General features: G+C 41.3%; 11 protein-coding genes, 2 long non-coding RNA genes and 1 other non-coding gene across 37 annotated transcripts; 4 read left to right on the forward strand and 10 right to left on the reverse strand.

Moving 5' to 3' along the window:
• Positions 1–6,319: 6,319 nt before the first annotated feature.
• Positions 6,320–14,444, reverse strand: LOC108029562 (G protein alpha q subunit). Of its 5 annotated transcripts, XM_044091677.2 has the most exons (11): positions 14,356–14,444; positions 12,974–13,677; positions 10,798–11,354; positions 10,490–10,674; positions 10,269–10,423; positions 10,012–10,140; positions 9,632–9,760; positions 9,282–9,411; positions 9,064–9,217; positions 8,645–8,752; positions 8,238–8,432 (listed from the first exon to the last, which is right to left on the reverse strand). In XM_044091677.2, the coding sequence occupies exons 3-11, from the start codon at positions 10,913–10,915 to the stop codon at positions 8,350–8,352; spliced, it is 1,191 nt and encodes a 396-aa protein (XP_043947612.1). In that variant the 5' UTR covers positions 10,916–11,354; positions 12,974–13,677; positions 14,356–14,444; the 3' UTR covers positions 8,238–8,349. The 5 variants fall into 5 exon arrangements, with proteins under 5 accessions (XP_016957400.1, XP_016957394.1, XP_043947612.1 ...); XM_017101911.3 differs by lacking the exons at positions 8,238–8,432; positions 10,012–10,140 and adding an exon at positions 6,320–8,156; XM_017101905.3 differs by lacking the exons at positions 8,238–8,432; positions 9,632–9,760 and adding an exon at positions 6,320–8,156.
• An 865-nt stretch (positions 14,445–15,309) lies between these two features.
• On the reverse strand, positions 15,310–34,287 carry LOC108029632 (myc box-dependent-interacting protein 1). Of its 5 annotated transcripts, none has more exons than XM_050887077.1 (10): positions 33,850–34,287; positions 20,381–20,516; positions 20,117–20,307; positions 19,950–20,054; positions 19,718–19,888; positions 19,544–19,625; positions 19,369–19,491; positions 17,688–18,314; positions 16,864–17,006; positions 15,310–16,368 (listed from the first exon to the last, which is right to left on the reverse strand). In XM_050887077.1, exons 1-10 carry the CDS (start codon positions 33,916–33,918, stop codon positions 16,288–16,290), a joined length of 1,728 nt encoding a protein of 575 aa, XP_050743034.1. In that variant the 5' UTR covers positions 33,919–34,287; the 3' UTR covers positions 15,310–16,287. The 5 variants fall into 5 exon arrangements, with proteins under 5 accessions (XP_050743034.1, XP_016957518.1, XP_016957520.1 ...); XM_017102029.3 differs by having other exon boundaries at positions 17,688–18,374; positions 33,850–34,286; XM_017102031.3 differs by having other exon boundaries at positions 17,910–18,314; positions 33,850–34,284.
• On the forward strand, positions 25,963–30,859 carry LOC122818134 (uncharacterized). 6 transcript variants are annotated; one of them, XR_007763911.1, is made up of 4 exons: positions 25,963–28,371; positions 29,266–29,408; positions 29,492–29,585; positions 29,647–30,859. It is a non-coding gene; the product is annotated as an uncharacterized LOC122818134 (long non-coding RNA). The 6 variants fall into 6 exon arrangements; XR_007763909.1 differs by having other exon boundaries at positions 25,965–26,357; positions 27,956–28,371; positions 29,266–29,585; XR_007763910.1 differs by having other exon boundaries at positions 25,965–26,322; positions 27,956–28,371; positions 29,266–29,585.
• A 5,638-nt stretch (positions 34,288–39,925) lies between the features above and the next one.
• On the forward strand, positions 39,926–57,485 carry LOC108029532 (paired amphipathic helix protein Sin3a). 8 transcript variants are annotated; one of them, XM_044092251.2, is made up of 13 exons: positions 39,926–40,089; positions 40,375–40,496; positions 46,841–47,649; positions 47,717–48,990; positions 49,057–50,588; positions 50,863–51,175; positions 51,234–51,609; positions 52,208–52,722; positions 52,785–53,114; positions 53,187–53,393; positions 53,453–53,677; positions 55,713–56,117; positions 56,236–57,485. In XM_044092251.2, the coding sequence occupies exons 3-13, from the start codon at positions 47,202–47,204 to the stop codon at positions 56,755–56,757; spliced, it is 6,147 nt and encodes a 2,048-aa protein (XP_043948186.1). In that variant the 5' UTR covers positions 39,926–40,089; positions 40,375–40,496; positions 46,841–47,201; the 3' UTR covers positions 56,758–57,485. The 8 variants fall into 8 exon arrangements, with proteins under 8 accessions (XP_043948186.1, XP_016957325.1, XP_016957324.1 ...); XM_017101836.3 differs by lacking the exon at positions 40,375–40,496; XM_017101835.3 differs by lacking the exon at positions 39,926–40,089 and having other exon boundaries at positions 40,111–40,496.
• On the reverse strand, positions 41,878–43,670 carry LOC108029533 (uncharacterized). The gene is made up of 3 exons (XM_017101842.3): positions 42,710–43,670; positions 42,470–42,674; positions 41,878–42,379 (listed from the first exon to the last, which is right to left on the reverse strand). The coding sequence occupies exons 1-3, from the start codon at positions 42,758–42,760 to the stop codon at positions 42,375–42,377; spliced, it is 261 nt and encodes an 86-aa protein (XP_016957331.1). The 5' UTR covers positions 42,761–43,670; the 3' UTR covers positions 41,878–42,374.
• LOC127011055 (uncharacterized) lies at positions 45,989–46,799 on the reverse strand. 2 transcript variants are annotated; one of them, XR_007764088.1, is made up of 3 exons: positions 46,493–46,799; positions 46,356–46,425; positions 45,989–46,297 (listed from the first exon to the last, which is right to left on the reverse strand). It is a non-coding gene; the product is annotated as an uncharacterized LOC127011055 (long non-coding RNA). The 2 variants fall into 2 exon arrangements; XR_007764089.1 differs by having other exon boundaries at positions 45,990–46,297; positions 46,518–46,767.
• A 30-nt stretch (positions 57,486–57,515) lies between the features above and the next one.
• On the reverse strand, positions 57,516–60,804 carry LOC108029534 (H(+)/Cl(-) exchange transporter 7). Its single transcript, XM_017101843.3, has 9 exons — positions 60,486–60,804; positions 60,290–60,385; positions 60,026–60,227; positions 58,813–59,784; positions 58,583–58,752; positions 58,142–58,528; positions 57,918–58,076; positions 57,776–57,859; positions 57,516–57,716 (listed from the first exon to the last, which is right to left on the reverse strand). The coding sequence occupies exons 1-9, from the start codon at positions 60,720–60,722 to the stop codon at positions 57,594–57,596; spliced, it is 2,430 nt and encodes an 809-aa protein (XP_016957332.1). The 5' UTR covers positions 60,723–60,804; the 3' UTR covers positions 57,516–57,593.
• Positions 60,805–60,893: 89 nt separating this feature from the next.
• LOC108029340 (protein stand still) lies at positions 60,894–63,220 on the reverse strand. Its single transcript, XM_050887223.1, has 5 exons — positions 63,191–63,220; positions 62,609–62,941; positions 62,256–62,531; positions 62,005–62,085; positions 60,894–61,541 (listed from the first exon to the last, which is right to left on the reverse strand). The coding sequence occupies exons 1-5, from the start codon at positions 63,218–63,220 to the stop codon at positions 61,110–61,112; spliced, it is 1,152 nt and encodes a 383-aa protein (XP_050743180.1). The 3' UTR covers positions 60,894–61,109.
• A 166-nt stretch (positions 63,221–63,386) lies between these two features.
• On the forward strand, positions 63,387–64,263 carry LOC108029574 (adenylate kinase isoenzyme 6 homolog). Its single transcript, XM_017101935.3, has 3 exons — positions 63,387–63,572; positions 63,633–63,784; positions 63,836–64,263. Exons 1-3 carry the CDS (start codon positions 63,527–63,529, stop codon positions 64,163–64,165), a joined length of 528 nt encoding a protein of 175 aa, XP_016957424.1. The 5' UTR covers positions 63,387–63,526; the 3' UTR covers positions 64,166–64,263.
• LOC108029573 (probable cytochrome P450 301a1, mitochondrial) lies at positions 64,171–67,008 on the reverse strand. Its single transcript, XM_017101934.2, has 7 exons — positions 66,579–67,008; positions 65,880–66,030; positions 65,619–65,731; positions 65,371–65,564; positions 65,111–65,312; positions 64,889–65,054; positions 64,171–64,834 (listed from the first exon to the last, which is right to left on the reverse strand). The coding sequence occupies exons 1-7, from the start codon at positions 66,839–66,841 to the stop codon at positions 64,265–64,267; spliced, it is 1,659 nt and encodes a 552-aa protein (XP_016957423.1). The 5' UTR covers positions 66,842–67,008; the 3' UTR covers positions 64,171–64,264.
• Positions 67,009–67,545: 537 nt separating this feature from the next.
• On the forward strand, positions 67,546–68,284 carry LOC108029341 (uncharacterized). The gene is made up of 3 exons (XR_007764138.1): positions 67,546–67,862; positions 67,923–68,079; positions 68,194–68,284. It is a non-coding gene; the product is annotated as an uncharacterized LOC108029341 (transcript).
• A 255-nt stretch (positions 68,285–68,539) lies between these two features.
• LOC108029572 (neogenin) lies at positions 68,540–106,211 on the reverse strand. 3 transcript variants are annotated; one of them, XM_017101933.3, is made up of 10 exons: positions 105,478–106,211; positions 74,606–75,808; positions 73,396–73,603; positions 72,684–72,966; positions 72,409–72,618; positions 71,014–72,344; positions 70,711–70,958; positions 70,469–70,649; positions 69,682–69,812; positions 68,540–69,584 (listed from the first exon to the last, which is right to left on the reverse strand). In XM_017101933.3, exons 1-10 carry the CDS (start codon positions 105,572–105,574, stop codon positions 69,355–69,357), a joined length of 4,122 nt encoding a protein of 1,373 aa, XP_016957422.1. In that variant the 5' UTR covers positions 105,575–106,211; the 3' UTR covers positions 68,540–69,354. The 3 variants fall into 3 exon arrangements, with proteins under 3 accessions (XP_016957422.1, XP_016957421.1, XP_016957420.1); XM_017101932.3 differs by having other exon boundaries at positions 73,396–74,026; XM_017101931.3 differs by having other exon boundaries at positions 73,396–74,053.
• LOC108029575 (uncharacterized) lies at positions 69,682–70,436 on the reverse strand. Its single transcript, XM_050888301.1, has 2 exons — positions 69,887–70,436; positions 69,682–69,812 (listed from the first exon to the last, which is right to left on the reverse strand). Exon 1 carries the CDS (start codon positions 70,322–70,324, stop codon positions 69,911–69,913), a length of 414 nt encoding a protein of 137 aa, XP_050744258.1. The 5' UTR covers positions 70,325–70,436; the 3' UTR covers positions 69,682–69,812; positions 69,887–69,910.
• Positions 85,991–86,603, reverse strand: LOC108029324 (uncharacterized). Its single transcript, XM_017101518.1, is given in 4 exon segments — positions 85,991–86,164; positions 86,210–86,313; positions 86,316–86,459; positions 86,462–86,603. Coding segments are annotated over 4 exon segments (564 nt in total).
• Positions 106,212–109,620: the final 3,409 nt, after the last annotated feature.

Below are 109,620 nucleotides of genomic sequence, written 5' to 3' on the forward strand. Positions count from 1 at the left end.
CAAGACGCAGGAACATCTGTATGAAACAAGAAAGGAAGTTAACTTCGACAAGCCGAAGTTTGTATACCCTTGCAGTTATAAGAAATATTCAACTTTAGAAAATAATTTTTTTCATATTATTTTCCCACTAATGTCGCTATTGTTCCTATGACAGCTATATGATATAGTCGTCCGATTTTAATAAAATTTAATTTGAAATTCAGAACTATTAAAAAAATGTTATTTTCAATCTAATAAAGTTATATGAACTTCGGCTTGCCGAAGTTAACTTCCATTCTTGTTTCATATTATTTTACCATTAAATTTCCGATCGTTCCTATGGCAGCTATATGATATAGTCGTCCAATTTTAACAAAATTTTATTTGAAATTCAGAACTAATTAAAAAATGTTATTTTCAAGCTTAGAAGTTAATATGTTAAGAAACACCGAAGATATAATTTTTTGTTAACTTTTTTCCCCGATAGTTCCTATGGGAGAAAGTTTTTGGGAAAGTTTCAGCACGGACAGACGGCAAGGTTATAATAATTGACTCCCAAATGATATGCATGTTGGTATTCATCATTGTCACTCGTAGATTAAAGGTGTGCGCACACTGGACCGTTGCTGCGCAGCGCGGCAATTAGCGGCTTGTACCGCCTACAGAGGTTTGCATCTAATTAAATGGAAGCCCGCACAATTACGCGCCGCGTCTCGGTACGACGCAGAGTGTGACCGCGTGAATGCTCGAAGAAACATTCGAGCGGCGTTGCCGCGCCGATATCTTTTATTTTTCGGAGTCTTTATAACAAAGAACCGCCAAAAACTACTTCGATATAACTACTACTGATATGCTGGACATTTTTCAATTGTATAGCTTACACAGTAGAGCAAAAAAAAAATAAATTCCACTGAAGAAAAAAACAAAGAAGTCGATTATGAAATCGAACCTATCGATTACAGTACATTCGCCGCGATGACTTCGCTTGAGTGAGCATTCCTCAGCGGCGTTTCGCAGCTCAGCTGCGTGCCGCTCCGCACCGCACGGCCCAAGTGTGCGCACACCCTAAAAAGGTATATTCATTTGTTTCAGCATATACCACGCCCACTCGAGGACCGACAATTGATACAATTTATTGACTAATATCCATTTGAATGATTATAATCGTAACAATCACCACTTTGGTGGTGTGTGCCTCGTTAACGAAATTTTATTTTAAATTTATATTGTGTATGTATAATAGAGTCTTGCACACGACTATAGCACTTCTTCTTAAAAAACTCATAAATACAAAACAAATAGCATGCTTTAATTATTATTAAAAACTTTGGATGCTAATCGGATTTTACAAAATTAAAGAAGGATCAATATACGTGATTAATATTGACTGTATCTTATGGAATGCATTGTATTAGTAGTTCAGTAGTGTTGGCAGTGGTTCGAAATAAAAAATGGTGTTTATAGCGCGAGAATGATCTGCGATCTTTAAAAAAATGTATTTATTACTTAATTTAATTGTTTAAAGAATTATAAGTAAATAAGTATTGATTATTAAGTACGCATCTATATTTAAAACACACCAATTGTGAAAATTAAATATATAAGAATATTTTACAAACAGATTTAGATAACTGCCAAGAAGTTCAACACAGGATAAGCTTAACCCAAAAAAAGTGTGTCAGAGAAATGAACTCTTTTTTCAAGAATGGACAAGTTAAATGCAAGCAATTTTCGATACTATCGATAGTGACCACCATCGATAGCAAAAACATGAACATACTGTCGAATCTATCGATGATTTAACAACCCTAAGTCCGAAGAATCCTGTTAATCTTTTGGTACAAATACATTTCAGAAAAAAAATGTTTGCCAAGAACCTGTAGACCTCACAGTTTTGCGTGGTTTTTGGGTGTGGCATGTTCGGGTAACAAACTTGCGGTGTTTAGTTTTCGAGATAAAAGCGTTTAAAAAAACGAATTTTTAAAAGTTGTGGTCGTTTGACTGGGCGCCGCTACCTTTTTTTTAGGTCAAACGATAGGTGTTGCTGAGAACAACTCATTCATTTTTGTTAGTATTTAAAATGTAGGAGCCACAGTATTCCTTCGCGTAACAAACATACGCTTCAATGTTGTTTAAGAATATATATACTTCGTTCTGTCTGTAACTTACTTCTTCCGAATACAATAAAGCGTATAAATTAAAGTATTGGGAAATTGGCTTACTGTTTTTCCGGAATTCGGACTATCGCAAAACCATTTTCGGGAAATCATCAATCTGATGCAAGCGCGTATAATACTTAACATTTTCTGCTTGATTTGTCAAAGTACTTAGTATAAATGTACTAATATTTAATACTCTCAATCGACAATCTTTCAAAACCGACTTTTACTCATAAATATTCTTGATCAGGATCACTAGTCGAGACAATGTAGCCATGTCCGTCTGTCCGTCCGTCTTGAGATCTCGGAAACTATAACAGCTGGAATATTCAGACTTGACATGCAGATTCCTGGGCTTCCTACGCAGCGCAAGTTTGTTTCAGCGGGCTGCCGCGCCCACTCTAACGCCCACAATCCTGAAATGTAATTGCCCATCGATTAAGCCAATGTGCCAGGCCCACTCTAACGCCCACAATCCGGCCAAAACTGTGGAGGCCACAGTTGTCATACTAGAACAATTTTATACCCTTGCAGAGAGTATATTGACTTCAGACAGAAGTTTGCAACGCAGTGAAGGAGACGTTTCCGACCCCATAATGTATATATATCCTTGATCAGCATTACTGACGAGTCGATCTAGCCAAGTCCGTCTGTCTTTTACTTAACGTCTTTTTTCTTTTCAGGTGTATATAAGTCGGAAGCAGCCGGATCGGACAACTATCTTATAGCTCCCATAAAAATTAAAAAAAAAAATTATTTTTTTGGCGTTTTAAACATATAATCTCCAACTCTTGGAAATAACATATTTTAATTAATTCTGAATTTCGAATTAAAATTTTTTTAAATCGGACGACTATATCATATAGCTGCCATACGAAACATCGGAAAATTGATGGGAAAAGAATATAAAAAAATTATATACTTAGTTTTTTTAACATATAACCTCCTACGCTTGGAAATAACACTTATTTATTAAGTTTGAATTTCGAATTTAATTTATTAAAATCGGGCGACTATATTACATTCCTGTCATAGGAAGGATCGGAAAATGGGTGGGAAAATAATATGAAACAAATTAAAGCTTCGGTGGTTTTTGACATATAATCTTATAAAATTGGGAACATAATTTTTTATATTTTTAAGAATTTTGAATTAAAATTAATAAAAATCGGACGACTCTGACATACATCTGTCAAAGAAACGGTCAGAGAAATAATGAATTAATTTTTTTATTTAATATCACTGAAACCATCAACAATCTTTAAAAATTTCACATGGTGTTAATAACGTTGATTATTTCTGACAACTGCAAGGGTATATAAACTTCGGCTTGCCGAAGTTAACTTCCTTTCTTGTTTTTGCTAAAATGTATTTGTCTATGAAAACCTTTTGATCGATCTAAAAACAAGAAAGGAAGTTAACTTCAGCAAGGCAAAGTTTGTATGATATAGTCGTGCGATTTTTTTAGCTTAGAAAAGTATATGTTAAAAAACACGAAAGATATATTTTTTTTAATTTTTTCCCCGATAGTTCCCATGGGAGCTATAAGATATAGTTGTCCGAACCGGCTGGTTCCGACTTATATACTACCTGCAAAAGAAAGAAGACTTTTGGAAAAGTTTCTGCCCGATAGCTTTAGAACTGAGAGATTAGTTTGCGTAGAAACGGACGGACGCACAGACGGACATGGCTAGATCGACTCGTCTTGTGACGCTGATCAAGAATATATATACTTTATGTGTTCGGAACCGTCTCCTTCACTGCGTTGCAAACTTTTGACTAAAATCATTATACCCTCTGCAAAGGTATAAAAACTGTTTGCCACGCCCACTATAACGCCCCCAAACGGCTAAAACGCTTAAAACTGTCTGCCGCCCATATAACATATAATATTTACAATATTTCGTTGCTGCTTATATATCTCCATTTTCATTTTGCTCCCTCAAGCTGAGTGACGAGTATCTGATAGTCGAAGCACTCGACTATAGCGTAACTATACCTTTAAATTGATTTGCTGGAAAGATCGAGTGGAATTTCTTTTCAATATACTTTTATTTATATTATGTTAGTTTTTTCATTAATATTAAGGTGTACATAGATACTTTTAATTATCTAAAAAATTTGTTTAGTTACAATTGCCACGCATACAATCCGTCTTCTATGTGATTTGTATGACAAATGTATAGACACCCAGGAAAACCCCGTCCGTCCAATATCAATCAATTCAAATGCTACATTTATCAATAGTCGGCCCATGGACATGTTGGACTGTCTCCGCTTTGGGGGTCTGTGTGGTTCGCCTTACATGGCTAAACATTAGCTTCTGATTTACACATATGTATCTGTACGCTTAGGTGTGCAATGGAGAGACACGACTCGAATATGTCTTTCTAAGATCGCCCTTTCAAGTGCCACATGCCGAACACAAACTCACAATTTATATTTCTTACAGCTTATCCAGACGCTGAGTTTATGAGTTTGTTTGACCGAAACATTCGGCTGACCATTCTTCTTAAGGAGAATGTAGTTTTGTTCAACGTCAAGGGAGATTTTCGTTTGGGATCCTTGTTCAATAGTTTTTCGCTTTTTAAGCTTTCTTATGTGGAATGTGGTCATTCTCTCATTTACATACATAGTTAAAGTAAAAACTAGCCACCGAATGCCACGTCTTAATGATTTTCAATATTGTGAAAATCGTGGCAATACTTATCGAGTACCAGGCCCTCTAAGGATCATGTTTTATCCTTTCTTCCACTCTAGATTTACACAAATACATCAATTTCCCATTTAAATTGTTGTCCCTTTTGCTTGCAGTTCTGGTTGAGTTTGTTGCTTAGAAAATTTCTTTTTTTAATTTGTTTATCTTAACTTCTTACAATATTTTGAAATTCCTTTAGCAATCATCGGATTTGTATATTATGTACTTGGTTTCTCTATATTGGAAATACATATCTAGTAGATTCTTTTGTATTAATTTGGTTTTATCATGTAATTTTAGTTATTAATCGTAACAATTGTAAGTGTAATCAAAATTATAAATTGTATATAAAAATACAAAATACATACATTAATGATTTTTATCAAATTCTCATTTATTATAGTTTCTTATTGAGTTTTATGTATAGTTACATACATATGCTCGGTTATGTGGGATATCTCGGGAGGTTTTTCGATTTCCACCGCGAGTAATTCGCCAAATATTTACATACAACGGTCTGAATTTCGGTGCGTATCATAAAAACAAGGAACCAATCTTTTAACGCAAAAAACAACAATCTGGCATACACACATACTTTTAATTTTAATGTTTTGGGGTTGCGACCGGATCCATAAATTGGGGAAGAACCCTGCTGAACTGGGGCAAATCAAGTTTGATAAAATTCAAAAGTGGAGTACCTTCTGGATCCTGTCCTATATAACTTTGATGTGATTTATGATAGTGGAAAGGCACAAAATTCAAAGGAATAAAACTAAAATAAACTAACTAAACGTGTGTGTATGAGACTGTATAATCGGAATATTCTATCATTGAAACCGCCGAAAAAGAGAGGTATTTTAAGATTGAATACCCAGAGAAGCCAACACGGAAAAAGGATCAAAATAAATGGGAGACTTTGTCTGCTCGCTGCTGATGCAATTTATTGGACGGAAAACCATATATATGTCAGTGTGTGAATGTCTATAATGCCAATACTACACATAACGGGCCAAGCCGAAATCGAAGCTACAAAATCGGATGTCAAGCCAAAGGGGCTGTGAATTGATATTCGGATCAATAACCTAAACCATTTCCATATCCATTCCGATCGGATCTCAAAACTCATTGGCTTTCTAGGCTCTGCTACATATTTTAAAATACACATTGACTTCTTGAAGCTTTTTAAAAGCTAATCCATTGGTTACTCATAAAAATGGTTAAATTACTTTATTTTTACTACATGTGGTTACGAGGATTAAAGCTTTATACAACACACTGTTGAATCGTACCTTAACTTAGATGCGTACTGTTTTTTTTTTGGTTTTTGTTATGCGCGGTTAAAGAATTCTCAATTTTTCACTCCCAGGCGTAGTCTTAAGCCAAGAGTCTTCCAAAGTGCCGATTCTTCCGTCGCCCCGACTAAACTAAACTCAAACTGATGAGAGGAGGTTGAGTCTTGGTTAAACGAAATAAGGGTAATAAATTATGAAAATGATTTTGCTTCATATTTATTTTACATACATGTACGTTTCTTTTTCCACATATGCGTAGAGTAGAATTGTTTATATTTGGATTTTTACATAAATAATTTGTTGATGGGTTTTTCTATTTATGTGCGTCTCTTTTAGTTATTCTTGTATATTAAATTAAACTAAAATTATAAAAACAAAAACAAAACACTGAACGCACTAGGCAGAGCAGATCGATTGGATAGCCGCGAAGTGTGTCCATTGTTGCATACATTTAGATCTATAAAATAAGCAAACAACTAACAAAGTTAATGTAAAAAGTACGAAAAGCTATATTTGATAACAATGTTTCGACTGAAATTTTGATGGCAACAAAAATACGTGAGAGCAAAACTCTTCCTTCTGATAGTTATGTTTCTCGACCAGTGGTATATCGCATTTGATTATATTTGACCTGATGCCTGATTAAATATCAATAAGTTGCATGAATTCTGCTGCTGTTGCATTGGTGGCTATCGACATTTTTACAAACATGTAATATTATTTAAATGGATGTTCCATGTAAGTGGCGTTCCTCCTACAGATTCATCTCCTTTCTTTTTTCTTGGTTTGCTTGTTTCATTCTTGTTTTCATGGTATTAATACAAATCGTAATTTACAATGTGGCTCCCTCAATACAAACTAATCAATTGTTACATATGATTTTATGAATTATTACATTATCTGTTTGCATGTATAGTTAAATATTCCGGTAAACAATAGTATCAATATTTACGGTTTAGCTTAATAAAAAATACAGTATTATCTGTGATTTCGTTTTCATCCATTTTATCAGCTTATCATTTTCGGTTTTAATTTTTACACGCTTTTATGCCCTGAAATCCTAATAAGAAACTTCTAGCATATATAATTCTTTGAATATATATTCCGGGGGATTCTTTACTCAAAATTTTGTTTTCTCTCTGTAGTTATTTTATTAAAATGTTGCTTTATTATGCTTCAGTACGACAAAGTTTTTCCGTTTGTTGTTCCTTATCAAGCTTTTGATTAAATTTAAGTTTTATGTTTTTGTTTTGGTTTTTATTACAAAAGTTACTATAGTAATAAATTTATTTTAATATAACAGAGTGACAACAAATATCTCGGACATACATTTTGCATAAAAACTTTTAAAGAAGATACAGTTCCTTGTTAAGAGGTTAAACTTTTTCAAAATCTGAAAAATCATGTGTTTTATTTGAATACAACCAGCAGTTTTCCATATAGTTCCAATCATTTTAGGTTACTGTCTTTTTGACCTTTTGGAGTTACTTTGCCGAAAAAATTATAAAATCACACAAAAACGTTTTCTGAAAAACTTTGTCCGATAGAAGCACTACATATGTTTTAATAAGTATTATAATTTTTCTACGAATCTTTATATTCGTAGTCTAAAGCGAGAAATTTTGTCCTGATTATTTGCTGTCACTCCGGATCAGATTTTGTGTTATTTTCCTCTCAAATTAAAATGTATACATCATTTTCATCATCTTGTTGATGCTGGGTTACCATCTCAGTTTAGTATTCTATTTATGCTACAATTTTCGGTTCCTGATTTTACAAACGTAAGAAACTTTCTCGGTTCTAATTTATGCCTAATTTTCGGCCACATTCGCTAGCTTCTCAATTCTTCTTTTATATTTAGTAAATATGCGAAAAAGGAATTATATGAATGTGTATGTGTGTTTGTATAAAAATCACAAAAATAGTTTTTCGATCCAAATCCAGTTTAGACCAAATTATATTCCTTAAGGTTCGATTGCAGAATTGTGTCCTTAACAGCTGCAAACACAAACCTTATATTTTCCGTATCTAAACAATGAAAAGAAAATGCAATTAGTTGGTTTTGTAGTAAAATTCAGGGTTAACTGCACACGCATTCCATTCAAGACATTTAACAGACTATATAGAGTTTTTATTGAGGCACTTTGAAAAACAATTCTTATACATTATAAATAAATTATTCTTTAGCATTGCCGTTATTCCTGAAATCCTCCTTGTCGAATTAGCCCAAATTGAATTCCTTAAGTGCATTTTGCATAATTGTATCTTTGACAGCGCAGAACACAAGTTTGATGTTTTCGGTATCTGTTACCAAGAGATCGTCGTTTTATTAAAAATCAATTTGATTGTGATAACATTTTGACTAGCAATACTCTACTCTAATCCGGCGGCAAAGCAAATGCATAGGTAGAAGAAACCAAAGATTACCTTTTAACTAGACTTTTTGAGCTGAAAATTAGAGTCACATCCACACGCACTTTCTGACCACACATACCAAACGTTTACAAAACACTTACCTGTAGCACAGGTGAAATGAGAATAGATAATTTTTTCGGAATCTGGATTTAAATCTACAAACATTCGCAGTATGAATTCTCGGGCCGCGATTGCATCTCGCTGTGGACCTAATTTGATAGAAGGCAAATAAAATGTTACTTCTAGCATGGTACTATGCAACTAGCATATAGTCTACGGATGAGTTTGGCATTTTGAGGCATTTACATAGAGCTTAAGTAAGGTGGTTAATAATAAGGTGAAAGTCCACCTGTGGCCGTTGTAAAATGCGAATAGCATTGACGTTCAGGATCTGGATTGGAGGCCAAGTACTTTTTCAAAACAAACTGTTTGGCCGCGGCGTGATCCTGCTTTGGACCTAGTTTATCGGCGCATAAAGTCGTTCATAACTATGGCCACCTTTACCATTAAAAACACTTACCATCGTACTCAGGGAAATAGTCTACCAAATGCGAATACATTATTTTCTCCTCCAACAAGTCCTTCTTATTCAGAAAAAGAATAACGGACGAATTTTGGAACCATGGGTATGTAATTATAGTACGAAATAAAGCTTTAGATTCCTCCATTCGATTCTGAAAATAATAAAATATAGTATCAATTGAAAAAAAATTGCCATTAGCCAATTAATAATAATACCTCATTATCAGATTCAAACAAAATTTGATCGTATTCTGATAGCGCTACCAAAAATATAATTGATGTCACATTCTCAAAGCAATGAATCCACTTTCTTCTCTCGGATCGCTGACCTCCGACGTCCACCATTCTGTATATATATGAGAAAAAATACATTTTTATTGAAGAGTTTTAACAAAGATTTACTACATTTAATGCAGAACTTAAAGCATTGAATTCCAAAAGCGCAAGCGACAAATAAAATTGTTAAATAATATATAAATAAGAAATAGTATTTTACTAGCTGTATCATAACCATTTGCATTTCTAGCCTTGTCAGATATTTATCGCATTATGTTTTGAATAGATACCTAAACACAATGCCATCCAAATCGAAAGGATACTCAAGAATACCAGTTGTCGGCACTCGAGCACGCAGAATGTCCTGCTCAGTTGGCAAGTAATCAGCCTGCTCAATTCGAGCTATGTCGCTCAAGTAGCTAAATTAAGTTAATAAATAGAGTTTTAAGCAAAGAACGTAAACCACAACCGGATCTAGAATAGTTTTACAATCCGTCTCAGTCCACTAAGTTCGCAGAAGGCCCTAAATAACTGTCTCAAATGAAAGCTTCAGTAGACATGCGCTAAAGAAATTCTGAAGACTTTTGTTAACAAATATAAATAATCGAACCATAACCAAAACAGAAATCAGACACATGCAATTGAATAATGTGAAAAGGATGTTATGTACCTAAATCTGATTTCTTCTAAATCAAAGGGATACTCAATTATCCCTGTTGTCGGCACACGAACTCTTAAAATGTCTTGCTCAGTGGGTAAATATGCAGGTTGAGCCACACGATCGAGATCCTTCAGATAACTATACATAAACAAGATAATTTATTTAGTTTGCACAGTCAGTGTTTTCGGTCTCAGCAGTTAGTTTTTGGGTGTGATTTTGGGGAAAGAATATAATTCTTTTCGCTTGCATGTCAACGGGTAACTCACTATTTGGCTGAATCAGTCAGCTGATATTCTCTACGACGATCGTAGCACTCCTGGATGCCAGCATCGTCCCATAGCGTTTTGATGGCATTTAAGTATGGATCCTCGAACGTGGTAACGGTCTCGTAATCGATGCTCATCACCAGGTCGGCCAGTTCCTGTTAATGACATTCATGGTTGCTGATTAATCGCACATGTACTTGTGATGCCATTGCAATACTTACGCTATGCTCTCCCTGGCCATAGGAAATCTTCAGCATGTCCATTGCCTTAATCATTGACTGCATGGCCATGAATATGTTCTGGAAAACCAGCTTGATGTACCCACGCTTGTCCTCATCCGAGTAGCCGCTGCCGTGGATAATACGCATCTGTTTGATAAACGTTGACTTGCCGGACTCGCCCGTGCCTGGGGATATGGGATTTAAAAATATATAGCCATAAATGCCGGCCACGCAATGCAATTAACCAGCCGCCTTCAATTGCATTAAGCCAAGCTAAGTGCAATCATAATATGTCATGTTCCACTTACCCAGCAGCAACAATTTAAGCTCGCGGCGAGCATCTCTCTTGTCCCGGCGCAACTGCTTCTCGATTTCCTGATTGATGCGCTTTTGTTCCTTGGCCTCCTCCGATAAACAGCACTCCATGCTAACTAGATTTATGGACGCTTTCGCGTGCTGCTGCCACTACGCTCGACAGGCCGTTTCGTATAGAAAATGTATGCTGTTTCGATGGCGGGATGGTCTCGTGGACACCCTTCTTTGGACCCTGAGTCACCTCTCTAATTGGTTGTGTGATGCGCGCTGAATCCAACGTGTCCTAACTGCGTCCTCATCCAGGGGAATTGCTTTGTACCCGTTCCAAGTTACAGATTTTGTTTCAGTTTCAATTGATACATTTGTACTTTGGCGATTCTGGCTCTGTAGATCTTATCTTGTCCAGCGCTTACGATTCAGGCTCTCTTTGGCTATTGCTATTACTAATTACGGCGCTCTACGCTAAGTCCTTGACCAGATTTCGGTGCCTCGGAGGTTGAGAGTGATGGTTACAAATGAACGAAGACCACATCGAACGATCCAAGAACATCTGCAAAAAGGCGAAGCTTTGATTTAGCACTGGCTTGCATAATATAACCGTAGGATCTATTGCAACTATGTCTCTACGGACCACCAGAGTTGTTAGCTCAACGAGAGTTCGCCGTGTTGTGTCCAGTGCTGGCAATTAACATTTCATATTTGCTAGCCTGCCCCACAAGCTGGAAACGTCGATGACGACGTCGGATATCGATGGCCCATGGCTACCCCTGGCTTTTCGCTGGCCATGGCATTAGCTTTGGCTCTGTTCTGGGTCGGCTCTCTCTGCGCAGACCTGGGATCGCCCTCCGCCAGGTGGCAATAGATTGAGGAAGCGTTCGCCCAACGGCCCCCACACAGGTTCATTGCAAGAAAGCTGATTTTGGTAAATATATGGCTTCGTTGGCCACAGGTTCGGGAGAGTGTTCTCTAGGTGAGTGGACTAATCTCGACTTGAAAATCCTAAAAATCCTAGCCATCAACATTTTTGGTTTATAAGTTTAATTGTTTACCAAATATAAATTGAATTCGAATTTGTTCCTATGGATTTTGGTTTTCGCTATTACCCTAAAAGTTTCAAGCTTTTTTTTACAAAATAATTAAACCAAATGGTTATATACCATTAAATGTTTAAGACAGTTTTTTTCTAGAGGTTTTGGTCCACCCAGCGAAATTGTTCATTGATGGGTTCAGCGTAGGGCAAGCCTATAGAATATAGCCTATAACCTGTAGTCCGTGGCCACTGGTGCTATTTCCCCTCTGTTCCTGCCCTCTGTTCATATATCGAGTGATTGCTAATCCAATTTAGTTGGCGAATACATTGACGCGGGTCGAGGTAAGGCTTTCCAAATATCGATGGAACCTTTAGAAACATTTTTGACAAAAGTTCCGCAGGGGGTAGTGGCAACCGCTGGTGGGAGAGTATGGAGATCTTTGTAAAGTCATGGCTAGCCTTATAGAACCAGGATTAGTGCACTTCGCTCGGAAAGCATTTCTCGTTGAGCAAAGCCACAAAATCTAATTAGCAGTAGCCGCAAATTTCAGGGGCAGGGGCACGCAATTGGCGCAGTGAAGCGTTTTTTAACAATAGTTTGCCAGATATAACATGCCACCAAATCGGAGGTAGAGTAACCCACCGAGAACTGGTCTTATCTGCCTTACATATGTATATGCTTATGATAAACCAGTCAGAGATAACGTTTGAGTTGTCTTCTTAATCTTTAGACGGCTACTGTTCATTCAGAGAGGGTTATTTCTGTTGCAGTCTGTGGCAGTTTCGAAAAAACGATTATAGATCGGAAATAACAGCTTATTGCTCATTTTGAGACCTCGCCGATCCCTTGCTTTCCTTGCACGGGAGTAATTATTAGCGAATGGTTTATATAACAAGATAAAATGCCTATATAAAAGTGGAAGCATTTTTTAGAAAATACATGAGTATTTTCTTAAAATGGCTCATTTATAAGCTTTTTTGCTTAAAAATGTTTTTGAAAATAGGACAAAAGCTGCAAGTTTCTTTGCCTTTTTTAAAATGGTATTTCCTTATATTAAATACATATATTGGGCAACAAGTGGTCAAGTTAAAATAACCACAGATCTTAGGATTGTAATTTTAGTTTTAGCGTTACTTACTTAAAAACTGTACGGAGACACGATATCAAGGGTATGCAGACGAGATTCTCCAAAAGATGTTCCGGTTCTCCTCCCGAGTGATTTTTGCTAGCACTATTTTATACAAAAGTATGCAATTTTGATTCCATACGGCGATCTGAGTTCTTCCGCGTGTATCGTAGGTTTTTTGGTTCCCAGCCGATTTTCGGTCCGCTTTAAAATTATTTAACTTAATCACGCGACTTTTTTGCGGCTTGTTGTAGGTTTTGCGTTACTTTAGTTAGCTTAAACTAATTACAAAAGCATTTCGTTCTTAGTTGGTTTGCGGTTTGGAAAACATTTGTTTTAAGGAACGTGTGTAGTTGGTTAATTTACTGGTGCTTTGTAATATAAAAGTTACGTGTACGTCTGTTCGGCTCCTTTAATGTAAATACGATACTATTTATGTATGTGGGTATATATAGCTTCTCCTTCTGGTTCTCTGTGTGTTTGAGGGCAGATGTTGGGTTTTGTCGTTTCTTGTTGTTGATTTTAAACACCAGTCTGTAAATGCAACGAAGTTTCAACAAATATTCATTGAGGTGTAATTGAAACGGAAAAGTATGTACGACGACGAGCGGTCTTCAAATTGATTTCACACGAAACACTTAGTGGCTCCTTTTGTATTTAATTTTCTGCATACTTTATGCTTCTTGTATTTGTTTATTTTTCTGTATGCAGTGGAACTGCAAGTAAAAAGAGAGACAGAGAGATAAGGAGACGAATGAGGGGGTGGCATGGGTGAAATAGGAATGTGCATTCCGGAAAATCATCATCATACTGGTCTAAGGTAAACACACACAACCCTGCCCCCCTTTGTTGGACCGCCCGACTGAAACCCACAAACTATCCACTCCTCGCAAGCCTTTTGTCGACCCCAAACAGAAGTTATTGGCTAATAACACCGTGCGAGGCATAGTGGCAAAAACCCACTTCGGATCGAACAACAAACTAACTTTTTTCAATCCTCAACTTTTTCCTCTATTTGTAGTGTTTTCCTCGCGCAAGCAGTGCGACTGAGTGCGCACTGCTTTACGAACGAATACACACAAATATAAGCGAGGGCGTTAACGAAACGAAAAAATTTTGATAGCAATGCGACTCGAAGATTTCGCGATTCGATTTGCCGATTGTTAAACTATTGTGGAGGGCCCTGTCCAACAGGCAGCACAATTTGGCGAAAAAACGCACTTTACACTGGCTTTTCGGAGACGTTTTCGGTGCTGGTACAATTTTTTCGTAGGGACTTTTTGGGGCTCTGCCAGGGGCGGCGGAGGGCGACCGCTGGCTGGCGGGGCGACCGATCTACGGGGATTTCGCTCGAAACTCATAACATATTCGAATTGGCATCGCTCGCTACTCACAACATATTTAATTTTGCATTTTTCGCTAACGTTGACGCACGACCGTAGTTTTTGAGGACAGTAGAGGTGGAAAAACATCGATGCCAGCATCGATACCACCGATGTTTGCGAAACATCGATGTTGGTCGGATCGTCATCGATTATTTGCGAATTATAATTTTATTTATTCTTTACAAGTTATTTATATTATGCAGGGAGCGCGCAAATTAAAGGGAAAAATTGCAGTGAATCAAAATTAGGCCTAAACAAGAGACTAAGACACCCTCGAATTTGGTATTTACAGTGTGACGCCGCCAACAAACACATCATTAACATATATTTTTAAAGCGTACTTTACGTTACATTGGGAAAACATGTTATTAGTCTGTTTTTAATGTTACCTAACTGCTTAACAAAGTTGATCCGTTAAAAATAAGTTTTATTTCAAACATCCAAAATATCGATGCTCGGAAACATCGATATTTTCCACCTCTAGAGGTCAGTGTTAACGCACGAGAAAGACGCAAACATACCATCCGACGCGCATCAAAATATACCAAAATTGCAGTAACTGTGCGCACAGCTAGCACCTCTTGCAAGCAGTTTTCATTTGAGATTTTAGTATTTTAAACATAATGAAATCATTTTTGTAACAGAAGTTTTCGCTTTTTAGTACTGACTTATGTATAATAAATCAATATTTTAGAATATGATACTAATCATAGAAGGGCAAAAAATTTATAAGATACACTTTTTTAGATTTAGTCCCTTCAAATATGTGTGTGTAAGAACAAATTTAATAAAATTAAACGTCTTACTGTGTAAAAGGTTTTTGTGGTTAAAAATAGCTGGTCCGTCAAAAGGACACCAAAATAGATATATATTTTAATTTAAAAAAATCGGTCTCGCATAACATTTCTGTATTTTTTAGCACCGGAACTTGTTGCCATTGCCGCATCCCGCCATATAAAAAAGTTTGTCATATTTAATCTATGTTTTATTTGCTTTCTGTAAATTATTATCATTTGTTCAATATGTTCATGCGATAAATAAGTGTTTAAATTTATTAAATAAAATTAAAATAATAACTTTACAGTGTGTGCACAATTTGAACAATTATTTAGGGTCTCGTGTGATTTACAATCAAGTTCAATAAATTAAAAACATCGAATCGATCGGTTAGTGACTATTGGATTGTGTTCGTGTTATAAAGCTGCAGCTTGTTTGAGTCTCTCAGACAAAAATAAAAACCAAAGTACAAATTAAGATGCACATAATCGCTAAACGTTCAAGTTGTTACTTAAAAACAATTTCCAAAACTTCGGGGACCACAGAGGAATTACATCTGGCCTTTTTTGCATCGCCCCAAAAATACACTCAATTGACTATAAAAACTCGTACTACATATTTGCGAAATACACAAAATACAAAAGGTTCAGGCCATCTCCTACGGCTTTTGATTTGTTTAACAATTACTCTGGCTTTCGAGTGATATGCGTTACATTTGTGGGTTGCCTTCAACAAATTACAAATTAGATACGTTTTGTTCGCATTAATTATGAGCACAATATTAGGATTAACAAATAATATATGTATACGTAGGTTTATGCTTTAGATTTTGTTGAAACTTAGAACTAAAAAATAATGTTTGAAACATTTCCAAAATATTCTCTCTCGCTCCCTAGCGTTCTTGTTTGTGTAGTGTGGTTCTCTTTAACAATAACAATTTATGTTGGAAGCACTGCTCTGGCAATACTTGTTGAACTGCCAATCCCGAATACATTTCACGAAACAAGAATTTATTAACTGGACAAAACGAAAGCAGCGCTCACAAAGAAAATTTGGCCGTAAGTTTGGATTGGGATCTCCGTTCGAAGTGTTTTATGGTGTAACTGAAGTTGTTGTTGCTGTTGTTGGTTCGTTGCTAGCCCAGTCGACCCGCAGTTGGTCACTTCAGATGGGGCGCGTGAAGTTGGCGGGGAAGAGCCCCTTCTCGGTGGTGCCCTCCTTCTGACCCATCAGCCAGCCCTCCTCCTGCAAGTTGGCAATAAAGAACTGCACTCAATATAGACAGGAAGTGCGGGGGTCTGCATTTGGCGCGGAGGGGGAATCTAGCGCGTGCAAAGCTCGAGGAAGAGTTTATCTTCGGGTACCGAAGGAGCATACAACCAAACAGATGTCCTATCCCTTTGTCAAATATGTGATTTAAACCAAGAACTATACTTAACATACAAATTTGTTCACAAAACTGACTGAAATGTAATTGTTTCAGTTTTACCGAGAGAAGGATATTTTATTAAAAATGTCTAACAGAAATAAAGTGCAACTGAATAATTCTAGAGTTTATATTTCGAGTACTGAAAGACCAAGTGAACTTTGTTGACCAGAAAATGACAGCCATAAAAAAATCAAGGAAGATGCTCTCTTACTTAATTCAGACGGACAATAGCTGTAAATCATCCTGCCCAAAGCAACAAAGCCACCTGTTGGTGTAATAGATGACCCACAGTTTTACTCAATCGACTTTACCTGATCCTCGGGATCGTCGTACTCAATAACGCGGATAAGGTCTCCGATCTCGAAGCTAAGCTCGTCCACATCCTCCTTAACGTAGCCGTAGGTGGCCTTCACACGGTAAAGAACGCCGGGCGGCAAGTCGGCGGTATTGGCATCTGTTCAAAAAAATAAATGGTGTTCATCTTAAGGTCTTTTTTTTGCAAATGGGTACCGAAACCCTCAAGACTCATACGTCACACAGTGTACATCGAAAGTTTCATAACCGAGTTTAGTAGACAAAGGCACGCAAGGAACAACGGAAACGCAATCCTGTCCAAAAGGGGTTAGTGGTTGTGGCGCTTTCTCAGGCTTTTGTAATTTTTTTGGGCTGTTAGTGTTTCAGTGGTGTGAAGAAGTTGGGCAAAAACCAACGGGTAAACGGCTGAAGCAGCTAACGTGCAAGCAATGGTGAATGGATGGTTGTTATTATTAAGATAGTTGTACGATAACCTACGTGTTCGAGTCCCGAATTATTACAACATGAAGAGGCTTAGTCTAAGTACTAAAGGTACTAAATGAAATACAGAGATAGATGCGCAGTCCGGAAATGAGATTGAGATCCTTCCGTTGTGGATGCCCCACGCAGCATGCCACACAGTCGCTTTACAACACAATACCCATACAGTAATCCTCAATTTGGTTTAGACGACAATCACACGGGAGACTAAAGCTTAGATTACAGAAGATTAGACGTGATCCATCGAGGGATGCGAAGAGATAGTGAGAAGAATACTACAGTGTGATAGGTACAAAGCGAGTGTGGACACCCAGTGGACTCGTTTTTGAGGTTTACTCACCAGCGGGTACCTCGTAGATGCGATCGTCGTCATCCTCGAACGGATTCTTATTAAGATTAGTTACGCTGTGCCTATTAACTACTGGTACTGGTCTACCTTTCTGACTTGTGCCTGTGCTGCTCTTAGTATCTGTATCTGTATCTGATTTAGTTACTATTTTATCTGTTTCTGTTGATGTAACTAAGTGCTGGGTGACTGTTTCTGTTGCTGTTGTGTCATTACCTAATTTCTTCTGCTTGTGCTCCTCGATGGAATTGCCATTATTGGCCGCCGCCTCGGCAGCAGCTTCCGCATTGGATGTGGTGGATGGCAGTTCCTTCGGAAGTTTGCCACCTTCCTTGGGGACCGTGGTCTCATTGTTGTTGCCATTGACCTGGGCAGGTGACGCTGATGGGGCAGGTGATGCAGTTGGTACTGCTGCGGCTGTGGCTCCTTCATGTGGCTTCACTTCACTGACCAAGACCTTCTCCTCCGTGGGCGATGTCTGCGTGGTTGTGGTTGCCTTGGAACTCACATTCAGACCACTCAACTCGGAACGCTCCACTGACTTGGTGGTTACCCCGTTCTCTATGGGACTCCTGGGCGTGGCTGCGGCTACCGCTGCTGCTGGGGATTCCGGGGGCGGTTCTGGTGTTGAAGAAACTGAATCAAATCGAGGCTCTTGCTGCGACGAACTGGTGGATGTTGCTAATTGTTGTGTCGTTCGCGTGTATATTTTATTTTTGTTTTATTTTATAAGTTTTTGTTTCGTTTTATACGTTGTGATTTTGTTGATTGTCGAATGCATTTGTTTGTTATCATTCAATTTGATTTCGTTTTGTTTTGTGGTTAGCATCATTCCAAACAAAAAATTAAATAAAAAAGAGAGAAAACAAATCAAATAAAACTCAGGACATGCGAGTTAGGGCAAGAGGGGAAACTCAATCAGAACTTTCAAAAAGCAACAAGAACATGCAACATTCCATTTGTCCGTCCAGTCAGTCGATAGCAACCTGGGATACCTAATTTCGCGTGGCTTCCAATCTCAACTTTTAATTTGCTTGGAGGTCAGAATAGTGGGGGTCAATAAATTTACATATCCCTTATACAGTAATATTAAAGCTAGCCCAGATCGCCAGACCGCAGCCAACAATTTCGTCTTTATTTACAAGCTAAATTGTCTACAAATGGAATGTTTTCGCAATGCCAAAGGTGGTTTTTGGTTAAAATTCAATACGAGTAGTTAACAAAATTAGTTGCCAAACAAAATCGAATCAAAAAACTTCTTATAAATTGCCAAAAACTTGAGCGATATCATTACCATCATCAGAAAATTATTCCTATAGTATAGAGTATATGCCAGGTATTGGTGCGAATATCAAATATAATATATGATTATACAAATATTCTATATGTTGTGTATTATATTAAGCTCTTTATATATAGTACATCAAAACAGGAATATATATTTAAACTTTAATGGTTTTTATTGAGATTGTTTGTTGATTGTTTGTACAGTTTTGAGCAATTTATAACGATTATTTTTTGTTTGTTTAATCGGTCGTTAAAAAAACGTAGAGAATCAAGGAAAAACAAAGAAATAAAATATTTAATAAACAACAGAAAATAAAAAGGGATACCCCGAGGAGGTACAAAGATAAATATAGGGATTTCTTATGAAAAGCTTGATGTGGGGACTTACGGCTGTTTGCCAAACTGGAGCCACCGTTTGTGGTTATTTGATTTTGATAGTTGCTGTTGATGTTGGCGTTGTTTAACTTATTTACTGACGGCTGCACTGGACTCGATGTCTTTATGGGATTGTCTATTTAACAGTTTAGTGGTTAATTGTACGCAATATGTAATTACAGTCTTACTTGTTTGCTTGCGTAGCGTATTGGAGCCGCGCTGCGATTCTGTGGCCAATTTATCGACGATTGCTTCTAGTTCCGAATAGATCTGTTCTCGATTATAGGGAAGTATTGGTATATTTTGTATTAATAATTATTTTGGGACCATTTCGTACTATAGGATTGGTATTCAAGCCCCACCTTAGCCGTTTCGTTGTGAAAAACGTTTTCCGTGGCAAAAAGCGTCTGCAAGTTGGTGACCAGAAACAGTATCCTAGAGTCATATAGGGCAGGCAGCTCGTCGTGAAGTTCCGTGTTGAGGATTTCGTAGGTGCGTCTGGCTTCCTCCAGTTGTTCGCGTCCTTTGGTAAGCTAAGAATGACATACGAATATTAAAAGTTGCTTGGCTTTTATACCCAACAATAGTACCCACTTTGACATCATCTTTGCGCTTGTTGGCATTGGCCTGCAGATTCTGGAACGAGTGACGCTGGCCATCGTAGTCGATCAGCTTTCGGTTGCGCTTCTCTACTTTTTTCTATAGCAATATTAAAGAGCTTTAATAACCTAGCTCCGCATGATAGCTTTAGACAATGTCACCTTCATTTCGGGAAATTGCCCGGTGTATGTGTTGAGCGGTATGAGGACTTGATCCCCCAATTTGTGCGCGAAGTCCGCCCACAAACTCTCCGAGGCGCCAGTTTGCGCTTGTAGAGCTTCGTGTCCGGTCCATTGTGGCTCGTAGATCTCGCAAACGGCATCCATCAGCGACTTGGAGGCGGTTTGTGCAGCTGTCGGAACACAGGATATATGTCAATACTTATTGGACTTGCGAACCTAGAGAATTTAAGAGGGAGGCTTTACCGCGAATACATCTTATGTAGTTATTGAACTCCTTTTGTAATCTGTTGGCACTCGCCTGCTGGCGGTTAAAGTTGTTCAGGTGGTCGTCGAAAATTTCATCTGAGGTGCAGTCGACTTTTCCCAGGTTTTGTAAAATCTGTAAGAAACAGGAGTAGGTGTTTACATCAATATTGCACACGAAAGCCAAAAGTTTTAAAAAGTATTTTATATAGTGTACAAATTATATTTAATTAAAAAATAATTCCTTTTTTTATATTAAAAAAAGGAAAAATATAGGCATGCCTGAATGACTTTTTGGTTTACTTTGTCTGTGTGGGCGGTTAGGGGAAGGTCAGTCATTTCGAATTTAAAAATGTTTGGAATGTGGTCAGCACTAAACTAGGCTTGGAATCACTTATTCGTTCCACCCATAGTAACCAAAAATGGCCCAAGAAGTATAAATAAAATATAAATATTTGGCAATTGTTGGCAGCTGGTTGTTTCGAAAAATAGACAAACTCGGTAAATCTGTTGGCGCATGCGGATCTCCACAATCTAGCTTATCGCTGGCAAGAGTGGCCACTCAAAAGTGTGTTAACAATGCCGCTGTCAACGGCATTTGGGTTAAGAACGATGCTATACTTATTTGTTATTTTTTCCTTGCCTCCGGTCAATTTGTGGCACTTACCCGTGCCACTGTTAATGGCTTTTCGACGACCAATTAACGAACAAAAAAGTGCGGAATGATGTAGAGGGCAGGCAGGAAATGCTTGGAGGCAGGGTGCCTTGGAATGTGTCTGTAACTGTAGAGCTCATTGACAACTCAGCCTTGTAACAGTTTTCGACATCGCCATCACAGAATAAATCGCCCACGTCCCAAGAGTCAGAGTGACTAGCTCTCGGCCATCTGTGCGTATACGCAACGTGCTCAAAGATACCCGCCGATAAGAGGAAAATACCCTATTTGCCGAGATTCAACAAATGCTGGCCAAATATTTAAGGCCATAGCAGTCCTATCTGAACCGGCCAAAATAAAAGAAGAAGAAGCAGCAGATAACAAGGCTGGCTAATTGAATTTTGCGCACAACTCGGCAGATAGATAATTAGATATACCTGCAGTTATTTCTCAGGTGTTCCTACCCATAAATAAATAAATTGTATAATTTTTACCTGATAAATGCATACATTCGAAGAAGCATGCAAATTCAAAGAACTGAACAAGAGAACTGAAAGAACTGTGTACTACTATGCCGAAGTCTTGAACTGAACTTCCTTTGAGCGCAGGTTTGTTGTTTTATTTAATAGTATTTTTTGACCACTGGCTGAATCCCCGTTATAAGCGATTGTCAAATGAGCCACGACATTTGGCACGCACACGGAATTAGAGCAGTCAGAATGATAGGGGATCGTTCGGTCAACAAGAACATGAAATGCCCCTCACGAGCATATCTTATCTTATCTATAAATTTGAAACAGTGACGAGTATTTACCGTCTTAATGTGGAATGTTATGCTAATACCTAGAGGGCCGACAATCAGTTGAATTAGTTTTACAAGGGGTTAAATTGCCACACCTATTAACATCAATACTCTCCTTGAGAGCAATTCAAAGTTCTTTTCCTTGGCCAAGAGTATGTCGCAAACTTCCAGCAAGTGCAGCTCCACCGCATGAACCTTTTAAGGCCAAATCACACACACATGCCTCCATGACTGTATGGCATAAGCAACAAACTGGTCTTCGCCCCAAGACACTTAATGGCCATTTTTTTTTTCTGGCTAAGGCCTTTGCTTAACATACTCCCGTAGTTGGTTCGATCTTTTGATCGGGAACTTAAGTGGGTGCCGGTCTGAGTCAATCGCATTCAGACAATCTTTAGTCTTAATAAAAGTTATTATCAATGCGAATAGATATTGTGATTCTTTTGTTGCCAGCGCTGGAAATCTTATCAATTCTTCTGGGGCGAGCCAAGCAAGGACAATTGTGGCTGGTCACTTCCGTTTTCAGGTTGTCTTTCTAGTTCCCCGTAGGCCATGTGTAATGCCTGTCACAGTTTGCGTCACCAAATTTTCTTCTTGGTAATTTTAATTTCATAAGTATATTTAGAGGCGCGCACATATAATATGTATATGTGGGACGTCTGTCTCTGCAGATTTTGTCATTTATTTAAAAACTGACGTCGCTCGAACCCACCTTCTCTTTATCTTCTTCCTCTCTCGCGATCTCTTGCCAAAATCATGTCTGTACGCCTAGACTTGCCTATCTATAATCTAAGTATTCCTAATTCGATAGCAACCACCCGTGCCACATGTGCGTTTAACTCTTCTTCGCGGGGGATCCCGTCGCAGACCAAAAAAGGGTCAAATAAACCCAAAGATGGGGGCCAATAAATGTTAATCACAAAAAGGTTATTGGGGCAATCCACTTTAGCCAGAGATTTAATACCATGTGGTTTAGCTATCTACACAGAAAACAACAAGATTTGAATGCAAGGGTTCGCTCGATGTAATATAAATAACAAGGATGTTTGTATATCAAAGTACATTGAACTTGGATTCGAGTTTAGAAAAAGAACGATTTAAGATAAATTTCTTATTTAACATATGAAAACCGAGCTGCCTCCGGCTCAAAAACATTCTTTAAAAATATCTTGTTAAGTGCACTCTTTGGAAACCTGCATTTTAACGTGGGCTTTACTTTAGGTTAACTTTCGGTTAACCAGTTTGCCTGAATGTCAAAGAAACAGAAATAAAAACTGAAACAGAAAAAGCAACGACCTCGACCACAGTGGAAAATGTCTCGATTTGGTGTTTAATGTGCAGACTTGGGCGTAGGATGTGGGTCGTAGGATGGCTGAAATAGATGACAACATCGCACAGCTGTTTCGGATCTGTTCGGGGCAAGGAATCAACTGCAATCTATTGAAACGAAACGGAACGCTCAGCGAAGTGCAAACAAACAAAAGTTAAGTGCACATCGGCAGGGGAAATGTGGGACATGTTCACTCGCATTTGGCCATAAGCAGACGTTGGCCCAGTTTGCAAGGAATGCGCAGCGGCAGACAGTGGCAGTTGCAAGAGATACCCACCGGTATATGCAAGAAGTCTAGTAATCTAATCCGACAAGAGGGATACCCAGCACTCATTACTTAAAAATAGATTACCAATTATTCTGCAAACGAAAAACGCCTTCGAACAAAACAAAACATTCAAGAAGAATATATGTAAATTTAAAACTTTCCTGGAAATGGCAAATTTATATTATTTATTTATATTATTTATTATTATTTATTATTTATATTTATTACTTTCTTTCAGAGCTGAACAAAAAAAATTAACATCACTTAAATTTAAATATACCATCTTTATCAAATGATTTAGTTTGTACTCATCTTGGATACTTACGATACACGGGAAAAACTGGTAGAAAGGTTTTTACATTTTCATAAAATAGCAGAGATACTTTTACTTGTTTTAATTGCATCCAACAAATCATGAATTATGATACTAAAAATGAATTCCTAAAAAATGTCAATTCTTTAGACTCCCTAAGTTCACCACAATTTCCAACTCTCTAAAAACACTGTACTAGCTAATAATCCCCATTCATACCCTACAGAAATCACAGGCTAGAGAAGGTTTAAAACGAGTAAAATAGTATCTACGAGTGTCTAACCATGTACATATCTACATTGTCTACTTATACTGAGAACAAATAACAGACGCAGAACAATTGCGAAAAAACTTGTAGAAATTGGCATGAATAATGCGCCCGCCGGCGAAAAGCGAGAAAAGAGAAAGGGGATGGCAGGCAGGAGGAGAAATGCCGAGAGAAATGTGGAAATGTGCCATGACACGGGTGGTGGGGAAAGGAAAGTAGAGGAAAGGGGGAAGTCTAGAGATCAGTGTGCCCGAAGAAGACTTTTTAGCCGGGGCAACTTCGGACCCTCTTGCCTTGTGCCAGTGTTGAGGCCGCCCAGTTTAATGACATGAATCCATAGCTGGGTACACTTATGAAAAATTATAGAATAAATCAAACTTTAAAATTAATATATGAAAAGTATGCACGTACTAATTTAATGAAAATAAATAGTTCCATTACCTTACAGGCACTAAAGGAAAAAAACGTTCTTTTATTTAAAATCCACATGATCTAAATCTTTTACCAGAAGAAAATGCAACCTACACATTTGAAGAAAAGTATAAATATTTATAACATTTCAAAGACTAAGATTCATGTTTTTCAAGTGTACCTTTCCACTTGTGCCTCGGTATTGGAATCTATATGTATCCGTGTGGGGCAAGCCAAAGACCTAACCTATTACCACAAAAGTACATTTTTCTTTACCCACTTTTTACGACTATTTTCTATGTTTTTTCCAACTTGTTGCTCCGTTTGGTTAGCGGTGCTTATTGAGTCGATGATGACAGCAAAAATTATTTGTGGGCAGTAACCGGTTTCAGCACCTTGCCCAGTCTATCCTCCCCTGACAAAAGCACCACCCCCGAGAGTCATTTGACAGAGAACTGACATATGGTTATGGTGATTCCGATTAATAGTGACTTCAAATGGTTATTAAGCTCGCGTTAGGATGGAGATTGAAATGGAAGCGCAAATGGACAGATTTCCTACACATGCAAATCGAATTCCGTTGCGCAACTTCGATGAACGATATCAATTCCATTCCCATTTTGCATAATCTTTATTCGGGCTCTTTTCTTTCTTATTTTTCCAGCGCTTTCTTTGGTCAAATCGGCTCAGGCAAGTGGAAAGTGAAACTCGTTTGTGCTCGTAGAAAGTTCGAATCGGCAAAAGAAGGGAGGAATCGGCGCAAGAAGAAGAGGGCAGCCGTAGAAAACTAATATTTATCCCACATGCATGCACGGATCGGAGAATTTGAGATGCTTCCAGCCCGTCTTGTCATGTGATTTATCAATTAGCATTAACCATTGGCCGCAAAGATGGAGAAAAACGCTGGCCGGCGGAAATTTCGCTGGATTCTAGTCAACTTGGGAGTAGCTGCTAATTAGTAGAGAAATCTTCCGCCAAACTAGTTTGGGAACTGGGAGCAGTGAGCGCTCAAAAAATGCAAGAAAGTTGATAATTCCGCATTTACAACAGAATTAAAAATCAATGAACAGAATTCTCTTTAAACAATGTTAACGCTTGCATTTCTGACAAGTTGTTTAAACAAGAATAGTTTATCAATTTGTATAATAAAGTAAAGACCGTTAACTAAAAAATGTTTATTTTAACATGTTATATATTCATTCTGAGTGTTTTTTTCTGGTTACTACCGAAATCAACATTAATCTGATAATAAAAGTAAGGGTAGCTACGTATGAGCATTCCCCTCTAGAGATTTTTTTCAGATCCTGGCCCAGGTATTTATTGCAAACTATGTTAATTTCCTTGACCCTTTGTTTTGAACCCAGCACTTTCATTTGGCGCTGCATTTCGAATGGTAAATGTTTTCACTGAACCAAGCTAACATTTGCTCTTGTTATTATTTGAAAATAAATAGAAAATAGAAAACTGCCAGGCTAATTGCAGGTGGAATACAAATGGGCTAAGTACACAACAGTCACCAGTCGAAATGAGAAGCCAAAAAACGTTTTATAAAGTCAACGGATTTCCCTGTCAAGGTGAAAAGTTTGCCAGCCCCAAAACGAATATTGGTTGTATTCAATAAAATGCAGTCAGCAAGTGAATACGAGGCGGATTCAACCGGATACTCAAGAGTGGGCTGGGAATTGGGGGATTGGCCGGAACAGGTTTTCCAAATTTTTTTTTTATTATCGGTTATATACTATTAATAAGCTTCCGCTGAGCACGCATTGGGCGACAGTTATTTAAGCTCGGCCTCAGCTGTGTATCTCTCAGATACTCAGATACTTTTATAGCTAGACAAAAGCCGCGCAATTATTGTCGTTTCAGCAGCTTGCGAGATTATTGCATGGCGACAGGTTTTTGCGAAGTGTTCAAGTGTTTTCGCTTGGCTGTGTGTGCATTACTATCTGGTTATGTAACGTCGAGAATTTTTCGCCGTTTTTGGCGATCACGTCTTGACAAATATATATCACGTGTACCCATCAAGACGGATAATCAGAGACAGCTCTTAAGCATTAAATAAGTCATGTTCGGTTTTGTTTATATTTATTTATTTTTCTTAGTAACAGTGACTTTAATAGAAGAAAGAGTTTCAAAAATTGTTCAATTATTTTATTACCACATATTTTCACCTTCAACTTTTGGAAAAACGCATTTTGGGTTACACAATCATGGCCGCGTGTGTGATACATCCATGCTAATCGATCACAAGATATTGAGAAAAGCAAAAACACACATTGAACATACCTCAGACTGCCGCCAATGTTCTCGTAACTCACAAATATTTGTGAATGCGGTCAAATCATGAGCGGATACTTAGCACAAGTCAAAGTATTTCAACCACATGTAGTTGGTATCTGTATATCGGCATCTTTGTGCCATTGTATCTGTGAATATGGCTCGTTTAGCATTGAAGCGTAAAGTGAGCTCATTGCAGTGCCCACCAGCAGACATCATTGAAGAAAAACTTCACGTGATTTGCATAAATTAACCAAATATAAAAGTTAGCTAGTTTATGGCACGTGACGATTAGATGAATAATGCGGGAACTCACTAAACAGATCGTTACCAAATCGTCAGCAGAATAACTGGGCCATGTAAAATGGGTCAAGAGCAATGTATATGGAGTAAAATGTCAATTAAAATGATCAAACTACCTAGTGTATTCAAAGGTTTCCAGCTGATATCAAACATAATCGTTGCATAACATGGCCACGGCTAACCTTTTCTTACTTGTTTTTGTAGTGTGAATAAACCTCGGGGAATAGAGAAACAAAACAAAAACGATTCCGCTGATAAGAAGGTATATAAGGTAGGAATTTCTGTGGCACTGGAAGTTGCAAATTCCATTTCATTACAGAGCCCGTGTGACGAGCGCTTATCAGCCCAATTTGCTTTTTGGCGCCGTAATAGTCAAATCTCATTGATAAGGGCATGCGTTTTTCAATTATTTTTGCCCCAATCAATTGCTAATATCTCGCACACGTCATGTTGAGCAGACTTAAATTTGGAATCACCATAAACGCGTAGGAAATAGATTTCTCCTGATAGGAATGTGTTCGTTTGAAAATAGAAAAGCAATGCTAGGCAGGGCCACATGAAGAAAAAGGGAGTGAGAGAAAGGTGGAGTTTACAGCACGCATCACTGAAGATTGACAATTTTTGTTAGCTCCAGGGCAATCTCTCAATCCACTTATCTCTCTGTTTGCCCCTGCACTTTCCTCCATTTTTACACACGCTTTGCAATGCAGGTTGTGCAAAAGTCAGTGAACTGCTTTTAATTACAAATCCACGCAGCTGGCAGGCGGTACATTACAAAAATATTTACAAAACGCTGAAAAACTGAATTTTCCACTTGATCGAAGTCCGAAACAGCTTAGGAGAAAATGCACTCTGAATACGTCTTATGTTGCTCGCTAAACAATAAACTTTTCTTATACATTTTTATTCCTTTGGCGTTGTTATTGCAAAAAACTTTTCTCATATAAGACTCGCAGATCAAACAAAACCAGAAAATTGCAAATTTCCTTGCCGTGCCTCAAATGAATTTCCATTTGGCAATTTTCGTGCCAGTGCTTATTGCATTTTTCAAGAATAGAACAGTTGAAAATTATACAATTAAAATGATAAACACGAGTGAAACCGCAGAAACCACTTGTTGCTAAATTATGCAACTGACATTGAAAGAGTCAAACGTGGATAAATGCCCCAACCCTCTGAAAAGTCAGTGCCGTGTAAATCTAAGTGAAATTAACTACTTCCCGGGCTGCAGGGGAATCCCTCTTCCCCCAACATCTCTTCTTGTATCTGAAAATTGCATAAATCGCTTCCAGAGCGGTGGAAAATAAGCTCGCCTAGAGTGGCGGGAAATCATCTGCGAGTGCATTTTGCCGTGGTGCCTAGAGGTGAGAGGTTGCGGGGGAGGTCTAACAATTGTACCTGATTGGGCAATAGAAAAAACTTAGCAATAGCTGTGGCAGCAAAAAATGAAATCAAATGCGAAGCGGCACGAATGCGTCCCCTGCAGGCGGAAAGATGAAATGCTGCAGGTGGTACAGAGAGCCGAAATACGAGTATGGTTCTATCAAGTTTATAAACAAGATCATAAATAAAACATAAGTAATTAAACTCATTTAAAACAAAAGTATTCGTTGCTAAAAAGGCTACCTTAGTAAGATTTTGCTATTCTTTTTTGCATTTTGCACTTGTTCTAATAACTTTATTTTTAACATTAAAAAAAAGGGATACAAAAAACCTAATGCTATGAGTGCTAGGCATACACTTAAATATGTTTCTTTGGTACAAACAATTGCGCTTTTTCTTTCTGTGCCACTCAAATAGAACGGGGAGGGCTTCGAAGCCCGATGCAAATTTTGAACTATGCTAATTCCGATGCTAATACGCAAACACACACTAACACCGGATTCATTTGAGCGTAACAAGCGCGAAAAAACCAAAAAATGAGAACGAAACAATTAAGCTGAAAAGCTCCCAATATTTACGTAACGTACTCCCCACTCTTGAGGCATAAAAAGAAAGTTTTCACATCGAAACTTGTATTTTAGCTGCATTTGCATTTCCATTAATATTTAAATTCATAAACTATATTCCAGTGATTGCGTAAGCTGAATCGCATTTGAAGTCCGCAAACCGGTTTTGCAATCCACCCAAAACAACAGTAGTGAATAAAAATAATTATTATAACAAGTTAACTAACTGACAACACTTTCGCAGTATGAGAAGTGGGTTCCCATGCCTTGAAAGTCGCTTTTTTCATTTTTTTCTTCTTTTTATTGCAGTTCAAAGTAGAACAACAGCAACAGCATTAGCAAATCGCGTGCCCAGTGCTCTGTATCTGCGTTGAGATCTGTTTTCCGATCCAGTACCTTTTGTTCTAGCCCCCGGTTTTCCACCTTGTTCTGCCCATTTCCGCATACGAATAGTGAGCAGAGAATGAAATTTGATACTTTTTTCCCTCTGACACACTCTGGAGATACGATGCTCATGTATTATGTGCATAAGCAGATCCGACAGGCGACTTGGCCAACAAGTGGGACCCAGATAGCGCAGGTTCCCAACTAGAGACTGGGATTTGGAGCAGCACTTGGAGGTCAGACAAGTAAATAAAAACAGTGCTGCCGAGATAAGCTTTTGTATCTATCCGCACTTTTAAATTATAGGAACTTACTTAACCTGACGGCATTTAATTACACTGGTTTACAGCCAAAATGTGCCAAGAAGGAGGACCCGTAGATCACGAATAAGACGTCAAAAATATTTTAAACAGATACCTTTTTATGGCTTTTAAGTGGTAACTTAAAGTGATAAAAGGCATCTGAGAAACACACAAGCTATAATACTCGGCAATCCATTCAATTTTTCTAAGTAAATAAACACATAATAATTACATTTATAATAATGTTAAAGTAAATATAATTATTAAAATTGTAATTATTGTTCGTCGATTAAAACGGTTTTCGGGATCTGTGACACCACCAAAATTATTCTTGGGACACTTTGAGAGTACCGATAGTTTTGGCTGTCGATAGCTGTCCTCATTCACATTTTCTATATAGTCTTTATACGAAAATACAATCAGAGCTTGACTGCAATTTAAATAATACTGAGTTTACTGTTGAGCCATGAAATACTTGTTTAACAGTACGAAGAGAAAAAATAGTTAATAAAAAAGTGAAAAGGGCGGAAAAGTTCGGAAAGAAAAACAAACCCAAAACTGTGGCAAAATCTGAGAGCACCAAGCAAAGGGCTGAGAATTCCGTGCTGGAACTCGATGAACTTGTACGCTTGAGTGGGCAAGGTGAGGCCCATTCAGAATATGAAGTCCCAGTTCGATTTCCGATTATCAAATCGATGGCGGAGTGTGTGTTGAGTGAGTGGGCCAATGAAGAACTACGTATACGACCCGCAGCCGTCTGATTTTCGAGCGAACGTGTGTGGGCACGGGTATGCGTACGTTCATTTGGACTCGAGTGTACAAATGGACAGTAATTGACCTTGCTTCTTTTCACGCCCCACACATTTTCCAAAAGTTTGTTTTCGTTTTTCTTGTGCCTGTGTTGCTTCTTTTTTCTGTACTTTTCTTGGGTTAAGCAACAAGTTTCAGATTTAAATAGAACTTTTTTGGCGGTGGTGTTATAGTGAGAGTTTCACTTGAACTTCACACCCAATTACTTTATCTTTCGTCTTTTTTCCTAACATAGTGCACAATTATGCATTAATGAGGCAAAGTGAGCCGGCTATGAAGTCATTTCATTTGTTATGCAATCAAAGTGCCACAAAAGACTCAGCTTCTCCGTTTCCTTCACTTTCTTGCACGATTGTTGGCCATTTCAATAATTGAACACTCTTTTTTAATAAGCTTCAGTGTATATAACTTTTTAACAATCACATCTGTCGCATTATTGTATCTGTATCTTTATCTGTATCCGTCTCTGACATTTAGATTGCTTTATGCTCGATTAAATAAAGCTAATGAATAGGAGCTATCTTTTGAAAACGCCCCTTTTCGGATAAAGGGGGCGTAACGCCAGACAACAGCACTTGATATATTATTGAGCTCATATAGCGTGTTATATTCTGATAACATATAGTGTAGCTCCTTAAAAGTCTCAAACTGCAGTGTCAGACAATTAAGCTACCCATAAGTAAACATGCCTTCCTTCGGTCTTGAAGGCAGCCGCCAAATGTTTCCACGTATCTGTTAAGTTCTGATATCTTTGCATCGAATTTCGAGGGGTTGGGAATTATTAAGAACTTGTTTACTCGAGAAAGCCGATACCAAATTGATTGTGTATTGATGGGATCAGCATTAAAATTAACAGGGAACATTTAATATTTCTGGATGTTTACTGGAATGGAAACCAAATAACTGGTGGGAATCGCCTGCAACAGCATAACCTTGATTTTTTTTCAGCCCTCTAATGTTCAATAATGATATATTCTCACAATATGATCGGTATAAATATAAAAGTGAAAAAAATATGATGAAGAGCAAATATTTTCAGGATATTTTTTACTACAGACTTGCGGGCCCAATTTTCTATATTTATCGACTGAGAATTCGAGTAATTGCAATTAACAGCGAGTTTCGCATTGATTTTGAATTGCTGGGTGCAAAATGGTATAAATAAAATCCCAAAAACAATTGACATTTCGTCGGCATGCAACAAGAAGTTCAATATGCAACAGGCAAGTTTGGATCGGACTGAATACTGCCAATAAAATGTCAATCGGTGCTGATGCACCGCCTCGGGCCAAAATGAGGGGGAAATGACCGAGCGGAAAGCACATTTTGGCAGCTGTTGTGCGGTGCCGCTTAAAAATAGACAAATAGCCAGGGAGCGAGAAAAGCGGCGCGGGCGAAATTTTGTGTGCTTTCCCCATTGCTCCTCCCATTCGGCAAATAGAAAACTTAGAAAAACTAAAAGGCAAAGTATGCGTAGAGTTATAAAACAAACGCCGAATATCGTACAGCATATATACAATACACACTCAGTAGATTCGGAAATGAGCGAGCTCTATTTAAAGATTGACTACTGGCAGGAAAAGCGAAGGCGACGGGGACGGGGACGGCGACAACGACATTTTCACGCGGCTGACTGGGCCGGCGGAAAATTCAACGCACCTCAAATGAAAATGTATCTAGGCATCCACAAAATGCTGTGCCTGTGTGCGCTTGACAAGTTTTCTCTATCGAGAAGCTCGATGGGAAAAATCACAATCTGCTGGCTCGAAAATTGAGCACACGCCATGCGAAATAATAATAAAGCAATGTGAATTCCGCCCAGAGAACGAAATTTGTTAAAAATAAATTTCAAATTTGTAGAGGGAAAATTATGAAATAAACTAGACCAGAGAGCCGGGCAAAAATCAAGCGAATTCGGGAGTTAACTGCAACTAATATACTCAGATAAAAGTGAATGATCAGAATGTCGTTTGATAAAATTAAATGTCTACTTTTCCCAGGGTCCCAACGCAATCTCACATTAATTGTGCAAAATTCCGTTGTTATTTTAAAATAACATTATTGAGCTTTAAACCGAGGGAATGGGTTCAACATTATGCTCTTTAGGAGGACTTATGACACATTAAAATACAATTTTGTTAAGCAGCTGAACAAGCCAAATTTCCGGAACCTTAAAGCATTAAATTATAGATACCCTGCCGGACAATCTATTGCTTCTAAAATCGATTCACAGTGACATTTAGTCGAGGAATTTGTGGTTCCAAGTTTGATGACCAACACACGAGCATGCTGGTCGCATCCCAAAAAAGACCTCAAATACCAACGAACTTTAGAAATCAGACCCAAATGCCAACTCACACGGATATACATAGAAATCAATGGCAGCGTTTCTACAGCTCTGGCTGAGATTACAGCATTTTTAGCCGCCGAACCACTCTGGAGATCTTGGAATGCGCCAGTCGAAGTCGGAGTAAAGTGAAGAGAAGGCATCTAAACCCGTTTTGGGTCAGCTTTACACGTTGTTTGGGCCGCTTTATTGACATTTCGCCGCATCGACCGCGGCAAAAGCAACAAGCAACAATAAAAATAATAATACAACAACCACAACACAACTTTCACTTGTACGCATCAGCGGGAAGATGAAAAACATTCGAAAAGCCACCAGACGCATCTCATGAATGGGAAAAATGAAAATCATCGAATCTGGGATTGGCTTAAACGAGCGACAGGTGTCAGGCATTCTCCGCATCTTCTGAGTGATTTACCAAAGGGAAATCTTTGTGGGAGGTGCACAAGCCAATTTTTAGTGGACACTATACCTTCGGGGCCCTTTACTTATTGGACCTTTAAAAACCCCGTTTTTATTATTCTATTATTCTAGTTTAATATATTTATAAGGTATTCAAAAAAAAGTTATTTTATAAAAATATGAAATTTCGTGACCAATAGTCATTTTTTACTCTAAGTTTGGTGAAGTTATATTTTTTTCAAAATTTGTTTTAATACTACTATATACCGAAGTAAAATGCAAGTGAGTTAGGAATTTCCTGTTTGTTAAAATTGTCTATTGTTTTTGGTAACAATAAAAGAGCTGTTCTAAAATGTGGTTTTCCTTATATACTGATTTTTCATCTCTTTTATTCGAGAAATGTTTAATGTGTGTGTGGCAGACTTTTCCTTTGGGATTGTACAAATCCATCTTCATCTGCTGCGAGTTTAGTGCGATCTGTCCTGGAAGTGGTGCAGGAGGAGGTGACCCAGCTGATAACTAGGGCAGGGACGCGCTTTCGGCTGGAAGGCTTCGGTTAACGGCGAGGGGGTGGTGCATTGGTCGGTGGGGACGCACGACCTTCCACCTTTCGTGGGCGTTGCAATTCGCAGTGCGACTCCAACTCACCTTCTCCTTGGCACGTCCAGCGTGTTTTTGAACAGATTTGGCCAGCATGATGCCTCTATTCTCGGACATTCAGTGTGAACTAGGGATTTTGGTATTAACTTGCAGATGCACCTCGGCTTCCTCCTGCTTTTAACTGGCACAACTGGGAAAGCACAGTCCTCTGTTTGCGGGAAACTTTAAATGCACGATAAACCACCGAGCGCTGTGTTTATGTTGCGAACAAACTAAACAATATCGTTGCGAAATCGGCCCACACACTTGTTATCGAGATTATATTATATATTATGTGCATAGGCGGCCCCGAATTTTGGCAATGCGATGCGACTTCTACGGGCGCGTCGGATCCACTCGGAATATTCAAAACAAATGGCACAAGAGTCGACGGACGAACGGAGAAGAAAAGGCGACGAATGTGTGGAAGACGACAGTGAGAAACGAGAGAACGCGATTTCAGCTGCGGCAGAGCAGTGCAGTGTGGCTGTGCTCCGGAAATACCGCGTGTGCCATACCCCAAAAGAGCCGGGGTGGTAACTTCGCTGGGCAGCCAGCAGAGTTTCCCACCATTGCTTAAATTAACGATTTTATTTTGCCCTTTTAAAGCGGAACGAAATAAACACTAAAACTTACTCGAAACACACGTTTTTACCCTGTACTACAAGAAGCGAGGTCCTTCTCAGACATAGACACGCGGATTATTTAACACAAAAGAATACAGCTTTATTTAAAGAATTGTAGAAAAAACCCGGAAAAAACGTTACAACTCGCTGCAGCAAAAATGGGTCCTTACACGATTCAGTATGCCAGTGTTTTTAATCAGTATTTTTTAGGATTTTAGGTGATTTTGTTCTTGGCGTTTTGTGATTTTTTTTAAACGAAGTGATTGCACTGCAAGAGTGTCTCGCATAGGAGAATTGTGCCAATTAAAATTGCATAACGCCTGAGTGAATTGCACATGCTAGCGTTCAAATTAGATTTAGTTTTGCGTTATTTTTCACTGCAACTGAATTTGCACGTCCTCTCCTTTTGGATACAATTTGCTTATGCCAATTAGCTATTCACTTCGCTTAAAATCCCATTTCTTTCTTTTCTGTCTATCAATCCTTTCTGAAAGAGGTCAGTAACATTTAGAGGCAATTTTTTCCTGAACGCTTTCAGATCTAGAGGAAAGATTTTTTTATACACGAAATTATTGTTAGTTTCTGAGAGAGATCTCTGTTAGGAAAAATTTTGCATCAAGATACTTTTGCAAGCGTCTTCTCGCATTAACATCATAATAAATATAGATATTAACAATGAAGCTACACAAAGCAAAAGGTGCAAAAATTAATTGGATATCCATATTGTTTGTGTTTATTTTAAGCATTAATTTAAAGTTTTGTTTTCTCAAACTACGCCTAATAGCATAGTCAGTCAAAACACACCGTGAATTTGAAACAGAACTCGGCAATAAGTGGTAGTAACGAAAATACTTCCGAAGTAATTCCCAGCTTTTTTAACTAATTTGATAACTTTTCTAAGTATATCTTTTTTTACTTAAACCCTATCTACATTGCATTATAATGATATAAAAATATGAAGAAAGTTGGCAAACTAAATTGGCGAGTCGTCGCCATGACGCTTAGATCCCCATTGAGAGAATATCCTTAAGAACTCGATATCCAACATCACGACTAATTAGGTTATCGCGCTGATGGCGCTCCAATTACGTAAGCAAGTTGAAATATTGTTTCCAATTCCAGCTTCCTATATTTGCAGAACAATTTGTCAGTTCTACAACCTCTTCTTTCTACGTTCCTAAGTTTAAACCCAACTAAGAAATTAAGTATCTAATAGCATCAGCCATTTTATAAGGCCTATTGTTCTCTGCCATGTTCATATTCCATTCTCTGTAATCTCAGCCTCATTTAAAGTAGATCTTTGCTTAAGTAAAACATGCAGACACGGTGATATTAGCAAAACAACAAATGTTGCATGTGAGAATTGATAATACATCAAATGCTTCAGGATTTATCGATAACTTAGAATCGATTTACAAATGGTTGATGCACAAAACTTAAGCACAAATCCAGGGAATCCTATGGAATGTTTCGCTTTCTCGCCGTTTCTTCCTACTTAGCCATCTTTTTGCCGTAAAATAATGTAACGATACATTACATCGGCCTTTAACAAAAGGAGAAACATCGATGCCAGCATCGATGACATCTTTGTTTTCGAAACATCGGCAACATCGATGTTAACCGGGGCAACATCGATGTTTTTCCATTTCTAAGGCGCAGAGGAATTTTGAAGAATTTTAAGTACATACATCATTTAATTTCATTATTAATTAATAACATAAAATTGTTATTTTAGTTATTTTTGTTGGTGGTTTTGGTGTGAGTTTGATGGTACTTAAACATGGACAGAGTTTTCAAAAGTAAGTATTAAATATTCGAATATATATAACGTAATTTTTTATGTTTATAAGTATACGTAAAGAATACTTCAGCACTCCCGCACCTCTGTGTCAGTCTGAAAAAGTTTTCAGTAAGGCTGGACAATTTATAAGTAAGCGTCGCACGCGGCTATCATCGACCGTTGTCGATAAGCTCTTCTTTTTAAAGAAAACCAACATACAAATATACATATATAGCAGAGTTAGGGATAGGAAAGTAAGAATAGTAAGGTAACGAAATTAAAATAAGGATTGTAATTCAAGGACAATAAGGGAGGGATAGTACAATATCCTTAAGAAGAATAATTTTCTTTGGATCTTGTATATTATTAAATAATAACTAAATTATTTTTTTACAAAATAGTCATAGTACAATATACTACGGAATCGGACCTTCTAAATAAATAACAATTTTATTTGATTTTTTTCGTCTTTATTTAAAAAGCGAATAAAAAAAAAAATTGAATTTCAGAAAAAAAACCACTTAGTTTTTTATACTAAACATCTATGTTTCATTTTTTTTATTTATATTTTTTATTCTATTCAAACACATTGAAAACATCGATGTCTATTAACATCGATTTTTCTCCACCTCTACCCATTTGTGTGTGCGAAAACACCGTTTCATGTTTTCGATAACACGCGAAAGTTGACTATAAATGAATCCTCAATGTGTGAAATGGTGACAATTAAACTCTGGTAACTCAACATAATTATCGAAGTTCCCCGATCGATAAAAATACATAATTAAAAAAGAAGTTTTTTTTAATCAGAGGCAATGAAAATTAATTTACGTGCTTTATTTTAACGGTTGGAAGAATGTAATACTGGTTTGCACACACTCTTTCTTTAATAGCAAGTTATTACATGCGAATGGAAGAAAATAATCGGTTTAATAATCTGTAAAACCTTTTCCCATCGGTCCTTTATGTCAGTCAACTGCGATTGTATAATAAACATGGTTTATATTAGAATATACAAACGTAATTACTGCGGAATACCAATACGAATGTGCCCCTATTAGGTGTCTATTGACTGTCTGAAACGAAAATCAGAAAACCATTCTGCCGCAGGATAGAAAATAAAGACGTGGAGTGACAGCGCATCGGGTTTGATGCACGGGCTTTATGGATAGTGGTGCGATTCCCGCTCGTGACAAAAATTTATTTTTCTTTGTTTTTTAATTTGACATTTAAACTGTGTGTTTACGATTCCCCCGCCAGTTCTTTTCGTGCGATTTACAATCAAGTTTTCTCTTATCTCAAGCGAACACACGAACTCCACCAAACAGCAAGCAAAATAGTGACCAATTAAGGATCAAATTGATTCTAAAAATTCGATCCTAGGTGTAGTGTCACTTTTACACCAATTAATGAATTGACATTCGAAGTATTTTTTGGGTAGTCAAAAATGAGAAGAACTTACACAGAATAAAGAGACAGCTTGGTGAACTTATAGTGTGTTTAGACCTGTCTATAGCCCACATTGTCAAGAACCTTGTAAAATTGTAAATCGGATCACCGATCAACATGCCAAAACAAGTTCCAATTCCAATTACGCTTGAGAAAAAAATATGAATATAGGGAAGTAAATGATGTAGTTAATATACTCATAATGTAAACATACTTTTATAGAAATTTCTTAACCCTTTAAGTACCTTTTGAAAACGACAAATTTTTGTAAAAGTCCACTTTTTAAACTTTTTTCCTTGTTTTGAAAACTTAAATATTTTTTTTGTAAAAAGTTTCTCCAACCAAACAATGTTTCCAAAAATTATTTTGTTCATATTTTTTTATGATTTTTTAAAAATGTTTAGAAACATGCATTTGAGCCATGTTTTTCTTTTTTTTTTTGCAATAGTATTAATGCATATATTGTTCAAAATTGTATGTGCAATGCATTCGACTATTTTGCCGTATTGTACTATTTCGAATATATTGTTTTGTGAATTTAACTACAAGTACTCGATGAACTGCACCACGACGTCGATCGACGATGGCAGCAAAATCGACTTGTCCAGCACTATACAAGATCATACACACACATTACTATTTCACAATGATGCAAATTAAGTTTCTATTCACTTGCATTGCTGTCCTGATGCTGCTCCTGGGAGGCAAAGAGGCCGATGCAGTCGACTGTCTTTCTGGAAGATATGGAAGATATAAAAATAATCTTTTATTTCAATGGCAATCAAAATATTATCAAAGTTATTAATAAAAGTTTAGTGTACAATCGGTTTTGCATGGTATTAACAAAAGGACAAACCGGGGGATATTGCGGATTCAGCCTAAAATGTTGGTGTGAAGAATGCCAAATTGGATATTGTTGTTTTAGGTCATTTGTATAATGCATCTCACCTCCTTTTTGTTTAAGTATACTTCTATTTTGGTAACCTTTGTGTCTTTTTATACCCGACACGCTTAACGTGGTATCAGTGGGTAAATCTCATTTTGGGAGTATCCCAGGGTCTTTTTGTATTTAACTGAATGAATGTTTACAGATTATACACAATAAAATATTAATGACAATGTGGACAAGGTTCGATCAGCAGTTGCAGCTGCTATTGGCATTATACCTTTAATTTTAAAGTACTTATCAGTACCTTTTTTTTATTAAACAGTTTGCATCTGTCTTAGCGTTTATAGGAATATGCATAAAAATTATTTTTAGTTCCCCACAGCAGCTTACAAAATAATATTTAAGCTTTCTTAAGAAGGTTTATGGTACTACCCGCTGCAGCTGGAACCCTAGATCTTTACCAATCTAAATTATGTACAATTATAATGTCATTCTTTTATTTCCCCTAATTTATGGAAAGGACACATTGAGTATATTGCGAGATGCAACTTTGAAAATGTATAACTTTATAAGCAATTAAGTGACCGTAGGACGTCTGTTAATATCCTAAAAACTGGAAAAACTTCACATTTTCGCTATATGCCGAGTTGTAGATCGCTACTGTTAATCCCAGAGTATAAATATAAAGTTATATAAATAAAAATATTAGAAAGAGTATATAATTTAAATATTCAAACTTATTTCTTTTTGAAATGTCACACTTCCACAACATATTGGAAGTATTAAATTGTAAAGAAAATTATTTGTATAATAATTAAAAATGAAATATTATATACCGAACTGCTAATTTTAATATCCTGGATTAAACAATTGAACAAACAGCTTTCATCAAAACCTTTAATTGTATAATACTAAAACTACCAAACCTACTAATTCAGACTACCTAGGGTCGTTTTTGTCCTCGTTTTCCTAACTTCATTTGGCAAGTGTTTTTTTCCGTCTAGCTGTTATAAAAACACCGCCAAAAAACTGTATGGCAACACCAAATAAGGAAATTATTTCAAAAAGCGAATAATATATTATGTATTTATTATAAATCAACAAAAACCGTAAACATAAACGGAAAGGTACAATATTATTTATTTTCTTGTAGTTTCCCTCGTATTTTCAAAATTAGAGTAGGTTTGCATCCCAACCAACTGATTTTCTAGACTGGTACGGAGTTGCCAGCTCGATTTCTAAGACGCAGAAACTAGAAAAAAAATCGATAGGAAATCGATAGTTTTTGGTATATTCGAAACACATATGGTATATATCCGGATGGTATAATTGATCGATAATTCCGCGGTTCCACCCCTACCGAGTTGAAGTGGTTGTAACTTGGTCATTTTCCACGGCTGTGCGACTAATTGAATTTAATCAACAAAGTCGGAGTTAATAAGTGCAAGGAGCCAGACGCAGCGCGCACCAATTCTAAATATCCAGTACATCTCGTGGAACAAAATGTAAATCTTCGGAATTTCCAGGCGTGGGGTTAACCATAACGCATACATGTACAAGTGTGTGCGTGTAGAGTTCCATTTTAACTAAAGCACGAGTGAATTTACGTGCATAAAATTTAAAAGAGAAGTAAAGAGTCTTGGGAACTGCAATAAAAGCAGCGTTAAATCGATTTCGTGTGCATGTGTGTGTGTGTGTGTTGAGTGTTCGCATGTGTTTGCTGCAAATGTAAGAAGAAGCAACTCACGCGCTACTCTCTTCCTCTCTCCCCGGCGCTCCCTCCCCTTTAGCTCCATAAGCAGCTGAAAGTTGTAGCCGCAAGAAAATTAAAAATTACCAGTAATCTGCTAGTTTGCAGTAGTGAGAAATAAACAAAGAGGCAAAAACTAACAAACTTCAGTTATTAAACCAGGTATGTAAAAGTGCGCGCCCTTGTATGCGTGTGTATATGTGAGTGAGTGGGTGCCCGAATACGGATCGTACTTAACCTCAATTTTCCCCAACTGATTACGCTAGGCGGCAACTAAAACTTCCAGTGGCATTATCGTATTCAAATACTGCAAACTGCATGCTATTTCATAGTCAAACCCTCTCCTTTGAGCATAGAAATTGCTGTTTTATCAATGAGCTGCAGCTTCTAATAAAATATACTTTCCGAATATGAATTTTTGGGGAAATCGTTCTTATCGCCTCGCTGCATATGTACATAAAAACAAAGTTCCGCCATCTGTTAGCACGTGTTTGTGTGTTTGTGGCTGAACATTTTTAATTGTCTTTCGTTTGATAAAAAAATGCGAGGAACCTAGGAGAGTAAATAAAAATAAGAAAGGTATCGAGAACAGCAACAACAATGACGCAGGCACGCACACAACGAAGACAATCAAAACACCAAGATGTGTGGCTGTGTGTGTGAAAGAGCAGAGCGCGTTTACCGCGCTCACCTTTTGTTATTGTTGCGTTCATTCGCTTCAGAGCTGCCAACTCTTAAAATGTATCAATTAAAATGTATAATTTTAAAAATGGGTATTATATTAACGGTTAGTTATAAGTATACTCTTAAAGCTCTAAAAAAGATGTGGCCATATATAAATAATATTAATATATTAAAACGAACAAGTTGATTTTAACTTTCAATTACAAACAAAGCGCGTTTTAAAAAGTTGAAAAAAAGAGTTGGCAGCTCCGTCTACCCTCTTGTGCTCGCGAGTGTGTGTGTGGTTGGGCACAAGGTGAGCGAGATGGCAGTTTGAGCCTTCAATTTGCGGGTTTACGTTGACTCTAATTAAATAATTCGTTGAAATCGGCTCGCTGCTTTCTGTGAGGTCCGATTGTGATACACACACCTGCATATGGGCAGCGTTTTCCTCGTTTTCATCAAATTTTCTTCGAGAAGCGCCTCAAGTTTCGACTGGATTTTGAGTCTGGTTTTGGCTTTGGCCGTTTGAAAACTTGAAAAACAAGTTACTTCTGAACTCAAACTCTCCCCAGTTTTGGCAGTCTCCGTTTCTACACTCTTCTCCTGATTTCTCTCCCAAGAAACAAACACTTGCCGCGTCGCCATCCGATTGTTTGCAATTCGCAATTGTCTTTTTGCCAGAGGCCAACGAACATGTCTTGAACTTGATGGTCGGAAGAGGTTGAGCATTTTTGAACAGTTCCTGCTTCAACTGGAGCACGTCTTGGTTAAAATGCTAACAATACTTCGGTTAAAAGCCTAGATGATTGTGAGAATCTAGGCCTAAGTTCATAAATTAGATTGGATTTCTGCCATCGGTAACCTTAAGATTCCCTAGTTCATCTGATCAATCCGACGATTCCTTTTTATTTAATCTCAACAATTCAATCGTTTGCCTTTGTATCAAATTTGGTCAATTCGTAAATTTACAAAAAAAAATTATTTTCTATGTTCAAATATAACACATTTTTGTTTCCAATTCGACCAACTATTTTTCGGATATAGATAAAGCAAAATTGCTATATTTGTTCGGAACTTGTAATTTCTTTAATAAATAACCAAAACCAAATGTAAAGAAAAGTTTTCAATTAATACGGTTAGAAATTTTTCTCTCTCAGCAAATTCAATTCAAACCACAATTCTGTTTTAAATGTAGCAGACTCTCTTTGGATAGGCACACATTACATTACAAAAGGGGAATTTAAGGGCATGTGACACATGAATACCCAACTAGTTGGCATGTGTGGCCGTGGCCGTCTTGATATAACTGCAGGCACTTTTTATTCGATCAACGTCACATATGGTATACATTTCCATCTGCAGAATTCCAAGCCATTAATCTGAAATTAGCACAGGGATAATTAGAACATGTGAAAGCACCTGGCGTAATTATCAAACATCAATAATAACCAATGGAAGGGCAAACAAACCTTCCTGAGGCGCCTGGAAGGCGAACAGCTTTGTTGCTCCCTTTACTCGGTCCGGGGATTTCGGTGCACCTCGGACATGCGCTGCACCCAGTTGGTAGTTGCAAATGAACTTTGAACTTTTGAGCTGGAAAGTGGAAGGTGGATTTGCATTTCCTACCGTCGTTGCAGGTGCCTCGATAAGAGAGAGGCTCTCTCCGCGGCCTTTCTCGCTTACTCTCTCGCATCCGCCGCCCCCGCTGCACCTTTCATTGCGCAATGAGCGAGGCGAATCGATAACTGCAAGGTTTCCATGTTTCAGCAGCTCAACTTTTTCGCGTATACAGATTTTTTCGCCCGTTTTATTGTTTTTCTTTTTTCGAAGGAGGTGGGCCACCGAAGTCGCTTCGATTCAAGATGGGAACATGTGTTTTTATGGTTCCGCCATTGTCATGGTGAGATGCACTTTGCTTTTTTTTCCTCTTCATATTTATTTTTTTACTTCCTCTCTCCACACGCACGCGGCTGTGTCTGTGTGAGTGTGTCGGCGAGCGAGGCAGTGGAGGAGTACATCAGTAAGTAAAGTGTAGCCGTGGCAGAGTTGTAGCTCGCTAGTGGTCCGTTTGGTTTCTGATTTTCGGTTTCGTCGATTTCGTTATGTACTGCAATAGTCGGCTAACGCGCTGCCGACGTCGCTTTCCGCTGTATACTCGTTGTTCCTGTATGGGTGCGCTGCTCTCCCGCTCGGCCGCTCTCTGTGGCAGGAAACAGGGTGTCTCACTCATATGGTCTGATTACCCCTTCAGCCACATGGCTGGGCAGGAACGAAACACCCTGTTTCTTCCCAGCAACTTGTTTCCTCTCTTTCTCCAACGTTGTTGTTGCCTTCTGCACTTACGTAAGCTTGCCGTCACTCGTTTCTTATCCAAATTCTAAGCGCCATTTTGCGATGCTTTGCATGAGGCGTTGCTTGGCGCAAGTAAAAATAACTGGCGAATGTTATTATTCACTAATAAACCATGGTTTGCAGAACATTTTTTATGCTCTGCGACTGCAATGTTTTCAATGCTCGCGACGAAGGTTCTTCAGTTGTTGCTCCGCTGAGTTGCCACCCTGTTTTAGCTGCGGCAGCAACGGAAAATGAATTCCAAAGCAACACTGCGCGCGCGCACTCTCCCGCTCTGCCTCTCTTCCCTTTTTGGAGAGCGCACAAGGTCTCTCTCCGTTCCCGCTCTCGGTCTGTCTCTCTCTGCTGACTCCGACTGACTGGCCGTCGTCATTTCGCTGTTTCGTTTTAATCGAAAATGTTTGCGGCGGCGTTAAGATGTACGAAAACGTTTTCTCGCCAAATTGTGTGAATAGAATAGCAGTAGAAATCTACCAAGAATAAAAGTATGCCTTAAATCGGCCAGTGTGATTCAACGCTAAAAAGTGATCGAAATAAACAAAAGAAAAACTCATCTCGGGACGCGTAGCCCCGCCAACTAAACAGAAGGTGAAAATTTAGATTTCGGTGTGCCAGTGAGTGCGGAAATGGTAGTTGCAAGTGCAAAATACTGCGTAAAACGTGAAAGTTTCCAATAACACCACAAGCCAACGGCAGTTTTGTAGTAAATATACATACGCGCCCAGTACATACATACATATATTTCGAATATACACAGCCGAATATCAACCGACGAAGCTAACTGCTTATTGCTTATTGCTGATGTAAGTGTAATATGGGCGGTGGGCGGTTGGGGGGCGTGGAAAGTGCAGAAGAACATTATCCTTCAAGTGCACTTGGTGTGCAGATTCGGATTCAAACAACATTCTTGTTCGTGCCACTGAAAACTTGTGAAAAATACAACATTTTTAGGTTAGGTCAATTTCAATTGGTTTATATACACACGCACACAAACCCATATACAATGGCATAGCGAATACATATAGAAGGCGGACAGACAAAAAGTCGTCGACGGCGACGTGGTTGTTGTTTGTGTTGCTACTGCTCCGCTGCTGCTGCTTCTCAGCTCACACACACTCGAACGAGGGTGGAGAGGAGAGCACACACATACACACGCTTTGAACCATTGCTTTTGGCTTGCTTATGAACTGACTGTATTTTTTCAGCGTAGTGTCGTTTTATTTTCGTTCGTTGATTCGTCGTTCTTTGCTCAGTTCGTGCGCTTATCTCGACTTTTGCTTTGATGCGCCATTCGCTTGTACTGGCGAGAGCCAGCCAGCCCAGTGTAGTGCGTCGGTGTGAGTGTTCATTTAAATGGCTCCCCAATGAGAGCATCATTTTGTGGCCCTCTTTTTGTTCACATCTTTCCTGCTCTCGTCTCACCTCCGCCTCCTTGCGCCCCATCCGTCGATTGTTGTTCTTGCATTGCCTGTTCTTCATTCGGTTTTTAATTTACACAAAACGTTTGCCGTGCTTCTTCTTGCTGAAATAGTATATATATGCACTATAGATTGTACATATTTCTCTATACATCCATATGTTTTATTTGCAAAATTTATTAATAGCGCAGCGCCAGAGTGCGACTGTGAGTGTGCCAAAGTGAGAAAGTAACTCAAAAAACTAAATATCAATTCGCGATGAATCTTCTTCGCATTGCAGTTGCTTACAAATCGAGTGCTGTGTCTAACAATTTTTGCATATTTTCCACTGCCTGCCTTTTGTGCTGCGTATTCTGTGCTCTGCTGTGTATACACATAACAAAACAGATAAGATAACATTATACGTGGGCACGTAATAGAGCGAACTGAACAAAAAAATGGAGGGAAAATTTGCCCACATGTCTCCCCAAAGCACTCGCACACACACGCACACAACGCCCCAATTTGGAGCCTCTCTCGCCAAACATTCGACACACACAGGCAAATGTGTTTGGTATGCACTAATGGCGGATCCAAAAAGTACAATAACAACAAATGCCTCTAAGAGAGCGCAAATAGCGAACTTGTTTTACCTTTTTTTTTTTTAAGGATAATTGGTGGTGGCAGAAGGAGAGAGCGTTGAAGCTTTTGTGCGGCTGTACAGCGCTCCAATATTTGTTTACAATCGCTATAAGGGGGCAGCTGTTGGTTTGATGGGGTGTTAAATTAGTTGGAGCAGGATGATCCTCTAGACGGTTTCCATTCACCTTATATTTGCTCTGCGTAGCTTTTGCACTCTCTATCGCTCTCTCTCTCGATTGCCCGCCAAATGCTCGCTGTGCTTGTGTGCGTTCGTGTCTGTGTGTTTGGCCCCAAACGGGTGAAATGCCTTTTTGAACAAAAATGAGCTACATACTGCGCCTCAACAACAAATGCGGCTCTCTCTCTCTCTGGTCCTCTCTTTGTGGCTGCACCACCACCACCGTTGTAGCACCACCACCTTTGCATTGTTGCGTTTGCTGCTGCTGCCTTTTCTTCTTCTTATTCTTGTAAGTTGTAGATACAGAATATGTACCAGCAGTGTTACCTCCCCCACCCTGCCCCCTTGGTTGTGTCGGTATATAAATATGTTCTCTGTATGTGTCTGAGTTCTATGCAAGCCGATGTCGTGCATGGGGCATTTGGCACCTTCCACATCCACAATAAATACACACACGCATTTGAAGGTGTATACAGAAAGCTCACTTAGGTTGTATTTACTGTACCGCTAAAGCAATAACAAAAAGCGCGCGCCCAATTCCGGTTGCACGTACACCCACTAAATTGAACTCCTCTCCTCCATTTGCCTGGAACTTCCACTCGACGATCTCCTTACCGTCTATATGTACCATTCTCGTGTTGTTGCTCCCAGTTCACCCATTCCAATCCTATTCGCTTCACCTTTCTCTCCTCCTCCGAATCCAATATCCAATACAAAGACATTTTACTCTAAGGTTTTGTGATACGGCTAAAGAAGAAGAATTCCTCAGTGTGCTTATTATTTTACCTTTTCGTTGGAATGTGCAATCGTTTTGAGAAGTCGTCTAGATATAGTCCTAATTGATCCATCAGCTGTGCTATATTAGAGAACCGTTTTGGAGAAATGTGGAGGAACAGTGTTCTGTTATATGGTGAAGTGTTTACCTAGTAGGTTTTTAGCAACCATTACCCGTTTTATTCAAATAAAACATTGTTTTCTCAATTTATTAATTATAATTTTGAACATTTTGAAAGCCATTCAAAGGCAAGTTACACACAGTGTTCTTTTTTTGTAATGAATGATCCATAAAACATCGATATCATTTGTGCTTGAGAGCAAAACCATGATAGCCGTATGTATTTTCAGTTAATACAAAAAAGTTAATCAGAACCCTGTTCTTCTTATTCCAAAAATGTACGGTTGATGTAATAGAACTGGATATTCTAATAAATCTGAATGAACTTATATCTAGTTATCAGACTTTAATGACCATTCCTTTTTCTTATTTACAGTGATATCCAAAAAGAAGTTAAAAAGTTACGTGGCACAGGCGAATCACCGGCGCAACGACACCAGCAGATAACCAGCAGTCAGACCCAATTTCTCTACCCTAGAACTCTAGCGCATTAGCCGCTTGCGGGGCGACCAAATGCATAGACAACATATGTCGCATCCACGAGTAGTCCAAGACCAAGAGTTGCGACCCCGACCGTTTGTTGCATACTACATACGCTCATAGAGGGCGGCCACTCACCCAGAGTAGCTAGTGAGTCCTTGCACTTGGGCAGGGATCCAGGGAGACAAAGAGTGCTCAGCCAGCAGGAGCAGCCGTACAGGATAAGAGGCTTCGCCAAGAACAGAGCAACGAAAAAGATGATGAAACGCACCCGTGTCGACGAGGTGCAGTTCGGCACACGACCCGGGCCACCGACTTCTGGTGGCGTAGGCGTTGGAGTCGTAGGCGTGGCTGGAGGAGGTCCAACATCTGGTGGCGGTGGCACCGCCACCGTGGGTGTTAACACTACGGGCGTGACCATTGGAACTGTTGTACCCGGTGCCCACAACCCAACCATAAGTGGCATTGGTTCCATTCACCATCGCATCCTTACCCCACAGCATGGAGGAGCCCAGACCATTGCCTATTTGCCGTCCACCACGCCAACGGCCACGAATTTAAAGACCACAAGCTCGATTGTGGACAGCACTACGGCTGGAGCAGGAGCCCAGGTGGCCGTGGGAAGTGTGGGCACCACAGCCGGCGGTGGAGGCGTGGTAGTGTCCACAGGTAGCACGGGAACACAAACATTACAGTATACCACATGTAAGTGATCAACTTAATCATATTATAAAATAGTTCCTAAACTGATTTTTCTATTTGTACCCTCCAGCTTACAGCGTGGCTTCAATTCAGGCGGGTGGAACTCTAAAAGCCAGCACAGCGGATGGCGCCAACACAGTACAGATTCATGTGACCGGAGGAGCAGGAGCGAGCAATCCTGCGAGCGCACAGACTGTGTCAAGCAGCTCACAAACGGGCACAATCCGTCAGCGTACAATCAGCGGCACCCAGACGGTAGCCACTGCGGTGGGCAATTTAGCCACGATGTCGCAACAGCAACCAGTTCAACAGCCACCCTTGGCCACCGCACAAACGCCTCCGTCGTCCGTGGTTGCCAATAGTATCCCAGTGGGTGGAACTACTCCACCGCAGGGACAGTCAGGTAATGCCACGCCACGCTTGAAAGTGGAGGATGCTTTGAGTTACCTGGACCAGGTGAAATACCAGTACGCGGACCAGCCTCAGATCTACAACAACTTCCTCGACATCATGAAGGAGTTCAAGTCACACTGCATCGACACACCCGGAGTGATTGAGCGCGTCTCTACACTCTTCAAGGGACACACCGAGCTGATCTACGGCTTCAACATGTTCCTGCCGCCGGGGTACAAGATAGAGATTCACTCGGATGCCCTTGGCTGCTCGGTGCCAGTGGTTTCGATGCCCTCACCAACGGGAGCGCCAACGAGCACTGGGACGGTGCACATGCTCACCGGAAACAGTCCGATGTCAGCTGCCGGACATATAACCATCAAGACGACCAATGCGGCAACTTTAACATCGGGGACAGGAGCTGGAGCAGTGGCTGCAGCGGCAGCAGTGGCTCAGATCCAAACGGCTGGAGCTGTCAATCTAATGACCCATGGTGGAGCATCGCTTACCCAGACCACTATCCATGCTCTGCAGCAGCAAGCAACGCCTCCCCAATCACAATCTCCAGGTGGTCATGTGCACGTCAGTGTCACTAACTCTCCGGCGCCAATTTCCGTAGTGCCTGGCCAACAACCAGCAAGCATTTCTGTGTCGGCGCACAACGTGCCGCAGAATTACTCGAGGGATCGAGAAAGGGCCACCATAACACCCACGGGTCAAGTGGCTGGTGCAGCGGCCAACGCAAATGCCGCCGCTAGTATTGTGGTTGGTGGACCTCCAACGCCGAATTCCCTGAGTGAGCTAAGTCCGCACGGAGGTGGCGCGGGAGCGGCTCAGCACAACCTGCATCACATTCAGCAGGCGCATCAATCGATTCTGCTTGGCGAGACTGGACAGCAGAATCAGCCGGTGGAGTTCAATCACGCCATAACCTATGTAAATAAGATCAAGGTAAATTCTGCTCAGCATCTTAAAACTATGTAGCTTACTTATGTTGTTTTAATCTCTCTTGAACAGAACCGTTTCCAAAACCAGCCGGCCAAGTACAAGAAATTCCTGGAAATTCTGCATGCCTATCAAAAAGAGCAGAAGGTGATGAAGGAGGGCAGTTTAAACCAGGGTAAAATGCTCACTGAACAGGAGGTGTACACGCAAGTGGCCAAGCTCTTTGGCCAGGATGAGGATTTGCTGAGAGAGTTCGGCCAATTTCTTCCGGATGCCACCAACCATCAGTCTGGACAGTACATGCCCAAGTCAGCGTCTGTGCATAACGATCATGGCAAGCGTCCAACAGCTACTTTAAGCGGTGGAGCGCACATCACCATGTCATCTGCATCGCCAGCGCCGAGTGGTTCCCCTCTGCACTTGGGAGCTACGGCTCTTCCGCAGATCGACAACAGTGCCCATGCAGCAGCGATTGGAAATCTGTCGGCGGTAAACACCAGTGTCAGCATTAAGACGTACAACAATAATCAGCAACAGCAGAATCATGTGATCGGTTCCGGCCTAAATGCAACGCGAAACGATGTCCTCTTCGAGAAGGACTATCACGCGGGACTGCAGCAGCAAGCGCATCAGCGAGGAGCTGGAGTTGGAGGCCACCATCATCTGGCCGGAACTCCAGCGAGCACCAATATCGGGCGGCCTGGTGTGGGAGCCAGTGTAATGGTGTCCTACGAAAAGGAGCACCGGAATAATCACCATGTCCAGAAGTACGTGGGTCATGCGCCAAATCCAAATCTTTCGCATGGCCACAATGCGAAGAAATCACCCAGTTATGGCATCACATCGGTAATTGGTTCCATGCCGCACATGTCTGACAACTCCCTGGATCGCAGTTCGCCTGGCATAAGTTATGCAACACCGCCTCTGCCCTCTGGTCACCATGGACAACATAATTCCGGTTCGGCTTCAAGGCGGCCGGGTGATGATAGTTTAGTTGGCCACTACGCTAGTGGAGCACCGCCTGCTAAGCGACCGAAGCCTTATTGTCGGGATGTAAGTTTCTCGGAAGCATCGAGCAAGTGCACCATCTCGGATGCCGCCTTCTTTGACAAAGTGCGCAAGGCGCTGAGAAATCCAGAGGTGTACGACAATTTTCTCCGATGCCTGACATTATTTAACCAGGAAATTGTCTCCAAAACGGAACTACTTGGACTGGTTTCCCCGTTCTTAATGAAGTTTCCCGACCTGCTTCGATGGTTTACCGACTTTTTGGGACCGCCAACGGCTGGTGGAATGATTGATGGCATGCCCTTGGCTGCTACGCAACGTCAGGGAGGCGGAAGTAGTAATAGTTCCCACGATCGAGGGAGTAGTCTCCAGAGTGCCGCCGAATACGTTCAGGATGTGGATCTGTCTTCGTGTAAGCGACTAGGTGCGTCCTATTGTGCGTTGCCTCAGTCCACAGTGCCCAAGAAATGCAGTGGACGGACTGCTCTCTGTCGGGAGGTACTCAACGACAAGTGGGTCTCCTTCCCGACGTGGGCCAGCGAAGACTCCACCTTCGTGACATCGCGAAAAACTCAGTTTGAGGAGACAATTTACAGGTAAGAGCAACTCTTTTAAATACTATAATCCCCATCCCTACACTAAAAAGTCCCGAGTCTAATCGAGACTACTCCATTGGTACTTTAGTTCTTTCTGTTTACTTTTGAGAGTCTATAGCTGCGGTTGAAATAGCAGTCGAAAATTTGTAAGGGTTTAGCTTTAACCGCAACTATATTCCATTCTCATCTACATAACAGTCATTTTGTTTTGGATCTTCTGTTTCTTTGGTTTTCGTTTATTTCAATTAACCAATACGCACGCTCTAAACAAAAGGAATATTCACAGAACGGAGGACGAGCGCTTCGAGCTGGACCTAGTTATTGAGGTAAACAGCGCCACAATCCGGGTGCTGGAGAATGTGCAGAAGAAGATGTCACGCATGTCCACCGAGGAGCTGGCCAAGTTCCACCTTGACGATCATCTGGGTGGCACCTCGCAAACGATACACCAACGGGCCATCCATCGCATCTATGGCGACAAGTCGGGGGAGATAATCCAGGGAATGAAGAAGAATCCTTCGGTGGCGGTGCCCATTGTGCTGAAGCGGCTGAAAGTCAAGGAGGAGGAGTGGCGAGAAGCGCAAAAGGTAAGTGAACTTTAGTATTGCTTACATATATGTAAAATAAACATTTTCTTTTGTGCAGACCTTTAACAAGCAATGGCGGGAACAGAACGAGAAGTATTACCTCAAGTCTCTCGACCACCAAGCCATCAACTTCAAGCCCAACGACATGAAGGCCCTGCGTTCCAAGAGTCTTTTTAACGAAATCGAGACCCTGTACGATGAGCGTCACGACCAGGAGGACGACGTCATGGAGCCCTTCGGCCCGCATCTGGTGCTGCCGTACAAGGACAAAACCATTCTGGACGACGCCGCCAACCTGCTGATTCACCATGTGAAGCGACAAACTGGAATCCAGAAGCAGGAGAAGCAGAAGATTAAGCAGATCATCCGACAGTTTGTGCCTGACCTCTTCTTTGCGCCACGGCAGCCGCTGAGCGACGATGAACGAGATGACGGTAAGTTTTCACAGGTCAATTTTCCCCCTATACTCAACTAGTTTCGTTAAAAAAATGCATATGAATTTTATTTTGCGTTAACACTATACTTTAGTTTTAGAGCTATAACTAGTAACTTATAATCGAAAGATACGTGGATGGTCATGGCTTAGTCATCTCCATCATCCGTACACAAAATAATAGTAATTATATTCATATTTTATTAAAGATGTAAAGCTTTATAAAAGTGAAACGTTAATAAGTCATGTAAGAAACCCATTGACAACGATTTTGCTTACGACAAAAATAACTTAAATGTTATATGACTAATTTGCATGTCTAATTTATCAAATTTGTAAAGCTTGATTTCTTTAATTTTTGTTTTATCGTATTTTTTAACATAGTAAATGTTTTTCGTTTCTTTTTCTTTTATCTTCTTTTTTGCAATGAATAACTTAACCAAAATAAACCAATGCAACAATATTTTGTCACGTATAAACCTGTAATTAAACAATACGAAACCAAAACTGGACTCCAATGCACCAACAACCACTCACTGAACCCTGAACCACTTCGAATATCCGAACACATCCGTTGTGCACACCGTTTCTCTATATAGCCTTTCCATTTTTGGTAGATGACAATACAAAAATGGACGTGGACTCGCCACTGGGCCGAACAGAGTCGTCGGCCAGAAATTCTAAGAGTATGCCCAGCGAAGGTGCATCTCCGGCGCGTAGCAATGCCAGTAGCAGCAGCGGAACACCGGCGGGGATTAAGAAGGAGACTGAAGACGCAAATGCGCCGAGTGGATCCGCTGCAGCAGGCTCCACGGTATCGTCATCTTCAGCGACGAACGCGGATGATGCAACACCATCAACATCTTCAGCAGCAGCGGCAGCAGCAGCTGCATCATCCTCTTGTGCATCCAGATCAGATGGCAAGCCGAAGGATGATCACCTTTCGTCCCACAGGGATGAAATAGGCAGTAGCAGCACCCCTGGCGCTGTCTCAAGTCCCAGGCAAGGTCAAGACTCCACAGCAGCAGGCAGCGATGTGGAAATCAAGTTAGAGCATCCAGCGGACTTTGCCAATCCCAAGCTTTTGCCACCACACGCACACGGACAGCATGAAGTAGGTTAAATTGCTGTTTTTTCATATACTGATAATTTAATCATTGCATTTATTTCATTCAGGATGAATCCTATTCGCTTTTCTTCGCCAACAACAATTGGTACTTGTTCCTGCGACTACATGCGATCCTCTGCGACCGTCTGCACGATATGTACGAAAGGGCACGCCTGCTGGCCATTGAGGAGGAGCGCTGCCGGGTGAACAGAAGGGAGAGTACGGCTACTGCGCTGCGGTTGAAGCCCAAGCCGGAGATTCAAGTCGAGGACTACTACCCGACCTTTCTCGACATGCTCAAGAACGTCCTAGACGGGAACATGGACTCGAATACATTTGAGGATACTATGCGTGAAATGTTTGGCATTTACGCCTACATCTCTTTCACGCTGGACAAAGTAAGTTTCCTTTTCTAGGACAAAGACTGTTTGGAATGCATATATTAATCTTTGCCCATTTCCCTCCCTTAGGTTGTCTCGAATGCCGTTCGCCAGCTGCAATACTGTGTTACAGAGCGAGCCGCCCTGGATTGTGTTGAGCTGTTTGCCACGGAGCAGAGGCGGGGATGCACCGGCGGCTTCTGTCGAGATGCGCACAAGACCTTTGACCGGGAGATGTCGTATCAGCGGAAGGCGGAAAGTATTCTCAACGACGAAAATTGCTTCAAGGTGTACATTGTAAGTGATGATAGAAACATCTTATCTGAAAAATTACCCAAACAATATTCCTTTTGCAGTACAAAATTGATTGCCGAGTAACCATCGAGTTGCTCGACTCTGAGCCCGAGGAAGTGGACAAGCCGGCTGCCCTAAAGGCCCAGAAGTTTAGTAAATATGTGGAACGATTGGCGAATCCTGCGCTCGGCGGCGGCGGGAATGCTGGCTCGAGTTCAGCGCTAGGTAACGACAACATTGTAGAGGCGTCCGATATCAAAACGGAGGAGGAGGAAGATACTGCCGAGGTGAGTGTTCAGCAGCGATGGCAGCCATGAGATGCTCCGGAGCCGGAGCAGCTTTGTGTGGTGTGTGCTTGAAGAGTGGTTAACCATGTTGTTTTGTGTATTCCGTTGTTATTTCGTTATTTCGATTACGATTACATTTACGTTTTTGATCCCAGTTCCACTCATGAGTTGTGTTTTCGATACTTCCACTGTACATACAATACATACCTGTCACCTGATTTAGACGATGGACAAGACAGCCCACATCCTACCGTACTGCATACTACATTCTGTATATATACGTATCCTTTTCTGTCTGTTTACCTATCAATTTACGCCGCTGCACTTTCTATTATTTGTCTATCCTCGTTTCGCCAGCTGAAACCTTATTTCTATTATTGTATCTTTTCGTTTTGGTATCATTTATCAACATGCCGCCAACTTATTAATCGCCGCCATTTCGTATGCATACAAATGAATATGCTGCCTGCATACGAGCAAAGAAAATACATAAAAAGAACATGAAAATATTCACTAATTAATGCTTTTTTGCATTCTTTTCTCTCATTTTTTCCAATTTATTTTTTCGTACCAGGTCAATTCCAAGGCTTGAAATAACATAGTTTTGATAATTTCATTGAATAAGAAGAAGAAAAAGTCATATTGCAAAATGAAATAGTAATAAATGAATTTGTTTTTTGATTACCGAAACGAAAATAAGAGAAATTGAAACACCAAACCTTTTAACCCACCACCACTGCCACCACACCGCCACTACCACACTCAAAGTCCACCGCCACCCACTCACACACATTAAATGTAATGCATTGTTTGCCCAAAGACTCCAAACAAATCAAAACCTTGCAATAACCAACCAGGAAACAACCCAAAGTACACACCTCGATCAAATGTAGAGTTCCACCCACCCACAAACAGACAAACATGCATAAAGCCAGACATTCTGTAAACTAGTAGATCATGATAACAATAACAATAACGTAGGCACGAGCTTGTTGCATTTCCTTCTGATTTCGTTATGCCTTGAGTTACCTTTAGCGATAGACAGTCTTTTAGATCGAAGATGTTATGATGTGAGGATGATGATGATAAGGATCAAGATCAGGATCAGGATGGTAACGGTGTGGCTGGGGTGTGGTGTGTGTGAGAGGTGCTGCTGATGACGATCAGATTATCGTGCTACCCGTAGGCCTAAATTACACCGTACACAAATGTATATATAAATTTTCGTGTTTTAACTGTATATAACGTATTACTAATGGTAACCGGTCGATGTATGTATTATTATGTGTAAACGTTTAGTAGCTAATTTTGTAAAGGAAGCAGCCAAATGTCTTATATTCGGTAAACATTTTTATATCTAGGCATAAGAACACACACACTCCACACACTCAATATTGTAAATTAATAGCACACACAATCACAACTGTGGACGTTACTGGAGAGTGAAATTGAGAAATATATCTGGAGCAGCCCATTAAAAAGACAAATTCGAAGTTACTGTGACAGAGGGACGGGCATGATGGGGTCGGGGATATCTTTATATCTGGGGTTAGAGCAGCAATCGAACTCAGTATTTGCCACACAGACTTAAGTTTAAGCAAGGTAAGTCGCCATCGCATCGTAGAACTCTTCGTTTCACTTACTTCTAAGTCTAAGTTTGGTTTGTTCTTGTCAATGGTACTGGTTAAACGTGACTGTTTTCGTTCCGTTCTGTTCCAACCCCGTATTTTGTGGATTTTGGTTTGCGTGTGAGTCCCGTCGTCTTAGGCTTTGTGTTTTTTGGCCTGGTACCAGTCCTCCATCATCTTGGCTTCTCTGTACCTCGCTGTAACTCCCGTACTATACCTATTTAACTGTCCCTGTAATTCCACAAAACAACCCACACATCTCGGCATTCCCAGTTTTAAGTAATCTCGTAAATTCTGTGAGCATGTTGGACTGCCGCCGTGTTTCAATTGCTCTTGGCTGCATTGCCGCCGGCAATTGTCGCAACTATACACAATAAAAACTGATTTTTGCTTTGTTCTCATTCCAGTTGGCCCGCCGGGGAGGAGGAGCACGCAAGGCGCGCTTTTTGTTGCGCAACAAGCGCCGGTCGCAGCTGCACGAGGAGCAAGTGCGTCAGTTGTTTGAACAGAAACGGACCCGCAGCGAGCAGCAGGCGACTGCAGCAGCGCCAGCAACTGAATCCATCTCGGTCGACAACATCATATCAACCAGCAGCACCTCTGTCGTGGGCAGCAACAATAATAATAACAACAACAATAACAGCTGGGGCGGCAAACGTCTGCCGGAGAGACTGGGCGCCCCACAGGTGGGCCTGGCTGAGCAGTACGCCTTTAATGATCGCGACGAGATCAATGCCACCAACGGCCGATGCTTTGTGACCAGCAAGAATCTCAAGCTACTTAAGTACGATGCAGTGCGTCGTGCCAGGAAGGTGAGTGCACGTTCGGGTGCTGTTGCTTAACCAAATTAAAGGGAAAACTTAAAACACGGAATACTTTTAGATACAAAGTTAGCTTTACTGATTTCCCATTTCACTGTTTCTTCTACAGAGTCATTGCCGCGTCACTCAAGCGAAATACGCCCACTTCCAGACCTACGTTAACAAATGGTTACAGCAGCATGTCAGCGACCAGCTGCAGCAGAACTGCATCGACTGGCTGCTGGGCAAGACAGCGGACCAAATCAATGCCAGCGGCTGGGGATCCGCAAGCAAGACCAAGGCGATACAGCAGAAGGACACCTCGAAGACGCCGTATCGCATATACAATAGGTACAAGGTGGTTCAGACAGCAGTCAGCGGCTCAACGAGTGGCGCTGCTTCAAACCCGGACGGATCAGTCCAGGCGGTCAACTCAGCGCCACCAGGCACTGTTTCTGCTGTAAACAATGTGCTGGCCCCATCAGCAGTATCCTCGACCACCCACTCGATATGCAACAGTAGCATTTTGTCCGCGGACTCGACCACCAACGCCAATTCTCCACCACAACAGCAGCATTGCAATAGTGCAGCAGCAGCGGTGGCCACACCAAATGCAGAGGCACTGCACCAGGTGCGCCCCATGGAGAGCTAACCGAAAAGCACAGCAGCAACAGCAACAGCAGCAGCAGCGGTCGCTGCTAGACCAGCTCCATTCACATGACGATGAGGAGGGAAGGTTGTTGCAGGCCTTTCCTGCATTGGATGGAAAGTTTGTTTTTAAATGTGATACCAGTTCCTGGACGCGGTCATTGAGATTGCAGCTAGAACGTTCCAACTTCGACTGGTGCAAGTCCGGATTTGCAATGGGTATTGGATATTTGATCGAAGGAAAGCTCTGCTTCATTTTGTACAAAAAGTCATTTAGCTTAGGCGTTTGCTCGTAAATAGGAATTTTCTAGGCTTACGTTACATACCTTTTAGAATTAATTTTACCGTGGCAGCGTCTTGTTTTTGGATGCGCTTTTAGCATTAGGGCCTAAAGTCGATATAAAACCCCACACACCTTATCACAATCGCAAGCCCACATTATAAGTCACTTATATTTTTAACGTTAATTTGCACTGCAAACCAATCGAGACAGTTGTGCTAGCAATTAGAATACAGAACTCGTCTGTTTAGCGTTTTAAGATTTTACAGAACCACGCCCTTTACTTTTACATAAATGTAACGTATTTTTTATACAAATCTAACAAAACGCCCACACAAACCTTGTACAATTCCTTGTGAATACTATTCATTATATTTTACGCGTTTAAGGTCATTAAAGTAAGTTGTAAAAACGTAATGAGCAGATTAAAACAAAAGTTTATCAAAAGTGAATCTTTTTTTTAATCCAAAAAAAGTGCTGACTACAAAGGTATATAAAATATTTATTATCTTTTGGCATGCGATAGAAATACATAAAGAGATGCATTGAATGCAAACAAGTTACTTGTAAATAAAATCTCTCCTCGTTATAATGCCTGCAATGCGATTCTCGTTGTTGATAACCAACAAGTGACGCAAACCCAAGGCGCGGAAAATCTGAAAAATTCTCGGAACCGAATCGTGCTTAAAAAAATATAAAAATATATTAGAGCAAGGTAAAGAGAGTTTAAGGCATGACTCACTGGATTGACTCGAACAGGAGAAGGATTCATAAACATGGACAAGTCCACAGTGTAATTGATTTTGTCATCTAGCTTGCGAACACTCTAAAACAAATATTGCTATGAAAACCAATGCTTGTATTTATTATTGACTGGCGATTACCTTGATTGACGGGTACCGCGGATAAACGTCTCTAAAGGTTTGAATAGTGGTCTCTGGCAGCCAGAACCGCTTGTTCTCCACGTACAAAGACTTCAACAAGATGACAATCAGCTGAGAGCGCAAGATGATCCCACACACGCGACCTTCCGAGCGACGATCCTGCAGGATTTTCATTTATATTTTACAAGTGGAGTTATGTACATAGATACTGTCAATATTCTCACCCCCTTCACATTATCCACAACGGGGAAACCATTGTGATCGCACTTTTTCAACATCTTATATATGTAGTGAGCGCTGTCGCGAAGCTTGATGCAGACCACAGGACTACTCAGAATGTCGTGCGCTTTCAGGCCCTTGTATTGTGGCAACGGCTCCCAAGTCAGCATGGGAACATGATTCACTTGGATTTGTGTATCATAGATACCCTCATTGAAGTAGTCACCCACCCACTTGGCTGTGATTAACGCAATGATTAGGGGAAAGAAGAAGGAACTCTCCACACCAGTTGTTTCCATTAAAATAACCGACAAGCTAATGGTCATCCGCAGCACTCCACCCAAATTAGCGGCTGCTCCTATCAGAGCATATTTGCCCGGATGAAGGAACTCCTAAAAACCGGAAGCATGGATTCATTCTCTGGTAATCGGTCTGCAACTACTTACCGCCTGCGGGAACATGTAAAAAGTAAGCATGGCCAAAAGACGCCCCCAAGCAGCGCCCACCAGAGCAGTTGGGATGAATACACCCAAGGAGACATTGAGACCAAAGGTGGCACAGGATAACACATAGTAGACGACCGTGAACAGAGCTAGTGTTAGGATTTTGTGAGATCCTGGAAGTTAATAAAGTTAAAGGTTATAAATATAATTGACCCCCTTTAATGGACTCCAACCTGGGGGATCGTGGAACAAAGATCGAACTGTAGCTTCTGGTGTTTGAAACCACAGGGCAGCCACCGCATTATATTCGTTGTCCTCGCAGAACAGCTGTACAGGATTGTTGGTTGGGTCGTTGCCTAGGGGACGACAATCGTTAATGAAGTAGATCATAAGGCAAGCCAGAGTAACGCCAAGCATGGCCACTACGACAGCTTCAATAACCTTCCCAATCTTCCAGGGGATGAAGCGCTTCCGAAATTTATTGATTTTTGTGTTCAGGGAGTTCCACGCGGCTCCAAGTAATCCTCCGGTTACACCCAGGATCATGAAGATTGGCAGCTCGAAGTAGTCGAACTTTAACGGCGTATCGAATTTGCCCAAGTTGAAGAGACCCGTGAACGTGAAATCATTTAGGCCGTGGTAAGCTGACAAAACAATGTTCAGGGTGAACACGCTGATGATGGAGGCCACTAGAGTTCGCCAAATGAGATTCTGGTTCCAGAAGCTAGCAGCTTCTTCCAGGGAGAACAGCATGCCTCCAATCGGTGCACCGAAAGCCGCTGAAACTCCGGCTGCTCCGCCTCCCAAAACGAAATCTCGTTTTTCGTGATCATCCCGGAATGCTTTGAACACCCGGAAGTCCTTGACAAACGTGGTGCTCTTGCCCTGTGAGATTCCGGCAGCCACCACGGCCCCGGCATGAATCATAGGACCCTCCTTTCCTCCGGCCAATCCGCCCACCACCGACGTTATCACTCCGATTGCCTTCACAGCCAGCGTCTTGATCCGTACAATTCGCGGTATTTTTACGCCGTTCAGGTAGCTTTTCACCTGCGGTATACCACTGCCGGCGGTTATGGGCTCGATGTAGGTGACCATGGCTGCTCCAAAGGCCACGGGCAGAATGCTGAATAGGAGCCAGTAAAGGTACGGGATCACAAGGTCGCCTGAGCTGGAGTCGCTTAGGGGGACGTTTCTTTGAACAGCTGAAAGTATATTAAATATAATAATGTTTGAATTTAACAGTTGAAAAGGCGAATTATATTGCTCAACGTAAGCCAATATTGTAAATAATTGAATAAATACTATGAGTTTTAGTTTACTTTTTATCAACACAAGTATTTAGAGAGGGCGTCATAATATTTTCAATGAAAATGCTAATGGATCCAAACTGAAACTATGACTTTCTCGAAAGAGATTTTCAAAGCGGATGTCAATTTGTCATACCGTTGAACAGAAAAGTGTACTTCCGTTCCGACAGCTCCTCGATTATGATATCTATGGTGCAGGCTATAAGCGCTGTGATGATGCCAATCTGTATAAATATGATCCATCTTATGATATCCTTGCGCAGGGAGAAGCGTTCTGTTAGCCTTTTTCGTTCTTCGTCTTGGAAGAGCGCGTTTTCGCAGACTTCGTAGTCCAAGCTCTGCAAGTGGCAATTCACTGATAAGGCTGCAGTTCAAACTCCGGCCGTATACTCAGACATACCTCGTAATTGGGAGTTGAGGCCGCTGCTGTGCGGGATCTCAGATGGAAAATGGGTTCCGAACTGTTGATATTCCCATTTGAACTTCCATTAATTGGCTGGAAAGCAAAGTGCATAAAATAATACATTTAATATGAGTGACGAAAGATAAGCTCACTTGGAGGACCAGGGAATGACTCATTCCACATTGTTACTTACGTCCTCAGGAGCAGTAGGCGATGCATTGGTGCCTGTCAGCACAGACTGGTCATCATCTATTAAGTGGTAATTCCCCGAATTACTGGGCGCTCCTTGACCTGAAGAACTGCCGCTGGGCTCTTCTTGTATCTCTTGTATCGGTTTCGAGCTTTGGTCCATCTCTTTTTGCGCCGCGGTCGGGTCATCATCATCACTAGTGTCATCATCTAAACGAATTAAAGTTGCCCTATCGTCCATTATCTAAAACAATAATGGCCCAGTACCTTGACAACAAACAATAAAAAACAGAACAGAGCTGACTGAGTGTAACCGTCTGCGGTCATTTCAGAAATACCAACAACACGATTGTTTGGCGACGAGTATTTTGTGTTGGGCTTTTTAACGTAGTTTTGAAAAACGACATCAGAGTACGCTTTAACATACTTTATTGCAATAGATATGAAAAAAAGAAATTCGGCCTTTCTTAAGGACTCCGTGTAAGAATATCTCTTTTTGGAGACTTAGGTAATATATCTTTTAAATGTGCCATTTTTAGAACGGGGCAGAGTTGGTAGTTGTATCCAAAGTCTTAATGTATATAAACTAATGTCTTGAAGGCGCTCTACTTGTTTTCGGAAGACCCGCTTATAAGGTGGGCTCAAATTGAAAATTCGGATTCAGAAACTTGAACTTGGCCGCCTCCAGCAGCATGCGGTTATGCTCGATACGGTTGCGGCAGTGCAATTCCTGGCTGATTTGAGCCATTGTGCGCTCCAAGCGCTGCAGGACATCTCGCTGGGGGTGATCCAGGAAGTGGGTCAAGGACATCGATTGTGAGATTGATTGTGAGCGCGCGTACTCCATGGATACGTCCTCCATCGAGGAGGCCAGCGAGCCGCTGGATTTGCTTTCGCCCTGCACCGATGGAGCCCTGCTCAAATCTATGGCTGTCTGCTGATCAGACAGGAATGATGAGCCTCCGGCTTGCTCCGGCTTGACGGGGCGACCCAAAAGCGTGACACTAGCAGCAGCAGCCGTCGAACCCAGAGGCAGTGTCTCCACCGACACAATCGGGACCTGAAAATAAATAGTGAATTTTTGTTAAATAAATGTTTTTTTTTTTAGTTTAGGTATGACATATTTGGTGAATATAACTACGGTTTATTCTACTTAGCTAAAGAAAAATGCTTACTTTAAATCAGAAAATACAATTATTTCTATTACATTTTTACCCCTGGGTATATAGACTTCATAGACTGTAAGGTATGAGCCTGCAAAAAATATTTTTACCATATATGTTATGTAGCCGTTATGAACTCTGAGGGGACTTTGCTAGATTAATCCTTTATAAGAATTTGTTTTTAAATGGTCCTTTCAAAATAACTCGATCCTCATATACTCGAAGTTTTCAGCTCAAATTCAGTTTTATGCCAGTAAAATTATAAGTATACATGAAGGTAATTACGAATTGAAAATAATCTGTGATTTATGATGTTTCGAGTGAGGGACCTCTTGACGGTGACTATAAATAGCTACTTACATCCTGAACTAGAACGCCAAGGCTGTTGGGCATATTTGGTGGATTAGCTGGGACGCTGTTATCTGAAGTAGAATCTCCGGACTGGAAAGAGATAGATGGATCAGCACCAATATAAGCTCCCAATTTCATTGAGCTCTTTCGCCGTGCGAATAGATACAGTATGTCTCTGCATGTATGTAAATACGGGGCTATTCTAACGGTGACTTGCAAGGTGAGATGCTGACATCTCGCTCCTGCGGACGTGAGCTTACCCGGTGAGTGGCTCCCTCCTGCTCCTGCTTGTGGCGCTGGAAGACCGTTTTGATTTTCAGCTCGTGGCTTTCATTGCCCGCCGGAGTCGCCTGAATGTCCAGAAAAACGCCTGAATTGCTCTGCGCAGCCGCACTCGTAGTTTGATTCAGGGTCGGGGTTGGTGTCTTCTTGCGCGGCTTTCCAAAGCGCCGGTTCTTCATGATGCGATCCCGGCGCTCCTCCAGAGCAGCCACCTTCATTTCGTGAAGTTTTCCCAGCAACGAGCTATGCCGCCTCTGCGCCCGGAGGTTTTAAGAGAAGAAACGTATGAAGGGCTTTCATGCTCCCCAAATCGAAGTATCAAGATGCCCACCTTGATGTGCATGTGGAAGTTCCCGGTGGAGCGCACGCTGCCGCGGTAAATCCTATCCGGCGGACAGTAGCAGCACTTGACCGTAACATTATCGCCCACCTGGTTCTCTATGCGGTACAGCTCCCCATTCAGGATGTACGGCACATGCTGGCGCCTCTCCGGATCGCTTTTCGCCTCCATCTTCCCTTCCGAACCGTTCAAGTTGTCGGACAGTTTCAGTTTCGGCAGTGGAAATGAACCTTCTAGCTTTCGAGAACGAAGGGAAAGGAGGAATGTCAAAGCGGAGGAAGAGATACAGATTCTGTTCTCGCAGGGAATAAAGGAAAGAGAGAGCTAGCGAAATGCAACGGTTCCCGGCCAAACGAAGATAGGCACAACGAGCCCAAAAAGGCCCCTACGTACGTCTGAATCCGTTTGTTAGTTTTAGTGTTATAAAATTAAAGGTTCTGAAACTATGTGTTCTGTTAAATGGTTTTAATTTTAGATGTTTTAGAAAGTCAGACAAATATGCTTTATTTATATATTTATAAAAGTTATGTCTTACATTTCTTAAAAAATCAAATATATGCCAGAGTGGTTTACACATAAATTATGTGCACTTAAGAAAGACATATATCTGAGTATTTAAATTATTATATACTTTTCTTAATATTTTGAATTCCTTTAAGTTGTTTGGTTTTTCAAAAACCTCAGCTTTTGAGCGCCAAAAAATAGTATGGCAACTCTACTCGGGCGGAGAGCCAGTGGCAGCTCCGCTGGTCCACAAAAAGACGAGTTGGCAGCTCAATGCCTAGCTAAAGAAATAAACAATTCAACTGCCCTCACGTGTTGGCCTTTAAAAAACAAAATAAGATTATTAACTATATTTGAGCTATTTGGAATCTTTACAAAATCATAATCTACCGTTAATTAATTGAGATGACGGAACTATCGTCAGATGCCAAGCCGAACATACTAATAACCGGTGGGTTTTGCTGGTTCGCTTCTTAAGTTTACGTTTGACATTAGCTTAATGTAATTTCAGGGACTCCTGGGGCAGGAAAATCGTATTTATGCGAGCGTCTGGCCTCCCAACTGAAGTTCGAGTGGCTGGACTGCTCTAAAATCGCCAAGGAAAACGATTTTGTGGAGGAATATGACGAGGAGTACGACTGTCCCATCCTGGACGAGGAAAAAGTGAGTAAAGCCCCATTATCAAACATTTAACATTCCCATTGCACTACTCAGCTGATGGATCACTTGGAGCCTATCATGGCCAAGGGCGGTAACATCGTTGAATACCATGGCTGTGATTTCTTCCCGGAGCGCTGGTTCCAAGCCGTCTTCGTGGTCACCTGCCCCAATACAACGCTCTACGATCGTCTGAAGGACCGCAGCTATAACGAGAAGAAGCTCACCTCGAACATTCAGTGCGAAATCTTTGGGACCATTCTGGAAGAGGCCCGCGACTCCTACAAGCCAGATATAGTATTTCAACTCAAGGGCGAAACAAAGGCAGATGCCCATCAAAGTCTGAAAACTGTGAAAAACTGGTATCGTATGTGGAAAAGAAAATAAATGTGTGATTAGTTAGTATCTTATAATCTTATGTATAAAAGCTTCAACACTGGGACACAATGAAGAGAGTGTATAAAATCGTAATCTTAAATCTACAACCTAAACTCGTGTCATCTTAAACCTAAGCGGACCATCAGGGGCATACATAAAAGTGACTGCATAGTCCAGTGGCTTGTGGTTGTACTCCAGCTTGTAGTTTCTTAGAAGCTTGGCCAGCAGTATTTGCATCTCTAGATCGGCGAAGCGACGACCCAGACACATGCGAGCTCCGTATCCGTAAGGCAGCGAGGCGAATGGATGCAGTTTGCCCGGAGTTCCTCCATGCTGTGGCTTCAACCACCTCTCTGGCCGGAAAGTAGCCGCATCCGTCACATACTCCTCCATGTTACCAGTGACAATGGTGGGGAAGACGGCCTGGACTCCCTTGGGCACCTGGTAGCCACATATCACACTGTCCTCCATTAGAGTTCGTCCGTTTCCAATCACCGTACTGTACATGCGGAACACCTCCTTGATGAAAGCCTTCAGGTGATGCATCTGATCCAGCAGCGGAATGGTGAGTGGCGTGTTGGGATCCGGAAGCAGTTGCTTTAGTTCCTCGTGAACCTTTTGCTGCTCCACTGGGCGGGTGGCCAGTTGGTACAACATGGAACAAACTGCCATGGATATCTGAAAATTGTATATATATCAGATTTCATAGTTTTTCGATTTTTCTGATCTTACCGTATCTATTCCGACTAGAATCAAATCAAGAGCCATTATGGTGGCAATCTTTTCGTCCTTCTCCGACAGGATCACCTTTTCCACCAGCGAAGGCTCGCCGGCACGCAGGCTGGGATGTTGGGTCTTAAGTCTCTCGGTAGCACTCTGTATGTACTTCATGCATACACTTAAATACCGTGGAAATTAGTTTTTGGATCTGGAATCGTTCTTGCACGTATTTACCCCACAAAGAAGTTCATGTTATTCACGTAGCGCGTCCACAGAGGCGTGGGAAAGTATCGCCAGTAGGGAGCTTTTAATTCCAAAGTGGCCACATTTCGCAAGGCATACTTGGCTGCATCAATGATTTGCTGGGGCTCCGAATCCGGCTTAAGATTCGACTCCAGGCAGCCCAAACGGGTGTCCAGGGCCACCCGACCGATGCCTGATGATTATAAATTGCGGATCAAATGTTTTTAAAGGCATTTACGATTAATAATTACATTCCAGGGACCACTTGTGAATCTCATTGTCGAAATCTTCGGGCAGCTCTTGGTTTTCGTCCAGCAGGGTTTCGCAGCGCTCCAGGAAGTCTTCGGTGATGACCTCCAGAGGCTGTAGGTATCGTCGGATGGTGGACAACTGCAGCACTGGCTTCTGGACACGCGAGCGGAACTCTCGCCAGGGCTCTCCGTGCCTGAATAGAGGCCGAATAAATTACAAGTTCAACAAATTGCAACACGGCACCTACACTCCGACCACGCCGCCAAGCTCCCCGAAGAAATCCTTGCGCACCACGCTCTTGTACTTTACCAGGCTGGGCATCGAGGGACGGAAGGGAGTGGGTCCCTCGCTTCGATAGCACTGGAAATTCGTCAAATTGCTATAGCTTAATATCCGACAACTGTGGGCAATTTGTACGGTGCCAGAAATTTGTGTAATGTCTTGGTGCCTTCGTGGTTCGCTGGCCAAGCGGAAAGTCCCAAGCCACTGGCGTGCCGTTGAAGCTTACCTTTTCAATTTCGTCGGCATCGTAGATGAACAATAGATCGGGGCGTCCTATGAGACCTCCAAAACGCACAATTCTGCCATAACGATCGTGCAGCAGCGACGATATTTTGGCCACATCGGAGATGGTGTATTGACCAATTATTGGCATCAATCTATGGAGTAGTCAAGGTTAAACAAATCTGTATGACAATGAAAGATGCATTGACTTTTCCCAAAGGCGCAAAACTATGATTTGTGAGCAAAATTCGTCAGCGTGCAGCAAAATTTCACACGTTATTAGGGCGACCTTGAATTTAACGCTAATTGAACGCTAATAAACTGGATGACGTGCTGTCCAACGGATTGTAACTTAGGGCCTACGATTAGACAGGTGTAAATTGCTGGAATCCCACACGCACATTTAACAAGAATCGTTAGGAAAGCCAACTTAGAGCCGCCCATAAATATTTGGTTAGCATACCTCAGCGTTAAACTTTACTAGTTGGGGTTGCGTGTTATTGCACAAAATCCAAACAAATAAACGGCGGTAAGTACGAACACCATCACCGTGGCTAATTCAATAATTGTCGAACAAGTTGGCCGAGTTAATTGGGTCAAGTGAAACGGAGAGTGTTCAGTTTTATTGCAATTGCAGTTCGCGTGGAGAAAGCGACCGAGTTCGCGTCTTCAGTCTTTCGATTTTGTTTTCTGTTTTGGTTACCTCCAAGTGTTGCCCAGAATGGGGATGGGCTTGGGGCCGGGGATCTGGTTGTAGGGCAGGGCGTTCTGCCACTCGGATGTGGAGTGTATTCGGGGGGCACTGGCTTCCTCGGGATCCGCCAGATGCGGACAAGTGGCCACGCCCGTGGAGCTTTCCCGGCTCTCCAGGCGCCTGGAACCTGCCCCCCCAATCTTGGACACACTTCGTCGCAGATGGGGATTTGGGGCTGCGGCACGCCACGCTTTCATGGGAAGCTTGTTCATTTTTTTGGGGCGGACAAGAGCCGTAACCGATTTAAATTCAAATCAGATTTCACTGGTCGCAAGCCTCGATTTCCAATTGTCTTCTGTTGACGTTGACACACTGAGATCCGCGGGGCAATGAAACTGGCTTCTAGCGGGAACCGCAATCAAGTTCCACTCGGGACGGCTGCCTGGCACAAACTACTGGCAGCTCAAGTTCCAGCGATACAAACAAGCTATATGTTTTGGTCTTGAGTAGGCTCTCTTCGCGGAAATAAAAGAGAAAGTGTTCAGCGCTCTTAGGCTTTAGGTTTTCGCTTTCAATAATAGTAGTCGTATGCCGATATTTTCTGTAGGAGACATTTAAAATTCTACTTAAAAAATTAAAATTTCGAATTGTTTTTTTCTGTGTGCAGTCAAATGAAGGCTCAGCTTAGAATCCGTATTAAACAAAAACACCTCTTAAGGGATTATAAAAATAGTGAAGACCGCCACAAATTATGATATCAGTTAAAGGTGCGGTCGTCACAATTTTTTTTTTACCTCCGCCCCAAACCAGAAATTTTCCGCCTTAGGTTATTGCTTTAAATCGATAGCAGCTCGGTCGGTATAGACTTTTTTGCTTCTTGGAAACCCCGCAATTTAAGTCATTATAATATTGACAGAACAAAGTATATCAACCAATTTCGAATAAAGTCAATTACCACATATAACATAATAAAATCAATGAGCTTTGGGAATAATTTCATGCTCAAAAAACATTTTTTAAATCTTCTACTGGAAAGGTAGTTAATTTGCAGTATTGATGGCACTTGTATCCATTAGATTGCTCCTCATAACAATAATCGCTGCTATTTTGTTAAGCACAAACTTGAGAAACGAGTGCGGGAGGCCAAAATACAGATTTACAAACATGCTTTGTGAATCCTTTAACGAATCGTATCCATCTTTTAAGAGATGTAAACTTAATTTACTTGGCAGAGGTCGAATTGGTGTTGAAGTGTACATAAAGGTATTTCAACTGCCTATAGACAACTCATGGGTAAGCTTCCAACCTAAATAGTATATTTCAATTGTCAAATATGTTTAATAATTGCTTTAGATAAATTGGACCATTTACCGCCGCTATAGTGGATTTCGTCCTTTGTCAGCGCTGATTTCTGACGCCTTTTTAAAAAATCAATTTCCTTTCGTTTGAAGGATTGTTTATGAATGCCACCATGACACGGTCAAATTTAAATCCCTCTTGTCTGTGCAATGTAAGTTTAAAAATCAAGATTAAAAATAAGTTTTATAATCGCTATAGCACGACGTTATTTTGGACAATCTGGAATTTACTGATGATTTCCTAAAAACTCTTCCCCATCCTCAAGGCATCTATAAAATACAACTGCGATATGCAACTTACAAAGTTTGGAGGGTGACAATTTTTTTGAAAGATAAGAATAATTGTTTGTAACTGTTTCCAATAAATTAAAATGAGAATTCATTTCCACATATTCTTTATATATTTAGCAATTTTCTTTTGATTACAAAGTTTTCGTTCAATACAATAAAATTTTCACAATTTTCAAATGCTAACCGTGTGCATTTCTTTGTAAAGTAATGCCGAGTTTATTGAGATTGTTGTGCAAAGCAATGTTAAATACAGTTTATTTCGATGAACAACGCATAAAATAGTAAACTTTCTTGAAAATAAAAACTTTGGACACACCAAAATCATCTCAATAAGTTTTATTTATTTATGTGTGGTAAAACAGACAATGTCATTTCACTCTTTAATAATAGAATAGTTTAAATCGTAAATGCTTTGCTGGCTTACAGTCTATAACTTGACTTTATAGCTTAAGTAGTTTTGTGGGCTTGGCGATAAATCATTGAAATGGCACTTATCAAACTCATGACATAAAAAATTACAGAACACTTTAAGAGGCAAGTATATATCGAACTGTTTTGATTGTTTGTTAGGGTTACAATAGCGTAAAAGTTACGTTCTTAGGGTCTTTACTAGTATGAAACTTAGCTTAGATGCTGTATGTATGTGTATGAATAAAGACTGGCATATGTATGTAGACTAAGACTATCCGCCTTTAGTTGCGGATTAAATTAAGAGGATGCAGAGTGATAAATATGAAATGTCGTGTGACAGTTTGGAGACAGATCCTGCACAATAAACGCTTTTCATCCAATACTCGGTTTTCTGTCCCAGTTTTTACACTTTTCTTATCCTTATCCGATATTTAACTATTCTTAAGTTATATTCATAGGTATGAATGTGTGTATCTAGGCTTAAAAATGTATATGGCGGCGTCGTTCGTATTTACAGTTCTTTTCGGTCATTAATATATCGCACATTTGATTAACTAAAACTAAAAGGACCTCTCCGGATGGGAACCCAATTCAAGTCGGTTCAATGAAGTTCACAAATTCGAGTTAAATCAATAATATAAAACAGAAACTAAAAAACAAGTAACATCCATTGTTTGACGACTAATACTTTCAGCCAGCCGGACATTCTTAGGGTGGCTTCAGTGTTAACACTCGAATTCGTTGGCCGTAATGGCGCTCAGATCCTTCATGAGGCCTTCCAGATTGGCCATTTCCTGGTTCAGCTCCTCGGTGGACGTGCTGGGGGCAAGTCTTTGAATCTCATCGGTTGAGTGCACCACCGACCCGCCGCCCTGCAGGCGATTGGGCGTAGCAGCCGAGAACGATGGCTTCTTGTATGGCGATTGGTTTTGTGGACGTATTGTGACGGCGGGGGCTGTAAAATTAAATTTAGATTAGCAATTGTAAACTAGGGTGCTTCCATGCCTTTGGGTAAGTATCAATGCTTTTCAGTCTATTCAATATATACTCACTATGCTTGTTAACTGGCGTGGCTCCTGTGGGAGGTGGACCCGGCACACTGAAACTTTTCAGAGGATGCCCCCGTTTGGAACTCTCAATTGTGGACACACAGCCATTGCCAGCAGCCCCGCTTGTGCCGTTGCTGAAATAAATAATTAAAAATAAATCCACGTATTAGGAGAGTTACTATTTATTTAAAGGTATTTTTTAATATACTACTAAACAAGGGCCAAGACAGCTTTAAAAAACAATGGGACATTGGGAACCCCTCTTAATCACCGGCCGAGTGCTGGTGCCTAGAAAGTGCAGCTTTCGCGCTTGCTGAATCTGCTGCGCCTTCCGGGCCAGCCGGATATACGGCTGGCGATCGGAGACGGACATCACATTCCACGTGTAGGTGGCCAGTTCGGTGATGGTCGCCGCGGTGCGCATGCTGTAAACGCCCTTGTACTGATGGTTGATCAGGATCTCGTCCAAGCGGAACTTGTTCATGAAGTTTAGGAAAGGCGAGGGCGAAGCCATTAGAAGAAGCTGTTGCTCCACGCGCCGCGGTAGAGTTTTGTTATTAAGCTTGATCACCCTGCTCGATGGTCCATACGCCACGTTGACCTGTACACTGGGATCGATCCGTCCCCATCGCGTCCTCGAGCACATTCTCGTGTTGTCTGGAGCAAATGTTAAAAACTAAGGAATTTTATCTGGGAATTTTGTTTAATTTCTAGCACCGAAATGTGTGCACATGCCATTAAGAGATCTGAAAAAAATGAATCTAGCAAAAGCACCGCCCACTTTGCTCACCAGAAGTTGGCGTCGTAGCCGCCATAAGGATGCTCCGGAGTCTGAGCCATAGAATTGCTTTGCGGCTGGGTCAGGCTTTGCTGGGAGAGACCGGCCTCCATGGTCATGTGGGATCGATTCTGGTGGCTGTATTGGGTGCGTGGGTACTGCGGACGCTCCATAGTTCCGTTCATTGAGGTGGCTGTAAAAATATGGGTATGTCTTGTACTTCAGTCACTTAAAAAGCGGTGGGTGCCACTTACTCATATATCCTGGTACATAAGATCGCTTATCCAGCGAATTGGTCACGTGACCTGGCACTGGCGTCTCCACCTCGTACTCGCTGTGCACCACTGATCGTGGCAGGGTAAGAGCACCACTGCTCGAGGCTCCATCGCTGCAGACAGGCGTCACCGTGTGCAAACCCTTGTCTATGTTTTTAAGCTCCATTTGATCATGGTGTATCCAGAGATCCGGTGGTTTTGGAACGCCCACATTATTCTTTTGGTAGCTGCAAATACAACAAGTTTTGGAGTTGCATGTGAAAAGATTTGAGGAAAACGAACCTCTTCTTTGTGTGTTCCGGCGAAGATTGAGGCTTCCGCCTGCATAGAATCAGCACGCCCAAGAGCACCACCAGGAGAACCACGGCGGTAGCTGCTATAATAATATACAGCAGCTTCTCGTTGTCGATTCCCTTGGCTATGGTGTCGGCCTCCTGCATGATAACCGCTGCACTGGTGGTGTAGGATACGAGAGCCGAAAAGGGGGCATTATTATTCCCCTTTGTAGTTCTCGCTTGAACTTTGAAATAGTATGTGGTGAAGGGTTTCAGGTTCGGTAGCATCATCATGGTCTCCTCCCCGGAAAAGGCTTCAACTGACCAGTCGCGATCCCTCTTCGTAGTGTCCGTAGTATAGTAGATATTATACCCAGTGATCTGGCCAACAGTGTGCTTTGGTGGAATCCACTGGATTATAACAGTGGGTGGATTCATCTCATCCAAGCGAACAGTTACCTCCCGCGGTGGCGTGACCGGCACATTCTGATACGTACTATTCAGCACGGACATTGACCAGGACGACTCTCTGCGTCCTTTGACCACTTTGACTGCAAACTCGTACTGCGTATTGGGGCGCAGGTCATTAATCATGCAGTTCAGATCCGTGGTGTTGTGGTAGCGGTAGCGATTTGATCCCGTGATTCCATAGCTGACCGTGTAGTGCCGATTATCTGTCACATGCTGATTCTTGTTCAACATCGTGTCAATCCAGTAGACCACAATCGAGGAGCTGGACATGGTAATGGCTCGCAGACCCACCGGCACCTCAAGCGGCGTAGGTGCGTCCACCGGCTCCTCGTCGCGTGTCTTAATATTGTCATAAATAGGTGGTCCGTCGCCCTTAACATTCCGCGCCCTGAGCGATACGACGTAGTCCATATTCGACTCCAGATTCTTAAGAATATGATAGCGCTCCGTCTCCTTCAGCTCGATTGTGTTCTCATCGGGAATTCCGCGACCCCAGCCCAGCACGTAGTTGCGTATTTTTATTTCTGGATGCTGAGGTGGGCCCCAGTGCAGGGCAATATTGTTGGCTCCGGGCTGAATGCTTTTCCAAATCGGTTTGCCCGGCACCTGGGTTTCATCGAGGTCATTCTCCAATGTGTTGACGCGATACCATTCTGTAAAAGGTCCCGATCCGTTGACAGTCATGGCCGCAATCTTGACTTGGTACTCGGCATTACGATCCAAGCTGCTCAACTCGAAGTATCGAATGTTAGCAGGAGTACTCTTCACTTGGGGCGCATCCTTGAATTTTCTGTAACGAATCTTGTAGCCTGTAATCTGGCCATTGCGGTCTTCTTCTGCAGGCGGTTCCCAATGAACGGTGATGGACTAGTTAGGTGATGTATTTCATAAGTTAGAAGCATATGGTTTTTCATTGTTCGAAGCTACTTACGCTCGAACTAGTCACCTCCAGAGTAACGTTGTTGGGAGGTTCCGAGGGCGTGGAGGAAAACGTTTTCACACGGATTTCCGCTGAGGAATCCCCCATTCCATTTCGATTGAAAGGCACCACTGAGATTACGTAGTCAGTGTTGGGGCGCAGCTCGGTAAGAACTGCATCCAAGGCAGTACTATCGTGATATAAATCTGCACCGCTGTCGTTCTGTAGTTAAATATTTCGAAGAATCAGCCATGTATTGGAGGTTTAAAATATATTTCGTTCCTCACCTCTGAGTAGTAAACTCGATACTTAAGTATCTCTCCATTGGTCACCGAGGGCTCTGCCCATTTCACGTAGATCTCCTTGTGACTCCGAGCATGACCCTCAAAGTTGCGTGGTGGACCCGCAATATTCACCTCCGGTTGGGTGCTGACTTCCAGGGGAGCGGAGGAGGCTCCGCTACCAAAATTGGTATTGGCCTCCACTCGGAATTGATAGGTTCTGCCCGGCAGCAATGATTGAATATTGACCTGTTGGTCGTCATGCGACTTGGTAACCATTTTTTGCTCCCTAAAAATTGTGTTAAAAAAATAAGTCATTTGTTGGTTGGTTCTTAATATAATGTAATAGAAAGATAGTTGAATTTAAGTTTTTAAAGTGTGATTGCAATAAAAAGACGATTCAAACCTAATCGTTAAATAATTGTTCTCCCTGGCGAAACACGGAAAACTAGATTTTGCAAATATCTAAACTTATTAGCAGCACACGAACGAACCCCTTGAAAAGTGGGTGTCAGGAATTGGCCACAGGATGGAGATCAGACAGGCAGACTCCCGGATTGAACCGAAAGCGAAATCATTTCCGCTTGACTGATGAGAGGAAGCCATTAGGCGATTTGCTAACTATGCAAACAGGGTTAGCGACTGCTAATTGTTGGTTAATGAAGCGTTATGGCAGTTGTGCGGGTAATGCGATGCTTTTCCGACGATTTCTACTCACCTCTCGCTGTTGTTCATCTTGTAGTAGACCGTGTAGTACACTACATCGCCGGCATTCTGGAGGGGTTCCACCCAGCTGAGGGTCACGAACCGGGACTTCACTATCTGGGCGACCAGGTCCCGCGGCTGGCTGGGCAATCGGGCTTGGAGTCCACTGTCTAGGGGCTTGGCACCTACATGCGGCACACCTGGGTCCTGTTCTGGGGAATCTGGGAAAGGAGGGGTTTGTTTTTGCTGCTGGGATTTTCTGCTCTTGCCCGACTGCCAGGAGTCCAGTATTTTCTGAGGGTTCTCGCCCTGTTTGTAGGCCTGTATATAAGGCTCGGTGTTGGCTAGTTCGTCTTCGTCATAGTCCTCGTCGTCGTCCTCGTAACTCTTTGACTGACTGTCCAGCGGCAGAGCCGACTTGAGAATATTGAACCTGCGATCGTTGAGCGGTTGCTCGAACTGGGAAACCTTTCCGGAAGGAATCTTAAGTCGTGTCGTACCCGCGTCCTCCTCGTCTAGGTCATCGTCCTCGTCCGGAAAGGGAAAAATGCCACCGGACTTGGTGCGCAGCTGCTCGCCCGAATTGTAGGGCTTGCGACGCTTGGTCAGATTGTCAAAGGTCTGGAGGGATTTGGTGGAGTGGCCTTGGGATTTTCGTTTTTTGATTTTCACTTTGGGTTTGGGATTTGGTTGTGGTTGGATGGTAGTGGTTATGGTTGGGGTGTTATCAAATGGAAATGAGGCGAGGATAAAGGAAATAAAGAACAAACGAAATAAACAATAAGTTAATAAATTATATTGGAAATTAATAAAGTTCATTTTATGTGATTCAATATTAATAAAGTGGGTTGAAATCTCTTCTGTAAGTTTAATAATTTGCTTCAATGAATAATTCATTATTTTAATTGTGGCCACACCAAAGCCGATTAACTGTTGGGGTTATATAAAGAGATTTCCGTACTTTGGGATAAAATAATTTGATTAACTTAATTTATTACTATACAAACAATACACACACAGACGCCTACGAAATTATTTTACAAAAGCAGGATGAATGTAAGGATATTTATACAACAAGGTGAGATAGACGGGGCCGGGAGACTGGGGCTTAAATTTCGTTGGTCAATTTACAGGCCTCAAAGAAGCGCCAATTGTTTAAGCTGCACAAATACTGGACACCGAGCTAGGACTACTTGGGGTACGTCATCAGATAATCCACTCACCTCCTTGGGGAACTACCCGAAGACGAGCTGCAGCATGGACACTGCCGGCGGCATTGGTGCCCACGCACTGGAACATGCCGGCATCGGAGTTGAGAAGACCAAGGATCTTAAGATTGTGGCCATCCACCAGTTGCATGTAGTCGTTGGGCGTAATGACATCTCCGTTCTTGAGCCACCTAATAATGGGCTTGGGTTTTCCCCAAATGTCGCACTTTAGCTCCGGCTCGTCCTTCTCGTGGGCGGTCGTATCCTTGGGCGCCTTGATGAACTTCGGCGGCTCCTGCACTTGCACCGTGGCCTGGGCATCCAGAGAATCCACCGTGTTGCTGGCCCTGCACTGATAGTTTCCAGAGTCAATGTCCTCGGCACTGGAGATTTGCAGCGAGCCCGTTCCAATGATCGAGAAGCGGGAGTCCAGGTCGTTTAGGTCCAGATCCATGCCGTTTCGCAGCCACTTGATTTGCGGCTTGGGCACTCCGTTGGCCACGCAGTCCAGGGTGACGGTCTCGCCCTCCCTCACGGTTTTCGGAGAAGGGCCCACGAGAAAGGATGGAGCCACCGCATTCTCGGCTCCCGGTTCATTAGCTTTCTTGATGTTTAAATTGGTTTTGCTGCTCAACCGGGAGAAACTACCCGACGTTACGTTGCACTGGTAGGATCCTCGATCCGAAGCGCCCACCTCATCGATTTCCAGCGCTCCGTTAGGCAACACCACCATTCGCAACTTGTCCACGGCCAGTGGCAAGTCATCTTTGAACCACTGCACCGAGTGCTTGACGCCCTCCTGCCAGCTGGCCTCGCCCACCATGCAGCGGAAATAGGCTGTCTGGCCTGGCAGCAGGTAGGTCTCCAGGAAGTCCTGATTCAGGTCCGGCTGGCGGGCAATGGCCACCAGTGCCGGGCGACTGAGCACACTGCCCACGCCCTCGGCACTCAGCAAGCACTGGTAGGCTCCCGTCAGTCCACGGCTCTCCTCCACGGAGCTGATGTACAGCGATCCGTTTTTCAGCTGCGTGCGGAACGTGTCGCCCACGATGACCAGGTCCTGGCCGTCGGGTCCTCGCCAACGTATGGTCACTGGGGTGGGCGAGTTGGCTTTGCCCTTGCCTCCGCGCCCCATGGACGCAGTGCCCGCGCACTGGAGTAGGACAGAGTGGCCTTCGGGCACAACGGCATCCTGCGGCTCCAAAGTGAACGAAAGCGCTGCAATAAAAAATGCACAAGATGGTTGAAATTAATGCACTACTAGAAAAACCTGTAGGGCTGGTAAAGATGTTACATATATTGTAAAAGTAAATCATAAATTATAAGACTTTTCGAAAGCCTTTCTACAAATAGTGTAACATTTTTGCAACGCCCTATAGGAAGTTCAAATTTTAAAGGTGATTATCCTGATTTAGATTATCCTGATTTAGAAATGAGAAACATTTTTCCGTGTGGGGTTTGTGCCACGACTCAAGTCAACCACCCCCAGTTTACCGGAGTGTGCCTCCACTCGGAACCGAGGACCGGCAGCTTCTGCAATCTGTCAACTTGTAAACATGGCTGAATAATTGAGGCTACAAAGGCCAACTCTCTCTCGAAGGCATGCAGCAGCAGAGGCGGGAGGAGTCTGAGGAAAATGCGAAGGGGTCGCCGGAGGAACGCAAATATTTGCATTTCCACTTTGGCTCGGGTCCTCGGGGGTGGTGGGTGGCCTGAATGTCGGCGCCGGAGGGTGGTCGGGCCTGCCAATGAATAACCTAACATGCCTGAAAGAAAAATCGAGTAATGCTAGGAACTCGTTGCCTGATATCCTCAAAGGCTTGAATACAGGTGCAACAGACGGTCCGAAGGGGTTACCCCAGAAGATCTGACTCCTTCAGCTTTTTTAGGCTAAAATTATTAGCCAAAAATAATCACACGAGTGTAAACTCTAACACAAAATGTATTTAATTTTAAAAGATTTCATTATTATTTTTGATTTTTATAATATATAGGAGTGCTAAATATAAGAATGGCTTTCAAAAAACTAATTAAAATACTCAATAACAAAGCTTTGAACCGTCAAGCTGTACTCCTTGGGTATTCCCCTTCGATCTTGCTGAGATAAAAAATACATCTTTCAAGAGCTTGAAAACCCTAGCCAGTCAGTCATCCCTGGGTTGAATGAATTAAATATAAATGGGAACAGCCTTAATTAGGCATCGAGTTCCGAGCGGAGGAGCGTGAGTTAAATGCTGCTGGAGTGATGACTTAATTTACGAGATTTATTCAGCTGTACAAACGACTTTGGCGTCATGAATTACACATCACATTTCATTTTATTGCAGTTCAGCGTGCCAGGACTCGGGACTCGGAGCACAGGATCCAGGGTGCACCTTCAGCTGGCTTCGGACTGCAGCCCCGTGGATCTCATTTCCATTTGGCTGTTGCCAGGTCGGACTCCAAAATTGACCGCCCGTGAACTTAGGCTTTTTGCCTGGAATTCCGCACAAGTATGCCAAAGCGAACAACTCGCTTTGTTTCCGCCTCCGTCCCGCCCCGAACGGTCTGCACTTCGGAGCCAAAGTTGAGGCAAAGTTATGCGAGTGGGCTTCGGCCACATTAACTCGACCCAACTCTATTAGGGTAAACTACTTAGCGGACCTGGAGGTCCCTTCCCATCTCTGGAAACTATACGAGTGAGTGCCTTGTGTTTCACATTTTATTCGAGCATTGGAGTCCCGACGTGTGGCTTTTATGTTTATTGCTTTGGGGGTCTTGGTGTGATGGAGCAGAACCTCAACTCTTTTTCCTCATTTCTGCACTTCACTCGATGAAATTGTGTTTTTTGAAACATTCCCCTTTCCCCGACTTTCCCTGTGCAGTTTATGGCTCGTTTTAGAAGCTGTTAAGACAAACATGCGAGCATAAAGACGGGATATGCGCGTGCAATTAATCTATATAATTTACTATATCCTTTTTATATAAGCCCCTGTTAACCCGCGTCAACTGTCAAGGTGAACGGCGCTGTGAAAAATCCTTGGTTCAACTGAATTCACTTATCAGACAGCTGCAGTTCAATGGCTACCTGCACTTTTCAACCCTTTTTCCCACTTTTTGTGCAGCTCAATTTCGGCGAACAGACCCGCATTTTTGCCTCGGGGCTGCTCTTTATTTTAAGAACAAGGAATTTTTGAAGCTTATTAAATAATCATTCTGGAGGGAATCTCTGGCCGTTCGGCTCTAAATCAAATGGAGACATCTCGCTACTATTCGGCTTTTATGGCTCCGCAGCAGCAGGGAGCTGAATCCAATTAAAAACTTTATTGCTCGAATTGATTTTTATTGTACGCTTCTCTGGCAGCAGATAAATAGAGAAAGGGAGATACAATTTCGAAAGTCGGAGGGGAAAAGGGGAAGAGGTTATCGCTGCTCCCAAAAAAATTGTGTCAATTGGTTTTATTTCCCTCTTTCGTTTTCAGTTTTTTAGTGCCGACTTTCCATCTCTCGTTATCTGTGGACGGTTTTAATTATGACTGTGGACACATGCCCGAAAAAAAACGAAATTAATAAATTAAACCAATTAAATACAAAAGAGACGATTTGAAGTGGCATTTCATTAAAACTGTAATTGCAAAGAGAAATTAATTTGTGGTTCTGGCTCCATGAAAGCTCAATTTATATTGCCATTGCGGATTTATGTGCGTTATAGTTATAGGGTAGGTTCCGCACTTAAAAGTCTGTACTCCTTGCCGAAAGCAACTGCAATGTTTCCTCTTCTTTTATGCAAATGCAGTCCTTGGTGCACGCAAATTTCGCCATTAAACACAGAAGCCCTCGGCAGCTTAGGAAGTGCACATTATTTCAGGGAATACTTCAGTAATGGTAATTTCCCTGTATATAGGGTTTTTCTGTACCTCAGCCTATGCATTTTTGTAAAACTCTTGTTGCCCTTTGTCTGCTGAAATGGGAACAAAGAGGGCCACAGAAACAAAACCCTTTTCCATTATTTGTAATGCTCCGCCAACTCAACACCCCAACTCCAACTTTTTGGGTGTTTTTTCATCCTGAATTTAATTATTAATTTAAAAAACGCAGAAGACCCCAACTTAGTGATGAAAAAGAGTTTATTTGCTTTAATTGAGCAAACATTTTGTACACATTTTGTTTTTCAATTGAGTTTGCCATTTCCGTAATTACGCTCGACGCGTTCATTGAATCAAATTAAACAATTATAATTCAGTCAGATTTGTGCGTTTGGTTTCCTAGAAATTCCACTTTAAAAACTGGAGCTCAACAAGCGAAGACGGAGAAATGGGAAAAATGGCTTAATTGAGTTTAATTGTTGGAGCGGACCTACGAAATCAACTCTACAAGTCACGCAGCAGGCATTTACATAAGATTAACGACAACGGACCAAAAATGGAAAATTCAAAATGAATTTGATGCATTTTGTTGCGAGGCCAAAGTGATCCACATTCGTGGACTCTGAAAAACAGAGAGAGACGAAATCAGTCCATGAATATTTATGATATTCCCGTGAATTTGCATATTTTACGATTTTCATTTACACACGATAAAGCCCAAAGGAAGAGCAGGCTTAGATGGCGACAGTTTCTCCGGCTCCTGGAAAAATAAAAGCAGCTCGCTTTTGCCATATGCAAAGTGCAGTTTGTTGGTCAATAAAAAATTAGCAGTTCGGAGGAAAAGACTTTGTAAACATTGGTCTGGTGAAAAATGCTTGGCCACGAATGCTTGGACATGGCAGGCTTGTGCGAGGTGATGAAAAACTGCGTACACTGCACGCAGAAAGGAAAAGTTTACCTGAAAATGGAATGTGAATTTCATAAGTGGTACCACTTAATTAAAAAAATGTGTATATCAAATTCTTCACAAAAGTGCTGGAATTGAATTAAAATTTCGTTTATCTCTCAGCACCTCCTTTTATATTTCAAACCTTTGATGGAAATTAATATGTGAACCCGATTCAACAGGCTGAAACTGCTGATGAATTGCCTGGGAAATCCTTGTTTTCAAATTTTCAGTACTCTCACATGATTTCCAATCAAACGCAGAGTCTGCGGAGAAGCCAATCAAATTAGCATATGGCCAAAAGAGAAACCCCTAGAAGGAGGCAGCAGCACGCAAGAGAGGCGCACAATTAGGCAGAAACCTCCGTTTGCCAGTCGGGCGACTCCGGGCAGACAGAAAATATTTTAAGAGGCAAGCAAAAGCAAAGACAACAATTCTCATATCGGTCCACGATCGCAGTAAACGAAGGGGGAGGCCATTAGAGGCGGCTAATGGCAGCACCTTTTAAGGTTAAATTGGGCCGGGACGCGAAACTGATGCTCGGCTGGCCAACTGCTGCCACCTTATCGCTGGCCAAATTTATGCACAGCTCGCCAACTAAGGGTTAACTGTGCCAATAAGCCAAATGCGGGTGTACCCGAGTGACGCAGCGAAGCAGAGAGCAACGAAACGAGAGGGGATAAAGGATAAGGGTTGGGTCTCCAAACCACTGCATACCCTTTAGCATTTGGGAAAAACATTGGCCCGTTCGCATGAATATTTTACCAGAATCACATTTAATACTATCATTTATATATATCTTCAAACAAAGCTTTAGCTGTATATCGGTTCGAGTTCGAATCGCACGGTCGTTTTTTTGTTTTCCTAGAATGACCAACCAACAAAAGGTTTAAACTATTGTGTATTGTGTAGGAAAGGTCATAATAAATTGAAATTTCTCCTGCTAACGGGAGAAACTCGATGCACTCGATCCCTAAAAGGCTCTATCCATCACCTCCTCGAATTTCTAAGTCCAGGGTACACTAAGCCGAAAATCGCCAGCCGAAATCTGTAAGCTGCGCAGCAGTTGGCCGCATTTGCATTTTGCCCCACTATCGAAATGTGCATCGCACGCTCACGCGATTCGAAAAGGCCCACGGGCTGCCATCGCCACTGCAGCAGCGCCTGGAGTTGCAGCAGCAGCAGCGGCATCAACTGCAACAGCAACATCCACTGCAGCCACAACTTCGGGCGAAGACCTGGGCAGCCGTCCGCCATCGATTGGCTTGCCAATGTTGATTTTCCGTTTGGCTAGCTCACCTCCAAACTCCCTACAAACAAAAGGAAGTGCTCCCGCAAAATAAGAAGGAAAATCGCAAATGTATGCAAAAAGGAAAATAAGAAGGGGACGCAGAAAAATAAATAAAATTGCTGCGAACGGAAACTGCATCCACAACGACTGCATTGACCCCTTTTCCACCCACGTGTGTGTGAACTTGCCATGGCGGCGTTCCTCCCTTTCGCCCAGCTACTCCTCCACTTGCTGGGTATTTTATTGCAGGAGTCCCCCCGAAGGAAAAAACGAAGGAAATCGCATTGCTCACGTTGGCGAAAGTGCAAATGCGCAGGGAAAAAAGAAGAAAAATTAAACCAAATTGGATGAATATTTAATTGGCTAGTGAGGCTTGGGGTAGGGAGAGGCTTAAAGAGGAGGACTTAGGAATTATATGGCGACTTGTGGATTTTACAGTCATTAATTCGGCTCAGCCGATTCTTGACCATTTAATTTATTAAAAAGATTAACCTTCATCTATGAGGAAGTTTGAACTGAGTTTTAAACAGTGTGATCCTAAAGCCTCAGCGAATTGATTTATTGCAGCTCCTTTGATCAGTAACACAGAAACCAAGTTTCAACTGTTAATGAAATATTAGTTTCATCAAACAACTCAAAATAAATAGAAATTAACTATCTTTAAAACTTGTTGTGAAAGATGTTTACTAAATTGACTTTAAAAAAGCTTAAGTAATAACATTTCTAGCGATCATATAAATATTTTCTCTTTGCGGCGTTGTCCAATTTCCACCTGACCACAGTTTTCCGCTCGATTGATTGTCACTTTCATCGCTTTGATTAACACCTTATGCGACACTTTTGCTTTTCCCCACTAAGCCAAGCCACAAAGTGTCCAGACCAAAGAGAAACATTAAGTGAAAAGCTGCCCAGAGGCTGAAAAAACCTTTTATGTTGAGTGGCAGCGAAAAAAGAAATATAATGACAGACAGACGGAAACGAGGGCCGTGACTTTGAAGAGCTTCACAGATTCAAATTCACAGGCGGCAGGATAAAGCCAGAGCCGCAATGCCGCATCCTGAACATCACTACCCGACGCCCAGACAACAGTTGTATGTGGGTCCGAAAAGCTACACAAATATAATTATAAACGTCTGCCCGGCCATTAGGTGCTACGTTGGAAGCGTCTCCGCGCAACCCCGGGCAACCGAAACCTCCCCCACTTTCGGTTCCAATTCGGCTTGGGGCGTGGCACTACCAGCCATCCACCACCCCTCGATGTGCCGCTGTGGATGGGTCTATATTTAGCCTGGCCCGTCTGGCAGGTTCATGGAAATTGTCGCATCAAGTGAAAGCATCAATGGAGATTTTCGGCTGATTCTATTTTTTATCTGCATGGCGTTTGACATTTGCCAGTTCAGTTCAATGGCCAGGGAAAAGGCAATCAAATTGATGACTTTACTTCGCCCCCTCCGGTTTCTATGGCTACATTTCAATTATGCTAATTACGAGCCGCCATCAAACACCTAATGGCCATGGGGCGGGAGGATTTGTGTAAGTCCAACCCCAATTTCGCCCTTTCCGGCCGAACTGCAACTTCGGCTGTCTCTTTGCTTTGTCATTGAGCTATTGCGGTTTGGCTGCTAATTTATGGGCTTGTGCTGAACCCATACCATATCCTCTCGATCCGTAAATAAAACATAGAACTCCGGGCCGGGAGTAAAGTAGTTTTTCCCCTTCCGAGGTTGTAAACATGCCGCACACACAATAGATTCCCCGTTTTTTGCCCGTGAAATTCTGCGCAACTCAGAGAAAAGAAAGGAGCTGACAGGAGATATCCTTCCTTTGTCCTGGGAATGAAGTACTCAAATTGCAGGGCATGTACATATTTGTGTACAAGAGTGTACTCCATAAAGCTGTATGCAATCCGATAATCATCTAAGGGCTTGCGCCACTTCATTTCGGAACAACAAATTTTATTATGCAGAAGAGATTTCTTTTTCTTTTCTGCCTTTTTTTTAGCTTGCACGTGGAGCGCCGCCACAAAGTAGAATATGTAGATGTCTAGATATGAACGCATTAAAAATAAACTATTCCATATTGTTCCCTGCTCCATGGAAGGACAAAGCTGCAGGCTTCGAAAGCATCCTCACAAAAGACTTGGTCTGCATACAAAAAAAGACAAAACCCGGTGGCGCTGACAGCAACTCTGTTGCAGATTTCCCAGAAACGGGCGAAGGCATTCCCCTTTTCCTGTTGGATTTCCCCGAGTTCGCTGCTAATTTGCTGCTGGCTGTAATAATGCTTAAGCCAAGTAATAAACGCAGATTTTTTCAGCGTTTGGCAAGCACAGTCTTGGCTTGACTTTTGTTGATTTTGGAGGGCAAACAAGAGGCAGGCGCCGTGATCCATTCCTCGAGTTAATTAAAGTTTTATCAAGGCAAGAGGTAAGCACGCAGACTTCTCGAGGCACTTCCTGGAATGCAGTCGTCTGTCCTCCTCGCCAAAAACTTCATGTTTTATTCACTTTTATCTGTTGATTTTGTTGTTCTCGACTGTGTAACTAGCTGAATTCCAGTTGCAAGGTACGAGTTCCATCCGCAAAAGTGGTTTCAAATGCATTTTGCCTTAAATGCGGCTGGGAGCTGCCTCACGTTATATCATCATCATCATCGTCATCTTTATTATGGCCATCATGAGTTTCATGTTATGTCACTCGGCGTTTACTCGTTACCGTCTTCGATATCAATCAATGTGCAGCAGCTTACGAGTATTGAGATCTTTCCATCTCGCCTTTCCCATTTTCCTTTTAGCGCTGGCTTTTGTTTTCCCCAACCTGCGGGGTTTTCCGAAGCAGCGAGTACAACAAAAGAAAATTCATTGAATAGAGAGCGCAGAGTTAAGCCTTCGGCAGTTTATGACGCGTCAGTTTCAATGAGTTCGTGCCCCAATGGATTCCTTCTTCGATGGTGGTGATGATGATGATGATAATGCCGTTGCAGCTGCTGCCGAGTGGAGATTAAATGGAAAATCGCTTGGAAAATGTATGTATTCAACTAGCAGGATCAAGTTCACTCGACTCCAGATTAACAAAACGCTCCACAGTCATAAGCCGTAGCCGTTTTTTAAAGCCCTCTTCTCAAATGCCAGGCATGCTAAAAGTTCAGGTTTTCATTAATTGTTCCAGTACATACCTGCAAATAAAAGAGAGAAATACAAGCCAATTAGTAATAGATGCATATACATACAATTAATTGGAAATAAATGTAATATGGACAGCAAACCACGTTTCCCTATGCTAACGACTTCCCAAACCACTGGTTACCTGGAAATCGATATACGGTGTTCGATTACCTGCCGATAAGATATGATATGGCATGGCTATGGGGACCACACATCACTCGGGGCGGTACAAAAGCTGTATCTGTCGCCATGTTGATAACTTTATCGATGTGTGTCAAAGAGCGCGGCTGCCATTGGAAATTATAAATCAATTTCCCGGCATTCAGCGCCGATGGCCCGCGATAAGATTGTCCGTAAGGAAAAAGGTCGGATCGGAGGGCTTTAGCATAATTACGAAACATGTCAGCCGCGCGGAAAGGGCAACATAAGCGGCTTACACGACGGTCAGACCATGTCTCAGGTTGTCTCCACGGATGTCGATATGCTTGTGCCTCTCTGCGTCTGTATGTGATGTTTTAATTAAAGCAACGGACGACCACTGTCCGGTCGGACTGTCGCCAGTTACAGGCACAGCTATCGGTCAGTAACTTGCCCCAGGCACGTGCCCCACGCGGTGGAACTCCTCTAACCCAATCTCTAGTACATGGTTAAAATGGTTGCATGGTTAGAACATTGTAATAATAAATAAAAAATAAGACTGCCAGAATAAATAAAATTATAGACCATTGAAAGATACAAATTCAACTGCTTCGACTTGTTTCAAATAAATTATATTTGAAAAATTGTGATACCTAGGTCCCACTGTGCACGACCGTGCTCCGGCTGTGTGTGGCGTGTATTTAGGGCTTAGCCAAGAGTCAGCGCATAAAAGAGTTGCTTGATTGCTGGGCAAACGGAGCCCCAATTGAACTTTACTCGCCATCTAACTCGGAGAATGTTCAATTATTCGAGGACAAACGAGTTTTTTGCATGACCGGCGCGAAACCCCAAAGAAATGGGTAATCTTGGGAGCGGCTCTTTGGGCTGCTCATCCATTCCACTTCCCAGGCACATTTAATTGCAGCAATCAAATGGTTTTCGGGCGGTGCCACCTGGGAAATTTCCTCTGGCGCATATATCATTTCATTTGCCTTTAATTTGACACATGACGTGGGGGCATTTCTGGGGCCTCGACGTCTTCCTGTTCCTGCCATTTGCAAAATGGCCGTCCTAACTGTTGTTGTCTAACAAAATGGCCGCCCTGGCTTCTTCCGCTTGCCACCAGCCTGCAAACATAAAAACTCCATATACTGACACACCCACCCAGCACCCAGAGTTCATTGGTTCCTGAGCGGCATTTTTCACTTGCTCTGGCAAATGACTTTGGCCACATGCTGGGGCTTGCTTTTCCCCGCTTCCCAGCCTCAAGCGAGTCGCTAAGCTGGGCTAAGTTGAGCGCTTTTCCGCTGCCGGCGTTGCCTTTTCTTTGTCCTTCGGCATCCAGCGACAACGAGGACGTTGCATTATGAAATTGTAAATGTTAGCCCACAGACAATCAGAAATTTACACTCTTCAGCCAGGTGGGTTTTACATCTTCATTTACCAAGGCCAACCATTGAAAAACATTTAAAACCGTTTTTGAAATCTCTGAGAAATTGTAAACATGTTTTATTTAAGGAATTCCCATATAAGTCAAAGGTTAATCACTAACTGCACCCAGCAAGGTCACACTTAAGTAATTGTAAAAAAGCCAATGTGACCATCTGAACTAATCAAGAAGACTTATTCTTAGTTTGCAGATGTCTTTTTTGGGTCAGTTTTCATAGCCGAAACTTGGGCATTGTTCATCAGTGTAACACGCACTTCTTCTTTCTTGAGCTGTCCAAAGGTTTAGAAAAATCGTTTGCAGTCAGCCGAGGGGAAAGCAAACTTTTCACCCCCTTTCATCCATACTCGTGGTATGGGAAATTAAATTCTTATCTCTTCTTCAAAGTTTTCGCACAGTATTTGTTTTATCAACTTATGCTATTTTCATAGTTTGACTTAAGTCGTTTTATCTGCAGAGTAGATAAACAAATAAAAGAAGCTTTCACTCAATGGTTTTTAATTATTGATTTGATTAAGTTTTGTGGTTAGGTAAATTAACAATCGAACAACAAATTTAACAATAAAATGTTCTAAAAATGTATGTTTGGGTTATTGTCCACATTAACGTAAAAGTATGCATGAACGACGCCTCTCCACACACCTTCGGTGGTCACTTTAATACTGAACACGTAGTTGCCTTTTGGAAAAGGATTTTTTGAGTACATTTGATCAGTTAATACAAAGTACTTAAGGATAATGTTGTGCTGGGGAAATAGGAGGTGGCTTTGGTAAATCGAATTATTGAAAACAGTTGTAGTACTCACGTTATACGGACACGTATGGTTTAAATTACTATAGGGCTTCACTGAAGGGAAGAAAATGTGAAAGATACTAAGGGGATTCGGATGCTTAGGTAGTGGCAAAAGTCAACTGAGACGTTGAATAGAAACGGGTGGTAACCCGATAATTTCCTATAGACACCAAAGTTAACCATAATACTTTTGATAGGAAGTTTCAGGATTTTGATGTACAGATTTTCTGCGATTATGCCACGCCCAAAACTTTAAGATTACACACAGGAAACTCCACAAACGACTTGTCAATTACTTCACATTTTACGTTTGTATGACGAGTAATAATGTCTCCTCGGTCCTCAGAAGCCAGCAATACAATAAATAACACTCTGTTGATAGTGAACTTCATTGCAGAATTACTTCAAGCCTAATAACCTGCTCTTCTAAAACCAACTACAACACAATTGGCGTTACAACAAATAATCATTTTAACGGAATCAGGTTTAACTAGTTTTTAATTTGTTTAGATTTTAAAAAGCAATTTTAAAAATTATTGTTGGTGTAGTTTGGTGTAGTTGTTATTAAACGGGAAGGCGGAATTTGCAAATTGAATAATTTAAATTGGATTGATAATTTCGTCATCAGTCATAACATATTTGAAGTTATAGAGCGGTGTGTTTCAAACAACTTTCTACTGTGTATAAAAACTCAATTTTTCCAATAATTCGTGTTCAACATTAATGTCTATATAAGAATTAATAGTTCCACGACTGCTTTCTCTTGCAGGAGGTATTACTATCATTTTGTTTCTTGTTCGAAGCCACTCGGGCTGTAAATATGATAAACTAAAGCCTAATTCAAAAATGTATTTGTTTCAAATAGTGACAACTATCCTCAGTCACACAAACTACAAATGGATGAAAACTTTTTCCAAGCGCTAACCCTATGTGTATGGGAGCACTGCAATATTGAAAATACATCCACAAATTAGGAGACTCTGCTTAGTGGGTAGAAAATTGGAAATGTATCCTGTAATTGTAATTTTACTCAATAAATTGTATTATAACAGCAATATCAGCTCCAATTTATTTATTTACAAAATGTGTAGCTTTGTGTATTCTATCCATTGGGATATTTTGTGTCATTTCCATCGGGAAAAAATCGTTTTCCCAGTCGCGACAGGGTTACTCATCAATGGCAAAGAGATTAAAACGCATTTTCCGAGACTCATAATGATCCGTGCTCTGTGCCAATTTCCTTTTTGAAGGGAGGTTTTCCTCGAGGCACGTGTGCCGCACAGTTTGTTTGAGTAAATATCACTTTTTGCCCCTGTTTTTCATTTTCTAGTCTGGTCTATGAACTTATGCATCGCTGCGCTTTGACATACCATAATCCCCCGGCTGTAAAAATATGGATTTCATTTCATGTTCCATATTTTATGGCCTCAAGGCGAAATGAGAACGATGGAAATGAGGAATAGTTCTCCCCAGTGCTAATGGCCAGTTGTTAAACTCTCAAATTGATCCATGAATTTCACAGTCGGATGCGGCCATAGTGCAGCACATATTTTCCTGCTTCGCGTTTGATGTTTTCTTGAATCAGTAAAAAAAAGGCCGCTCCCAGAAAATCGTGTATAGAGCGAGTGTCAAAGAGCGCTGGAGAATATAAATTTATGATTTATCGAAAGCATATGCGTTACCTCCTACAGGAAGTACCCAGCGAGTCTTTGTGGCGGCGAGTTTCTCCAATTATTATTAGCATTTTACAATCGCTTGGGCATGTTTTGAATGGTTCTTTGGCGCACATCGAAGGCCCACTCCCGTGGAAATCGAGGGAAACACCGACAGATGTCCCAGAGACCAGATGCCGGTTCCTGGGGGATTTAGCCAGGAATCAACTCTAATTTGTCAACTTTACTTTTAAAACTCCGAAACGTATTGTAATGTACAACTGAATCAAAACCAAGTGGGAGCATTGACAGATGTCCTTGAGACCAGACGCCCACTCCTCGGAGATCTCACCAGGAATGAGCATTAATGGTCCAAGCCAAATGACGAGGACTTGCAAAGTAGAAAGTTTGTTTTCGGAGTTTCAGAATTTGTAGGTTTCTTCTCTTGAATCAAAGCCAAGCGGAAGTCGGGAAATAAGTAGCAGCTGTGCCTGCCGTGGTGTCGGAAGCACTTTTCAAGAATATACAGAAAATTTAAAAATAATTTCTTAATAACCTGCTCTTCTAAAACCAACTACAACACAATTGGCGTTACAACAAATAATCATTTTAACGGAATCAGGTTTAACTAGTTTTTAATTTGTTTAGATTTTAAAAAGCAATTTTAAAAATTATTGTTGGTGTAGTTTGGTGTAGTTGTTATTAAACGGGAAGGCGGAATTTGCAAATTGAATAATTTAAATTGGATTGATAATTTCGTCATCAGTCATAACATATTTGAAGTTATAGAGCGGTGTGTTTCAAACAACTTTCTACTGTGTATAAAAACTCAATTTTTCCAATAATTCGTGTTCAACATTAATGTCTATATAAGAATTAATAGTTCCACGACTGCTTTCTCTTGCAGGAGGTATTACTATCATTTTGTTTCTTGTTCGAAGCCACTCGGGCTGTAAATATGATAAACTAAAGCCTAATTCAAAAATGTATTTGTTTCAAATAGTGACAACTATCCTCAGTCACACAAACTACAAATGGATGAAAACTTTTTCCAAGCGCTAACCCTATGTGTATGGGAGCACTGCAATATTGAAAATACATCCACAAATTAGGAGACTCTGCTTAGTGGGTAGAAAATTGGAAATGTATCCTGTAATTGTAATTTTACTCAATAAATTGTATTATAACAGCAATATCAGCTCCAATTTATTTATTTACAAAATGTGTAGCTTTGTGTATTCTATCCATTGGGATATTTTGTGTCATTTCCATCGGGAAAAAATCGTTTTCCCAGTCGCGACAGGGTTACTCATCAATGGCAAAGAGATTAAAACGCATTTTCCGAGACTCATAATGATCCGTGCTCTGTGCCAATTTCCTTTTTGAAGGGAGGTTTTCCTCGAGGCACGTGTGCCGCACAGTTTGTTTGAGTAAATATCACTTTTTGCCCCTGTTTTTCATTTTCTAGTCTGGTCTATGAACTTATGCATCGCTGCGCTTTGACATACCATAATCCCCCGGCTGTAAAAATATGGATTTCATTTCATGTTCCATATTTTATGGCCTCAAGGCGAAATGAGAACGATGGAAATGAGGAATAGTTCTCCCCAGTGCTAATGGCCAGTTGTTAAACTCTCAAATTGATCCATGAATTTCACAGTCGGATGCGGCCATAGTGCAGCACATATTTTCCTGCTTCGCGTTTGATGTTTTCTTGAATCAGTAAAAAAAAGGCCGCTCCCAGAAAATCGTGTATAGAGCGAGTGTCAAAGAGCGCTGGAGAATATAAATTTATGATTTATCGAAAGCATATGCGTTACCTCCTACAGGAAGTACCCAGCGAGTCTTTGTGGCGGCGAGTTTCTCCAATTATTATTAGCATTTTACAATCGCTTGGGCATGTTTTGAATGGTTCTTTGGCGCACATCGAAGGCCCACTCCCGTGGAAATCGAGGGAAACACCGACAGATGTCCCAGAGACCAGATGCCGGTTCCTGGGGGATTTAGCCAGGAATCAACTCTAATTTGTCAACTTTACTTTTAAAACTCCGAAACGTATTGTAATGTACAACTGAATCAAAACCAAGTGGGAGCATTGACAGATGTCCTTGAGACCAGACGCCCACTCCTCGGAGATCTCACCAGGAATGAGCATTAATGGTCCAAGCCAAATGACGAGGACTTGCAAAGTAGAAAGTTTGTTTTCGGAGTTTCAGAATTTGTAGGTTTCTTCTCTTGAATCAAAGCCAAGCGGAAGTCGGGAAATAAGTAGCAGCTGTGCCTGCCGTGGTGTCGGAAGCACTTTTCAAGAATATACAGAAAATTTAAAAATAATTTCTGTTCGCCTGACACTGACTTATGTGCAGGTTAAGTGCCGCCGACAGATTTTGACACATTGCGGCAATGTCACGAATCGAAATGCATATTCAAAGTACTGTTAAGTCACTGCTGTTGCTTTGATTAGAGCCTAAATGCAACGTGAAAGTCGATTGAGTCCACGGGGAAGCGAACACTTCTTTAATTAACATATGCGTTTGTTGTTGTTTGTCTTTTCCAACAGCTGCTGCGGTCTGCAACTTTTCCCAAGCGGTATTTGTTGTTCGGTTACCGTTTATGCTGTTGGTGGTTGCCTAACAAATTAATTCCATATTACGTCCGCCCGGCCATGTATGCACAGCCGCGGTGGGAATAATAGAAGAGAACTTACCGTACATATATACGCGACTATTATATACAAATAAATTGTCAAGACATTTTTGTTACATATGTGAAATACCATTTTTCAGTCCTAAAAGACATTTATGTGAACCTAATCTACTAAAGTTCGATTTGATGGGTTAAAAATGTATTAATCATAATTAAATTAAAGGGCAATCTATTTTAAATTAGTCGAAAATTGGTATTTAACAATACAACAAATTTCGACGCCTGTTGAGCATTTAATTTCAGCGTTCCTATAAATGTGTTGTTATTATGTTGAACTCTATTGTACCTCAACATAAAGTCCGTAATTATAGTTCATTTGATTCTCGGGTTACGTGTGTGCGGGATGGCCGTTTGGATGGATCCTATCCTATCCGACCCTACCCGTCGCATAGTATCCCATTCTATCCGTCCTTTGGCAGCAGTTCCAATTGAAATTAATGTTTTATGGTTTCTGCAGCGACCGCACACACAGCCCAATGACAGCAAAAGGGAAAATACGACAGCTGGACATCGGCGAAAGGGGGAGTTACTTCAGCAGTTTGTGCCTTCTGGTATTTCAGCTCGCCTTTCCTAATGCCAATTTGCCATGGAGAGTTTCCTGCAAGTGACAAAAGCAAATGCCAATCCTTGGGCCGGACTTTCTTCCCTTTTCTTGGTCTTCCTACTTCTTTCAGTTCGTCGCCAGTCTTTGTTTCGCTTTTGGCCATGGCAAATTGGACATTCTTCTTCAAATTTCCTGTTTATGCTTCATAAAATCCATCGAAGCGTTTAATATTGGCAACTTAAGTTGGATGGAAATAAAGGAAGCGGCAGGAACAACGCGCCAAGTACGTGGTCTGGGATTTAAATTGGTTTGTCGAGGTATGTGCCATATTGTATGTATGTAAAGTAGGGGGGAGGCGTCTGGCATTGAATTTATTTGCCATTGTCTGAGTCGGTAGTCAGCTGTTGGGATATCCTCAATTTATCTGCCGTGATTTAAGTGAAAAAGTTTGCAAGCAACTCAATTTATATTGTGCCACAGTTGACAGCTCTAATTTGATGCGGCATTTCCTTAATTTTCATAAACAGGTGCACCCCTATAACTTAGATGACAAACTGCCAGTTTGGGTTACCTAAGGATCTTTTTCTCCCTTGCACTTAAAGTTTAAATAAATAAAAGATTACTTTCAACATGGTTCATAGACAATTACGATTGAAGTTAAACTGGGGAAAGTACTGAAAGATACTTTGTGTTCAATATGTATCTTCCTGATTAGGGAAGTTTGACTGTAGTTCGCGGCTGACAATTTGGATTGAAAGTTTACCCAGCAAGAGAGAGTTGAGTTTTCATCATAATCAATGTTATTTTTTGCATATCAGCTCAAGTGGGTTTGGTTCGGTCGGATTATGCAACTCGTCTGGGGCAGCTGGAAAATGCAGTTGCATTTTTGGGTTGCATTTTGCAGTGGCATTTGCAGTTGCATCCCACGCACGACTTGGACGACTGGCGCCTGCCCACGTTTAGGCTGTTAATTGAATTTTTCGCCTAACGATATATGCTTCATAAATAAACGTGTACAATAATAATAACGAAAAACTTATCGAATTGCATGGCCCAAAAAAGGAACGGGTTTTATTTATTTGATCAAATTTATGTCAATTTCAGAAAGTGTTAATTGCTCTTGACGTCGATTTATGTGTCGCATAATTTTATTAGGTATAATGACTGCCAAACCCCAAAAACAAGTGCATACTTAGTGGCGCATTAGCTGGACAACACTCTAAAAAGCTTACCTAACCGGAATGCAAATTCAAATTGGCACATCCAAATGAATGGGGCCAAAATGTGGGCGGAATATTTCCAAATAAGGAGGAGATTACATTTTGTTGATTTATATTTGGGGTTTTGATGTTTGTCATTTCACAGAATATAATCTTCCATGATTTTGATTGGATTTTAAGTTTTTTACGAACCATTTTTGTAAGCATAAAACTTTAAAGAATGGGTCAGAAAGCCATTAAGTAAAGAAAACTGTATTCTGAGCATGCTTAATAGAATTTAATTTTTTATAAAACCTCACAATTTTAAAGTGAAGAAGTGATAAAATATTGTTTGCTCATTTGCCATCATATTCCCATTATCAAATTTACTTTTGTTACTTTGTGCACTCACCTGCGAGGAAGAAAGGAGAAGAGAGAAACCCAATTAATGAATAATGAGTTCTGTAGTTTTTCAAATAAAGCAAAAGTTATAAGCAGCCCATAATTCAACTTGAACGCGTTCACACCTCCAAACAGACACACACTTCCACTAACTTAATTTTGAGGGCATAAAAGTTTTTACAAATAATTTCATCTCCCCCTTTCTGTTGCCCGAAACACCCACACAAAAAAGGGGAGTGTCGACGGGGAGTGACGGGGCAATTTTTGATAAGACAGAGCCAGAAATTTATGCGCTCCAGTTGGCAACAAATTATGAAAATGAAAAATGCCATCAAAGCAGCGTAAATCATCTGATTTTGACATGCATTATTATTTATGATCCGGGTCGCCCTTAAAACAAAAGAAAAGGGGGAAAACGCATAACTCTTGGCGGTTAAGTACAAATCAGCGTCCATAAAGGTGTGCAAAGCAGTTCAGATCAGTGAGATTATTGTTGAAATGACAGCACTTAAATCATATTTAACTGCCTAAATGCCGCATATTTAAATACGTTCAGCAAACTCCACACCATGCATAGTTCGCGCCTTGTGAATCATCAGCGTTCAGCAAAAAGATGAGCAGGAAAAGTAGCAGGAAAAACTGAAAGCACTTGCCATTTGACTTCTGTCCGGGTTCCCTTTTCTGAATTTTATGGCATTTTATTTTAGCTCAACTCCATCCAGCCCGGAAAACCCACTCCCACCCAAGGCCCTCTGCCACTTCTCCCGATGTCTCGGCGCTTGGCCCCGTCAAAACAACATTTCTGCGTTGGGCAACCGCATAGAGTCAAACAAACAGCAGAGCCAGCGACACGACTGCACTTGGAGAAAATCACTACCAAAAATTCAACATTTTTGCAAAATCCTAACCTATACCATTCATAAAAAGTTCAATGGATAGATTACGATTTGTGAACAGCATTCAAATCTTTTAACTGGGCTGTGTTGATAATGTTTATAGTATAAATATAATCAACAGCCATTAGAAACTACCCTTGGCTCAAAAAACGCAATTCAAATTATTCAGAGGTAAAACAAACACATTCGATAACGGAACTTTTTCAAGAAAAGTCGGTCCATTCTACCATTTGGCTTTTTCTATGGTTTCCAAAAAATGCTTCCCGTGCATTAAATACACTATGGGATATGTATAATAAAGTGAAGCTGTTGAGAGCCGCGTTAGATGACGATGACGATGCTCACAGCTTGCGTCGAGGGCTGGGGATCTCTGGATGAAGGACGGGACGGGCAGGGTGCCCGAGTGCCAGAATACCAGGGTGAGGGCGAATGGGTAGCGGGAGTTCTCTGTGTGGCAAGCGTCTGTTGCAAAATCAAAAAAATATTGTGCGTTAAGAGGGATGCTCTGGTGGACTGGGCCAACAACTACCAACAGCTGAGAGCAGGCCGCAGAGGGGTGGGTGAAATTGAGTCTGAATGGGGTTGGGGGTGGGGGTGCTAGGAAAATCGATAAATGCCTCAAACATATGAATTATGTGTCTGTGCACGACCCGTCCCCCATTCCTTCTCCGATTTCCCACTCCGAGATTCAGCTGCGGTTCTTCAGCGGGTTAAGTTCAAGTGGCAGCTCATTGCACCCCGGCCAGAGATACATTTTACAATTTCGCATTTAATTCTCCAGAGCCATTCGCCCGGATTGGGTTTATGGCCTGGCAGCAATTGGCGCCCACACACGCAGTTTCAGTGCCCATTGCTCTGGCCAAACTGGTCAACAGAGTTTTGTGCTCTGCCCACGATGGCATGGATTTGGTCGGAGCTGCACTGACCGCATTAGACAGCAAAGCCCCTCCGGTTCAGGCCACCAGTCCTATCCTTTCCAATGAATGTTTTTGGCAACTCATATGCAAATATGTTGCGAATGGCCAAGGGAAAATGGGAACAGGTCGAGTGCTGCTGGCGAATCAATGAATGTGTTTGGACAAGTGGCAAAGTTGTGTTGCCCCGGGTCCCCTACACCATACCTCCAGAAACCTAGGGAATTAATCCGTAAGATACTACTGCTCATGCATACAGCAGGAGCATTTGGTCTTTCAAACAGTGATGAGAAAGGAACGTCGTACGGGATCGCTTAACCTATCCACCGTGCCTTTAATGCAAAGCCATCACGATTTCAATGGTTTAAAGGCCGAAGTTTGTATACCCTTGCAGCTATAATAAATAATAAATAATATTATTAAGCTGAATTCGAAATTCTTAAAAGTATAAAAATGTATATTCCCAATATTATAAGATAATATGTCAAAAAACCCCAAAGCTATAATTTGATTTCACATTATTTCCCAACAATTATCTGATCGTTGCTATGACAGCTATATGATATAGTCGTCCGATTTTAATATAATTTAATTCGAAATTCAGAACTAATTAAAAAATGTTATTTTCAAGCTCATACGGTTATATGTTAAAAAACACGAAAGATATAATTGTTATTTCATGTTTACCTATTAATTTTCCGATCGTTCTAATGGCAGCTATACGATATAGTCGTCCGATTTTGATCAAATTTAATTCGAAATTCAAAGCCAAATAAAAAATGTTATTTCCAAGCGTAGGGGGTTATAAGTTAAAAAACACCAAAGGTATATAATTTTTCAATATTATTTTACCACGAATTTTTCGATTGTTCCTATGGGAGTTATATGATAAAGTCGTTCGATTTTGATAAAATTTAATTCGAAATTCAGAACGAATTTAAAAGTGTTATATCCAATCTTAGAAAGGTATATGTTAAAAAACACGGAAGATATAATTTTTTTTTAAATTTTTTCTCCGATGGTTCCTATGGGAGCTATAAGATATAGTTGTCCGATCCGGCTGGTTGCGACTTATATACTACCTGCAATAGAAAGAAGACTTTTGGGTAAGTTTCAGCCCGATAGATTTAAAACTGAGAGACTAGTTTGCTAGTATACTAGTATAGTACTAGTATAAAAACAGTATGGCTGCAATTTAGTGTTCTTAAGAACTAACCGTTTATTGTAAGCACTTATGGATATTTTTAAGCACTAACAGCATGCTATGGGAGCAGAATGTATTCATTTTATTAAGTAGCGAAATTAGATTCCAAAGTTCATTGCTGTTTGAGCACAACTACCTTGACAATCAATGGGATATTCAGCCACAAACTGCATTATGTGTATGCTGTAAACAAACCCCAGGACTTAATTAATATTGAATAGCACAGCTCTGGAGGAAATCGTTATCTTGTTTATACCTTAAGCGGCAGAGAACAGTTGAACTTATAACCCAAAGCTGCTGGAGCTGTTGGCCAGAAAACCAATTTGGCCCGGTCAACAGGCAACTTTCATAAATAGAAAGCGTTTCTGGGATGCATTGCATATCCAATTGGTAAACGCTGATACGATTGTCTGGATTGTCTGTTGGGGAAAAACCGAAAAATAAAAGCAAGAAAAACACTGAGCAGTAAATTGTCCATGCTCAACACAAACGCTCCATGTAAGTATGTACGTACACGTATTTGTTTATGACAGCACGCAGGACGTACCACGACTCCAAGTCCATTCGGAGTTGACCCCCGAAAATGTTATCTATAGATCGCCGACGTCTGCGGTTTCCCCCGCTCTCATATGGAAGGAACATATGAGCTGATAAATGGAAAATCTAGCGCAACGTCGCGTCGATTCCCAGTCGATGCCGAACACGATCCGATTCCAAGCTCGAAGTTGGTGATAAGGCAATCAATAAGGCAAACATACGGCTCGAGGTTTATTGAACCGCCTGGAAAATAATGGAACCCACCTCCCTTCTATGCCACACCATCTGGCCGCAGTGCAATTAAGTGGGTTTTCGTTTCTTTTTTGGGGCCGTTCGATTGCAGTTTTGTTTATTTCTTGCTTAATGGTGATTTATGTTGCGGTTCGATGGGTTTTTCGGGTAGCCTTTGGGAGGGTTTAGTAAATTGCCAGTCGAATATCTCAAATAAGTTTGCTTAGGAATCAGTTACAAACATATTTAGATATGATAATGCCGTAAATATTTGCGGGCGAATCAAAGTCCCCAGAGAAGTCAGAACCAAACCTACCTGAAGGGCACGAGGACGGGCACACATGCGATTGGGTGTCAAGCAAAATATTTGTAAGATAATATTTACCCTCGACTAATGCCACAGATTCTCGGGGCGAGGTGGTGGAGGAAAGATTTGGACGAAAATATTTGTGCGTGTCAACAAACCACGTTGATGGTGCTCTCTCGACGTAAATTGAAATTCATTCCACGTTCGCCGGAGCGTGACCGATCCCGATCTCTATATAACTGATTTGATTGACATCAATAATTGCATGTACATACATTTCCATGCACTCGGCAGAAGTTGTTGCTAGCCGGCTACCGAAAAAATAAATAAATGGGCAATAGTATGTAGAATCCGTATCAATTTGCATATGTCTCTAGTGACAACGACGGTGTTTGCATGAAAAATAAACAGAGCTCCGCTGATTGACGTTGAACGATCCCCCAGGCATAATTAAATGCATTTGATGTGGTTGTTCTGCCAACAGAATGCCATTTAGTTTGGAAAGAGAAGAGTATTTGTTTGGCTTACGAGATGGGAAAATGTGGACCTCGAATTATTGGTTTCAATATTTTTCAATTCATTAAAACTTCTATTTAACAAAAACATTACATTACATTACATTACCAGCACTGAAAACCTTTTCTTAGCACTTGGTAACCTGTTAATCCATTACCTTTAAGGAAAGCGAGTAGAATTGTGCGCTGAACCTGCATATGTGCACCTAGAACTTTTATTTTGTATGTCTTCACGAGGTATTTGGAAATCGTTTCCGTGGGACCCCCAAAGCACTTTTTCCTCTTTCGTCTGGTTTCTGGCTATTCTCTTTCGGATCTCGTCTCATCAATCACGTTTTGGCAGCTCCACATGCTTTCCATCCAGCTCAGCCAGTTCGTACTTCCCCCTCTATTCCTGTCTACGTGACTTCCGTCTTTTGGCCTGCCCATTTGTCCCGCGAGCTTCGGAACTCGCCTCCCGATTCCCAACCTCTTTTCTCTGCGGTTCGGGGAGTTCTCCAGCTTCTTCTTCCCCCCAGCTTGCATTTATCTACTTTGCTGTTGTCATGTCAAACACTCGGCACAAAAGTTCAAGTGCGGGTCTCCTACACTCTTCCCCGTCTTTCCCGTTTCTCCCGGCAATTTCACGCTTGTCAGGTTGGCGAAAAAGTTTTGCCTCTTTATTTTTTAACCTTACCTGGCGCCAGCATCCCACATCCCACAACCCTAGCAGTGTGAAATTATAAACATCAGAAAGGTGTCGCGGGCAACACAAAAGCTCATTTGTCTAACGAAAGTAAATCGGCTTAGGGCTTAGAGGCCAAACTACACAGGCACGAGTGGGTTGTGTTCCAAGAACTTTATGGAACCACTCCAAAGTGCCTGCCCTCAGACAACTTAATTAGATAAATGCTCTTTGCTGTCAGTTTTCTAATTTTCTAGTTGTAAAGTGATCCGAACGCCCACATACTGCGCCCCAACTATCGTCAACATTATCGTCATTATCTCCATCATCATTGTGCAGAGCACTGAAGAGCCCGCCTCGTCGGCTGACATAATTTTATGCTCGACATTCAATTAGGAGTAGGTGTAGGTGCCATCATCCTCACTGGAACTACGGAACTCTGCAAATGCAAATTGTGAGCAGACGACAAAAGCAATTTGTGTCATTGCCAGCAGCCATATACGTATATGTATGTACACACTTGCGGTCAAAATATTAGCAGCGGGGCAAAAAGATTCTTGTGGTGGAACTTTACATAACTTTGTATCTTGGAGTGATTAATAGAGTAACAATACTTTTCTGACTTTGGTTTGCCTCTGAAGACCTTAAATTGTATTTTTTAAAAGGTTAATCATAGGCAAGTTTCGATGAAGTTGAGTATTTAGCAATTTTTATGTAAATAATGGAATCATATTGTGCTAAGTGATTCTCAGCACGTATTGATCAACCATCATAAGCCAACGGATATTTATACTCGGATCATGTTGATAGAACATTCAAATTATTGAATTTGTTAATAACACCCCATATGAGCCATGAATATATATACTCACGATGTATTTGTTTGAATTTTTCGATCGTCGTCCTAGAAATATTATTATTGTGACCGCCACTGTTTTATGGTTACAAAAACGACGCACGAGGGGGAGAGACCGAGAGAACTGGTATTTTACCACCTCATTACAAGATTTGCATATTTGCATCTGCCATTGTCTGAGACCCGAGAACAAAAGCCAAGCTCAGACAATGGCTTCATCTCAACTCAAGAATATTTCGCACTCAGAAAACTAGACCTAAATTTGGAAACCACCGAGAAAACAGTGTCTGAGCATGACTTCGTCACCACAACTTTCGCGAGTCAAGTGCTTGCCACTTTGGAAGCTAAATCTGAAAAGCCGCGGATAACAACTATGCATGTGCTGCAGTTGGTGTTTTTGGGTATTAGGCTCCACTCGCCTGTCAAGTGTTCCTACATAAAGTCGCTTACCTAATGGCCACCGAGCTGAAATCATCGCCGGCTGGCTGCATTTCACAGGATTTTATGGCAGATGTACCCCGATGTTTACCCGCTTTCCGCTCCACTCGGCTCCATTGACAGCTCAATCCAACTGCCGCTGAATGTGGAAATAGAAAATGTGCGGCGGATAATTGCCACTAATCAGCCCAGTCCACACATGGACATGGCACGTCATAAGCCGCACAGCACACTACATCTAATCCAGCGCTTGCCATCGGTCCAAAGAACAAAAAAGTCCGGTCTTGGGGTTCGACATCTGGGTAGGAATGCAGGAGGGCGGTACAGGAGAGGTAGGGATTGGGCCTGGGCCTGGGCATCTATGATATATGCAGCACTTAGTACCTACTTAAGTTGCGCGAACGCGGACAACGCTTCAGATAAGATCGCACACAGCTGGCGAGAGCAGAGGCAAAAGCAGATTGCGGCTTAAAACCGTCACAGTGGGGCAAGATTGCAGGAAAGTAACAAGTATTTTGAGGGTTTAAGAGTTTTGTTGCTCACACCCAAAATAGTACTTGATAAGATTCCATGCCTGGAATGTTCGAGTAACAAGTATGCACTACGTACGAGAAGAAGAAATCGAATTCGGAAACCCTTACCACCTAGCTCCCATAGACGAACAGACGGACAGAAACAAAATGTAAAAACTATAACTTTCTTTGTTACAATATACCCTTTGTGAAGGGTATAACAACAAAGAACTTAGCCCTATAATTTACCCGAGGTGTGAAATGGCGAACTGATTAAGCAAACTGCCGGTACCAAAAACCACTTAAAATGCTAGTAAAATGACTCAAAGTCACATACCCGGGGAATCCCACTGTATTGAAACCCCACAGAGCCCGAGTCCCAGCCCACTGTGCCACTCTCCCCCACCAAAACTTAAACTGCAACCACACGACTTCTACAGCGACGGCGACTACCGTGGCTGCAGACTCGTAAGTGGAATAAAGTACGTGCATTTTGTAGATAATAATAAAATAATAGCAACGGCTGCCCATTCGGCCGGAGTCGAGAGTCTTGGCGCTTGGATCGGATCGGATCGGATCGATTCGAATCGAATCCGATTGGGTAGCATTGTATCGGAACAAAACGAAGCTGGTGACTCGGTCTTGTGGCTTTGTAACAAATTGCTTTTGGCTGGGCCCGTCGATATTCCCTGCCCCGCTCTGCTCTCTGGTGATCTTGCCCAGACATTGTCGTCGCCATTGTAACTGCTCGTTTTTCATGTTCTATTTTTCTGCGGCAATTGCAGCAAATAGATTAGCTGTGCAGATAATTGCACCGAGAAAATACGATCAGAAACGATTGGTCGGAATATCACACGGTTGCTTTTGAAAATCATCAAAAACTAATAAAAGGGAACCTGTCGTCGGAAGGCGTAGATATTAGACAATCGGCATGATTAAAAAAGCACTCGAGCACCAGTTTTTAAATCACACTGTTAATGGGTCTTATCAAGAATCAAATAGGGTTTTCTAATTTGGTAGTCTCAACACATAACTAACTTTATACTAAATCAAATACTTGCTAAGTGGGTGGCTCTGCCTTGGGCATCATTATGGGGGTTTGGAAAAACTTTTTACGGAGACAAAATAATAAAAGTTATTTTTCCGAGTGAAAAGCGGCCAGGCAGAGGAAGGAGTGAGGCCCAGATGGGGCAGGCGCTTTTCCGTCGCCAATCAAGCGATCGATCTACTTTAAGGCAGCCATGGCCACAGTTTATCGCCGGCCAGCGACTGCATTTTGTTGACCGATAAGTCCGAAGGGGGTATGGCATGAAGAGTGAGCAGTTGGGGCTTAAACTACCGAGTGAGAGCAGGGGAGCAGCCAAGTGAGTTCCAAAGCCAAGACCAACTTCATTTGCTTGCCAGCACAACCAAAGCGAGCGGCTTTTTCAATTAATGTAGCCCATGGGCACGCGAAACCTGAAACCAGAAAGTGCAAAAAGAACCCGAAGTGCAGCGAAGATGCAAAGGCTATGGAAAAACAATGCAAAAACTTTGTTTACTTTGCCAGCTTGTCTTATCGCTCGCTCCACTGGCCACAAAATAATTACCGGAGCCAGTTCTCCCCAAGAGGAGAAAATCATCCGGTAGAATTGAGTTCTTTTGGGCAGGGCGTGGCCGTATCACAGATCTCGGGGCCTAGAGACTCGGTCCTCGAGCGGGTATGGCCAGCACTTTGGCACTTTGGCTAAATGACTGCATTTAAAAACTGTTGCCGACTTCCGTTTCGAGCGTTTCAGCCGCTTTCCTCCTTTGGCATCTGCTCGAGGTGATTAAGTGCGATTCGAGGCGTGGAGGCAGATAATTTCAGATACTTTATAGCCCCGGTGTGGAGTTGGGAATGGTAAATGGGGAAATGGAGGAGCCGCCCGTCGAAGAGGTGCGACATTTGCGGACCGGGCTTGTTTTAACGGCACTTTAAGCCACTCAGCCGAACAAGTTAAGTACGGATAGACCGTTTTAAGTGGGAAGGCACTATTCCTTCACTGGAATCTGTGGCCTTGTCCTTGGCTGCACTGCCATCCGCCACCTACGGATCGATCACCCACGCACCTTCTATGCAAATTGGCCCTAATCCTTGGGGAAACGCCCCCGCTAAGAGTACAGTATGCTGAACGCAAAGCCAGATACATTGTTGCAAAGCTGCTGTTCTCATGCCCAGATACATTTCCTGTAACTGCCTCGAGATCGTCTCGTCCTACATCCTGAGTCTCCCCCGAATCTGCTTCGTTTCTTTTTAGTTGGTCAAAATCTGGATTTTGCGGTTGCGTGCATTGAACTTTTCGAACATTTCGGGTTGCAGAATCAGTTTCGGCCTGTTGTTGTTCTTGTTTTGTGGCGGGTTCAAGTGAATTATTCATGTTGTCATGTCGAATCGGCGGAAGGCGGGAAGGTTCGAGTTCGAAGCTGCAAACGAAATTGCATTCTGCCAACGCAGCAGCACCCGCACACAGGGAGAAATCTTTAAACCATTGGTGGAACTTGCGTTTATTTTTACCTTTTAAAGTGTGCACAATTGCTTGAATGCTGGAAACAATATATGCCTTTTAAATATTTAATACCCAAATGAATTCATATTGGAATGTATTCATAAAAATCAAACTTCTGATACAACTTCATCTGTATAAATACGAATTTAACACGATTTTATAGAACGACTTAAATCAAGGATACATTTTAAGTTGAATATCGTTTTGTTTTGTTTTTTATTTTCTCTCTGTATACAATATTTGCTGACTTTTCGAGAGCTTGGCTGCTTTGTTTTTTGGTGTCGAATCCTCCTGCTGTTTTCCATAAAAATTCCCGCAACATGAGTTTCCCAAAATACGAGTATATGCAACAAACCCACGTTGTTGCTATCTCTCAGCTTGTAAGAATAAAAAATAACACCATTTCCTTAATTAAATGGCATGGCAAACTTTTGTTTAACCGCAATTCACTTGCAAAACTTTATTAGTAAGGACAGAAGACGTCATTGTTTGCAGAGAAAAGCCTTGAACAGCGCCAATTTTAAATAAAAGAAACCGAAGAAGACATCTCACGTCGACCACCGATAAGTAGCACAAAAGTGAGGGTTTTTCAAGTCCTTCGAGCGCCTCTTAGTCATGGTATGCAGCTCTACAAAGAACATGCCCTCGGAGCCCAGAACCTCGAAAGACGAACAATTTCCGCTGCTTTTTCAACACTCGCGAGTGACGCCTGAGTTTTAAACATAATTGAAAGACTTTGCATCGGTCCGTAATTAGTCTGCATTCAACGGAGGCGAAGTGACCTCATTCGAGACCTCTAAACACTCTCTCCCCGGCTGGCCCTTTCTTTTCCCTCTTTTCTCCTTGTCACATTGCGACACATCGCCCGCGGCTATGGCCACCACATGGAATTGTTTATTTGGACAAGCGCACCCCGGAGGAAAAAGGAAAAATGTGTCCAGGAACATGAAAAGGGGTGCGAAATTAGAATAACGTGTCACTCATATATTGTATCACGTAATGCGGCTAAATGTGCTCTGGCCACAGGGAAAGCAAAGGAAAGCGACTCGCCCAGGACGCCAGACAATTGCCACAGTTCCCAGGATAAAAGCGAAGAAATATGACCAGAAAAGTGAAAACAAGGAACGCTAGCAAATAAACACGAAAACGAGAACGGGACCTCGCACGTGAGGGTTTGTACACGGTACTTGCAAGATCGGTGGCTATATTCAAATAGTCAATATTCCACATAAAGAACGCGTTAGGAGCCTTCTAGTTCATATATTAGTCAATCCTCCTTTGAATTAAATGAAATGAAGGAAAGCTCTATATGGAGTATATGTCTTACATATATAGTAATTTATATAGAAACTAACTAGCCATCATATATATATCTTCTTATTTTAATCAATACTTTTAACATACTTCACCCATGTTTCATTTAAGCACGAGTATCAGGTATTAATTGGTCGAGGCCCATCCTAACCTTTTAATGTCACCGCGTTTTGTGAGCTGGTTACACCCATGTAAGTAAAGTTTTTTAATTACCGCCCGCCGTAAAGCTTGGCGTTATGCGGGGGAATGCTTTTAATTAAATCTGACATAAAGTCCTGGGACTTATGACATGCCGTGACCTAAAAATTTGTTCAAAGATTTTCATTCCATTTGCATATGACATGCCTGACAATTTTTTACGACCAGACTTTTTGGGGGTCTTTCCTTTGGAGCTGGCATTGATAAATTCAGCAGCTGATAAGGCGGCTCCCTTTTTTAGCACAATTTTCACTTTTAGGGGTTGCTCTGCTTGGACTTGAGGGAGAAACACAAGATTGAGCGCAGGGCCTCAAATTTGTTTGCATTTTTTGCGCACTTTGCAGGGATTTCCATTATCCCTCCCTCACTTCCTGCGACTGTTTATTTTCCCGCACCGAGAATTGAAATATGATAAGCCTTAAAGCCACCCCAGGCTTAGTCTGAAGCAAAATCAATCAGTTGATGAATTGTGCAGCTGCCTACCGATCTAATCTCTTTTTGAGACCCAAAGGTGACCTGAGAATGTGGCTGATCCTTGATCCTAATTGCATTTTGCCTGCCCTCTTTCTACCTGCCCTACCTGATCCTTTAAGATCACTTGTTTCCTGCGCCTGAGCTAATGATAATGACTCTAACGGCTACCATTTTGCCCGGCCCTATTTATTCGGTTTCTTTTGTTTTTCATCGGAAAAAGAGGCTTCAGGTGGTATGTGTTTTGGCTCGTTCGGTAGTAACATTGCAGGTTTCAAATTCTGTTGTGCAGTATTGTGTTTACCTCGCTTCAAGCGGAGCTCATTAGTAATGTTCGAAATTTGAGGCACTATCGGAGGAGATAGCCGTTCTGCAGCCTTCCTTTTTAGAGTTCTTATCTGCAGGTGATATGGAGGGCGCAATTACCGTGAATTACCCCGATGACTGGCACATGTGGTTCGACCAGGAAAGAGTGTTGCGAAAGTACGTCAAATTTACGAGTGCGAAAAGCGCGAGGTGCGAAATATGACTGCTTATCAGCACAACGCTGACATCACCTCTCTGACGAAAAGTGATTTTAGGACCCGATGCCTGCTTTCTGGCACCTCGACCAGACATCTAGTCGCCAAATCTGTACTTGCAGTTTTATTCGTTTACATATCGAATTCGATTCTTACCATAGATACTAAAAAAGTACGGCCATGAAACCAAAACAAGGTACAGAGCAAGTGATGCAGAAATTATCCAATCCATTTAAAAAATATGATCGCTCATAAAAAGTGAAATACATTTTACTGCGATTGGGAAAACTTAACAACAGGAGGGTCCGTTGTGGACTTTAAGACCTTTTTTGAATAACACACACTTAGTAGGCTGTTGTAAGTATTTTATATATGTATGTATAACATTTTAAGATTACTTGTTAGTGCAAGTTGAATACAAATAGAAAATCGTTAATATTATAATATTACATTTTAGCTTTGAGTTGCACTCAACAATTTCAGCTCTTTAGGTAATATTGCACTATAAGATTATAATTCTTGTTTGGGTAGTTTTCCGAATCTTGTACTAGAAAACTGTGTACAACATAAACACGGCTCTAGAGACGGTGAAACACTTTAAGGGCTTAGGTTTAAAAACCGAAACCTAGTCTTGCAATTTCAGGTGGCCTCTCTTACCTTGACTCGCCAAACTGCTCCCAATCAGCTGCAGGACCAGGAAACTGCCGACTAGCCACTTCCAAGTCCTGCTGCTATCGCTGGTCCTGCTGGCCATTTTCGTTCGAGTTTTCGCTGATTGAGCTGGAAACCGTCGTTTACGATCGGAGGTGATTTGAGTTGCTCAGGTTTTTGATTTGTTTACAACATTTTGGCTCTCGGTTCCCCAAAGCGCCGATTGCGTCTCCTATTCCTATCCTTTGCAGCCACTCACACGAACGCGGCACGCACACCAACGCGACTCGCTCACTCCACTTTTGTTGTGTATTCTTCAACGATTATTGCTTCGGCTTTCCTTTTTCTCGCTTTTCGCATCAATCGAATTCACCATTTACGCCTTTTGTTTTGCCGGCACTCGTCGCTGTTTGTTGTTGCTTCAGGTCTTTTTGTTGTTGCACGCCTGCATTTTACCAACAACAACAGAAATACTATCAACAAATTGCACACACTCTCGGGGAAGTAGCGTTGTCTCGCTCTAACCTAGGCCAGGCATCCGGTTTCGCAGCTGCAGTGTTTTAAATTCACACTTTCCGCGCTTTGCTGTATTAAGAGGACGGCTGTTTTCGTGCCTTTCGACTGGAACTGCTTTCGTTTCACCAAATAACTGATTTTTGGTTAATTTCACTACCGCATAGCGCGATTCGAGCGCAGCTTCCAAGTATACATCCGCGCAGCGACGTCGTCGCAACCGAAAAAACTACAATAATCGCGCGCGGTGGCGGTTTTCAGTGGTGGGAAAGGCCGTCGATTGCACGCGATATGTATCGATGTTTTCGATGTATTTAAGGTATCGATGTTGAAAGATGTAAGATGTTTCCATCAAAATTGTCAGATGCGATGAGTTATTACCACAAATTCTAAATAAAGTAAGTAAAAACGTTAAGCGATAGGAAATATTAAGCTGTTCTACCTATAAGCCGAACCGAAGTAACCATGCTTTAATAGAAAACGAATTCGGCACTGGCGTGGCACTATCGATATTTTGAGGCAAAGGCTTCACTTTAAGACGCGTTAGTGAGAGTTGGCCATTGGCGCCTAATTTAAAAAAATACCCTACGGTGATTAAAAGTTTTAAAGTTTCCATTAGACTACTTCCCCGACGTATGTACTGTATGTACATTAGGGCTCACTTTTTTAAACACTTTTATACCCATAAAGAAAAGTAGAAATGTGGTAGAGAACACATTATTCTAAATTATATTATTGTTAAAAAACGACTAAGGGCTTTCAAAACAAGGTACATTAATTCTTATTAAATTGCAAAAAGAGTGTTTATGAATGATAATCATCAGAGGAAAAGTAAAACGAATTATAAAATATCCTAAAGGGTTCCTTATGAAATTAATATGCAAAACTATGACCCAAACTAAACTCCTTTAATGTTATTTTAAAAAATCCTTTGACAGAAAACTGCATCCTCCTGCCAAGAGGAAACTCCCTCTTTGAAATGCATTTTTTCAACTTTTTTGATTGCCACCCCCAGCAACCTATGTGCAGACAGTTGCGGTTAAAAGTTGTGGCTCTGAAAAAGGAGTGTGCCAAAAGAACTCTCATTTAAAAATCGCCGAACGAAAAGCAACTTTAAAAGCTGAAAAAATTAAAATATCAGTTTACGTATCGGAGTGAAATAAAAAATCTGTCCAAGGCCGACAATTTGTCGGTTGGGCGGGGGGCGTGGCGTCGAAATGATAAATTTCACATTAAATGCCAGCGCTTAAATGAAAGCGTCGTAAAAATAAACGACAGGCTGACAGTGGTAGGGGGAGTTTTTGGGACTTGAGGCCGAAAAAGAAGTGAAATAAAATTCCCTCTCTGATGGACTTCATTAGCGTATCCGTATTCCCCAAAAAATGGGTCAAGTTTCGACGACTTTATCAAATTACCCAGCCCAGAGATTTCAAGCTGCTAATTGCAGTTTTTAAAAAGGCGCCCATTTCCCTGCCAAGCCAACTGCAATTTTCACTTTTAATTAATCCGAGTTACCGAGTCTGCTGGAATGTGTATCCGTATCTCTGTGTTTGCTCTGCTAGTTTGATGTTGATGGCGACAGACTAAGAAACTTCTGCGCGCCCACAGAATGCGGCGCGGTTCCGATTCGGATGTGTAACCTATTGAAAGCTCTTAGGTGCCGACATGAAAAGGCGTTTAAGGTGTGTGGTAATCTATAAATTAAGGCACGGACTTCGGAAAATGTTGAAAAACACAAAAGGTCAGCTGGTTTCGCTGGCTAGGACCTAAGGACTTGCAGGCGGTTAAAACTCATAACGCCTGCTATTGCGGCTTAATTGTCGGCGACAGGCGGCGCAGGCAGCAAATTGGTGCGGAATAGCAAGTACCTCATCAACGAAAGATACAGCAAGCAACTCGGCGACAGCAACAACAAAGTGAGTTAAACTAAGTTAGTGGCTGCAGGCCAGCAATCTCGGGTTGTGTGTCTGTCCATATGCTCATTGCGCATAAATCAAAATCAACTTGTAAATTTAATAAGTCGCTGTGCTTTTCTTGTTTTCACTCGTTTTTCTCATTTTTGTGGCGCTTGCCAGAGATTCGCCGATGATTTATGCTGATGTATTTTGAGCGCCAACGAATTGGCGAGAATGTGGGGAAAATCGTGGGGATTACAGAAAAATAATCAATTGAATATGCAGAACAACAGAAAAAGAAGTTGCGGCTGACAGAAAAATGTAAAAATCAAGTTTTCCAAAGCACTAGCTTATTCGGGGTATTTACTAGCAGTGTCAACGCAAACAAGCAAATATTGTATTAACATGTAGATCCGCATACAGCTAAATGACCAAATAGTGCCTTTCGAATGGCTATATTTAAACTATAGTAAAAAACACATTTACATCAGAAATATAAATAAAGAGAAAAGAAGCTAAATTCGGCAAGCTAAAGTTTTTATTGAAGATCGTTTCCTTGGGAGCGTTGTACTTACAGAGTTTTCCAATTTTTAGAAAACCTATAACTAATCACAGAATAATTGTTCATTTCAATTTACTATCGTTTTTGTTTTGAGAAAACTAAATAACGCGGTTAGGCATGGTAGGAAGGGCTGAGGCACTTAAAATTGAAACGGGTATCTGATAGTCGGCACTCGATAAAATAAAAAAAGATTATAACTATTATTAATTAGTTTGTCCGGGGAAAGGGCTAATTGCTAGGCAATGCAAGAAGATCCCTGACCCAAAAATACAACTTTAATTGTTACACACTAAAATTAGTTGGAAATATCCCACTCCACTTTCCCCCATTTTCCAAATGTAATCATCAAACCTGTAAACGAGGCAAGAGACACTGAGTAATGAGAATTTCAGACCCTGCCGACAGTTTGACACTTTCTTGGATGTTTTGATGGGGATCTGGGTCTTGGTCGTGGTATTGCGGTCTGGAAAGGGCAGTCGAACTTTTCTCGAGGAAAACACACATTTTCTGCCGACTGGCGTAGTTGCATGTGTGGAACCGAAACCCAAATTAGGTTGCATTGAAAGAGAGGGGAGTTTTATGTGGGAGGGGGGTTTCCCATGGGCAGATACGGATACAGATCCAGATCCAAAACCAAGTGCAAGTATGATGTATGTGGGTCTGTCTCGGTTTTGAGTGCAGCGAGCAAAATAAATGAGTTTGTCAGCCGGCAGCGACATGATTTGATAATTGGTTTTAAAAGAAATTCGAAAGCTGAAGTTGCTGCCGTTGGGGGGAAAAACAGGAAATGGAAGTGGCTTTGGCGTTTGAGTTTTTGTATACAGCAAAAAAGTCAACTCTTATTAGCTTGTTAATAAAAGAAAAATGAAATAAAGTGAATTGAAAATATGACTTCAAAAGTCACTTCTGTTTTCCTGAATAATAGCCAATTAGGCAATTTTAAAATAATTAGGCAATTGAGATACAACTACCAATTTTTAACAATGAAGCTGTTTATTTCTTATTTTAACAATATACAAGGTAAAAAATAATAAAAATACCGTTAACTGAGGTACAAGATTTAAGTTAGTTTTACACAGTCTTATACATTTGAAAATTAGAACTTATTATTAAACCAATCATGACAAAATATAATAAAGGATTATAATTCATGTACTAACAAGAAACTATAATCAGCAA

This window comes from Drosophila biarmipes, chromosome 2R (genome assembly GCF_025231255.1).
Source record: "Drosophila biarmipes strain raj3 chromosome 2R, RU_DBia_V1.1, whole genome shotgun sequence".
In the NCBI taxonomy this organism is placed as follows: Eukaryota; Metazoa; Arthropoda; class Insecta; order Diptera; family Drosophilidae; genus Drosophila; species Drosophila biarmipes.

Bases quoted from the DNA above. Each gene is read 5' to 3' on its own strand.
- LOC108029562 (XM_044091677.2), bottom strand. From the start codon at position 10,915: ATGGAGTGCTGTTTATCGGAGGAGGCCAAGGAACAAAAGCGCATCAAT. The intron at 9,218-9,281 runs GTATTATTATTA...TATTATTTTCAG, and splicing joins TGTTTGAATCTGATAATGAG to AATCGAATGGAGGAATCTAA. The intron at 8,753-9,063 runs GTAAGTGTTTTT...CTATCAAATTAG, and splicing joins CTATTTCCCTGAGTACGATG to GTCCACAGCGAGATGCAATC.
- LOC108029632 (XM_017102029.3), bottom strand. From the start codon at position 33,918: ATGTCCGAGAATAGAGGCATCATGCTGGCCAAATCTGTTCAAAAACAC. The intron at 20,308-20,380 runs GTAAAGCCTCCC...GTGTTCCGACAG, and splicing joins CTACATAAGATGTATTCGCG to CTGCACAAACCGCCTCCAAG. The intron at 20,055-20,116 runs GTGACATTGTCT...ATATTGCTATAG, and splicing joins GGCAATTTCCCGAAATGAAG to AAAAAAGTAGAGAAGCGCAA.
- LOC108029533 (XM_017101842.3), bottom strand. From the start codon at position 42,760: ATGGAAACCTTGCAGTTATCGATTCGCCTCGCTCATTGCGCAATGAAA. The intron at 42,675-42,709 runs GCAGCGGGGGCG...AGAGTAAGCGAG, and splicing joins CTCATTGCGCAATGAAAGGT to AAAGGCCGCGGAGAGAGCCT.
- LOC108029532 (XM_044092251.2), top strand. From the start codon at position 47,202: ATGATGAAACGCACCCGTGTCGACGAGGTGCAGTTCGGCACACGACCC. The intron at 47,650-47,716 runs GTAAGTGATCAA...TGTACCCTCCAG, and splicing joins AACATTACAGTATACCACAT to CTTACAGCGTGGCTTCAATT. The intron at 52,723-52,784 runs GTAGGTTAAATT...TATTTCATTCAG, and splicing joins ACGCACACGGACAGCATGAA to GATGAATCCTATTCGCTTTT.
- LOC108029534 (XM_017101843.3), bottom strand. From the start codon at position 60,722: ATGGACGATAGGGCAACTTTAATTCGTTTAGATGATGACACTAGTGAT. The intron at 60,386-60,485 runs GTAAGTAACAAT...TTTGCTTTCCAG, and splicing joins CGCCTACTGCTCCTGAGGAC to CCAATTAATGGAAGTTCAAA. The intron at 57,860-57,917 runs GTAATCGCCAGT...TATTTGTTTTAG, and splicing joins CGCGGTACCCGTCAATCAAG to AGTGTTCGCAAGCTAGATGA.
- LOC108029340 (XM_050887223.1), bottom strand. From the start codon at position 63,220: ATGTCTTTCTTAAGTGCACATAATTTATGT. The intron at 62,942-63,190 runs GTAAACCACTCT...GCATTTCGCTAG, and splicing joins TAAGTGCACATAATTTATGT to CTCTCTCTTTCCTTTATTCC. The intron at 62,532-62,608 runs GTGGGCATCTTG...CTCCGGGCGCAG, and splicing joins ACTTCCACATGCACATCAAG to AGGCGGCATAGCTCGTTGCT.
- LOC108029574 (XM_017101935.3), top strand. From the start codon at position 63,527: ATGACGGAACTATCGTCAGATGCCAAGCCGAACATACTAATAACCG. The intron at 63,573-63,632 runs GTGGGTTTTGCT...ATGTAATTTCAG, and splicing joins GCCGAACATACTAATAACCG to GGACTCCTGGGGCAGGAAAA. The intron at 63,785-63,835 runs GTGAGTAAAGCC...TGCACTACTCAG, and splicing joins CCATCCTGGACGAGGAAAAA to CTGATGGATCACTTGGAGCC.
- LOC108029573 (XM_017101934.2), bottom strand. From the start codon at position 66,841: ATGAACAAGCTTCCCATGAAAGCGTGGCGTGCCGCAGCCCCAAATCCC. The intron at 66,031-66,578 runs GTAACCAAAACA...ACTACTCCATAG, and splicing joins ATTCTGGGCAACACTTGGAG to ATTGATGCCAATAATTGGTC. The intron at 65,313-65,370 runs GTAATTATTAAT...TATAATCATCAG, and splicing joins TCACAAGTGGTCCCTGGAAT to GCATCGGTCGGGTGGCCCTG.
- LOC108029575 (XM_050888301.1), bottom strand. From the start codon at position 70,324: ATGTGCTCGAGGACGCGATGGGGACGGATCGATCCCAGTGTACAGGTC.
- LOC108029572 (XM_017101931.3), bottom strand. From the start codon at position 105,574: ATGGCCAGCAGGACCAGCGATAGCAGCAGGACTTGGAAGTGGCTAGTC. The intron at 72,967-73,395 runs GTGAGTAGAAAT...CACAATTTTTAG, and splicing joins AAGATGAACAACAGCGAGAG to GGAGCAAAAAATGGTTACCA. The intron at 72,619-72,683 runs GTGAGGAACGAA...ATTTAACTACAG, and splicing joins ATCGAGTTTACTACTCAGAG to AACGACAGCGGTGCAGATTT.